Below are 142,113 nucleotides of genomic sequence, written 5' to 3' on the forward strand. Positions count from 1 at the left end.
CTTTACTGAGCATCCCGTCGTCACAGAGCTGGCAGCCCCTTTCCTGGCTAAGTTCATGTTGGCAGTGGCTCAAAGGCAATTAAAGTAGACACTAATCTCCCTACAGGTTCACAGGGAAACTTGGTCTCCAAATATGGAGTGGGAATAAACCATGGTACACATCCTTCCAAATGCTGATCTCTGACTGCAGTCAGAGGAAAGCAGGACTAGGTCAGTTCTCAGGTTACTGCGACCGACGTTCAGATGGCGGAATCAAGAGTTTGAACGAACCTTGCCCACTTGTATTTATACAGAGCACTGAATTGGTAAAGGAAAAGTGTCTTTATTTCATGTGTTCGTGGCTCCCTCTTTCCATGTTTTGCTAGGCATTAAATCCATAGTTCACAGTCAGACCCCAGACAGGGTGAGGGGCTTGCTGAAAGTCACACAAGCCAGCAAGGGTGGCCCTGAGATGCTAGCTCAGCTCTTTCTTCAGGTACTCACACTTTTTAGCCATGTGACGTCTCATGACCTGCTACCATTTTGACCTGAACTGAGGCTGGGTCAGATGGGCTTCCTTGGTCCCACAGCAGGGATCAGCTCGCTCAAGACTTGAGGCTATCGTGCCAAGGTCACTTGAGCTCACCTGAGCCTAGCATGTTAAAGGCTTTGATTGTTCCACTCTTGAGACCCTCACGTGTGCATGTGATCCCTTCAAAATTCAGGCCAGGATCGTTCTGCATCACCGGAACGGTATTGTCCTGTGCAGTCTCAATGAAAAAAAAAAAAACAAAAAAAAAACAAAACCACATCGGGAAGGCTCTGTGAGAGCGACAAGCCAGAGGGTGACCAGTGACATTCTTCCATATGGATGGAAGAGAAGACTCTGGACCTGAGAGACCCTTCCATGGGACAAAAGTGCTCAAAGTGTCCTGTGAGTTTTTAAATTAAATTAATTTTAGTTGCTTCTTAGAGAAATGGAGTGAGTAGGGGAGAAGAGAGATGCTGTAGTGACTGGGAGTGACCAAGATTCTGACCTCTCTGAACTCTCTCTCTCTCTCTCTCTCTCTCTCTCTCTCTCTCTCTCTCTCTCTTATGGTTGGTCATGGTGCTCCTTTAATGAATTGTTCACATCTTTTGGAGTAGAAGGTACTGTTGTGGGGGAAGATTTGTTCTTGGCCCTTCTCTGGACATGCTAGGAGATCCTTGGCTTGGGAGAGTGTCACTCACGATGCTCTCTGTGTATGAATCCGTGCCCAGGTTTCTTCCTTTTATAATGTCCACAGTTATAACAGTTATAAGGGAGGCACACACCACCCCCGCTCCCACTGTATTACATACAACCTTCCTGTTTGTGGCTGCAAACTGTCCACTGAAGCCCTTCTTCACAATGTATGAGTCTGTACCAACAATAGCGGTTATCGACTCTCCTGCCTTCTAAGGTTTTACAACAGGTCTTGGCGGGAGGAGTCTCACGCTCCCTCTAGACCGTGAGACTCAGCCAGCAGCTGAGCGTCCGAGTCTCTGGTTCTTCACTAACAAAGCAAAGAGGACGAAGGCTACTTTCCAAGATGCTGTGTAAGGTATAACAGACAGACATGAGAAGTTGGGTAGCTATGGTATTGAACCAAAAGGGTCGTGCCACAATCCACCTTCTTTCCAAACCGGTATATAGGTTCCTTCAGGCTCTCTTGAAAGCAGTTGATGCTGGCTCACAAACAAACAAGCAAACAAACAGCCTTGAGTGAGGGAAGAGCTGGGAGCCAACACTGAAGAAGCAAGTGGTTTACTAATGAACTTGGCATTTAAATGACTACACTGTAGGTTTGTCTTTTTCCTGTAGCTGGAACAGTTTGGATATTTTTCAGGTGTGCTTTAATAAAATCGTTAGGATAGAAAACTACACAGTATTAAGTAACAGGAGACTATGCCTAATGTATACACTTGAGAAATATTTAGAGACAACTGGGAGTCAGGTGATGACAAGGATTCTTTTTCAAGGCAGTGCCCTAAGGATGGGGCCAGACCATCTTCGCGGCGTCAGCTGACGCTCTCCGTGGGTTTCAGCCAAACGAACACGGAGAGAAAAAAATGGCCAGAAAAGGAGGCTGCAGGGTAGCAGGTGTGAACCTTCATGGAAGGAGCAGGGACTGGGGTGAAAACGGTTAGCTTGGGTGCAGACTCCTTTAAAGCTTTGCACGGGGGGGGGGTGTCTTGCTGGGGAGTCCGCTCCAAGAAAGGGGATTACATGGTTATTGTAGTTCCAGTAGACATTGAGTATGAACGATTGGAGATGTTGTATGGGAACGTTTTTATAAAAATGACAAGTGCATGTGGCTCAGACGGTAGCACCTCGAATCCTAATTCCTGTGCCAATATCATAGGAGGGCAGGGACTCTTACCCTGGGTATCCTCAGGGTCTTCTAAGACAGTCTGGGCAGGATGGACTGAAACTAAAAATTTGGAAGCAGGGCCTCCAGTAGGAGGAACAGCATACAGGCTTCAAAATTTTATGAGAGACATAGTTCCTGGTGCACCCGTGGGATCCAGAGGTAGCAAGCCCCCAGCAGCCTTTCTGCTGTCTCTGGGACTCTCTAAGAGGGAACAGAGGAGCGATCTCGGGGGATCATCCTGAGCACCCAGTGAAATTCGGTCCAGTCCCTTCCCTTAGTGAATGGATATCACTAAGATCCGCGTCTGAGGCGAATCTCTCCCTGCCACTTGTTCGGCTGGAAGAAAACGTCTTGCTATCATTTGCATGCCCAGCTACTATTTAGGGAGACAGCCGCGCTATTTTATCTCTCCTTTAAGTCCTCCCTCACCCATCCCTGCACCTAGACCTCACAGCTTCCCTGGACATTGCAGGGCTTTTTTCTTGCTCAGGTCAACAGACAGAGCTTCCACCACCCACCCAGGTGGTGGGCAAACCGACCACTTAGAGCGCCTTGCATGTGTGACCAGGGATCCTCGGGGCTTCTCGGTGGGCACTGAGTCTGCAGCTGAGTGTGGGCTCCTCTCGGGTGACCTGGTTCAGTTTGGGGAGGGGACACACATCTGGCAGGGCTGTTCCTCCCTCTACTGGGAATTTCGGCGTTTTTAAAACGCCTCTGATGACTGGTAGTGGGGTGGGCTCCACCGTACATAGGAAGGGAAATCGAGGCTCGAAGAGGCAAGAGCGGTGCCCAAGGTCACGTGGCCCCTCGGGCGTGCGGGATCCTGGGTGCTGAGTTGGGCGAGGACTCTGTCCGCCCAGGACTGGGGCTCTTGGGGCTCGCCTGTCGCAGCACGGTCGCCGCGGAGGACCACTGCCGGGGCGCGGGCGGGCGCCAGTGCGCAGGCGCGGCGGGCGGGAGGGGACGCGCTCGGGCGCGCGCGCTGGGCAGCCAGCGCCCCAACTCCGCCCGCCCGCGCCCCGGCGCCTCGCCGCCCGCCGCCCGCCCGCCCCGGCGCCGCCGCCCGCGCCCCCGGCGCCCCGGGCCGGCGAGGGGCGCGCCCGTGGCCGCGGCCGCTGCATGGCGCTGAGATGGCGGGGCGCCGCGCGGCCAAGGCGGCGGCGGAGGCGCGGGCGAGCCCGGGGGCGCAGAGCGGGCGGCCGGGCCGGGCGGCCGGCGTGGGTTCCGGGCGTGTGGTGAGGAGTTCGCGTGCCCCGAGCTGGAGGCGCTGTTCCGCGGCTACACGTTGCGGCTGGAGCAGGCGGCCACGCTGAAAGCGCTGGCGGTGCTCAGCCTGCTGGCGGGAGCCCTGGCGCTGGCCGAGCTGCTGGGCGCACCGGGGCCAGCGCCTGGCCTCGCCAAGGGGTCGCACCCAGTGCACTGCATCCTTTTCCTGGCGCTGTTCGTGGTCACCAATGTCCGATCCCTGCAGGTGTCCCAGCTGCAGCAGGTCGGTCAGCTGGCGCTGTTCTTCAGCCTCACCTTCGCGCTACTCTGCTGCCCCTTCGCGCTGGGCGGCCCCGCGAGGAGCTCTGCGGGAGGCGCAATGGGCTCGGCGGTTGCCGAACAGGGGGTTTGGCAACTCCTTTTGGTCACCTTCGTGTCCTATGCCTTGCTGCCCGTGCGCAGCCTACTGGCCATCGGCTTCGGGCTCGTGGTGGCTGCCTCGCACTTACTGGTCACAGCCGCCTTGGTCCCTGCCAAGCGCCCACGTCTCTGGAGGACGGTAAGTGGCACCACGCGTCCCCCACTGGGTTGGAGACACATATGCCAGCAGCACTGCAGGTGGCAGGAGTTTAACGTTCCTCCTGTGGGGAAGGTGGGGAAACTGAGGTTCTGAAGGTGGGACGGGTGTTCAAGGTCACTCAGCAAGCTGGGGATGCAATTGGAGGAGCTAGCACCCTCCACCCAGTGTTTCTTAAGAGATAAGAGTCCAAAGCGTCTTTAGGGTGGAGACGAGGGACTGGTGTATGGTGGTGGTGGTGGTGGTAGTGACAGGCCCAAGGTCAGGCATTAGTTGTGTGGCCAAGCAGGGACCCGCGCTAGGTTGTACCCATGTCCCTAGAGATACTGAAAAGTGGGAGGGTGCGTGGTCTCCAGGCCAGGCTTCTAGGCTGGCGGAGCGCGCAGCCCCTGGGTCCCTTTCTAGCTCGCCCGGAGCGCATCTGGGGCTCGCTTCTCAATTTCGCGGACCCGAGGGAGCAGTTAGTGGGAGGGAAAGGACTTTGAACCTCTCCGGTATCGCTAACCACCCCGCTGTGAATCCGAATTCTGGCTTGAAGGAGAGGAGTTTGCCAAGGTCACACACAATGTGGTGTCCACCGCTTCTGCTCCCAGTCCTGACCCTGGCTCCATGGAGCCTGAACTTTGTCTCTTTCAACTTGGGCGGGTGAGGTGGCTGCTGGGGCAAGGGCAGAAGACTTGACTCCTTGAGGATCCTCCTGGACCCTAGAGGTTTCTGTTTTCCCATACCACCGCACCCAAGCAAGTGGGAGGTGGACCCGGGAGACTGTTCCCAGGAGTTTGGGACCTTCCCCTGCACTGGTCTGCCCAGGTGTGGCAGCTGAGGGAGGGTTTTGTTCTAGGTCTAGCCACGGAGCAGCGGGAGGGAGATAGAAAGCGAAAGGTGGGAGAGCCCATCTAAGGAAAGAAGGTAGCTTGCCGGAGCATATGGGAAGTTGTGGGGGGCTGGGCTAGGCATAGAAGCCAAACTGGGGGAGAATGACTGGTGTTTGTGAGAGATGGCTGTCAGTCAGCTCTACAGTCAGCTCTACCTGCTGACTGTAAGAGCAACACTCATACCCAGACTCCGATGGCAGGGAGCAGTACTTGGTCTTGGAGCCATGATGACAGGCATTGTAAGGCTGGAGAGAAACAGCCATCACCTCAGGACCATGGTGGGTTCTCTAGGTGCTGTAAAAGGCTGTGTTGTTAGTTTTTTTTTTTTTTTTTAAGCTAGTAAGTTTTGTTTTTTTCTCTTACACAGCCTCTAGGCATTCCTTTTAGAGAAAAGATCAGGGAGGAGTCTGCAAAGGTGCCAGTGCCCTCCTTCTGGGAGCCACAGACCTTGATACTTGAGTGGGGAAGGAAGCCCATTGGGAAAACAGGGATCCTTAGGTAGCTGGGACCCAGGTTTCCCTGTGAGTAGCCTCCAATTTGATATAAATCCCTCCCTCACCGAAACTCAGTCTCTGCCCCGCCTCCCTCTCACCCCCCTCCCCTCCAAGGGAAGATGCTGCTTCCCACAGAGATGGTGTGAATGTAAGAAGTCCGTAAGGAAAGGGTGTGTTGAAAATCTTCTGCCATTTCTAAAGCATTTTATCCTCTACTCCCTCAACACATAAACAGGGATCAAGTAGGGAACCTGAGGTAAAGGGAAGCTGGTCTCCTCAAGGATTGCAAATGTCTCCCCATCACTCTGACCTAGGCACCCTGCGGTCTATTTAGTGAACTCTGCCACTTAGTATCTTAGCACCCGTGCCTCACAGCAGCCACCTCCCTTCAGACCCTGTCACCTGTGCTGCCCAGCCTCCTGCGGATGGCCCTGCCTCCTCTCCTCCAAATTCTAGACAGACAATGCCTGAGAAGGCATGGGGAAGAGGGAGTAATGTCAGCAGGGCTGCCGAGTGGACCTTGCTGCATACACACGGGGATGAATGCTGTTTGAGGGGGTTAGGTTTCCATGGGAGCCTGCTGGGGCTGAGTCCTGTGAAAGTTCCAGATCAGGTGCACACCCCAGTCTCAGAACTACAGACTTAGCTTCCTGTCAAGGGCCAAGGCTCAGAGCAAACCGACACTCCGTACTGGGGTTTGGGCTCAAGACCTTACTCTGTACAGGGGAGCAAGTCTCTTCCAGAACCACAACTGCCCATCTTCAAAGGGGTTCTCAGAGCCTTGGGGAAGTAGAAGGCTATTGAGGGGAGGGGATCCTTGGGAAAAGTGGGCCATAGAGGTCCCCTCCTGCCCTGCCTTTCTGACGCTGCCGTAGAGGAGGCCTGGGTCCGCCGGCTCTGAGCTTTCTCCTGCACCCAGTGTTCTTCATAGCCCCGTGTGCTTCTTCTTTTTTCTTTTCCTCTTTTTGCCTCATATGAGTCGCTATTACTGTTGTTGTTGTTGTTATTGTTGTTGTTGTTATTATTATTATTATTATTATTATTATTATTATTATTATTATTTTCCCCTTTGAAGTAGCCCAGCTCTCTTACACTTGTGTGCATTGTGTGTTTTCAATGAAGCTGTCTATCAGGGTGGAGGAAATGGGTTTCAGTTTCTGTTCCTTCTTGACCATAGGTTGCCTGTGATGGAAATTAGGTTTGTCAAGGAATATGTGTGCTCTTGTTTCTGTCTATCATCAAAGATGTCAGCTCCACCCTCTGGGGTGTTCGGTGGCTTTGATGTACTCCTTTTCCTGTAATGTCCCTGATGTCTCAGGGGTAAAGGCTGAGCTCCTTGGGTGCACAGGTGGCTTCCAGCATTGAGCAGGGTGGCTCAGGTGCTGGCGTAGATGGGCGATGGTGGGGTTGTGAGGGCCTCCAAGCACTTCAGGGAGGCTGGCACAGCCCTGTAAGTTGGGATATGGAATGATCTCTGTGCCTCAGTTTCTCCCACTGTCAGTGGGAGCAGTAATTCAACCCTCACCTCAGTTATATAGGACAGCTGTGTTTTCTGAGTATCATGTGTGGATGGTGCCTGGCAGGTGTTCCCTGTCCTGTCAGCCATCTTGGAACCGGTGATATGAATATTGCCACTTTAGTTAGCTCCTTGGGGCCAATAATCTGCTAGTTGACATCCAGCTTTGAGAACCAGAATTGTTTGGAGGGAGGTGCCTTCAACCCTGCCCGTTCTCTGCCAACTACAACGGCATGAGCAGAGTATGGCCATATGGGCCATCGGGCTGTGGTGGCCCTGTGGCCTGGGCTTTGAGCCTTCCCTTTGCCTGGGAAACCCCTATGAAGCAAGGACTTGTAGGAGAGGAGGTTGAAGGAGCAGGGACCCAGGCCCCAATGTGGACAGAAAGATCAGGGTGGTCCCCAGGGAGGCTGTTCTCAGAGCTGCAAGCTCATGTCTTCGTCTTAGGAGCTGAATGGGCAAGGAAAGAACCCCTGATCTGTAGGACACTGCTTTACTGCGTCTGGGGACATGAGTCATAGCTGCCCCTCCTTGGTCCACCCTCACACGCACGCACGCACGCACGCACGCATGCCCGCTCAGAAGCACACTCTTCCGCTCCCATGAGAGCACCTACACAAATGCTTCATGTGCCCCCTGCCACACTCTCCCACTTACACACTTGTGTTCGCATGTAGACACACCCACGGTATTCTATACCCACCCACAAATCCACCTCCATGCACACCCAAGCTCACCGTCACCTTTATGCCTGAGCATATGCCCGTGGACGTGCATGCATTAGAGCCTCATGTCCACCTCTGCATATACAAATCATATTCACTCACACATTCAGGAGTGGATGTACTCTTGTGCATACACACACACACACACACACACACACACACACACAAACATGCCTCTCTGCACACTTGTGCATGCTCAAGGCCACGCACACCACAGGGATATTCAAATGCATGCTCTTTAGGGTAGATACATCAGCAAGAGGGAGATGTAGCCCCAAGGAGGGTAGCATGGGCAGAGTCCCAGCAGCTCTTGGGCAGAGTCATTGTCGAAGGCTTACCTCCTGCATGCACCCCAATTACTTCTATGACCGCGGGTCACTTCTGCACTGTGGAGTGAGAGGTCTAAGCTTAGATATCGTCTGAATCAGTGAGATTGTGTGTGTCTGTGTGAGGCCAGTGTTCCACAGGGACAAGGTCTAAGGTCTCAGAGCTCTCGGTGAGGCAAGGAGTGGGACCTCCTGCTACTTAACCCTAGCCAATATGGGCTTGTGCCTGTGTTCCCCATACATGGCAGGAGCTCCTTCAGCATGTCCCTCCTGTCGTCCTTCCTGGGTTCTTCCTTGTTCTTTGTAATCTCCTACTTTCCCCAGTCCTCGTCTCAGTTGTACAGGGACCTACTGTGCGTGCTTATGCTAAGGGGCACCACCCTCCTACTACTGCGTGCTGTGCCGAAACACCAGCCTCAGGAGGACGCTGGAAGTCCAGGCCAGGCTGAAGGCAGCACAGATCCTGAGTGATTTGCCCTCAGAATGGAGAAAGCCAGGGCCTGCTCTGATCTCCAGGTTGGGTGTTTGCTCTGCCATTAGTTGGGAATAAGTAGAAAGCTTGGAGTTGTGCTGTTCAGAACTGAGAGACCCTGTGGGTGTCCACGCAATCTGGCCACCTTCATGTGTGTACTCATGTATGCGTGTGCCTGGGTGCACACTTGTGGAAATATGCACACTTGTGTCTGTGCATACATCCGTGCTTGGGTATACACCCGCGTGCATATGCACATATGAAGAAGAGTCGATAGCATCCAGAGGATAGGTCAGGTGAACAGGAGGACGCCTGTGGTGTGACAGGGCCCCTTGGGGGTCTCTGCTTCGGCCTCTGAGCTCCATGGAGAAATTCTACACTAGCGACGTGTTGTGGATCTTTTCCTCTAAGAACACAGAGCAGCCCTTAGATATAGTACGGTGTTTCTGAAAGAGATGCTCCAGCCTTCAGAAGTGGCCTCAACCTGAAGCAGTACACAAACACAGTGCATGGCTTGGCTGGCTCCCCAGCGCTCGCCCCTGGAGTGCCCTTTGCTTAGCATCCGTGGCTTATCTGCTTGCTCCCCTTCCACATGCTTTGTGCGGTGCTCTGTCACCTGCCGCTTTGTTCTCTGCTTTCTTGGAGCGTTGACGGTGCTTCCGGTAGACAGGAGGGGCATTTTTCCTCACACGGGAGTCTCTGAGTGAGGAGACATGTCATGTGCATCCTAAACAAGGAACATGGTCAAGTTTGCACCAGGACCATGACTGCGTTGGAATAACTGGTCACTTCCTGCTGTCTGAACCTTATCACAGTCCTAGGTCAGCACTAGACCATCGGTCCTCATGGTCCACTTGATCTCTTGACCCTTCACACAGTCCTTTTAGTGCTGTTTCCCAGGCAACAGGACCTCGGTGCTCTTTAGAAACCTACGTAGTAGGGTTGGGGATTTAGCTCAGTGGTAGAGCGCTTGCCTAGCAAGCGCAAGGCCCTGGGTTCGGTCCCCAGCTCTGAAAAAAAGAAAAAAAAAAACAAAAAACAAAAAACAAAAAACAAAAGAAACCTTCATAGTTTTTTATTCTTCGGAGGGTGCTTCCCCCTCCTTGCCCACCCCCATGATCCAGAACCAAGTTGAGAGCCTCCAGCCTGTGGTTAGCATGAGAATTGTTCCCCGTGTTTCCCTGTCCACCTGCCTGTGTGGCAGAGGGTCTCAGCGGCCTCCTGGGGGAGGGGCATTATGGGGCATGAGTTACCATGCAACCCTTAGAAGCAGCTTTATCATGTTAACTGTACCTTTGGCTGAGTGAGTATCCTCAGGGAGGGCAGAGGCAGGTTCAAGAGAATCTGGAAAGGCAGATGGGAGCGAACCAGGAGCAGGGGCAGCCCATTCCGGAACATTCTCCTCCTGCAGGGAAAAATATGCCATGAGCGTTCTGATTGGTCGTGGTGGGGGTGCGCTGGGCACCTGCCAGTATGAGGATGCTGTGTTGAGGTCACATGTGATGTCCGTCCAAGGATGCTTGGCTTGCTCTACCTTGTGTCTTAACCCGTGCCCTTCCCAGAGGAGGGAGCTATGCATGACTTGTTGCCCCCCGGAGCAACACAGCCTCAAAGGGACTGGAAAACCCAATCCTTTGACCTTCTTCCCATGATGTTTTCTCTAATGCTATATTCCCTGTGGTATGAGCTAATGGATTGACCATGTACTAAGAATCACTGGGTCCCCTTCTCCCCGCCCCCCATCCCCTTAATTTGTATATACTTTAAAATGTTTCCTGAGCACTGAGGAGTGGCAGGTAGGACCTCATCCAAAGACCAGATCAGAGCGTAGCCAGTGATCTTATCCCTTAATGGCTTTTGCTGGTGTCCAAAGAGGCTGGAGGTTGCCTCGACATCACAGAGACTATCCTGGGGGATGGGACGGTTGGAAGTGGAGGCTCCAGTGGGTGAATTCGAGCCTCCTCCCTGGGAGACTTAGATGGCTACTGTGTTGCTATTCATTGATCCTCTGGGCAGGGTGAGTGGAGCTGTGTTGGGAGCTTCTGACTTTGGTGAGAACTGTCCATGGGTTGCCAGGCCACCTAGAGCCTCCCATCTGGCTCCTAACATCCTACCTTTCACTTAGATCATTCTTGTTGGTGTCCCCGAATCAGCCTTCTTGCCTCCCTTGGCATGTGAAGATGTGTATTAGTGATCTGGGAGGAGAGGGGTACCTGGAGGTGCAGCTTCTGGGTGGGGCGCTAAGACCTGGGAGCCTCTTGATAGTGAGGTACAAGAAGTTAAACAGGATGCACCAAGTACCTTGCCTCTGAGGTCCCAGGGAGAGTCGTTTCCTGGCCTGGTGACCACAGGTTCATGAGTGGGAAACTGGGTGGAAGGGGGTTGTGGGGAGTTACCCTATTCTTGTTTTTAAACTTGTTTTTATTTCAACCATGGACAATTCAGACATGCCCAGCAGAAGTAAGAGATTTCTTACTTCCCAAATTGCCGTCCCTCTCTCCAGCAAAGATCAGCATTCTGTTGGTCCTCTTTCAAACGATGCTAATTCTAAAACGTTTACTAATTCAGAACCGGAGAGCGAGTAAGCAATTAGATTAATTAAAAAAAAAAAAAAAAAAAACCACACTTGTGCGTGCTGTTGAAAACGCAGCCACCGTTGGAAGAAAGTGGCATACAGTCTGCACCACCCAGACCCTGGCGGACACCCATAGGCAGGGACTGATGGTGTCTAGCTAAGGAGCCCCTGAAGGAGCCCAGGGACTGACCTGCCCTCTCCCCCTACCACCCCCAGCTGTGGGCTGCTGTACAAGGTGAGGGCTGCCTGTGGATTTGCCACTAAAAGTGCCTTGGGCTGTGTTGTGGATTCAGTTCCTTTTCTGAAATGGCAAGGACGCCATAGTACAGTGTGAAAGTGGGCCCTCTGCTCACGCTCGTGTGTCTGAGGACAGCCTGTGGTACCCTTCTGTTCTCCGGACAGTTTGAATGATGCCTGGGTTTGGTATTTGCTTCAGGGGCAGCTCAGAACACAGCAGGTTGACAGCTGTAGAGAATTCAGCGGACAGGTTTGCATACTAAATAGGGAGGAGGATAAACATGGGAACCACAGGATGATAGTGGGCCATTCAACCCTGTCAAGGGGTCAGAAAAGCTTCCAGGGTCCAGGCAGCAGCTGGGGTAGCAGTCTTCCGAGTGCGAGCCGCCTAGAGCTGTACGCTGCACACCCACCCGACAGGACAGGCATTGTGCGTCTGTGCCTGCTGCACAAGGGGCGGGATCCTGGGAGGTGGGCCACGGTCAGGTTAGCCTCGAGCATGCTCAAGGTTTAAGGCTCTTTCTGGGACGTAAGATGTTGGGGGAGGGGTTTGCTGGGAGGCACATCCGTTGTAGGGAGAGCGGTTCTAGTCTGTAGTGGTGGTGAGGGCGGGTTCAGGTAGAAAGCCTAGAATCCTCAGGGACAGGAATTGCTGAGGTGAGAGCCAAGAGAATGAACTCAGAGCTCCTGGCTTTGGCAGGGGCGCCTGTCCGTGTGTGTGTGTGTGTGTGTGTGCGTGTGTGTGTGTGTGTGTGTGTGTGTGTGTGTGTGTGTGTGTGTGTGTGTGTTGTTACAGAGGCGATTGCAGCAGGTGCCTGGCAGTGCGGGATAATGGCATCAGGTTGGGGTCGGCCAGTTCTTCAGGATGCTGAGGGGGGGCAGTCAAGGTCAGTGTTTTCCCAGGTGAGGCTGTAGTGACCTCCAGGAGCTGTCCAGTGTCCATCCAGGTTTTTTCTCATCTCTCTGGGGTACTGGGTTTTCAACAGCAAGCTCTTCACCTCTGTGGGTGTGGCTTGTCATGACAAGCCGCTCTGTTGCCTTGATGCTGAGCAACCTCCCCCTTGAGTTACTCTCTCCTGTCTTCTTTGTCCTATGCTCTTTGGGGTGTGTGACCTCCCCTTATTTGGGGAGTGGGGAGTTTACCTCTGAGAGCACAGGGTGGCCATGAACGGTTGGGAACGTTGCCAGTGTCTGCCATCCTGTCTCAGTCAGCCATCGATTTCTGTCAGCACGACCCTTTTTACACTTGGCTTGTAACCCAGTACCACTTGGTTTTGTTGCTCGTGTGGTCCTAATATGGCTGCTTGGAGGCCTTTTGTGTACTCTTGTGTGCCCTGGCATACATACCCCCCTCTCTGGTGACCTTTACACACCTCTTCCTTACTCTGTGACACAGAGGATGCTCGTTCATATTATACGCTCTGTCCCAGTCTGAGAATCAGCTATTTTACCCAGGGATCCTTTCTGCTTGTTTAAGATAGGGTCTCACTGTAGCCTGAGCTAGCCTTGGATGGCCATCTTCCTGCCTCAGTCTCCTGGGATTACAGGTGTATACCACCACACCCGACCGAGCCTTGGTTTTCCTCAGAGGTTCTCATTAGAGGCTACCCCTTGAGCTCCGGGTACCCTTGTTTCTGTCAGCAGCGATAACAGATTTGCAAGAATGCACATTCCCGTAAATATCGTATTTGAGCCCATCTGTTTCCGAGTTAAGCTGAGCACAAGTTCATCCCGATGCCTCTGACTCTACTGTGTTGCTCCGTGGAAAGCCCCGACTCCACCTTTGCAGAGACATAACCCCTTCCTGTGCTGAGAGAGCTGGCTGTGTTGATGGTTTGAGCATGTCGGGCAAGCATATGGAGATGCGGATCCTGGTCCCTTTCTTTTTCGGAACCTGCTGCATTTGTGGCTTTCAGAAATTCTGGGTCCCTGTGAGATCCTTCTCTGGACTGTGCTTGGCCGACCAGGGGCTATGAATGCTTCTGAACTTATGTGCAGCGGGTCTTCAGGGTCTGATTCCAGCATGGTCTGCATCTTAATGAGGGTCTACCCCCCTTCACAGGGGTGGTATTCAGGTAGGGGCTGCTGCAGGGGACTGTGCACGTGCTGCAGCACCTGGGAAACCCTGCCTTCCTCCTTGCCCTCATTGTGTCTGCCTGAAGAATGGGGTCAGTGGCACAGAGTGAGTTGTGGACGCGGGGAGAATGTGGAGCACTTATTAGAGCTGGCCCTGTTCTCACAGACCCAGCTGGCTCTGCTGGGCCACGCACCGACCTTCTGCCTGGCTGGGCGGATTTCATGAGGGATATTCATGACATTCCGTGAGGTTAGCGTGGTGCTGTATTTGGTGTGGAGTGTACGAGTGTATGGAGAGATTGGGGCTTTTGGAAACAGGAGAATAATTGAGAGGCCTTGAGCATAGCCTCCATCCTTGCTATGCTGGATTTGAGACAGATGTGGAGTCCAGAGGCAGAATCTTGGGAGGGATCAGAAGGGGGGAAAAATCTACAAGTGAAGAGGAGAAAGGGGGTAATTTAAAAGAATAAGAGTGCGACTGGGTAGAAGGCCAGAGAGAATACACTGAGATCAGAAACCTTGGCTTCTCAGTCTGCCTGGCCACACTTGCCACAGGCCAATGTGGGGCAGTGGCAGTGGTGGACCAGGATGCCTTGAGGGAGTGCAGAGGTGGGATGGGAACCGGCACTCCACCTCCCACCCCTGAAAAGATTCCATAGCCTGTGACTCCTTTGTCTCTGATAATCTCTCAATGATTCTAAGCCACTTCCCTCTCACCGTTATGAGCAGTTTACTCAGCCATATTGCCAGTTTCATGTACTGGGCTATGTGTCTGTTGGGTCCAAATGCCCCTTTGGCCAGAGGTTGAGAACGCTTCATGGGGAGAATTGAGAATCACTAGCACCATGGGTCACATAGATGGTGAGTTTGTGTAAGCCAAGAGAATGATTGTATCACTGTCCAATAAGAGGAGGGGGTTCCAGGGCTAGGTAGGTGGGCCAGGCCTGGGCAGATGAGAGACACTTAGCAGATCTCCCTTAGTCTTCCTGAGGGGTCACTTTTCCCCTCATGAACCCTTCTCCACACATCTTCTCCATGGGGCTGTCTGACCCACTGATCTCTTTCCCTTGGTGGCTTGCAGGAAGACTGCATCATGTAGAATTTTGACTTCCCTGATGGTGCAACGAAGCCTTTCCAGATGTCTCAAGGGTAGTTGGGCATACTTTTCTGGAGCTGGAAGATTTTTAGCTAGTGGACATGGAGAGGGGAGCTTCTCATTTCTGAGGGTGAGAAGCCAGGGATCTCCCAGGGATGCCCCTGTGCTGCATGGAGATGGGCAACCCATTCTCACAGTCTTCCCCCACTGTGTAGAGGGCTCTCATACATTGAGGAAGGAAGAGGCGGTGTGTGAGCCTAGCACCTGACAAATGAATGAACTGGCTTTTGCCTCTTCCACCCGCTCTCAGTCTCCCCCCTCCCCCTGCGCCCCCAATCTGAGCCTACGTGTTCTTAGTGGACATCATGGAAAGAAAGAAGACATTATGTGGGCAGATCTCAGAAGGGAGGCTTTAATTGTAGTTTTTACTTTGAGGAGTGGTGTCTGTGTGATTTTTGCTTCCTTTAGAAGGTGGAGGCAGTCTCTTGGCAGGCCCTTCCCTGGGGCTCACTCGCTCAGCAGATAGCATGGCCCTTCCCTATGGCCTTGGCCTATTGCATGTTCCCCTGCAATTCAGGGGTTGTTCAGGTCTCCCATTAGTGCCCAGTCCACTACATTGTCCCGAAAGATGCTGCTATCATGCAGGCCCATCTGCCTGGTCCCTCAAACCTCAGCCTTAGCTCTTGTCCTGTGTTGAGGACAAGGGGAGGGTGATACTGTGCCATCTATCCTGTGACCCTAAGCATCTCCTACAGGGTCCTCTTTGTAATGGCCATGATGTCCAAACCGGTTTGTGTGCTGTGGGTCCTGATGCTCTGCCTACCCAGGATCCAGATCTAAAGATGTTGCTGTAGCCTTGAGCGTGGGGTTCCAGATTTGCACTGGGGACTCAGTGTCCAGTGGTCTTCGAAGGCTTGTTAGACATCTGTGGAGCTCAGTCTTCTCGCAGAGCTCCTAACAGTGGGAGCAGGGGCTGTCTCTGACTCTGTTGCCTGCCTTTGGGACCTTCCCCTGCTATCGCACTGCCTCACCAAGTCTTAGTAGAAGAGGAGGTGCCTAGTCTTCCTGCAGCTTGCTATGCCACAGCTGGTCGATAGCTGTGGGAGGCCTTCCCTCCTCTGAGGGGAGATGAAGAGGAGTGGATGGAGAAGACAGAGGTGGGAGCAGGGACTGGGAGGAGAAGGGGGGGGAACTGCAGTTGGGAGGTAAGAGGAGGAAGAGGAGGGAGGAAGAGGAAAAGGAGAAGCAGGAGAAGGAACAGGAGGAGGAGGGGAAGGAGGAGGAGGAGGAATAGCAGGAGGAGGAGGAAGAGGAGGAGGAGGCGGAGGCTTGATAGACATTGGCAGGCCTTGCTCAGAGATTTGTGAGCCCTGGAAATGGCGGACCTGGCCCTTGTGCTGAGTCCTAGACCATTGCTTGCCACTTAGGTGCTTTCCCGAGAGCTCTACCACCCCCTCAGGGAGTTGGCGACATCGGTTGTCTTTGTTGTCTGTATCGTGAACCCTCCCACAACCCCTGGCCAGAGCAGTCATGCAATGTCCTCAATGTGTTTTCCTCCAGTTGAGTGGTTTACCTGACTTCCTGTGAGTTGGAAGAGCTATAGCAATGCTCTTGGAACAGCCTGTCTTAGTAAGCGTGAGGGCTAGTGAACCTCCCAGGGGATGAGTGGGTGCCAAGAGGAAGTAACATGCAGTAGGGTTGGGCTTGAGCAAGGCTACTGAGAACACAGAGGACACACACGCTCTTGTCCTTAGTGAGTTCCATGGTGTCAGGGTCCCATGGCGAGGGCAGGGTCCCGGTGACATGCTCTCTCCAATATCTTTCTAAGAGTACCCGTGGCCACTCCTGCTTCGTGACTTTGAGATCTAAAACTTGACTTACGACAGATGGAGTTCATGAAGTTAGAGGTACCAAACCAGAAGGGATTTAGTGTTTGATGACAAAGCAGGGGTGTAAGTAATTAGAGGCTGATTGCAAAAGCAAATTAAAGAACTTGTCTGGTTACAATCTCACCGTTACCTTATTTGATGCACCCTACCGGAAGGCGCCTGCAGTACAACTCTAAATGAACTGCTGCTTCCATTGCTCGGACTTCTGCTCTAATTTCCATTAGTAAGGCATTTGCAACAGACAACCCACTGTCCCGTGCTTGCACCCTAAGTCAAGGTTAGGGTCACACATGAGACCTGGATGCTTTACGACAGCCTCCAGTTCTGGTCCTCATTTTAAATTACTTTAGAAGAGGTCTTCTCACACAACCCTGAGTTTGAAGATGCCCAGATCCTTTTCTGTCCAAATCTGTCCTCTATGGTGTCCCAGGCTGGATCTCCCACCTATTCCTAGGTCAGTATTCAGGAAAGCCAAGGGCTGGCAGTTCTTGTCCCAAGGCTGTCTCAGGCCCACCTATCCGTTGTAACTCTTCCTGGTCAGGACATCTGCAGTGTCCCAGCAGCTGTCAGGAGACATTCACGATGGGCGTTTGCCCCTGTTCTGTGGTCTGTGTAGGCACTGGGACAGGCCAGGGGAAGAGACCTTCAGGGGAAAGTAGGCAGGGCGGTGTCTGGAGTCTGATGTGAGCTCTTTGGCCATTGCCAATTTGTGTGAAGTCTTCTGGGGGATCTTGACTAGAGCTGGGCTAGGGGCACAAGCTATATTCCTGAGATCTAACCAAACAGATAGTATCCCTCTGACCTTCAGAGAAGGCCTAAGAATCTGGGCTCCCTGAAGGCCCCTCCTCAGCTTGACTGTTATCAAGAAAGGGGTTAATTACAGAGCAGGGTCTTCTTGTGCTGTAGTTTACTTTGTGCCCAAATCAATGACTCGAGTTCTATTTTTGTCAACTTCTCTCCTCTGAGTCTTACTAGTATGTTCCATGTAGTTTGAAAGCAGCCATTTCATATTCTTAGGTGGGAGGTGTATTGTGGTAGGACTGTCATAATTGAGTGCCACTGTGTGTGTGTGTGTGTGTGTGTGTCTGTTTGTCTGTCTGTCTCTCTGTCTTTGTCTCTCTGTGTGTGTGTGTCTGCCTGTCTCTTTGTCTCTGTCTCTCTCTCAGTGTGTGTGTGTGTCTTTCTGTCTCTCTCTCTCAGTGTGTGTGTATGTATCTGTGTGTCTGTGTATCTGTGTGTCTGTGTGTCTGTCTGTCTCTCTCTCTCTGTGTGTGTGTCTGTCTGTTTGTCTCTCTCTGTCTCTCTCTCAGTGTGTGTGTATGTATCTCTCTCTCTCTCTGTGTATCTGTGTATCTGTGTGTCTGTGTGTCTGTCTATCTGTCTGTCTGTCTGTCTCTCTCTCTCTCTGTGTGTGTGTGTGTGTGTGTGTGTGTGTGTGTGTGTGTGTGTATGGCAGTTCATATAACAGAAACCTACGTTCTCACAGCTTTGGAGGCTGAGATCTATGATTAAGGTGGGGGCAGGGCCAGCTCCTCCTGGACCTTTCAATCCTCTGTGCCCCAATCTTAGTAGTTTGGTTGAATTGGGGCTCACATTCATGCTCTCATTTTACCATAATTACTGATTTTAAGGACCTGTCTCTAAATATAGTTATACTCTGAGGTCTTCAAAGATCAAGTAAAAACATGATCAATAAAAAAAAAAATTTAAAATTAGAAGGGGGTAAAATTCAGCCTCGACGGAACTGTCCCTCAGTCCCTGACATGGTGGAACATTGCTGTCTGTTGGGGGGGCAAAGGTGTGTTTCTGCCCCATGTGCCTTCTGCTCTGTGTCTCTCTGGGCAGAGCTTAGATATCCCTGGGTGGCTATGAGTTTGGAGATGGCTGAGGGGTTCTTGGGAGGCCTTTGTGTGCTTCCACGGTGGCCTAGGCCCTCTGGCACCTGACTAGCCCGATGGACTGAACACTCTGCACCTGTTCTCTCCCTCCAGCTTGGTGCCAACGCCCTGCTCTTCTTTGGTGTGAACATGTATGGCGTCTTCGTGCGGATCTTGACTGAGCGCTCCCAGAGGAAGGCCTTCCTGCAGGCTCGAAACTGCATTGAGGACCGGCTGCGGCTGGAAGACGAGAATGAGAAACAGGTCAGTGCGTGCAGTTATGCGGTGGCCCTTGGGCCAGCGCTGCCCCTCTCCTAGCTGAATTTTAATACACATCTTATCTAATAAAGGGCAGTCATCATTGTGATGCACCTACTTCTCTCCTTGAGCCTCAGTCTGTTTCATGGCAAGGCTCAGTGTCTCGTGGGAGCTCCTGGGAAAGAGAGGAATCTGATGGGCACACAGCCGGGCCTTGCTTCTCTCAAGGAGCTGAGCTGCTTGTAAGCTGTGGGTAATTGTGGGTGACTTGTGTGTGTGTGTGTGTGTGTGTGATCTTTCTGATGCCCCTGTAGTGGGATCACCCAGGCTTGAGAGGCCTGGTCTCAGCTTCCTTGGCCTGAGAACCCTCCTTCGCGGTGGTCTGCTGAGGCAATGTGACTTGCTGGCCTATTCCAGATGAAATTGGCCAGCATTGGTCCCATTGTCCTGCTGTGTTGTGTGTCTTGGTCTGGTGTAGGGAGGAAACTTGGCCCACCAGGGGAACTAAGAAAGGGTGACTCAAGAAAGCCTATAAGTAAAGCCTGGTACATCATGGGTTCCTTTACCAGAAGAATCCAGAATCTTCTTTCTGCTTGGGGCTCACAGGCACTCCGTGTACCTTGTAGTGGTTGTCTAGACTATAGGGCAGAATATCCATTTCTCAACTATTTTTTTTAAATCCTCTTCATCAATAAAAGATACTAATATACCCTCAGTTAATTTAAAAACATTTCCTCTCGTGTCTGACACTATAATGAAATCTAGTATTTATAGCAAAGATTGGATATAATTGAAGGATAAATCTGTGTGCTAATGAGTGTTCGGCGTGTGGAGCGGCATATGGAGGGCAGTGTCTGTGTGCATGGGTGTGTTCATACCCGTGGGAATGCATTTGTGGATAAGTACACATTTGTACACACATTGGCACACATGGAACTATGGGAATGTCTGTAGGTGTACACGCGTTTGTGTGGATGTCCTTGTATAGGCATTTGTGTATCCATGCGTGCATGTCCATGTGTCCATGTGTGTGTTGCATACTGTATGTATAAATATGTGATTCAGACATCTCCAGAGGTTTCCTCCTTGGCCTTTAGAGTCATCGTAGTGATGTTGGTATTGCCGAGGAAATACCAGTACCACTATGTGTGTAGCTATTTTATTTTATTATTTTTTTTTTGGTACAGGACCTTGCTATGTAGCCCCAGCTGGCCTTGAGCTTTTGGACCTCACACCTCAGCCCCTCAAATGCTGGCAGTGTACCCATGCACCACTGCACCTAGCTGGTGCTTGGCTTTATTACTTCACAAGGTCGAGAAGTGGATCTGTGGGAAATCTTCTTGTCTCCCTGTAGGCATCAACCCTGCAGGGTTGAAGTTGCAGGCTTTTCTGTGGGCCACGCTTGGGTGTGTTTCTGAACCAGGCATGCTTGGTGTGTTTCTGAATGAGCCCACGGGTTTCTCTCTGGTTGACTCTCATTTTCATCGCTGATCCGTGTTTTCCTACATCATCTACTTTGGACTGATTTAATTTCCCTCTTATCTTTGCTGCCTTTTCTACTGATCACCTTGCTTCGTAGCATTTTTTTCCTTTCATATTTTTTCCCTCATGGCTATGAGGTTATTTATTTTATGAAGGTATTCAATTATTTTCGATTAATCTGTATTAATTGGGCATGGTAATTTAGGAGGTGCAGCGTGATATTGCAGCGCGAGCACATGCAGGATTCACCAATCAATGTCAGGACCGTTAGCATTTCTCTCCTGGCCATTTCCTTATCTCGCAGCTCTTGCCCTTCTTTCTGCTATGTTTTCATAAAATATGCAGTAGCTTGTGAAGTCACTCAGCTACGCTGGGAACGCCAAAACTCCTCTCACCCCCGCCGTGCTTCTGCACCTATTACCCAAGCTTCATCAGTAGCCTCCTCCCTCCCTCTGGCCATCACTATTCTGCATTCCTGTCAGCCTGTCTCAGCTTCTACTCATGAGAGATATCGAATACACAGTATATAGTCTTCTGGTGTCTGGTGCGGGTTTGTTTAACTTGACTGACGCCCTCTGGTTCCCGTCCATTTTGCAGGTCGAATGATTGTGTCCTTTTCCACGGCTGAATAATACTCACATTCTTTACCCCTTCAGCCACTAGTAGTTGCCTGGGCTGCCTTCTTGTCAAGGCTCTGTAGCGCTTGTGGCTGGTGCAGGGTTAAGCTAGCGTGCCATTACTGCTTGAGTGTCACCTCTGTTGGTTTCGTAGCAGCCCCAAGAACAAGGCTGGTTTCAGCTCTAAGGATGAGGAAGGCAGATGAGGAGCAAGAAGGCCAGTGCAGTGGAATTTGGGTTCATAAGAAGGAAGTTTCCATCGGGTAATGTCAGCAACTTCATTAGCCAGATTGACGCCATTCACTTCTACGGGTTTGTTTTCATGTGTGATTTTTTAAATTACATTAATATTTTAACCCTTCCCAATCACCCCTTCTCACAATCCTTCCCCTACCCCTCTTTTCCTTTTGGTATCCCCTGACCCAGGCATATCAAGTCTCTGCAGGGCTGGGTGTATCCTCTCCCACTGAGGTCAAACAAGGCAGCCCAGCTAGAAGAGCATAGCCTACAGACAGGCAACAGCTTTTGGGATAGCATCCACTCTAGTTGTTCAGGACCCACATGGAGACCAAGCTGCACATCTGTTATATGTGTGGGGAGGCCTAGGTCCAGTCTATGTATGCTCTTTGGTTGGTGGTTGAGTCTCTGAGAGTCCCAAGGGTCCAGGTTAGTTGACTCTGTTGGTCTTCCTGTGGAATTCCTACCCCCTTGGGGCCCCACAGTCCTTTCCCCAACTCTTCCCCAAGCTCCATCCACTGTTTGGTTGTGAGTGTCTGCATCTGTCTGAGCCAGCTGCTGGGAAGAGTCTCTTAGAGGACAACCATGCTGGACTCCTGTCTGCAAGCATAACGGAGTATCATTAATAGTGTCGTGTGTCTTCTTTAACTACACAGTTGTAACTCTATCTGTATACCCCCGTTTTCTGTGCCTTGGCTTGACATTTTGCTTGGGCACAGCCACACATGTTGTGCCTTGAGTGAATTGCTCTTCATGTCTTGCTCCAGCAGTCTCTGCCACTGGCATTTAGACACTGCGTTTTTTAAGAAGCCCTTTCTTCAAGCCGTCGTCTAGATTTCAAGTGTTTCCTTACAGTTATAGCGGTGTGAACTTGACATTGCCTGGAGTGTTTTCCTCTAGTGGAGAGCACCTTTGTTTCTTTAAGGAATACTTGATTATAGTCCACCCTACAGCACTGGTACCCTGGGTGTTCTAAAGCCATGGCATCAGCCACCCTGGGGACTTCAATTAGCAAGCTTTGCCAGTCCTTGGAAGGCAGTTGATTGTGAACAGGATACAGGCTTGCAGCTTGGCTCCCGTAGGGAATCCTGGTGTGTGTGTGTGTGTGTGTGTGTGTGTGGTGAGAGTGTTCTGTATCATCTGTAGGAAATGGTAGAGGATTGCTCAGAAGGTCTGAGCTGGTGGAGCCTCAGGGGTGGAACATAGGTGGAAACACCAGTGGGACACTGCAGTGGGCACAATGTTTCAAGACCTCCTTTGTCCTCATCTCAGAGTAGAACAAATGGATGAACTGTTCTTTTATCACTGCTCCAAGGGGAGCCATGGCATCCTCTTGGAGCCATGGCAAACATGAGGACCAGACAGCAAGGTCCCTGGCACAAGCAGGAGACACGGAGTAGGTGAGGTGTCAGTGCCCAGGCAAGGTTCTGGATGCGATGGGGTGAACTACCAGGGGTTTGGAGATCTCAATTTCCCTCCTCCCTGGGGTAGAGTCTGTAACTGAGGGTGCCTGGCAAGGGGAAGATTGGGCTCTGTTCTCAAAGCAGGTGTTGGTCTCAAGAGACCGAGTGGCATGCAGCTGCCGGATGTGCTGTGTGTCTGTGTGTCTGTGGTCCACCTTGTCCATCTGGATCTATAAAGGGCAGAGAGCGTTTGGCTGCTGTCCTAAGACACAAACCTCTGCGTGACTGTCCTCCCATGAGCTTACCCGCTCCCCCACATACACTCCATTTTGTCCCAGGGACTTGTGGAACGAACAGAAGTCACAGAGACACAGTTGCTCAGGGCTGTAGGGCACGTTTATTCCTTTTCCGCTGTCTTCAGATCGGTTGCCTTGGCCCTGTCGCCATAGCTGTTCTTAACACACGTTCAGTTACTTTCACTGTGCTGCCTGCCCTGTGCAAATCTCAGAGTGGCCTGGGTGGTGGCGCCACGTGAGAATTTGCCATTTGGAACCACTGAAGTATTCAGCACCTACTTAGACTGTGCCTTTTGCCCCAGCCTCACGAAGTAGGACCGTTAAATGCAGCTGATGGGAACCTGTGTCCTCTGTGGCAGGGCTGTACTGAGACATTTTTCTGCAGATGCTACAAGCTTGCCTCCTTACATTATTTTAGGTCGAGAGGCCTCCATCACCGGAATCAGCAGAATGTAGTTCACTCTGCTTATAAAGGGGGTATGAAAACAGTTGATTTTGAAGCAGAGAAATGACCAAGGCCAAGATGGGGTTTCACGTGGACTGACACGCTCTGTCATAGAAGAGGTTCCACGCACGTGTACAGCCATAAAACAACAGAGAATCATAAGTCAGTGGATTAAACGAGTACTACTGTGGACAGGCAGGCAGGCAGGCGACAGCCATGTGGTGACATCTTACTGTAGGGTTCAGATGTTTGTAGAGCACTCTTAGCTTTGGGGGTTGGTGCAAGCTAAGCCGCTAAACTTTGCTGTTCCTTCTGTGAGGTTTACCCATCAATCACAGTCCCCCCACCCCACCCCCAGCCATGAGAAGTATGTTAGGCCATGTACATAGGTTAAAGGTAAGTTGCTGTTTTTCTAAAGAGCCAGATAGCCCAGAGTAATTCTTCTGGCTCTCGTTCTGCAACATTCCAACTCTCCAGTCACGATGCCCTTTAGTCTTTCACAGAGAAACAGCATCGTTGGAAAGCTTCAGCCCCGCATGGAAGAATGTGCTAGGAGCTATTTCTGTCTTCTCTGAATCCTCTTTGGGGAGTGTGTGTACGTGTGTGTGTTTAAGTGTGTGTGTGTGTGTGTGTGTGTGTGTGTGTGTGTGTGTGTGTGAGAGAGAGAGAGAGAGAGAGAGAGAGAGAGAGAGAGACAGAGAGACAGAGAGACAGAGAGAGAGACAGAGAGACAGAGACAGAGAGCATGTGTGGTTTAAGAGTAAGTATATATGAGAGTGTGTGTGTGTAGGAGAGAGAGGGGAGAGGGGAGAGGAGGAGGGGAGGAGGAGAGGGAGAGGGAGAGGGAGAGGGGAAGAGAAGGGCTTATTCTTTGGGGGGGGATTTCAGGTATAGTAAATGACCCATCTTTCCAACTAGACAAACAGGGACCAAAACAAAGGGAGGTCTTGTCCTATAGGATCTATGCGGACTAGGAAGCTGCTACACATTTGTTCCCCTACAGTTAAGACATAGTTAAATCCCTTTACCATTAAGAATCATCTGTGAAATGGCCTCTGCTGCATGAGCCTGTGAAACCGCTCTGTTTGACTAACCTGAGACCCGGGCCCAGAGATTTTCCACAGTTGAGGGCTGAGAATGGAAGTGTAGTACGGATGTGAGTGCAGAGCCCTTGCTGAACAGAGCATCTCTTCCCCAAGGGAGCCGTGGTCACTCCCTTCTTTGTGCCACTTTTGGCTTCACAGAGTTGCACATTCACAGGGAACGGAGTTGAAACGCTCCAAGGCTCACTCTGCTTCTCAACAGAGGTGTCTCAGTGCATTCTTTGAAGTAGACAAGGCTGAGAGAGATGGTGCAAGAAGAAGAAAGACCCCTCTGAGGGGTCTGGGACCTGGAAGGGGTTGTGCCGACAAAGCAGCTGACCAAAATAGAGAGCTGGGGCATGCTGGGATCGTTTGGTGCTCGTGAGAACTTGACAACTTCAATGCATAAAACAAGCAAATTCTTAGAAAAGCATCAGTAGCCAAAGGTGATTCCCCCTCCCCCCACAGCTATTAGAAGTACTGATCAGAAATTTGTTTATTGTCACATAGTATTTTACTTACCTGTCAAGGCCGGGGCTTGAACCCAGGGCTGCACATTACAGATAAGTGCTCTCTCAATGAGCTATACCCCAATCCCCAATTAGCAGCAAGCACACAGGTTTGCAGATGAGTTCTATATGTTCATATATTTGCCCAGCTGGACTTTGCCTTGGCGAGAGTGTGTTCTTTGGGATTAGCATGGACTTCCTGGTGATCTTGCTGGGCCAAGCTAGGAAGCCCAGCCAGGACAGGTGGGTCAGGGGTACATGTGGAAGCCTGTTTCCCTGTCTAATTTTCTTTTGGAGCCCTTGTTATTCCGGTACTTTGGTGGACTGGGGAAGCGTCTATTGACTGCTTGTCCCCTTGCGGCATCACTGTTAATACATTGGTTCTAGGCAAGGAGCCGGTGTGCTCACTGTTGGAGTGACCTGGTGCTTAAGTGTAGTTTGTTTCACAGTAGCCAGGGCACACTGCAAATGGAACACAGGCCCCAGCAGCCCCTCTGGCTTGGGTCAGCTTCAGTTCCTCCTGACTTGCGGTCAGATGATGGGCAGGGCCAAGGTGGCTACCTCTATTGAGTTGTTTGCTTGCTTGCTTGTCTGTCTGTCATCTATCTATCTATCTATCTATCTATCTATCTATCTATCTATCTATCCTATCCTATTATCTGTCTGTCTGTCTGCCTATTATGCTTGCTTGTCTGTCTGTTATCATCTACCTACCTACTATCTATCTATCAATCTATCCTATTATCTGTCTGTCTGTCTGCCTATTATGCTTGCTTGTCTGTCTGTTATCATCTACCTACCTACTATCTATCTATCTATCCTATTATCTGTCTGTCTGTCTGCCTATTATGCTTGCTTGTCTGTCTGTTATCATCTACCTACCTACTATCTATCTATCTATCTATCATCTATCTATCTATCTATCTATCTATCTATCTATCTATCTATCTAATCTATTATCTGTCTATCTGCCTATCTGTCTATTATGCTTGCTTGCTTGTCTGTCTGTTGTCATCTACCTTCTATCTATCTATCTATCTCTCTATCTATCTATCTATCTATCTATCTAATCTATCTATTATCTGTCTATTATTTATCTACCATCTATCTACCTATCTATTCATTTATTATTTGTCTATCATCTGTCTGTCTGTCTTTCTGTCTGTCTGTCTGTCTGTCTATTGTATCTAGCCCCCTCCTTGGACAGTCAGCAGGAATGTGGTGGTGTGCCTCCTCTAATCTGGATGCTGCTTGTTTGTATGCATTGCGACAGGCATGTTGTATGAAGTGGTCTCAGACTCTGAGCACCGTGTAGCTCTCCGATCAAGTCTACCCATGCTGTTTGAAGGGCTCTAAGCAAGTCAGAGCTTGGCAAGGACAGGCCCTCTATGGCAAACGTTGCAGACAGGTTTTGCCATTTTACTCCCTTCCTCTACCTTGTTAAAAATGGTTACATCCCTAAAGCTAGCCTCCAAGACCTATTCCCTTATTTGTCTACCAATTCACTTCTCAGACAAACACCAAGGTCCAACAATCAAAATTCATCCCTTGGCTATTATGTCCAGTCAGGATTTGACAACTCACCCTACCACAGACACCCCTCACTCACACCTACCCCTAAGGGTGGTGGTGATAATTTTGTGTCTAGGTATGTCCCATACTTATTCTGGGGGTTGTTGGGGGTGACCTTCCTTTCACCATTTGTACCTAAGTGCTCCAGAATTTGGGCAGCAGAAGCCACAGGGTTGAGTGTCACTCATTTTTCTGTGGTGGATCTTGGCAGTGTCGGGAAGGATTTGATTCTAGTTAGAGCCTCTCTCTGGGCAGGAGGCTTCACGGTATAGACCAGGGACTGTAGGAGGCTTATAAGGACTTTAGAGCTCTGACTCCACTATTTCGTCTGTGCCTCATTTCTCTTAAATCCACATGACGGTTGGTGGTTTTGGGCAATGTGCTGTACTTGGACAGGCTAGTCCCCTTAGTTCTCCTGATGATAGTATCCGTGCATAGTGACCACTGACATCATATTGAAGAGCCCTCATGTGTCTGGTGAGGAAGGGACTCTGGATCCCACTGGGGCCTCCAGCCATGCTGGTGAGAAATTGGGTCTGCCATTCTGTGGGTAGCTGGTGGTCTAGAGGGAGTGGTCAGGTCTGCGGGCTACAAGCTCCCTGGCTTGCAGAAATTGAACAGCCAGCCCTGGCTGTATTCATTGCAGTTATATGAAGTGACTTATGGCAGGTTATGGGACTTAGAGACTGCTGGAGGCTTAGGATTAGGCAGCACAGCTTCTAGTAAGGTCCGCCATTTCACCAGGGTAAGAGAAGAGCTGGGGGGATAGGATTAGGGTGTGGGGTGGTGCATCACAGGATGATGGCACACCCTGACCTGATGGTGGACTCCCATGGATAGGAACTCCATTATTTTAGTTTTGGAGGCCAGAAAAAAATCCAAGATCGAGGCTCTGAGGCCTCTCCCCAGGGTTGAGGATAGCTACCTTCTAGCCACATCCTGCTGTAGCTGTCCATGTGTGCATATACCCCTAGTGCCTTATGGGCCCAAATCCCTTCAAAGGACACCTGTCAGAGTGGAGTAGGGACCACTCTACTCTTTGTTTTAACTTAGTTATTTCCTTTTTTAAAAAAAATTAGAGCGGTTTTACTTTTTAACTTTTATTAGCATTTGTTCAAAATGATGGATTTCGTTATGATGTCTCATACATGTATAGATTTGATCATCTTTAATCCCTATTATTAATGTCTCTCCCCAGTGCTCCAAGGTTTCCCTTCCCATCTCCTCTCTTCTGCTGTCACATATCATCTCTATTGCATCTTTTTCTATAGTCGTTATTGTTCTACATATGTATCAATATGTAAATATAACTTTCCCAGTCCATTTAGTGTTAGTTAGTTTTTTTAGGACTGACCACTTGGTATTGAGAAATCAATTAGGGAGCTCATCCCTAATATTAATTCTGCTTTTCTCAGCAGTCTCCAATAGCTGGTAGCTCTTCATCTAGGGGCGTGGCCTTGTGACATTCCCCTATCCATGTTGGCATGGTAACCAGTATTTTACTCAGGCCTTCTTTAGGCTGCCGAAGTGTTGAGATTTCACACGTCCAGATCCCCTTTCCTTTATAGAAGGTAGAGCCTCTCAGCTTTGTAGAGCCTTATCTTGGAGTAGAGTTGGGCGTTTACCTATGGATCTCGTGGGGGACACAGTTCCTTCCGTGCTGTGCACCAAGAACAAGTTGAGTGCACGATCTAAGAAGGGGGAAAGGGTGGCTGTGAGCAAGGCAGGTGTGCATTGGGCGGAGGGCACCTGTCTTTTCCCTCCAGAAGCCCAGTCACAGACAGAAGAAGCAAGCCTAGGCTTCCAAGGAGCTGGCGGACACGTAGCCTGGGTTGAACACTGGCCTCTTCCTGCTGGTTCTTGCCCATCCCTCTGGTTCTGACCAAGGCTGCCCAGTAATCTAGTTACAGAGCCCAAGCAGGATTCCCACTCACTCGGGCTTGGAGTAGTTATCAATGTGCGCCCATTGGCTGTGGCTGGTTTGGGATGCGCCAGCTTTGGTGTGGGTTTCCCTTCAGGACAGATGTAATAAACGAGTCCTCATCTTGGCCAGGCGCTGCATGCTCTCAGTGGTCACTCTAGGGGTGAGCCATCCCTACTAGGGGAACGGGTCTTTCTCAGCATTCCTATGGCGTCAGAAAGGATGAGTCTAGGATGTTTCCAGTTTCCTCCTGGTTTCACTAGGGTGGATTTTACTGCCCGCATAGTGACTGGCAGAGGCGGCTTCTCTGGTCCCCACTCAGAAATGGGCTGTGAACAGACATGATGATGGGGAAGGTTCTTCATTTGGTCTCCTCTGTCTCCTCTGTGCTCCCCGCTTTCAGATGCCACGTGTAGGCTCATGGCCTTAGCAGTGAAACTGAGACCATCAGGGTGAGGACAGTGGGAGACAGACTTGACTTGCATACGTGGGAGTCTAACTTGAAGTTGATGGGAAGAGAAGGCATGGGCTTGGCCTCAACTATTGGGGCCGTGGTGGAGCATAGCTGCTGCTGAAGGAGCTTAGCAGGCCAAAGGCTGTGTGGGAGGGGCAGTGTGGAGGGGCATTGTGGGAGGGGCAGTGTGTGGGCACAGTGTGGGGGGCAATGTGGGAGGGGCAGTGTGTGGGACAGTGGGGAGGGCAATGTGGGAGTGTGGGAGGGGGAGGGCATTGTGGGTGGGGCACAGTGTGGGAGGCAGTGTGGGAGGGCAGTGTGGGAGGGGCAGTGTGGGAGGGGGCAGTGTGGGGACAGTGTGGGAGGTGGGGGGCATTGTGGGAGGGGCATTGTGGGAGGGGCATTGTGGGAGGGCATTGTGGGAGGGGCATTGGGGAGGGGCAGTGTGTGGGAGGCATTGTGGGAGGGGCATTGTGGGAGGGGCAGTGTGGGGGGCAGTGTGGGAGGGACATTGTGGGAGGCAGTGTGGGGGGGCAGTTGTGGGAGGGGCATTGTGGGAGGGGCAGTGTGTGGGTATGGGAAAGGCAGTGTGGGAGGGGCAGTGTGGGAGGGGCATTGTGGGAGGGCATTGGGGAGGGCATTGTGGGAGGGGCATTGTGGGGCAGGTGGCAGTGTGGGAGAGGCAGTGTGGGAGGGGCAGTGTGGGAGGGGCATTGTGGGAGGGGCATTGTGAGGGGCAGTGTGTGGGAGTGAGGGGCAGTGTGGGGGCAGTGTGGGAGAGGCAGTGTGGGAGGGGTAGTGTGGGAGTCAGTGTGGGAGAGGCATTGTGGGAGGGGCAGTGGGAGGGGCAGTGTGGAGGGCATTGGGGAGGGGCATTGTGGGAGGGGCATTGTGGGAGGGGGTGTTGTGGGAGAGGCAGTGTGGGAGGGGTAGTGTGGGAGGCGGTGTGTGGGGGGCATTGTGGGAGGGGCAGTGTGGAGGGGCATTGTGGGAGGGGCATTGTGGGAGGGGCATTGTGGGAGGGGCATTGTGGGAGGGGCATTGTGGGAGGGGCATTGTGGGAGGGGCAGTGTGGAAGGCGCTAGCAGATGCTACAGAAATGAAGGAGCTCCCATAAATGACCACTTGTGGAGCTCAAGCTCTGACTGGACCCAGGAAGAACACAGTCAATCCCAGTTGTAGGACATGTGTGGGATGTGGGCAGGCCTTGAGCACATGGCTGTCCGGTGTCATGGCCGATGACCAGACAGCTCTAGGGACTCCCTGAAATGGAGTGGACAAAGGCCAAATGCCCAAGCATATGAGACCACGGGAAGGGAACACGGCTCCTATGGTGCCTATCTGTGCTGACAGAGAAGCGGCATCCTTGGACGGAGAGCCCATGCCTCTCAATGCTCTGCATCTGGCTCCTGACTTCAGAGTCACCCTCCCTCCAGCTTCGAGGGAGCTTTGAGTGTATAGCCTTCCCCTGGAGCATAACCCTGGAATTTCTACCTGTCACGGCTGGAGGGCACAGGACAAGTGGCATTTGAAGGTCACATCGTCTCCTGGGTCTTCATTACTGCTGCCCCACAGCCCACTCAGGAAGGCACTCGAGCCCAGCTTCCCTTCTGAGTGTAGCGGCTGGTCCCCAAGGGCCCTCGTTGTTCCTTGGATGCCACTACTAGATCAGAACCGTCCAGAAACACGTAGCTATTTAAAGCACACTCGATTTGTTATCCTAACAAGGTAAATGGAACAATTGAGTTCTTGGTGTGTGAGGAAAATTTATCAAGAAAAGGGATACTTTCTTTTAAATACTATAGGGTGGAGTTTAGTTAAATTTAATTAATTCTTTTTCACTGAGGCGGGGCCTCACATGCACCAGGCCAACCTTAAACTTGCTGTTTGCTTCAGGATATTCTTGAACTTGTGATCCTCCTGGCCCCACCTTTTTAGAGCCTGCACATCCAGTTTCTTGTAGTTCTGGGGACGCTACCTGGGGCTCTATGTGGCTGCTAGGCAAGCAATTGTCCAACTGAGCTACAACCCTGGGCCTTGGGCAGAGTTTTAAATAGGCTCATCTATTCCCAGTGTACTTCTCAAACCATTACAGTTGTTATTTGGCAAACTATTAAGATTAACTGAAAGCTTAAAACAATTAAATGCCTTCGTCAGTATTTACACAATTATTTTGTTATATAGAATTATGTCTTAATGCTACATGTTAATTTTATTCAATATATGCTTACATATAATCTTAACCTTATATGTTAACTTTATTTGACATGTACATTAAATATGGATTAAATTAGCCTAAATAGTATTAGTATAGGATTATTATACAATTTAGTTTTGGAAGATTTTTCCTTCCTTCTCAAAGCAACTCTCTGTCCGTTTGCAGTCATGCCTGTTGTAGACGCCTGTTCTTCTTCCGGATGTAGATACACAGGAATCTACTTTCTGCCTTTGTGGATTAAACTACCCTGGATATGTCATACAAATGGAGCCATATAGCATATGAGCTACAGTGAATGACTTCTCCCACTATGAGGTTTCCGAGGGATATCCAGTGGGATATGTCTTATCCAGTTCACGCTTTTTCATGGGCCAACTTCTATTCCACTGTACGGCCGAACCACATTTTAATGGGGAGGGATTGAGAGGACGGACCAGATTTTGATTTTATTTAATTCAATTAAAAAAGATTAAGATAGGGCCTCGGACAGCTCCAGCTGGCCTTGAACTCACTATGGAGCTGAGGCTGGCTTTGGACTGACTACTGATCCTCCTGCCTCAACCCCTTGAAGGCATGGGTGGCGTGTTTGTGGCACAATGACTGGCTGTTTTGTTTCTCCACTCACATTTGACAGACAGTTGGGCTGTTTCCACGCTTTCGTTGATTGTTTAGACCTTTGTGTGGACACGCCTCTTGATTTCTCTTGGGAAAACGGCAAGGCAATTCTAGGAGAGGAATTTCTGGCCATGGAGTAATTAACATTTTGAGGGTCATCCACACTATTTTCCAGACCCCCCAGACCATGTCCTGCTCCCACAGGAACATATAAAGTAACTACTTCCTCCATATGAGGATCTTGTTTCTCTTATTTTATTGTTATGAATGTTTTTGCCTGTATTTGTGTATGTGGCCACTGCTGTGCCGGGTGCCTATGGAAGTTAGAAGACGACATTGAATTCCCTGGAGTTGAAGTTACAGGTGGTGTGTGAGCCACTAATGGACGCTAAGGATAGAACTCAGTTCTTCTATGGGAGCATCAAGTGCTTTTTTTCTTTTTCCACCAAGCCATCTCTGCAGCCCTGCTTTGGTTTGTTTGTTTATTTGTTTTGTTTATTTTCATTATTTTTTCTCTTTAAAAAGACTTGAGGGTACATGTGGTCAAGGCAGAAGACAGAGATCTTATGTGGGATTTTTTTTTTTTTTTTTTAAGTTTCCCAGTGGTACCGTCTTACTGGACTGGTACAGCATTACGATGACAACATCCAGCCACAAGTCACGAGGATCCCTCTCCCTGCCCCTCCCAAGCCACACCCACCTCGTGCCATGAACCCTAGACTTGTGATATCTATAAATTTGTAATATCTTTGTTTATGAACATTTTCTGCCCAGTGTAATTCTCTGGAGATCCATACAGGTTGTTGAGCATATCAATAGCTTATTCTTTTATTGCTAAGTGGTATTCCACGGTGTGGCTGTTGGCACAGTGTGCTTAAACATTGTGTCTGTGAAGGACATCCTGGTAGGTTCCAATTTAGGATGGTTCTGAACAAAGCTGTTTGGAACACCATGTAGAAGTTTTCATATGAACATAAATATTAATTTCCCTGGCCTGAATTCCTAGAAATAGTGCTGGAACATATGGTGTTTGTAAGAATATTGAGATAGGGCAAAACCATTTTCCGTGGTGGTTGAACCATAGGCCTGGAAAGGTCCCTCCCCTCTCCGGTTTAAAAATGGGACTCTGAGGAGACCCTGAATGTGCTAGCTGCTGGCCCTTCGCTAGATGTGTGACTTGCAAGTATTTTCTCTCAGCCTGTGATATGCCATCTCATTTCTTAGGAGACTTTTGTTCTGTTCTGCTAATGAGCAAACATTTTACATTTTGAGGAGATTCAATTTATCATTTTTTTTTTTCTGTTTTGTTTTATGACCCAGTCAGGTTGCCAACTAGATCAAAGTTTCTTTCTATTGCTTTAAGTCAAATCTAAGAACACTGAGCCTAGCCCTAATTCCCGAAGGCCTCTCTGTGTTTCTAACAGATTTGCAGCTTTTGAGTTAATAGATACATTTGTGACAATGTATTTCTCTCGCTGTGTTTCTAACAGATTTGCAGCTTTTGAGTTAATAGATACATTTGTGACAATGTATTTCAAGGCGATATTTAAACAAGGTGGGGTGTCCAGGTTAAGGTTTCTTTCTTGGTCACGGGATGGCGGTTCAGTTGCTTTGTGGTTTATTGAAAATATCTTTATTGGATTATTGTAAATGAAAGAGAATCTGTGTGTATATTTGTGTGGGTCTGCGTCTGGGCTCTCTACTTCATTACGTCACCTCAGCACTCATGCTGACATTATCCTGAGTTTTGTTACTAAGGATTGGGTAGGCAACTCCTCCACCCCTTGGTCCTTTGGAGCTGCTACTATTCCTTTTGTTACCCATATTGCATTTCGGAAAGCTCTTGGCTTTGCCTACTTCAGTCTCATTTGTGCTATTATCTAGAGAGAATTTGCATCCTTACAGAGTTGGGTCTCTCCAGAACGAAGACCGCTTCTTCATTTATTTAGCTTTTCTTTGATTCTTTGCTCAGCGCCATGATTTTCGGGACGCAAACTTTCTACTTTTACAATCAGCCTTTCACCACGGCATTTCCCTTTCGAGCACCTGTAAGCAGTGGAGAAGTTAGCGTGTGTCCACGTGATCACTGCTGCTATGGGGGAATGCAGCAGGTTCTCGAATGTTGGTTTGTCCGTTGTGATTCGTTGAAGTCGGTTATTCATTCTAGATGTGATTGTTTCATTTGAATAGGTCCTTGGTGTTTTATATAGAGATCACCAGACCTTTAGCACATCTTCCTTGTAGCCTGCATCTTTTTCCTACCTCGTCACCCTGGCTAAATCTCCAGGCGTGATATGGAATTGGAGCAGTGAGAGCCGCCATCTGTCCTCTGTTCCACCGGAAGCATTTGAAGTTCCACCAAGTACAGCATGAGCTGTAGGCTTTCTGGGCGCCGTCCTTTATCAAGTAGAGGAAGTTCTTTATTCCTCCTTTATAAACATTAAATAAGGGCCACATCTTGTTGTTTTCTTTATCAGTACTAATTGCCATTATTCGAATCCTTCTCCTGTTGTTGTGGAATGTATTACGTTGACATTTCAGGAGTGAATTAGCATTGCATCCTTGGCTTAGATCTCATGTGATAGGATCTAGAATTCATTTATGTGTTGGAAATTGCCAACATCTTGTTACAGATTCTTGGGATCTGTTTTCCTTTTGGGGCGTGCTTATAGCATATGTGTATATATCTTGCACACACCTGTATGTGCGCATATGGAAGCCAGAGATTGATGTGTCTTTCCTCTCTTGCTTTCCATTTTCAATCCACATTAATTTTATGTTTAATTTCATGAGTTATTAAGCTCATGTCATCTCTAATTCCTTTCCCATCTCCCTCACCCCATCCCTTCCGACTCTGTGTGGTGCTTTGTTTGTATCGTTTTGGTTTTGTTTTAAATGCACTGCGTTCACTGCAGCTGGTATGTGCCTGGGGGTAAGGCTGTCTCCTGGAGCATCGGGAGTCTCCAGACCACACCACTGAAGACGACTGATTCTCACTCCCTCAGCAGCCGTCTGTTGGCAATACTTCCTCAGCTGAAGGTGGGACTTTGTAAGAGCTAGGATTTTGGTTGCCTTGGTCGTGTGTGGGCCACGTGTATGTAGTCACAACACCTGTCAGTTCATGCCTGTCATCCCTTCTCATGTCCAGAAAACAGCATTTCTCTGCAGTCATCCACTCCTTCTGGTCCTGTAGAGGTTCTTCCTCCTTTTGATGCTTCCGAGTCTTTAAAGGAAAGGATTGTCTCATTCAGGGGTGAGGATTCATCAGTCTTTAGTCTCCATGTGCTGGCTAGTTTATGGATCGATGTAATAATCACCGTGTGCCTCAAAGAATGGCTTCTTTGATGAAGGTTGAGAGAGGCACTGATCTATGCCTATGAAGATAAGTGTTTAGGGGCAGTTTAATTTTATGTTCATTTAGCAGATAACAATAAGTTCTGCCCTAAGGCCTTGGCCTACTAACTGGTCCCAGGCATGGGTTTCGTCTTGTGAAACAGTCCTTAAATCCAAATAGAAAATAACTGGTTACTCCCTTAACATGTGTGCCACTATTGTACCAGTGAGCGTATCTTCCCAGGCCAGTCATTGTGGTGTCTTTCAGGGTTCAAAGCTGGGTAAGACTGTTGATTGCTTCTCTCCCCTGGGAGCACGGAGGACGAAGCTTTCAGGTCAAGACTAGCTTGATTTCTCCATGTCTTAGGACTCAAGTATGTGCTGTCTCCGGTGGTAGGGTGTTCCATGATGTTCTAGAGGCTCACCAAGAACGAAAGTGTTAGCGTATCTTTGGGGGTATCTTTGGGACCCCAGGGACACAGAAAGTCAAAAATAGATAGCCCCTAGCTGGTGCCGGGCTTTTTATTTGATAGCCTATGACGTCTAGGAGAGGTATTCTCTTTGTGTTCTGTTGGGTAACTATTTAAACTACTCTTATATGTGTATATATGTTCAGAAACTTCTACAGTCATAGGTTTCTCTATGGCTTTTTCAAAGGGCTTTAGTGTTATTTCTACCTCCCCTTGTTCCCTTTTCTACCCTCCTCGCCCTTAACCCTTCCTTTTTAACTCTTCCTGCATCACTCTGCTCCTTCCTCTTCGCCACCTGGGTTCTATCCCCACGCCCTCGAAATCTACCGCTTTTTTCGTACTTCTGTAAATATTCCAATCTAAAGACACATTTCTAAAGGTTTAAAGCTAACATCCACATATGAAGGGGGAACATATGGCAATTGTCTCTCCGGCTCCCTGTGAACTCACTCGGATTATTTCCGGTGCCATCGAACTGCCCGAGAATTTCATCACTTTCTTTTTCTTTACAGCCGAGAGGCGTCCCATTCCGTGTGCGAGCCACGTGTTCGTCATCCCTGGAGTAGATGGTGGGAGTCTGGGCTGCTTCCATTTCTGGGTTCTTGGGAAGACAGCAGCAGTGAGCGTGGTGGGGAAGTGAAGTGTCTCTGTGGCAGGGTATTAGCATCTTTGAGAATATGCCCAGGAGTGATATAGATGGATCATATGGTAGATCAATTTTTTTTTTTTTTTTTAGCATCTCGAGGAACATCCACACTGGTTTCCATGGCGGCTGCATTAGTTTCTGCTCCACTATTTGTGCTCTTCTTTTTTCCTCCTCCACGTCAGAATTTGATATAATTTGCTTTTTAACCTAAGCCATTCTGACTTAGGTAAGATGATATCTCAAAGTAATTTGAATTTGCACTTCCCATATGTCTAAGGATTTCGAACACTTAAAAAAATATTTCTTTGCCATTTGCATTTTTTCTTTCAACTCTGTTTCATCCCTTGCTTTATATTTTTTTTCTTTCTCTGGTTATATGGGTTTTTTTCCCCTTTGACTATTCTAAATGTCAAACCTTTTGTTTAGATGCTGAGCTCGTAGGACTTTTTCCGTTGTGTGGCTGCCCCTTCACTTGAATGGTGGTGTCCTTTGCTCTGTGAAAGCTTTTAGCTTCACGGGGTCCATTTGCGAGCTGTTGGTCTGCACGCGTGTCCTGGAGCAGTCCTGTTCGGAAAGTCCTTTCCTGTGCACATCAGTTGACGTGTACACTCTGCTTTTTCCCTCTATCGGATTCAGGGTATCAGGTCTTATGCGGTGGTCCTAGATCCGTTTGGAGTTGAGTTTTGTACGTGGTTGGAGATAAGGATCTAGTTTCTTTCTTCTACACGAGAGGGCAATCCGTTTGATCAGCCGTGTTTGTTAAAGATGCTGTCTTTCCTCTAATGTGCATTTCTGTCCTCTTTGTCTAAAATCAGGTTCCCCCTTATCTTGTGAGACAGGTTTTTCTCTTTGAACCTGGAGCTCTGGGTGGTCAGAGGACCCTCCCTTATGAGATTCATCTGTTTCCTGCCCCTCCCAACCCACCCCTCACACTGCTGGGCTTACAGATGCATGTCGCCATGCCTGTCTTTTATGTGGGGGCTGGGGTCTGAGCTCTGATCTTCATGCTTGAGCAACAAGGCCTTCGCCTGCCGAGCCATCTTCCAGCCTCTCTTTGCTCATCCTTGTCATGGCTGCTTTAAAGTGTTTGTTAATTACCCTGCGTCCGTCCTCTCGATGTCAGTGTGTGGTGCTTGTCTTTGTTCACTGGACCTCAAGTGCATGTTTCCTAGTTTCTGTTCTTATAAATAATGCCCTGGTGGACTCTAGATGTCTAGATCTATTGTATGAAACTCTGTTTTGTTTGGGCCTTGCGTTGGGCTGCTTTTCTGTGACATCATACTGGCTGGGGAAGAGGAGTTGTTTTGATGCTGTCAGCTGAAGAAAGAGATCCCGCTGGGGCCTTCCCTGACATCATCCCATATTAAGGGGCAGGTGGAGGTCTGGCCTTGGTGCTTAACTTTTGCCAGAATGGGTTGATCAGGGCATAGAGTTTTCAGAGTCTTTGGCCTGGAGTAGCAGTCTTACTATCCTAAGGTTTCCTCTTGAGAACTACCATGCTCTGGGTTTTGTCTGGAGAGTGCAGCTTTTGTGCATCTTTGTTTGTTTGTTTGTTTTGTTTTGTGCCATTGGTGTTGCAAGTTCCTTCTTCCCCAGCTCTGTGTTTGGGAAACAAACCCCGGAGGAGTCATTCCCAGGGCATGCCTTGGTCTGTGATCTCTGCCTTCTTCCTTCCAGCTTCTAGTCTCATGGTGTTAGATGTGGAATATCTACGACTTTTACTGGTGTCCCCTGAGAGAAACAGGGAGAAATCCTTCTCCATTTTTTCCAGCAACAAAGCTCTCATAATCGTAAAGAATCTGGTTTGGGAATGGAGAGATGACACAATTAATAAAGTGCCTGCTTTATTTTTTATTTTTTTTTTATTTTTGGTTCTTTTTTTCGGAGCTGGGGACCGAACCCAGGGCCTTGCGCTTCCTAGGCAAGCGCTCTACCACTGAGCTAAATCTCCAACCCCGTGCCTGCTTTATAAGCATGAAGATCTGAGTTTGGATCCCTAGCACCCATGTAAGGAAGGTGGATGTGGTCCAGTGCCTCTGTCACCCTGAGACTGGAGACTGGGGAGGAGACAGACAGATCTCTAGAGCTCTCTTGCCAGCTAGTCTTGCTGTTGGTGAATGCTGGGTTCAGTGAGAGTCTGTCTCAAAAGGTAAGTGGAGAATGATTAAAAAAACCAGGCCATTGGCCTCTAGCCTTCATACAGAGTGCACATACATGCAGTAGGCTGCACATGTGTATACATGGAATGCACACACACACACACACACACACACACACACACACACACACACACTAAGGTAAGCATCTCATTTTCATTGAGAGTAACATGTAATGTAGCTCACAGTCAGGGTACATGCCTTAAGGTTTTAATGAAGTTTTCGTGGGGCACCGGGATGCTTCGTATGCTCCATATTTGCATACGATAGCTTTGCTATCGGACTTTTCACTTTGGATCTTAACTTCCTTTGTTCGATTTTATTGCTGCCCCAACCTCTTCTGGTGTTGGCTATGTCGAGGCTTCAGGGTTGGGCTCGAGATTGGAAATTAACTTCAGCTATCGCTTATCTTTACAGTGTGAATGGGCTGCTCTATCCTTGGAGAATTATTCTGAGTTAGAATTAGATATTCTTGTCCACATCTAGCTACTTGGGTGTCTGGAAAACCCTGATAACCAAGAATCCCCATGGATGCAGTAGAGCAGGGTAATGGGACAGCCAACTGACCACTGACTGCCATAGCTACTTCTTGTAGTGACCAGGGCACTGGCCCAACTTTCCAGGGCAGTGCTAGAGGCTATGTGTCTGGTCTAGTGGCTTTTCCGTCTTTCCTCTGGGTTGGCCTCAGTGGCTCCAGTACACCCCAGTTCCCTGGAGGGCAGTCTCACCATTCTGACTGCTCCAGCCTTGTGGCCTGCAATCTGATTGCTTGTACCAATGGTACCTCAGGCAGTGACACTACAGCCTAAAGTTTCCCTACAGGCTTATGGTGGTGAGAGCATTGTGGGGGATGAAGGTATGCATGGGTTCTGGGTGAAGGATAGAGGTTTTTTTTTTTCCTTCTTCCTGGTTTGATTTCACTTTGGGCCACTGTCACACTTAGGAATTGCAGATAAGTGACATCTGAGAGGTAGCAAGCTGATGAGTGCTGGACTGATGTGGGGGTGCCTGGTGGGAGCAGTGACTGAACACTGAATGATGAATTATGCAAGGACAAGGCCCAAGCAGTGATCTTGGTTACAGTCATGTGTTTTCCACCATGTATTTCCAGGCGGACACTGAGGAGGTTGTACTAGGGCTTGGGTTCAAGACTTAGGAATCCCCCAGGCTGCCTAGGTGCTGCCTCCAGAGCCTGCCTCTGCCTCATCAGCTCAAGGGGCCTTCCATGTCCTCCATGCTGCTGGGGTTGCCTGAAGAGCACAGAATCTACCCTTTCTTTTCTGGTCACCTTTCCCGGTGGCCTTCTGAGTCTGCAGCTGTCTTTGTGTTCCTGCTTGGCCTGTGCTCTTGAAGCCCGTGGCTGTCATGTTCTCTGGTCGCTCCCAGGTTGGTGCTGTGTTGATTTCTGACAGATCAACGAATACTGCCCCCGGGGTGGAGTGTCCTTTCTACTCAGGAGAGCTGATGGCTGGCAGTTGGCCCCCTCTGATGGCCTCCTTTTTGGCTGCATCTCTAGAGGCCTGTGGTGTAGGAAGGGTCCTGGTGGCTCCTCATCGTGATCGGCCTTTCATTCTCCACGGGTGGTCCCTGCACTGTGTCCTCTTTTGTGTGACCAAATCTGTAAACAGGGAGTCCTGCCTTCTATAGCCTCATTCCGGTATGTCCGGGTCCATCCAGCAAGGAGACGCATGGGAACTGATGCATGGGAGATGTGTGGGGCTGGTACGGTAGGTCCTTAGTACAGCACCAGACCTTGCTTATATGTATGGTCCTGGGGTGGAACCCTGGTGGTTTCTCTCAGACGTACAGATTCAGCTCCCACCATCCTCCCGTGCTGTGCCTGGTTTTCTGCTGTCTATGCACGCTTATGTTAGCAGCTTCCTCTGGGGTTCCCCAGTGCACCCTGCGTGCGCTCCGTTCGCAGGATGAGCTGTGCACATTCACTGCTGTCCATTGTGTGGAGCACAAGGGTGGGGCCCTTACACTACTTCCTGGAGCCACCAGGCTGTCTGGGACCGTGGCTGCCCCTCTTAGTGGTAACCCAGATGGACTCTGTGGACACTGACTATCCTTGAAACTCACCAGGGTTGTAGCCACCTTCAGTCAGAAGACTGGCCTCTCCCTGTCACGGTGGGTCTAGGAGAGACTCAGAGAATGGCAGGGAAGGAAGGCATGCCCACTGAAGTTCCCCAGAGGGAGCATGGCCAGGACACGGGACATGTCAGGGGCCTGGGGGAGAGCCTACAGCATAGAGCAGGGACTGAGCCTTCTTCAACCTCGTCTACCCTCATCAGTAGGATGTTCTTTCCCTTTCTTGTGATTCAGGGACCACTTTTGTCTTCTTTGCAATGTACCATGGGATACGGCATGAGAGGTCTGAGGGAAATTGTGGCCCCCTTAAACTTCAGATCTGGCACAAGCAACTAAGGCTCGGCAGGTTAGAATGTGATAGGGCTGAGGTCAGGGAAGGTCACATCTGGAAGAGGAGAGAGAGTCTGACTCACACTGTCCATCCAGACAGGAAGCAAAGGCCTGGGAGTGTTGAAGGGATGGGTTCTCCAGGGTGCTTCAGCGCTTCTTGAAACAAAACAAAACAAAACAAAAAACAAAAACATGTGCTTATTTTCTTCTTGGGGAGAGGAAAAAAAATGCTTGCCCTGCTCAAGTCAGGGAATCACAAGAAGTTAATGGCCAAGAGAAGGGGTCAGATTGTCCCTGAGTCTTTTATCTTTGTGTAGCAAGGAGTGCTTGTGTGCTCCAGGAAGACAGACTTAGTATAAACCGATTTCTGGATCCATTTGGAACAGTAGAAGGAGGGGAGAGGGATCTAGTGGGGCCACAACTGGAGATGGTGGAATTTGCTGGGCTGAGGCACAGAGTGCACAGTAGGCCAGAAGGGTCGCATTCAAGGACTGCAAAGCATGCCTGAGTGCGGGACGTCAGGCTCACCTATGCTGGGCTAGGTGTCTGGAGTCAATTGCTTGCTCATTAGTAGAGTGTGAGTCCATGGAGGTTGGGGGACTGGGCAGTGTCTGCAGGCCTGGGCATGTGCTGGCTTGCCCAAGCAGGGTCTATAGGTCCCTATTTCTCTACTAAGCCAGTGGGAAGGAGGAAGTCCTTACTGTCTGACAAAGCATGTCTCTCCTATCCAGGAGCGGTTGCTCATGAGCCTCTTGCCCCGGAATGTCGCCATGGAGATGAAGGAAGACTTCCTGAAGCCCCCTGAGAGGATATTTCACAAGATTTACATCCAGAGGCATGACAATGTGAGGTAGGAGAATGACACCGACCCAGCCCGACAGTCAATTTACTGGGGGGCTGCAGGGCAGAGGTGACAAGGTAGGGAGGAGGTGGGGGAGCTGGGAAGCGGATGGAAGAGGTAAGCAGGGGAAATAGAAGATTGCTCTAGTTTTGGGGGAGAGAGGAGGTATGGTCGGTCAAGAAGTTCAGGTGGCAGCGGCCCAGCAGGGAAGCTGGTCCCACGTGGACGAGATTGTGGCTTCATAGGTGGCACACGCCAGTTCTCTTTCGAGTTTCTCCCATCAGCACATGCATTGCCTCATAGGGAGATAGATAGACAGGTGATAGGGAAATAGAGCTTTGTCCCAAGACTGGGCTTTTGCAGTGGAGTTTGAAGTGGGGAGTCTCCATTTCTGAATAATGACTGAGTGTTGCTTGAGGTGAGCTCTTCCCCCTCGTCCTCATCTCATCAGCCCTAGGAGGTCAGAGCTGTTGTCTCTGTTTTACAGGCAAGGGACCTGAGTCTTCCACACGAACCAACTTGTGGATACTTTGAAGTTTGCCTGCTTAGAGAGCCTGCTGAAACCATTTGTCCTAACGTATCGTATAGTCTTTTTAAAAAAAAATACTTGTGATTGTAGTTCAGTGCTCTTAGAATAGCTGAGTGTCCCCTGTTGAGGAGTGACACCATGCAAGTGCCACTCGGGAGATGATTGGGCCAACACAAAGCACTTTCTGCCCAGTTGTTCTTTGCTGGTTCTTCTGGGTGTTCGGTGTCAGGATTCCCAGTCTTCGGACCCCGGAGACACAAAAGCACAGGGAAAAAACTCTTATGTTGGGTAGCACAGGCTGGCTCATCCCAAATTTGTTAAGGCTTGTGAACTGTCCAGGTACAAGCCATCCCTGTAGGGAGAGGGGGCATGGCTGATCAGCTCACAGGTACTGCTCCGTGCTTACCTGTGAATCCTTCTACTCCCTGCCATCACGTGCTTCGATAGGGACCAGTGCTGCCCTCCCTCCACAGAGGAAGGGGCTGAAGTGGAACAGGCTTAGGGCCCAGCTGTTTGGAAAGGAGCCACGGAGGCAACACTTGAGCCTAGACGCTCTCCAGAATCAGGGCTCAGAGACTCCTTGCCGAGTTCATGCTTGTTTGCTGTCCCCTCACTCCCGTGAGCAGCTGACACTGCTGCCTGCGGTGTAGAAATCAGGAAATTGAGACTCAGCCACGCGAAACAAATGTGCAGCATGCCCTGAGCAGTGGGCAGAGGGATGGACACAGGATCGGCCGATGCTTGCATTGGCTTTGTGTCCCTCGCCGCACCGCACCTGCTGCTCCTTGTTAGCTGGAAAGGACAGAATCCAGTGCCCTAAGTGCTTACAGAGGAGCGGCAGCCAGCAGAATGTTTCAAAGAGAACTGGGAGGGCATGCTTGTAGGAGGGGGTCATGGTCGAGGGCCTCCTGGTAGCTTGAGTGAGTAGGCATCTTTGGCCTCTGCTTGCTCAACAAAACAAGTAGATAAACAAATACACGGACTAGCACTGTAGCCTCCCCCCTGTGTCTTTGTCAGGTTTCTGTTGCCGTGATTAAACACTATGATCGAGAGCAAGCTGGGGAGGAAAGGGTTAATTTGGCGGACACTTCCACTTGTAGTCCATCACTGAAGGAAGTCAGGGCAGGGAGCTGATGCAGAGGCCTCGGAGAGGAGCTGCTTACTAATGTCTTGCTCCTCAGGGCTTGCTCAACCTGATTTCTTACAGAACCTAGGAGCAGCAGCCCAGGGGATAGGGCCGACCACAGTGGTCTGGGCCTCTCCCCATTGATCACTAATTTGAAAAATGCCTTGCATGCAAGTCTACAGTCCTATCTTAGGGAGCCAATTTTATTAATTGAGATTCCCTCCTCGAAGATGCTTTTAGCTGTGTCAAGTTGACATTAAATTATCCAGCACACCCTGGGAGGGAGAGCGTTGATCAGGGTGATCAGTTCCTCAACCTCTCTGGGGCGGCCTAAACAACCAGCATCTGCCTTTCTGAGAGGTCTGACTCAGCCTGGTTTGCTGGGAGAATAGAGGTTGGGTGTACATTGGAAGATGCCACAGTTTTCATACACATGTCCCCTGCTCAGGATAGAGTGAACACATAGAGTCCACAACTGGTTACTGGGGGCACAGAGCATTGATAAAGGGCCAGAGCATCTAAGTTGAAATAAGTGATGGGGTTGCTTTCTTCCATGAGGCTCCTCTCTGAAGGCTCATGGAGAGGCAGGCAGAGGCACTCCAAACAAAGGAGGAAGAGAGACCTGTAGACACAGATCTAAGAAAATGCCCAGGACGGATTATCGCTGCACAAGAGAATAGAAATAACGCTCACGAAGACAGACAAGAATTATGCACATGAAAGATGAGAATTTCAATGAGGAAATAAAAGCAAAAAAAAAAAAAGAGTAACCAATCAGAAGGCTCAAGACTGTAGCAACCAAATATAAAATCTCCTACAGGAGAATAGAGAATCAGGCAGAACAAAAGGTCAGTGAACTGAAAGACAGGTCTCTGGAAGGGTCCAAAAGGGAAGAAAGAATGGAAAGTCACCATTGGGCCAACACACATGTTATAGGGGTTGCTGAAGGAGAAGAGTGGGAAAAACACGTTTTCTTTTTTCTTTAAAGCTTTTCAGAGTGACACGTGGAGCAGAAATCGGCATGCAGAATAGGAAACATATACGACACCAAATAAGACGAATTAAAGAAATTGACATGGTAAAGTTCTGAACAGTTAGAGATGAAGGGAGGATTTCAAAAGCAACGTCAGGAAAGTGTTTTCCTGTAAACAACAGATTCCCCATCAGGTTTTCAGTGGATCTTAAGGACAAACCACGCAGGGCAGAGGAGGAAGTGTTGTAGTCTGGACGTTTAAAACAAACCATGGAAACTGCACAGACTAAGGGTGCTGTGACTGGCAAAATAGTCTTCAGAAATAAAGGCAAGACGGAGACTCAGTCGGATAGTTGAAAGCTGTGGGAGTCTCTTCTGCATCAACACAGTGCATAGGAAGTCATGAAACACATTCACAAAGATGAACATATATGTTAGTATAGATATGTTATACCTGTTGTGAAGGTGAATAGTTTTTTTATTGTGGTTGCACAAAGGGTAAAAGCCTGGCTAGTGAGATGCTCGTCAGGCAGAGCTGTCGGATGTCATGACTGATCACCTGAGTTTGATTCCCCAGAACCCACAGAGAACCAGGGGGAAGCAAGGGTGGCCATGCCCTCATCAGCCCAAATACACTTCCCTCAGAACTCTCAGAAGACGTGGCATTTTATAATGGTTAAAGAGCGAGTTTACAATAATAGTCATAACGCACACCCGACTCAAAAGTACTGAAATATGCCAAGTGAGTATCTGTAGAACTGAAAGGGGAAATAGCCATCAAATCAACAGTAATTCACTTCCAATAATGTACAGAAGAAGAGAGAAGAAGAAGAAGAAGAAGAAGAGGAGGAGGAGGAGGAGGAGGAGGAGGAGGAGAAGGAGGAGGAGGAAGGGGAAGAAGAAGAGGAAGAAGAAGAGGAAGAAGAAGAAAGAGGAGGAGTAGGAGGGGGAGAAGGAGAAGGAAAGGGAGAGGGAGAAGGAGAAGGAGGAGGAGGAGGAGAGGGAGAAGGAAAGGGAGAGGGAGAGGGAGAAAGAGAAGAAGGAGGAGGAGGAGAAAAAGAAGGAGAAGAAAAAGAAGAAGAAAAAGGAGAAGAAGGAGAAGAAAAGGAGAAAAAGAAAAAAGAAAAAGAAGGAGAAGAAGAAAGAGGAAGGAGAGAGAGAGAGAGAGAGAGAGAGAGAGAGAAAGGGAGGGAGGGAGGGAGGACTCTGACAGCACTATGGACTTGGTACTAGTAGACAAAACAGATCGTACCACCCCACTCTCTCTTCTCAAGTGCTTGTGACTCTCTCTAACACAGGTCACATAAGGTCACAGGAAAATCCTAATGGATATGAGAGAAGTAACTCATACCATATTTCCTGACCTAATGGCACCATATGTTCTGACTTCAAATCATATTGCAAAACTGTCATGATTGAAACAGCGTGGCTTGAGAGCAGAGACTTGACAGGATAGACTAGAGTAAGAAGCCCAGAAGTGAACCCATACACATGTACTAGAGTGACAGTGGAATAAAGACAGAGTTATCTTCAATAGTGCTAGAAATACTGAACATCCACAGATAGAACAATAAAATCGGACCCTCATCGGATACACTACACAAAATCAATTAAAATCGATTCTGACTCGAAATATATAAAATCTTAGAAAAACACTCCCAAGTTCTCTGACGCTGTTTTTGGCGACAATTTCATAGCAGCGAGAGCAGGGATAACTGGAATTAGATCCAGCTTAGTGATTCACCAAACTGCTGCAGTCACCCAGGAATGTTTCCTCAAGAGAAACCACTAGGCATCAAGACTGGGGCTTTGTGGCTTCTGTGCCTGCCCTGTGCTCATCCTCGGTAGTTCCACAGCCCCTGGAGGCTGAGAAGGTACCTCTTCAAAGCCCTGCTTAGCCTCAGCAGTGTCTGATGGCCTGGGGAGTCCCTGCCAAGTCTTCTGATTGGCCTTCTCCAGCAGCCCTGACTCAGCCCTGCGTGAGCCGCTGCCAGACTCAGGGGTGATCCCTGAGCACTGCATCTGCTTCCAGCAGTGGTGACGGTTGAGGCAGGCAGCAAGGCGACTGGAAGGAATGAAAGGAAAAACCCGGCACTGAACGAACAGTGCTGCTTTGAAAAGGTCTAGGCACAACTGTGGGAATTTCAGAAGACCAAGCCTCGGCCACATTAGTTTACAAATCACCAAACAGTCGAAACCAGACAGTCCTAACCCGGGGCCCGCCAGATGGGTGCCGGGAAGACTCTGATTTCCAGAATTGCTGTCTTGTGTTCTCAACAGAAATATATTAGACATGCTGCAAAGCGTATGTATGTCTCATACATGGGCGAAGCAGGCAGCCAGCAGAAGCTGTCCCGAGGAAGCCTAGACGTTGGGATTCTTAGACAAACATCTGAAGTCAGCGATTTTTGAATGTGCTCAGAGAACAAACTGTGTCTGTGCAATTAAAGGAAGCCATGGCGATGTTTTCTCACCAAACAGAGAATACCAGCAGAGTAGACATTTTAAAAATAACCAAATCAAACAGAGCTTCTAAATTTAAGATATACCAGTGAAGTGAGAAAAATTATGGAGGGGGCTCGATGGCTGACTTGAGCAGGCAGCGCGAGGATAAATGATCTTAATGACAGAGCCACAAGCCGCTCCGGGCTGCAGAGTGATGGGATACGGAGAATGCAAAGGATTTCAGAACTCTGTGGGGGACTGCCAAGTCTATCAACGCACACATGATGAGATTCCCTACACAAGGGAGGAAGACAGGATATTTGAAGAAATAATAACCAAAACTGTGACTTACAAAAGCAACAACAACAACAACAGAAACAACAATTCCTACCATACCAATCTGTCTATGCAAGAGTCTTGATGTGTTTCAAATTAAATAAGCTCAGATCCCACACCGAGGTCTCTCCTAGTCAAAGTGACAACAGCCAGAGGTGTGGGCAGAATCAGAAGCAGCAGGAGAGAAAGGACTCCATTTAGAACTGATCTTGGGTGAGACAGTGCCTGTCTGATGGCAGTAGGAGCCAGAAGTAAGCAGGAGGGTTCATCCAAAGGCAGAGGTAGAATGGTACGAATTCTGTATCCTTCAGGGCACGGGGCAGCAGCACTGACCCCCTATTGGAACTCCATTCCCTCAATATCTCCTGATCACCCCATCCTTTTGTCAGGTAAAGCTGGCCTGATCCTAGCCGGCAGTGACATTCCCCACCCATCTTCCTGTTTTACCACACTTAAATATACTTAGTATACTTCAAATGTCCCCTTCTCCTGGCCAGAAGGAATCCTGAGGGCAGAGATGATTATTGAAATCTCCCATTCATGGACCTCCCAAGCACCTGCCCAGCCTAGCTGGCCCTCAGCGAGCTACTGACAAGTATAAGTAACACTTAAACCATCGCGAGTGGATGGCCCCGTGGAAACGGTGTTTTCCAGGCACGGCAGGGCTGATGCACGTCTGAACTCACAGAGGTTGTGACGACACAAGGCCTGCCCAAGTTCAAGGCAGACAAAATCCCGGCACGGAGGAGAGAAGTGGACAAAAGCCTAATGGTTGCCGAGAGGCAGATAAATCTCTTTCCTTCAGTGGAATGTCTAGACTCACGCTCAGAAGTGGTTGGCCAACAAAATGGATTCCGTGTGTGTGTGTGTGTGTGTGTGTGTGTGTTCTATGTGTGTGTATATTGTATTATGTGTGTGTTTGTGTATGTTTGTGTGTGTATTATGTTGTGTGTGTGTGTGTATGTGTATGTATGTGCACTTTTTAAAAAATCGCTTTTAGGGTTTTTGTTTGTTTTAGACAGAGGGAGAAGGAACACGAAGTTATGGGGATGGGTTGGGGGAGGAGCTTGGAGAGGGAAAGAATGTTATTAAAATAAACTATGGAAATTTAAAAGCAACAGCAATAGATGTTACTGCACATGACTGTAAACAGGCTAAGTCTCATTTCCACATCACAGATGAGAAAGGCACCAGAAAGAACTGACAGTCCCCTTGCTGTAGCTCTGCAGTAGGACCACCTTGCTCCCCTCCAGTGCTGCCCAGCCTGGGTTATCTTCGGTGGCACCCTCTCTTGCCTGCAAGAACTCTCATTCCTTTTTTTTTTCCCCCCAGAGCTGAGGACCGAACCCAGGGCCTTGCACTTGCTAGGCAAGCGCCCTACCACTGAGCTAAATCCCCAACCCCTCATTCCTTTTTATCTGACATTTGTGGCTCCAGTGGAGGGTACTGTGGCATAGTGTCTACTTTCTGCAGGTTCTGGAGTCGCAGGAAGGCTCTGAATATCTGACCAGCATGTTTTCAGACAGACCCTAGGGCTGAAGAATGTTTAAAGACGAGATCTATGTGATTTTCACCTCTCAGATATTTACAGGATATATTTTAATTTTGAAAGAGGAAACAATAGGAGCTATCATTTTTAGAGTCTTATCATCTGTAGAAAACCGAGCATGTTCAAGACTGACCCCAGTTCTGCACTAGATAGACCTCAGGAGTGCTAGGAGGGTATCATGGGGGGACTATGGACCATCTGTGCTGTAACTTAGGGATTTGGCTCAGGTCCTCTGATGGTCACGTGCATCCAGGTAGCGGAAGAAGAAGATGGTTGCTGGGGAGGCACATTTCCTTACTTGAAAGCTAGCCACTCTACTCCCTGCTCCGGGCCCCAGCGTAGATGCAGTTATGTGAGCACCCTGGGAAGGGAGCAGGTCTACTGGGCAGCTAGCAGGAGCTTCCCGTGTGGGTGACAGGTCAGCATGCGGGATGGCAAGCTCCCATAGCCCAGCAGCTAGCTGTAGCCAAGAGGCGTGCCTTGTAGCCTAGGTCTTCCAGCCTGTAAGAGAAGAAGGGAGTTACGCAGTGTGCTTTGAGGAGCAAGTGGCGGCGTGGATAGAAAAGGCTATGCGACTCACAGGTCACAATTTTCTAAGCGACCAAGAAGAGGTGACACGCATCCCTTTCCTCTTGCAGCATCCTGTTTGCAGACATCGTGGGTTTCACAGGTCTGGCGTCCCAGTGCACGGCCCAGGAGCTGGTGAAACTGCTCAATGAACTCTTTGGCAAGTTCGATGAGTTAGCCACGGTAAGTACTGTGTTCGCCTCTGTTCTGTTAGGCCGGGCAGCTTCTGGAGTGGTGCTCTACCAAGCCAGCCTCTGCATTTGCAGCACAGGAGTCTCACTGGCCCACCTTAGGCCGGAGCCCTGCATCCACACCTCACTGCCTCTGTTGGTGCCTTCCAAGGCATTCCGATAGAATCGTGTCCTACAGGCTGCACTCAGCCCTAGCTGGCACTGGCTGTCAGCCATTTCTGGTGCCACAGCTTTCTCTCTACCTGAAGCAACTTTGACTGTGCCTCTGCTGGAGCTGGCCTTGCTCTGGCCTTAACCACCGTTCTGGACAGGAAAATGGCTGCTACTTCTTCCCCAGCCCCTGCTGAAGCTACTGTTGCTGCTGATGTTACTGCCTGCTTACTCCTTCTCCTGCCCTTTGACTGTTGACTCTAGGAATGTTGGGAATGCACAGCGGGCCTCCTGCTGAAATTTGGCATAAGTGGCAGTTCAGCCTCAGGAAGGATGGCACTCTGTCCTTAGGCTCTGTGTCCTTACGGAAGAGCCTGGTTTGCAGTCTTATGAATCCTTTGCAATTCTGGAACTTGTATCATGTAGGCAGAAATCCCTTGTAGCTCATCCATTTTGTAGATCTGCAGTAATGTTGGCTCCTGTGTAGGCATGGGACAGCTTCCACAGGACACGAGCCATACCCTAGGAAGAGTGGGACCACTGAGAGTAGGAGGAAGGGAGCAAAAGGTCGAGGTGGGAGCATTGGGGTGCTACCACCTGCATGAGCGTCCTTTGGTCTTACACCCTACCACCGATGGCGAAGGAGTGTGTGGGATAGAGTTGCCCAGGGGACATGGATACCAAGGGACTGAGGGGTGGGGGCTGGCACAATCAGTGGAGGCAACGTGGAAGGAATTCTTGGTGATGTGGGGTTGGGCAGCCAGGACTGGCCTATGACAGCCCAGAGCTGACATTTGTCAGAGCGGTGCAGTGTAAGTTGAGTAATGAGACTTGGAGAGATGGGTTACGTCATTGGCAAACAAGAGGGGGCCGGTGTTTGACTGCAGGTGGGAATAACCCCGAGCTTGCCTCAGGCAGCTGGGCAGAGTTGAAGGTGGAATGGGTAGGCAGCAAGGATTTTAGACAATGCTCCCTTATCTTGGGGATACTATTGCTGTGATAAATACTATGGCCGAGAGGAAAGGGTTTATTTGGCTTATACTTCCACATCATAGTCCATCATTGAAGGAAGTCAGGGCAGAACTCAAACAGGGAAAGAACCTGGAGTCAGGAGCTGATGCAGAGGCCATGGACGGGTGCTGCTTACTGGCTTACCCATCATGGCTTGCTCAGCCTGCTTTCTTATAGAACTCAGGACCACCAGCCCAGGATAGCATCATCCACAGTGGTCTGGGTCCTCCCCCATTAATCACTAATTAGGAAAATGTCCTACGGGCTTGCCTAAGGCCAGGTCTTATGGAGGCATTTTCTCAATTGAGGTTCCCTCCTCCCAGATGATTTTAGCTTGTATCAAGTTGACATAAAAATGTCTCACATTCCCTTTGTGATGTCCCATGGGGTGTTGCAGGGGTAAAGCTCTTGGAATTGAAAGGTAAAGTTGTCTGTGTTCCTAAAGATTCCTAAATGCTTTCTGGAGCACCCAAGGATGTCCTAGCCAGGGTACTATAGGACCCCTAACTGGGAAAGACCGCCTCCACTGGGGAGAGGTAGACTGTCTTTGTTGGTTGGTTGCTGGGGTTGCTTATCTGTGAGGCCTTGGCTGGTTGTCCCTGGGTCTTGTCCCCCTGAGTATAGCTTTGCCTGTCCTCATACGAGCCACCCTTACTGTCTGAGGTGAACCCCTGGATCTTACTGTGGCGTAAAGAATTTCTGGTTCCACAGGACAGAGAAGCTGTGGGGAGACCAGGGGAGCATGGCCGTCCTGCAGCTCACTGCAGTGAGGGCGGGCCTACAGCTCCTTAGCACATCTTGACAAGGTATGGGCTAGCTCTGAGGAGACACTGCAGCCTGGAGGTCCCACAGGTGGAGTCAGTGGTGTTCTAGGTCTGTCTTTGACTTCTACTCTTCACCAGGAAGCTCTTTCTTTGGAGGCTTCTGGTCAAAGGGGTCAAAGTTGGTCTTACCAGGGCCTTTTTGCTTTCCTGTGCCCCAATCTTGTGCTGCCTAAGAGTTAGGACCCCAGCTATGCAGTTCATCCAAGTCCCGGGGCCAGCATCTTCTCCAGATAGAACCATTTTCAGTCACTCCAGGCGTCTGCCCTTCCCCTTGTGCACTCCTCCAGGACTCATGTTGCTTTCCTGCAAGGCACCTGCTTTGTGTCCCCAGCTATCACTGGTGGTTATAGGAGCTGCTGCGGATGGTAAGGCTGGAAAGCCTTTGATGGCTGCTGCATGGGCGTAGATGTCTTGGCTGTGTTTCCTGCCAAACCTGGGCCAGCGTCCTCCGAAGGGTGGATGATTTACACTTCATGAGTCACTTAGGGATTGTAACATTGGTGTTGTATCTACAAAAATCTTTCTGTGGTCAAGGATTGGATAGATCTCCTACCTGCCTTTTCCTGTGGGAATTGTGTACTTAAAGGTTTTCCTCTGTGTCCTTTCCGTTCTTCGCCAGCACGCACTGCTCCAGGCACATTCGTGTTGCAGCTTCTGGTTGTAGTAAAATCGGTTGCAATGCAGCTCCATGTTGGGTGATGCCCCTGGCCTCCTGGCTAAGGTGTCCCCTGACCATTTACATCAGTGTCATGTTGAGGTCCCCATGGAACCCCTTGTATAGCACTCCCAGGCCGAGCTGCCACAGCTTTTATTCTTGGGGCTCCTTCGAATACAGAACTCCCAATTCTAGACAGAAACCAGACGTATCATTCTGGCTCTAGATTGCCTTCTGAATTCCCTGGATTTGGCTGGTGCAGAGAGCTCCAGGTGTCTCTGAGAAACTGGGCATTCGGAACTTTACAGTTCCCATGGCTGACTTGGCTCCCCAGTGACTTAAGGAGAACCATCTCCTATAACACGACGTTTTGTTGTGAAGTGCTGGTTTGTTCCCAGGGACATGTGATTGAGCTCAAGAGAGTATCTTCCAGGTTTTTTTTCCCTAGACAAAATGCTTTCAGTGGGCCTGTTTGGTCTTAAAGCAGCCACCCACCAGGGTACGGGTAGGAGCCCAGCTGAGAGCTCAGAGCCTGGTGGGAGGAAGGATGGGCTGTGTCACCGTGTGCTGATGCCGCTGCAGTGATGGTATACACTGAGGACTCTGCTGTGATGGCAGGGCACAATAAGCAGCACCCCACAGCTGGCAGAAGATAGATCAGCGGGTGCAGACGCCCTCCCCTCCCCTCGGGGCTGGGGCTGGGCCTACCCTATATATCACAATATATCCAATTGTGATTTCTGTCCTCAAAATCAAAGTAGAACTGTAGGAGCATGGACTGAAACTTTTAGACTTGGTTGCACTTGACAAGAGTCGGAAGAGGTGGCCCAGTTCCACCCTGTGACGGGCAGGCCAGGGTATCACATCATATTCATTCCTGAGACAGAGGGGAAGCTGAAAGGGTGAAGCCACCTCCACGGGCCCTTGTGGTTTCAAACCCTGTCTCCTGAGAGAGAACTGGTACCCTTTCCTCACAGTCACAAAGGCCATCGTTGTGAAGGTTTGCTTATGGCCTCTGACCTTTCTCCAGCTATCTGTAGAGCGGAGGCGCCACTGGCCCTCCCGTTCATCTTATCACCTTGTGTGGCGGTCACTGGGCAAGCCACACTCCTTTCCGAGTCAACTCTGAGGTCTGAGTTACTACTAAGGAGCTTGGCACACAGCAGAGGCCCCGTGAGTTTATCCAGTGAGACAACACAACCCCTGAGGTGTCTGCTTCTGTGGCCTTTGGGCTCACTGGCCTGGGATCTGAGAGCGGTGAACCTCTGAGGGTGCCCACAAATGAGGGAGGGGAGGCAGAAAAGGGACTCAGCTGACTGAGCCTGTCATCCCTGGCCGCAGCAGCCTCTGGGACAGATGCCGAGTGGGCTGGGAGCTGAATAGCACTGTGGAGAGACAGCGTGCACTTGCATTTGTGTTTCCTGAGGGCTCTGTTTCCCAACTGTGACAGGCACTAAGCACCCTCATTTACTGTTTTCTTTCCTAAGGCTGTGAGAGAGGGCTTTGGAGTCTGGCTGGATGAGCCTTTGGAGGGGAAGTCAGTGGAGATGCGGCTCACAGATATGTCTGGGAAGATGTGCTCCTCTGATTGGCCTTTGTAGGCGATGTGGGCAACATGTGGAAGCGGGGTGGGCTCCCAACCTGGGGTATCCATTGTGCAGTGGTCCAGCCTTAGCGGTGGATAAGGCGGTCTTTGGAAAGATCATGACATCCTGTAAATTCTCTTCCCACGAGGGGGGTGGGGGTTCTTCCTTGTTACTTTGCTAGGGACTCAAAGGGTGGCTTCCAGAGCCTGATCCAGAAGCACTCATCCAAGTCCCAAATAGCAGGACATCTTCGTTTTACTCTCTGGCTTTTGTGGTCAGCATCTGGGAGCGACTTGTTAAAGCCCATGCTTATGTGCGGAACACTGGGACTGGAAGGTGGGACCTCAGTTTCCCCTACCTTGACCCTCCTGAATCTTCCTCCAATCCAGTTGAGATTTACCTTCATAGCTCTAAGACTCTGGTTTCATATACCCCCTCCTGGCCCCATGCTAGCCACAGCCTCCGGGAACCCTGCGAGGTTCCTGGCCTTGTTGCATTTCCTTCATGAAAGCTCATGGGGCAGCCTTGTCAGGTCCTACTGGGTCAGGAAGATATGAGAACTCCCTTCATCCCCACCCAAGGGAGGCATAGTACCTTGTGAGTCTGGTGTCTTTGGGGAAAGATATTTGTTGAGAAGAGTCTGTCTTGTGTGGGAGACTTTGTGAACAGAGAAGAGGTTTAAACAGTGTGGGTCGCCTTCTTCCCTACTTACTTCAGGCTCCTGACTGGCTGCTCTTGACTGATGTCCACCATAAGGGGTGCAGGGTGATGGCTGTGTTCACTTCTGGGTACTGCCTAAATCTCACAAGGCCTGCAGCCGCTTCCTCTTGGGGTGCACCTTCTGAAGAACAAACCCAGCTCTCTTTTCTGCTTCTCCGGCTTCTCATTCCCTGCTGTTCTAGTGGCTTGGAGGGCCCTTAAGAGAAAAATACTCTTGTTTCTTCCCATCGCCTGGAAGCATCCCATTGTCTGGCTGAATCAAAGCTTGCTGTCTGTTCACAGCCTGATGGGCATCTGGGTTATTTCTGGGCTAGGTTACACCAGATAAAGCTGCTGGGCGCATCTGTTTAGAAAAGTCTGTGCGGATGAGTGCTTTCTGTTTCCTTGTGTGAATACGTAGGAGTGGGCTATGACAAAATACGCTGAGTTTACTATATTTAACATTTTAAGAAATGAGTACGGCACCTTCCAGACTGCCTAGTGCCATCTTCTGTCTGCAGCTACAGTGTTTGGGTTCCAGTTTCTCTGCATCTTCATCTGCTGTGGTGGCTAGGTTTTTAAATGGGCGTGTGGTCTCCCTAGTAACAAACCATGGGTATCTTTTAACTGCTTATTGGCCATCAATGTGTCATCTTTGGAGGAGTGTCCAATCAGGTGTTCTCCATCACCCTTCTTTCTAAGTTGGGTTGATTGGAAATCATTGTTTATTATTCATAATTAATATATACCAATCAAAACAGTCTAAAAATTTAAGAAACAGATGAAATATGAAGATTGAACCAATAACAGTTGGTCAGCCCTTAGACTATGTAAATGTTGAATTTTTTTTTTATTTTTGGGTTTTATTCCATAGGGGATTCATTGTACAGATTGTTGTGATTCTAACCATCATTATACGATGTATAGTTTCATAAAAAATCAACATGTTGTACACACAGGTAAACACATATGCACCAGTCTACATACATACTTATCTATAGTTCATATGTTAGGAAACGTGAAACCCCCAAAGAGAAAAGAAACATAAAGAAAGGCAAAACACTAGAATATAAAACGGAATTTCCCACACAAAATCAGAGTTACAGACCCAGCCTAAAAGCGAGCAGTCATATAAATCACAGGGAAAGCCACGTGTGTAATAAACAGGGAAAAGAAACGTACTGCCGTTGGCGTGAGCCCACTTGTTCAGTGGACTTCTGCCTTGGTAACTGTCTTAGCATTGTTCATTACTTCGTGGGGAAATTGAATGGAAGGCAAACAGAGTTTCTATCTGAGCCGCCACACGTATGCAGAGCGCCCTTCCACAGAACAGCGCTGGTCCCTGGAATTTTGTCACATTACCTGCCTTTGTCGGCGTCTCCTGTCTGTGTTTCCTTGTGATTCAGCCAACACTGTTTCAAAGCTGGCTATAGATGTCATATGACCCACCGCATCCACAGAGGAAGTAGGGAATGCGTGTGGTAAATATTTAGGAATGAATAAGGTAAATCTCACTTACCCCATCCTATATGCTTTACCTGGAGACACCTGTACTTAGAGAAGCGATTCTCTTTCACTCTTTCCTTTTTCATAATTTACTTTTGGTTCACTTTTTAATTCTTAATTGTTTTAGTTAGGGTGTCACCGTGTTGTCTGAGCTGGCCTCAAACTCATATCAGCCTGTCTTAGCCCTGTGGATGCTGTTGAGATCATAGGTGTGAGTCATTGTGCCCCACCTAGGGTTTCATAATGGTCTACAAGCAAGCTCTTCTTCAGACACATGGCTTGCGATGTTATGGTGGGTTTTTATTCCTTCTAGTAGAATAGCCTTAAGTGCCAGAAATTTTAAATTGCATATCTGCTTGGTTTTTATTGGTTTTTTTTTTTCTTATTTTTGTTATGGATCACCAACCTTGTGTTGTGAATGAATTGGCTGCCATTGTGCTGCCGTCTCAAGGCCTCTTGTCCTCTGCCTGCTCCTGCCAGATCCCCCAGTCTGGTCTCCCTCTGCCTTCTTGTGCTCTTCTTTCTCACTTTCTCTCCTCCCCTTCCTCTGTGTCTCTCCCCACCCTCATCCCAGAGGGTTTTCCTATTTCAGATCTTTCACTGAGTCACATTTATGGTAAGTCATGTCTTCATTGACTAGTTAAGGTGATATCATGGATATTTTTGAGGGATATATATTATATATAACACATATGAAATTATATATATATATATATGTATACTAAACTCATTTGCTCTGTATTTTGGTCTTTTGCTGAAAGAAATGAGACTGCTATGACTATTTCAAGGGATTAGTTTAGTGAGAAGCTAAATAACGAAAGTCCAGTAATATAAAATCAGAACCTCTAGCCCGGTGTATGCAATGAAGGTAATAATAATGATTGCCCTGTTTACCAGGGAGACACACACACACACACACACACACACACACACACACACACACACACACACACACACACACGAGGTCATCTGTGAGAACAGCCCGAATATCTGGAATTTCAGTGTGAAAAAGATTAGCGTATTCTCTTCAAAGATATTAGCTCATTTTTCTTTAATCCCATCAAGTTCTTAATTCGTAACCAGATAACGTTTGCTGCCGAAAATGTCCATTTGCTAGCCGAGTCTGTTTTAGAAAACTGTCAATTAACTGCTCTCTCACTACCCCGATGATTAAATCAGACTCCAGCTCTGTGGACGCTCACTCTTCTGCTGCTCACCAGCTGTGATTTGATTTTCTGCCCCCTCTCCCCTTGCGCGTGCGCGCACACACACACACACACACACACACACACACACACACACACACACACACACACACACACACACACACACACACACACACACACGAACAAGTGATCCTTAAAGTGACCCTGACTGGATCACGGGTGGCAGAATAGATGAGTGTAGTCACTCTTTATTTTGTGAGGTCTGTATTCAAGCTGAAAGCAACCCAAGTGGTTCCCCCATCAGATACAATGTATTTCTTATAAAATCTCTGTGTGTTTGTTTCCATACATTTAAAGAGACACTGTTCTTAGGGAAACACAGTGCCCAAGAAGGGCAACTAATCTTGGTCCCTTGTTTTGTTTGCCAGCTACGCCTGCACGGTCAGTAGGGCTAAATAAATCTAGTCAAACTCTTTGCCTGGCCAAAGTCCCACAGACTTCCCGATATGGTTTACCATACATTTTGAGTTAACTTTTCTATACGATCTGAGGTATAGATCAAAGATCTTTATTTGCCTGTAGGATCTCAACATTTGGCTGAGAAGATCAGCCACTAAATCACCTTGTCAGAATTTTAGGAAACTCACATTTCCATATATAGCTGGGCAAGAATGTTTCTAGATTTTTGATTTTATTCCATTGCCCCACATGTCTACCCTGACACCTAACTAGGTCCTATAGCTTCATGGCAGTCTGTGACGAGGAATTCCAATTCCACAAACTCTCAAGTTCTTTCATCAAGGTGAATCTGGCTACTTCAGGCCCTGTACTGTTTTAATAAACTATTTTAGAATTATTTCTCTGGTTCTACAACAAAGGCTACTTGTTAAAACCGCACCTTGAATCAATCTGGTGAGAACCAGTACCTACAGATGTAGAGACATCTGGCTCACGAGCGGAGTTCATCTATCCCTTGGTACAACCTGTTTAATTTTCCTTCAGAGAAGTCTGACTTTTCAACGTACAAACGCTTCATGCATTTTTTTCTTTTTCATGTTTCGAAATTTCCTCAGGTCTGTCCCTAAGTAGAGCCTACTTTTGACAGCATAGTTCATGTTGATTTTTAAATTTTAAATTATAATAGTTTTTTAAAAGTTGTTCTGAAGCTTGCAATAAACGGTTTTCTACTGCAGTTTTGAAATTTCCACTGGGTTTCCCACCTAAACGATCACTTTTGCACAGGAATATAGCTTAGTTTCTCTCTCTCCCGTTGGGAGATCTTTTATTTTCATTTTCTTGGTTTATTTTGCCAGCTAGAGCTCCCGTTAAAATGTCAGGCGCAAGTGTGAGAATGGCGTTCTTGTCCTGTGTTCTGTTTCCCCGGAGTACACTGCATTCTTCATCATTAAGAATCGTATTACCAGTGGGGGTGCTATGGAGGCTTTTGTTGAGACAAACAAGCTTCCCTTTATTCCTTTTTTTTTTTTTTAAAAAAAAATCTGAAATTCCAGCTGTGTGCTGTCAGTTTCCCCCCTTATGCATCTGTAGGGATGGTCCCGGTTTCCTGTATCCATTGCTAGTTGAGGACTTGCACGCCTGACCGTAGCATGTAAAACCACCCATGTGTTCCTGGGACCTCTGTGCACCTCTTGAATTCTCCTTCTTGGTGTGTTTGGCTTTGATTGGCCACCGTATTCTCTAGCGCTTTCCCCATCTGTGTTGAGTTCTCAATCGGTGGTTTTCTTAGTCTCTTGTCTCCACGCTATTGAGTGTGATCTCCAGGATGAGTTTGCAAGCGCTTCCTGGTTCTCTTCTGGGGGAGCCAGCGTAAAACTGCTCCCTTTCCTTTTTCAACATGTGGGAGATCTACGAACCCAGAAAGGACAGTTAGGTCATATTTCTAAAATGACTTCAATGGTTTGTATTTCTTTTAAGGAATTTGTTAATTTACTCCAAGTTTTAACGATTACTGAATAAAGTTTGTCTCATGCTTCCATATTGTTCCCCAATGGCTGCCTCTGTATATTCATTTCTCTCTCTCTCTCTCTCTCTCTCCCTCTCTCTCTCCCTCTCTCTCTTTCCCTCCTGTCCCCCTCCCTGTCCCTCCCACCTTTCTCCAGCTCCTCCCTCCTAATCCATATTGATTTTCTTAAAGAATGTGCTGTTAATTTAACTGCTCTCTAATTTCATTAATTTTCTTCTAGACCTAACTATTGTGTTTCTTCTACTTATTTTGGGTTGAAGTGACCTCTTTTTGTTAACTTCTAAAGGTGCAATTGAAATCATTAATTGGAAATTTGGGGGGGGGAGGCTTTAAAATAAGGTGTTCATGCTATAAATCCTCCCTGAAGTGCTGTTTGAGCTTTATCCTGAATATGTATGTATGTATGTATGTATGTATGTATGTATGTATGTACCTATGTATGTATGTATATATGTATGTATCTACCTACCTATGTATCTATGTATGTGTGTATGTATGTATATATGTATCATCTATCTATCCATCCATCCACCTACCCACCCACCTACCCACCTACCCACCTACCCATCCATCCATTTATCCTCTATCATCTATTATCTATCTATCTATCTATCTATCTATCTATCTATCTATCTATCTATCTTTTATCCATCCATCCACCCATCCATCTATTATCTATCTATCTATCTATCTATCTATCTATCTATCTATCTATCTATCTTTTATTCATCCATCCACCCATCCATCTATTATCTATTATCTATCTATCTATCTATCTATCTATCTATCTATCTATCTATCTATCTATCATCTATCCATCCATCCACTTATCTATCTGTCATCCATCCATCCACCCATCCATCTATTATCTATCTATCTATCTATCTATCTATCTATCTATCTATCTATCTATCTATCGTCTCTTTACGCAGTCCTAGCTGTCCTGGAGCTTAAACTCACAGGAATGCTCCTGCCTCTCCCTCCTGAATACTTGGATAAAAAGTATATGCCACGTCATCTGGCCTGTTGTGTATTTATTTTTACTGAGTTCAAAATACTTTTGGATTTCCATTTTGACTCTTTTTAGAGTTTATTTTTAATTTTTTTCTTAGTGCCAGATGGGGATTGAACCAAGGCTTCGCACGCTGACAAAGCCCTCAGCCCAATCTTCCTGTTTTTGATTCCTGTCAGATACACTTTAGGCCAGCCAGGGAACACACGTTTTATGACTTGAATTTTTTTTTTTAATTTTGTCCAGGAACATGGTTTATTTGGCAGAGGACTTGTGCACACTTGAACATAAGGTGTGCCCCGCTCTTGTAGAATTTTCCTGTCAACAGCGTGTTCTATAAATACACCAGGCCCACAGGCTGATGGGGCGGATCATGCCTTATCTTCTCCATCTCGATGACTGCTCTGGCTGTGTGCTCTGTCTCATTGGAGCTGAGTATTAGAGACTCCAGGATAACTGAAGGGTCCCCTTTCACATCCGATAGCTGTTGCTTCATCCCTTCTGAATGTATGCAATTCCGTCTTTAATTCAACAGCGGATTGTTATTCCCTCTTGATCAACTGACTTCTTTATTATTAAGAAATGACCCTTTGGTCTTGGAAGCGATTTTTGGCACCTAGCTTCAATCGCCTGCTAACATCATCATTCTGATACCCTTCTGACTGCTGTCAGGAAGCTACCGTTCCCTGTACCCTAAGTTTTGGTCCACTCTGTCTTTTCTGTGAAGATTGGTCTGAGCTTGGTTTTGCTTTTGTTCTTCTTCCTCTTCCTCCTCCTCCCCCTCTTCTTCCTCTTCTTCCTCTCCCACCCCTCCCACACATAGGTATACTTTATCTTATTACACAGAATAAACTCCATTTTGCATCGTTAATATTTTGTCTGTGCATTGAATTCTCTTTGAAAGAGATTTAAACAGCACGGAGTCTTGCTTTGTATCGGCACAATTACCATCTCTGTGGCTGTGTGCTCATGTGATCAAGATTTCTGGGTGTTGTGTTTTCCTGCCTAAGGGCATGTGAGTGCCAGGCTGCTGGGGATGTGTCCCCCAGCTCCCATGTTTCTGAAAAGCTCTTCATTGGGGCAGTGCATTCCTCCTGGGTGTAGAATTCTAGGCTGTCTGTCCTGTGTGTTTCCCTGGCTCCCTTCATGCTCTAAGGGTACTGTGCTGCCCTCTGGCACATTTCCGATGAGATACTCACTCTGACTCGTTTGCTCCTTCAGAAGTCCCCTGCCCCACCTCCATCTACTTCCGGGATTCTCTCTTTGTCACCTGGTCTAAAACGTTTGACTTTTGCTGTGTCTCAGTATCAGTTTCCTTGTTTCGTATACTTGCTGTTTACCGAGTCTCTTACATCTGCGGCTTTAACAGTTACATCAAATTTAGAAACAATGAAATGGTCAGGTCACTGTTTCCAGATAATCCTCCTGTGTGTCATCGCTTGCACTGGTTCTCGGAAGGCGATCCTGCTGGCACCGATGGCTTTTCTAAAATGGCTGTCATGCCTTTTTTCCACTTCAGCTCCATTCTGAACAGCAGTTGCTTTCTTCTGAAGCACCTGACCTGCTTCCCCACTTACTGTAATTTCTCTCTTAGTGGTAGTTTTCATCTAGCCGGTTCAATTTTGATCATTTCCCCTGTTAGAGTAGCTTCTAGGAAGCTCAAGTCGAGATGGCTCCCCTGCTGTAAGATTGTTCTTCTCGATCCACTCCCTGGGAGTATCCTGTCATTTTCCTGGATGCTTTCCTCTAATCAGTTGGAACCCTTTCAGAGAAGGCTGCGGGCTTCTTCTCATGGCTTCTCTTGGATCTGAGTCTCAACACTGAGATGCGGGGTGGCCTCTGGGAAGCGCAGGCTTGGAAAATCCCGCACACCTGCAGGCCAAACGCCTTCTCCCCCTGCAGGTCTTTGCTGAAGGTAGGCAAACACAGGGCTTGTTTGCCATCATCTCAACCCTAGCTGATGGTATATTTGCCTCATTAGCCACGGTTGATGCTCCCAGAGGAGAGCCATTGTTTTGTACCTTTCCCCCAGTTATCGAGTGCTGCTAAATTTGCCTTGGTCCTTTGTATCTTTGAGGAACTGGCACATCTCCTCCGACATGATGGAAAAATGCATGTCCTGGTTGCCCACTGTTCCTCCACACACCCACTGTGGAGAGACAAGGACTCTTCTCTGGATGCCGGGTTTCTTAATGGGAACGTGAGCTGGTTGGAATTTGCTCACAGTGCCCTTGGCTCCATTCTGGAGGCTAGGGTGGGGCACGATGAGATCATAGTACACCGTGTATCTGTAGGGAGAACCAGTCTAAGCAAGGCCTCTTAACACTTGGGCCACCTGCTGCTCATTTTGAGCCCCTTGGTACGGTCTTTAGTCTGAACCCTTTCTGGGAGCCTTTGCCCCCAGGAGGAGCTTATCATGTTGTCCCTTGCCTGGCACAGGCCTCGAGGAGGATTCAGAGTTAAGGTGGTGTGAGTGACTGCCTTGATAGATACTGACTGAGTCATGCAACTGTTGGCTGTGCAGGTTACCTCCCTCACGAAACGGTTCCTCTCCAGGGACCCCATTTTCCAGATCTGAACAGTGCTTGGTATATGGCTGGGCCTGCTGATGGCTTGTTGTAGTCAAAGTTGTCCCCGAACATGGACACACTTTCTGATCCACAGGGATTTCAGAGAAGTATTTAGATGATAACTTTAACAAGTGCTCTTATGGACCCAGAGAACTGTTCTTCTAAGTAGCAGTTCTCAACTTTCCTAATGCTGCTGCCCACCCTGTAATACAGCTCCTCATGTTGTGTTGACCCCCCACCCCCACCACAACTGTACTTTTGCTACTGTTATGGATTGTAATGTGAACGTCTGTGTTTTCCAGTGGTCTTAGGTGACCTCTGTGAAGAGGTTATCGAGCCCTTAAATTGAGAACTATTGTTCCAAGGTGAATGCATTGAAGGTTTGGCTCCAAGCTGGCAGGCAGTTTCTTGAGACGATCTGGAAGAGGCAGCACTGGGAAGGCTGCCCTGGAAGAGGGTATCGTGTTTGGATCCCTTGTCTTGTTTCCAGCTTCCTAGCATGACGGGTGTCTGACAGTGCACCTCCCTTCCCTCTCTACCATGATGCTCTGCTTCACCATGGTCTGCAAACAGCAGAGCTGGTGGATGTTGGACGGAGAACCGTGAGTCTGTGAGTCTTCCGTCCCATCCAGTCTTCCCTCTGGGAGTCATTGCAGGGACGAGTGTCTCGGTTGCTACCAGAGCCCGAGTTAGGGTCACTTTGTTAGGTTCACTTTGCTTTAGGGCAAAATAAGACATTCGTGCCAAGTCGAGGAACCTGTTTGCCCGCTGGTGATGAAGGTTCATGGCTCTAGGGTACAATACGGCCATTTTGTGTAATTTTAGTTGCTGTGAGTTGAGGCTACTATGGTCTTGACCTATTGAAGTTACTGTTCTCCAGTGTTGTGTCGACTCTGGGTATTTCCAGAAGGACTCACGAAAGCTAGGTGAGTAACCTGAATTTTGTGTGTTAGGGTCCAGTAGCGCCAGGAACCTGCTCACTGCCATCCACTGTCCTAGGACCTTCCTGACCTTTGCCCCCTTGGGACCTTTTGGTGGCTTCAACTCAGAGGCAGAACTCACTATGCAGCCACAGTATTCGGTCACATCGCCCTTACTGGTTTGGTTGTGCCTCAGTTTCCCTGCTTGTGAAATACCAAGAGGACATCAGAAGGAGCTCCACATTCCTTCTTGCTTCAACACTCTGCTTCTGTGAGCTATTCGAAGCCCGAGTGGACCATGGAGGGCTGAAGGGAAGGGGCTGGTTAGTTGTACCCTCAACAGTAGTGTTCTTAGAGCGGAATGGCGTGGTTCATGTACACAAGCACAGATCGGGCTGGGGTGGAGAGACGAAGTAATGGCGACCGAGAGTTGGTCCTTACTGTTCAGGGAAGAAACTCCGAGTCTTCGATAAGTAACCGTGCACAATTTGTTGAATTGGGTGGCGGCAGGGTATGTAAGTGAGAAAGTAGCCGGCACCTGGAAGGAAAGCCTGGTTGGATTGGGTGCTAGATAGGTAGGGAGTGGGTGTCAGAATTCTGCCGAATTGGGATTTGAGGTCAGGAGTTGACTGGGAAATAGTGGAGGATGGTGAAGAACAGAAGAGCCAATGGGGAGGTCGTTGATGCCATGCACAGGAGGAGAGGCAGTCACCCCTCAGTCTGTCAGTGGGGAAGTGGGGTGGGGGCAGAGGTGTCTAGTAATAAGTCTTCATTCAGAAAGTGGCTCCCAAGACCCCACTGTGGACTGCAGGGGTTTTTTTTATCTAGATGTCTGGATGCAGTTTGGGCTGGCCCCAACTCTGACCTTGGGATTCTGACACTTGAAACCTTGTGGAAACACTGACATGTGCACCGGGCTAGAGAGAATAATGCAGTGAGTTCCATGCCCCCATAAGGTAGGGTCAACGGTGACTAATTGTGGCCGTTTTGCTCTCTAGACATTAGCTGACTTCATAGACAGCACCCAGCTTTGCCGCCTGGGACTGGTCAGCCAGTGCTGCCAGGATTCCATAATTCAACCCAGCCAAGCTGGTCACAGCCGCATTTTTCTCAGCAGCTCGCCTGGGTTTGACTGTTTACAGCTCATTTGTTCAAATCGGCATGCAAGCGAGATGGACACAGTTCTGCATTGGGCCCTTGGATTTTAATTTATAGAACGACTGAATGCAAACACACGGAAGCTGGTGCCATTGAAGGAAATTTATTACTCACGGCCCTCCAAATAAGAGAGGCCGTGTGCCGTTTTCTGTTCTCTGCAGTGCCATGCTTTTGTCTTTGAGAAGAGGAGTTATATTGGTGTTTAAATTTCATTCAACCCCCTCCTTTTTTTTATCCCCTTTCCTTGATCCTACAGACTCTAATGAAGTGTGTGTTTTGAACACACACTCCTAGGTTCTTGTGTTGGGAACTTAACAAAGGAGGAAGCTGGGCCTTATCTGTGGTTAGACCACAAGGGCTCTCTCAGGAACGGATTAATGCTATCTTGGACTAGTTATCACAGGACAAAGTTGTTAGAAAGCAAATTTGGTCCCTCTTGACCTCTGCCTCTCATACCCTCTCTTGCCCTTCTGCCTTCCACCCTGGGAACATGAAGGCTCTTGCTGAAATGGACCTCACAGCTAGTTCATGAAGTGTAAGAAATAATTTCACTTCTTTATCAATCACCTAGTTTTTAATAACCTGCTGTAGCAGCATAAGTTGACCAAAGAGGGGCAATATTATTATTTTTTCATTCCGTTCTGTGTAGTAGGTCCAAAACAGCATTATTTGTTATCAAGTATAAGACTACTGCGTCCACCTGACTGTTTCCCGCCTTTCGTCCTTGGCTGAGGTTACCAGCGAGATGGTGAGGTAGGGTTTTCATGTGCTTGGGAATAAGTTTTCTCTGGGTGGTCATGTTTTCCATATGGTAACAGGTTATTTCATTTTGGTTTGGATTTTAGATATCACTCTTTCTTGTCCTATTCTTTTGTATATACAAAATACTTGCAAAGTCCAGTTCCTTGGTGAAAACCCTTGAGGTACATTGTAAGAGGCTACTCTGCCCCTTTCTCCTACAGAGATGGTTAAGCATCAGTGTTGGGTTTGATCTTGTGTTCTCTCTCTCTCTCTCTCTCTCTCTCTCCCTCTCTCTCTCTCTCTCTCACACACACACACACACACACACACTTTCTCTCACACACATACACATACACACACATACATACTTTCTCTCTCTCTCTCTCTCTCTCTCTCTCTCTCTCTCTCTCTCTCTCTCCCTTCTGTGTGCAAACCTGTTCCTCTCTGTCTTTCCTAACACTAGAGAGACGTCTGGTGTTTGGCTGGCCTGGTCCCTCTTGATTATGGACAGATATCTGTAGAGGTCTTGTTTTTCTCCCCCTCTGCCACTTACTTTCCATGCATTTTAATATATACTCTAGGACAGTGCCTTTCCCTCTAATGATGAGTGTAGCAGGTGACTGCATTGGTTTGCAGTGGTTGACACCTATACTTTGCTGACTAGAACTGGTGTTCTCAAATATTCTATTCCAAACATAGCTAGTCTTACAATCCTAGTAGGACTTGGCCAGTCTGGGTTTTAATTACTAAAATAAAAAAATGCATATTTTATTCAATGTGCATGAGTGTTTTGCCCGCAAGCATGTCTGTGTGCCGAGTTGTTGCCTGGTGCTCGTGGAAGCCAGCAGAGTGTATCTAACCCCTGGGACTGGAGTTCAGATGGTTCTGAGCTGCCATGTGGGTGCTGAGAATCAAACCACTGTCCTCTGGAAGAACAGCAGCTCTTAGCCTCTGAGCCAGCTCTCTGGGCCAAACTGGAGGCTTTGAGTGTAGCCGTTTGGGTGAAACAAAGAAATAAACAGCTAGATTGCTCGACTCTCGCCTTCCACATCTCCTTACACCAGGGCACTGGTGCTGCTGGGCTTGCCTGAGTCTCAGAATTGGGCCAGTTTGATAGGATGATTTAGGACTGACTCTAGCAGGGATTGAACCTCTCAGAGATATGGACTCGTTTGCCTCCCAACTCTTTACTTCTTCCTAGACTTGCAAATTGGAAGGTTTTAATTTGATAATTTTTGCATGGAATCATAGCTTTACTATGACCTCCAGGCTTCCCCATACTTTATTAGTTGCTGGAACCTTGCAGTCTCTCTCTCTCTCTCTCTCTCTCTCTCTCTCTCTCCTCTCTCTCTCTCCCTCCCCCCCCCCCCCCCCTCCTCTCTCTCTCCACACACACACACACACACACACACACACACACACACACACACACACACTCCTTGGTCAGAGCCCCTATCAGGGGTAATGGGGAGGTTGACATCCTAGATTCTGTCCTGTGTTATCCACCCAGGCAAGACTGCAGCTGGTAAGATTAGACTTCTTACTGCTTCTGGCAGGCCGTACCTTCCCTAGCCTGGGAGGGAGAAGACATCTTCTCCCTGGTCCCAAGAACTTAATGTGTCTTCAAGCCCCTCACATCTTCTCCTCCTCCCCCTTTCTCTCCATCTTCTGCTTTCCTTTCTTCCAGTCAGAATGCAGAGTTTCTGCAATTCAGGGCCTGGGCGTCTTTGCACAGCAGTAGTGGATAGCTATCTGTTTGGCTCCGGTACCGTCTTCCCTTGGTCACGCCTAGGGACCACTAACTACCCGTGTGCAATGCTGGCCCCTGCCTAGCCTGGCATTTGTTAATCTACAGTATTTGAGAAGGTTGCAGGGAACAGTTGCTTAGTAAATTCAGACATGACATTAGAATATGAATGGTGCATGTGTTTTCAAAGTGGACACCACGGAGCTGTGGCACACAGGGCAAGCATCTGAGGGTCTGCGACGTCCGTCTTCGTCTGAGTGCTCTGTGGGAGGCAAGGCCGATGTCTCCCTGGACTTCCTAGCATGAAGGCAACGTGGATCAACTCCTCTGGCTGCATGCTCTGAACGTGAGCATTGGAGAGATGCAGAAGCCGTCAGCAGAAGCACAGTTCTCACTGGGTGTAATTTAACACTGCAAATGGCTTGCTTTGCAACTATTACCTTAAAAGACATTTATTTAGAATTTTTCAGGGTGGATGTTGCTGGCCAGATGTCAACAGCTACAACCCACCTGCACAAAGGACACACACACACACACACACACACACACACACACACACATATATAATTTTTTTAAAAAAATTATTTCCAGATGTTAAGAGGACCTGAAATGGAGCTGTTTGAGACCTATGGTGTTTTTGTAATTATTATTTGTTTCTTGAAAGTTTTATTTATACGATGGATATTGATCATTGAAAGTTTTGTTTATACAATGGATATTGATCATAGCCATTCACCACTACACCCCTCCGACTCCCCCAGAACCCCAGCTCATCTCCATCCCGTTCCCATGTCCCCCTTCTCATTGCTATTAACATCTCCAAATCTAATCAGTGTTGCCCATAATGTGCATGGGCGAGAGAATCAAACCATGGTCCTCTGGAAGAACAGCAGCTCTTAGCCGCTGAGCCAGCTCTCTGGGCGGAACTGGAGGCTTTGAGTGTAGCCGTTTGGGTGAAACAAAGAAGCAAACAGCTAGATTGCTCGACTCTTGCCTTCCACAACTGCACTGCGAGCAACTAGTCAGCAGCCATGTCCCCAAAGGAGAGTGACTCTCTTCCTCTACTCCTATTAAGTACCAGTATCTTCTCTGATGGAGATGCAGCCTCTGGGAGCCCTGACCCGCTCGTGCTGGGATTTTGACCAGCTTGATCCTGTAGAGATAGCCACAGCTGCTGTAAATGAGAGAAACCCAAATCTAGGGTATGCACATAAATATTTAGAATACAGTGCAGTTTGATAGTATGGCCGCTTAAGAAAACAGTAGCAGTAAGTTCCCTGCTTGGGCCTATGGTTTCCCTAGTCATGGACTTTTGATCATGTATAGCGTACAAGGCATGCATTCCCTCCTGCGGAGCAGGCCTCATAGGCAGTCAGAAAGTGGAATATAATATATATATATATATATATATATATAATATTCATCTTTTCATTTTCTTTTTCTTTATTAGATATATTTCTTTATTTACGTTTCATATGTTTTTCCCTTTCCCAGTTTCCTGTCCATAAGCCCCCCTATTCCCTTCTCCTCCCCCATAAGGGTATTCCCCCCATTCACCCTCCTTACCACCCCCCTGACATTCCCCTGTACTGGGAGTCCAACCTTGGCAGGACCAAGGGCTTCCTCTTCCACTGATGCCCAGCAAGGTTATCCTCTGATACATATGCAGTTGGAGCCCTGGGTCAGTCCATGTATAGTCTTTGGGTAGTGGTTTAGTCCCTGGAAGCTCTGATTGGTTGGCATTGTTGTTCTTATGGGGTTGCAAGCCCCTTCAAGCTCTTTCAGTTCTTCCTCTAATTTCCCCAAAGGGAGTTCTCAGTTCAGGGTTTGCTGCTAGCATTGACCTCTGTATTGGACATGCTCTGGATGTGTCTCTCAGGAGTGATCTATATCCGGTCCCTTTCAGCATGCACTTCTTAGTTCCATCCATCTTATCTAGTTTTGGTGACTGTATATATTTATGGACCACATGTGGGGCAGGCTCTAAATGGCCCTTCCTTCAGTCACTGCTCTAAACTTTGCCTCCATATCCCCTCCTATGGATATTTTTGTTCCCCCTTTTAAGAAGGAGTGGAAACATCCACATTTTGGTCATCCTTCTTCTTGAGCTTCCTGTGGTCTGTGTACTGCATCGTGGGTAGTTCGAGCTTTTGGGCTAATATCCTCTTATCAATGAGTGCATACCAAATGTGTTTTTCTGTGATTGGGTTACCTCACTCATTTAATTAGTTCAGAAACTGTTGGATTTCATAAGGTTCCTTCACATAACCTTAGTTCTGCTGACCCAACCTCCACCTTATCCTTCCCCCATCTCCATATCCCACTTCAACCTTTAATCCTGAGCATTTCCCCTTCTGTTCATGCCACCTGTGTTCCACTACTCCATTCTAATTGAATTATTGAATACTTTTAAAATTTTTATTTTGTATGTGTGGGGTAGAGTACCATCGTGTGGTGTGTGATGGTGTGTGTGTGTGTGTGTGTGTGTGTGTGTGTGTGTGTGTGTGTGTTTAAAGGCCAGTTTGCAGGAGTCAGTTCTCTCCTTTCACCCTGTGAGTCCCAGTGTGGATCTGTCAACGTGTTGGGCTAGTGTATGACTAACCTCTCTTGATCTTTACTAAAATCCACCCAGCCTTCCTTGGCAGGGGGCAGGGGGCAGGGGGTGTCTCCTATCTTGCCAAGGGGCTGTCCGTGCCGCCTTCGTGATGTTCAGTGGGACACTGTGAGTGATTCCCCTCAGAGGTGCTATGGCAGCACGAACAGTCGTAACCCGAGTAATCAAACTGTAACATTCTTCCAAAGCTAGAGCTTCAAGTATCACGTGACACTCATAAAAAATGTTAGGAATTTGAAGCTTTTAGATTGGGTATGCTCAGCTAGCAAAGTCTACGCTGGTATTTCTAAATCTGACAAAAAAAAAAAAAGAGAGAGAGAGAGAGAGATCTGAAGTGCTTCTGGCTGGCGTCTAGCGTTTCAGATATGAGAGACTCAGCGGCGTTCTTCACATCTGAATATAAATGAAACAGATGTGCTCTAGGGTGGGAGGTTCTGAGCTGCAGGAATGTTTGCATGGGTACGACTTGGACTTCCTTCTGGATTGCTTGCCTTCCGGAAGGCTGAACCATGGTTAGGGTTGGGGAGACTGCGTAAGTTAAGTGGATGGGGATTTATTTCTAACAGGTGGCCTTATTCCTGGACCTTGAAGGTCCAGGTAGCGTTGGCTGAATGGAAAAGGTGGGAAAGATACGCAGTCCCAGAAGAAGGAGGTTGGGGGTATTGGGGGCTGTGAGCGAAGTACCCATTTGAGCCTGGCCCTGGCCACACGACCATACTCACCAACACCATCACTGCCAGTGATCTTGTGCTGTGCTTTTTCCCCAAAGGAAAACCACTGTCGCCGAATCAAGATCCTTGGAGACTGCTACTACTGTGTGTCTGGCCTCACCCAGCCCAAGACGGATCACGCCCACTGCTGTGTGGAGATGGGACTTGACATGATTGATACCATCACGTGAGTGTCACACTGTGGCGAGCTCTGTCTAGAGCTGCAGAGGCAGAGGCGGCCATAGGAGGGGGCTGGTTCCCACCTCCCCTGGAGGATGATGCAGAGGTGACCCCTGCTCGCAATTTACGATGTCATTCTTTGTCCACAGAAGTCCTTTGTGTATCTAGTGCGCCTGAGATGTGGAAGAGGAAGGGATCTTTGTGACTGAGCTTGGCGAGGCACTGGGAAAGGCCGAGGGCCTTTTAAAAGCCAGTGAATGCCTCCAGTGCTCGGGGAAGGGAGGGCTGAAGTCTGGGTTGAGTGGGTTCTCCCATGAGACCTAGCCTGTGGAACCCAGGCACATGGGGACATCTACACAGTTGGAGCTTTGGAACAGGCAGAAGGAAGGAGCCGGAAGGAGCCAGCAACATGGCTGTTCTGAACACCAGTGTTGGCTCTTTGGGGATTAGCTCTCCGGAGTTGCTCCTGTCAAAAGTCTCTGGAAGCTGATGAGCTCCACCCTGTCCCTGAGGGTGAAAAAGTTCCTGGTGCCCACCCTGAATCCCGAGATGCAGAGTGTTCTGCTGAGAAAGATCAGGAAGGGGGTGCGGGGACAAGACCCGGCAATGGCTATCTTTTGTTCCTTGGAAGGATGTTATGTCGTGTGCCACATGTCACGTCAGATCTCTGCTATGTTGCCTGACAGATGGCTTAGTGGTTAAGAGCACTGGCTGCTTTCCCAGAGGACCTGTGTTTGATTCCTAGCACCCACATGGTGGTTCACAATGGTTGAAAACTCTAGTTCCAGGGGCTCTGACACCTGTCTTCTGGCCTTCACAGGCACTGCATGCTGTGAGCTACAGACATAGCAAACATACATATATATATAATATATATTTTATATCCATATATACATATATACACATACACATATAATAAAAATAAAAGCAATATTTAAAAAATAAAAATATACATGTGGCAGCACACAACAGATCATCTGCCATGTCCTGCCCTGTCACATGGTCACCACCCCTTATCTGTGTCTTGTATCACATCCTATACCAACTAATTATATTTTACATCAGATCATCTGTCATATTTTATCATTAGTGAATCTGTTTTCTTTTCATTGATTGGTTCAGAGGTCAAGGGCATTGTCTGTCCCAGGCCTGTAATCATAGGCAGCTCTGGAATGGACCCAGAGTGGGACAGGGAGACCTGCTAAGCTAAATTGTTGAGCCTCTGTGTTCCCCAAGTATACATCCTTGCGATGCCGTACCCCAGAAGAAAGGGTTTTAGGGTCATCTCTTCAATGGTTATGCCAGGGTTGGTAGGGCAGACTCCTCCTGTATCCTAATGGTGAGGCAACCCCTGGCCTGATATTGATGGGCCTCTCAAGGACTTCTATGCCTCTCAGGCCTCAGAGTAACCCCTCCTGAGCTCTGCTCCCAGATGCCCATGAGGGCAGAGATCACTGGGACTTTTCTCCTGTTGGTGAAGTAGTTGGGGCCTTTTCCCACCCTCGTATCATCTATGCCTTCCCCCCTTTCTGCTTGTACTCCTCCCTATCCATTTTTCTGAGTGATCCCAGGACCTCTGATTGCAGAGGATACACAGAGGCCAGCAGGTTCCTGGTTCCCAGCCTGGGGTGAGCTTCATTTTCCTCGAATGCTCCATCCTTTGCCTGTGAATGGAATCCCGGTGGTTGTGAGGAAGGACTGGGTGTTTCTCAGATGCAGTAGCTGAGTGGGAGGATTCCAGCAGCCTCTGCAGGGGATGATTCACCAGCCCCCAGACAGAAGGAGCCATCCCCAAAGAGGGAGGCTTTCCACTGCCGGATTTCCCCAGGATTCCCTCTGCTGTGCTGCCCAAGGTCCTGTCCAAGTCTGTCTACATCACAGGGAAGCCCCTGCAGGCACACATGTGATGGGAACAATGGTCACATTCTCCTTCCCCAGGCCCTGCAAGTGCACAAAGTACTTTTTCTAAATCGATTTTATCTAGCTAGGGTCTTGCTCTTGAGTTTCTCTTTCAACTGCTCTGATGAAGTAAGTTACTAGGAAACGCACAGGTTTTCCCAAATGGCCACCTCTGAGCTGGTGAGAACAGCCCAGGGCCATCGGTAAGTCAATAGTGGATGCTGGTGGGCTCCAGGCTGAAGTTCTGATACCCAGGTATCTCTTCCTTAAGATGGGTGTATGTGAGTCACAGTTTCTCAGTGTAGACTGACCTAGAGGATCACTGTGTCTAATGACTCGACTCTGGGTTTTAAAGTCAGTCTTGTGGATATTTTTAAGAAGCACTTTTCTCTGGGGGTGGAGGATGCTATGTGTCTCCCCAAACTTCCACTCTCCACAAAGAATCTGTTGTAATGTTTAGGGGACCTGGGCATGCCCAGATTGTCTATTATATTGCATTTCTATAGATGGTGAAGCCAAGGCCCTGGAGCGGCAGTTTAGAGCCCACGTGTCCAGGGCGCATGTTTGGACAGCGTTGCGTCGAAAGGGTTTGCTGTGTTCTTCTATCATGCTAGGGTGGAGACTGGGGGCTGCCTCAGGCAAGTGCGTTGTCATTGCTTCTGGAAAAATCCTGCCTAGCCGACAGCAAATCACTCTTTAGAGTGTCTGGGCCTCCCTTTTATTTTATTTTATTTTATTATTTTTTCTGTTGTGTGCACAGCTGTATCCGTAGTGGTTGGAAGAATGGCCAAGAGGCGTGGACTCAATAGGTTGTTGCTGAACAGAACAGAGATTCGGCCTTTCATCTTTGTTCTGGGTTTTATGTCAGCCAGGATCTGTTTGAACCAGGAGGGAGGGAGGGAGGGAGGGAGGGAGAGAGGGAGGGAGGAGGGAGGGAGGGTTGGCTTCATCCTATTGGGATCCAGCACCAAAGGTCAGGGCCAGGGCTGCATTGTGTTTCCTTCATAGACAATACTTGTGATAAATAAACCTCTCTGAGAGCATCATGGGAAAGACATGTAGGATGAATGAAGCAAGCAGTATGCCAATCCTGGTGTCCTGGAAACGAAGTGAAAGGTTCTGTTGGCTTTGGACAGAGCACGCCTGTGTAAAAGGCAGCCAAGCAGAGCCTCGGCTGAACAGCTGGGTGTGCTGTTTCTTTAGAAGACACTCTCTGGGGTGCTGTGGATTCCACGGTGCCAGCCTTGACGTACCAGAGGCAGGAGCTGCCAGGAAAGACTGAGCGTTGGCAGAAGTTGCTGGGTGCCAGACATGTGGGCCTTGGCAGATCCCAGCTCTTGGGGATCCAAAACCGCTGGCTTGGAAGGCTCAAGGGAGCTCGTGGGCATTTGCGGACGGGGCAGATGCATGCCCCAGCAGTCCCCAGGCTGCCTTGTCTTTTGTGGCTGCAGAAACGGAAGTGGTGAACGCACTCCAGAACACCAAGGGCAGGTGTCTTTGCGAGCGTTGCTCACGTGGGTTTTGAAATTCAAATTCTATTTTTAGGGTTTCGTTTCAGGGTCTCTTACCAGAGATTGGCAGACAGCTGAGAATAAAGTTAAAAGTTTAAAAGTTCCACTTAGGTGTAGAACAAAATGGGTCTAGCCTTAGCAAGCCCAGTCCTCCACATGCACTTCTTGGGGCTAGGGGGATCATTGAAACTGATCAGGTGTTAGCAATTCAGGTCCCTGCCCTTGGGCTGCATCTGGCTCTGGCATCTTGCCTAGCCAAACACAGGGGCAGGGGCAGCTGTCCTGTTGGAAGAGAGTTCAGAGGAGCACGTGGTGGGGTCCGGGGCAGCCTAGAGGGTATGGAGCTGTGCTGTGCACATGTTCCTGGTGGGAATAGGGTAAGCAGTTTGTAAACCAAAGTCAGGGTGAAGGTAAGCCAGAGGGAGGGCGTGGCCAATACATATGTGCTATTTTATTATTGAAAATGTGGCTGCCAGAGCCCTCCTTGGGGATAGCAAAAGGGCAGAGGGTAGAGCAGGCTGAGGCCCACTGAGGACCTTACTGTTTGTCATATGATATCACGCACCCTCAGTGACAAGGGCTTGGCTGTACTTCCCAGGGTCCTTCATGGAACATTCCTTGGTGTTCTCTATTAGTGAAATAAAAGAAGCCTGCAGGAGGCAGTTTACACGTCCTGCATTGAGGCGCTCAGAGACAGCTCTGAAGAAGCTCTAGAGATCGTCAGAGCTGAAGCCAGCAGAGCTGGGCTCACACGCCAGTGGTGGATCCCCAGTTGGTCAGATTGGCTGGGTTCCCCAGTCCTTAATTCCCTCTGCGCTTGCTCTGCCTCTCCTACTTCCCCAGAATTGTTTCCTCAGAGAGAAGACCTACATGGAGGTCCTAGACTCAGTTCTCTTTGGGGATTTCCCTGGTGAGGAGGGGCAAGAAGGAGATGTCGGGGGCTCACAGAGCTCACTGAACATCGATGTGGCTGACGTTTTAGCTCACAGGCAGGCAGAGATGTGCTGCTGTCCCTGACCAGACCTCCACGTACCCGTCACATTACAACTCCATACAGCCAGTTCCCCTACACTCATGGCCTCACGGTGCAGCCCACAGCAGCCCATTGAGGGAGCTGCCAGGCAACCTTCAGCCCCATGCCCTGTACTTGTGTTACAGATCCGTGGCTGAGGCTACTGAAGTAGACCTGAACATGCGTGTGGGCCTACACACCGGCAGGGTCCTCTGTGGTGTCCTGGGCCTACGCAAGTGGCAGTACGATGTATGGTCCAACGACGTCACCCTGGCCAATGTCATGGAGGCTGCTGGCTTACCAGGGTAAGTTGGACGCTGGGTGGAAGAGTGCCTTTACTAGAGTCCTCATTTCAGGCCTGGATCCTGAGGGTCCTTGGGTAGGTTCCGCTTTGACCCTCCAGGACCCGGCGCACATCTGCAGAAAGCCAGTGTGGGTCAGACGAGGTGTGCATGGGGACTTTGTCCTGATACATGGGCTATGCCCATGCATTATTATTACTTCCGTGTTTTATTTTCTCAAACCTGTACATGGGAAACTCTGACTTTAGCGCTTCCTTTAGTGACTCAGTCATGTCCTGCCCACTTGCCCCATCTCTCAGTCAGCTACAGGGTTTGAACGTGAACATTCTCTACAGGGGATCCAGAATAAGTGCAGGGAAGAGGTGGCTTGAAATGCAGTGGGTCAGAGAAGCAGATGTGGGTTGAGGTTCCCATGTCATTTTCTACCGTCCTTCCTTGCCCTCTGCCCTCTGCCCTCTGCCCTCTGCCCTCTGCCCTCTGCCCTCTGCTCACCAGCAACCATGACCTTCAGCTTCTCATCGGGCTGGCTGTGAAGTCCCCCGCTCCCCCTTTAAACTCTGTTTTGTTCTCATTGACTCTATTTCAATCCTCTGGCTGTTTCTATCTTTTCGGTCTCTTTCCAATCCCTCATCCTTCACAGCCTTCTCTGACCCCATTCTTGGGTGTGTGCCCCGTCACTTGGCTTGCCTGGGTCTTCCTGTCCTTTCTTCCCGGTTACCTTCGAGTTGGAGCATCTTGTCCTGAGCAGAGTAACCTCTGCCGTGACCCCAGTGTGACCCCGGCCTGTGCAGCCACACCTGTCAGCCCCTACTCTTCCCTTCTCTTGTAGGAAGGTCCACATCACAAAGACGACCCTCGCGTGCTTGAACGGGGACTACGAGGTGGAACCGGGCCACGGCCATGAGAGGAACACCTTTCTGAGAACTCACAACATCGAGACCTTCTTTATTGTGCCATCCCATCGGAGGAAGGTGAGTGGCCGGTCCCCCTCATTCACTCACTAGGCAGCTCTGTCCAACACAGTTGTCAAGAAACAGTTGTTCTCGCTTCCTGTCCCCACTGCTGCTCCTCTGGATGTGGGCACAGATACCATGTGCAGGGCTTGCCTTGTGTAGATAGTAGGCGACATGTCCGAGAGGAGAGCCCGTAGAGTCTAGAGTCAGAAATCTGGGGCTGACTGGGCCACTTTGGGCCCTTCGTCCTTTCTGTGGTCCTTTGCTGCTTTTCCCTACTGGCCATGAGCTTCCTGTAAGATAGTTCTTCATAGTGCAACAGGAGCTCTGGCCATCCTGGTGTGGATGCCTCAAGTCCTCCCAGGAGAAGGATGGAGTGGTTAGGATTGAGGGTAAAAGAGGTTTCAGGGCTCAAGTTCAGGCTGATGGGATGATATGGACTGTGATACGAGGGGTACTGACACATGAGGGGTGGGCTCAGGTGAGTGAAGTGGTCCAGGTGACAGTGCTTGTGCAGGTGACAGTGCTCTGTGAGAATGGATGGTTTGGTGAGGGGTCTGGCTCAGGTGAAGGTCCAAGTCGGGGTGGGGATCCGAGCTTAGGCGAGGTCAGTGCGGTGAAGGTTCAAAACCAACCAGGCGATGGTGTGGGCTCACATGACCATTTAGGTGGGTGATGGTTCTCTAACCCACCTAAACCATGGAATCAGATGCCGGCTCTGTGTGGGTGATGCACTAGGTGAGTGTGCTTGTTCATAGGATGTGGGTTTAGTTGAGAGTGTAGGATCATGTGAGGGCGTGTGCCCAGGTCAGGGTGCTGGTTCACGTGGGTCCAGGCCCTGCTGAGGGTGCAGGCTCAGTTGAGGGTGGGGTGTAGGCTCAATATGAAAGTAGGCCGTGTGTGTGTGTGTGTGTGTGTGTGTGTGTGTTACATGTAGATGTTTAGTTGATGTGTATTAGTGTGCATAAATGTATGAGTGTATACGTGTGTATTCCTAGTGATGGAGGCTGAGGTCTAATTCCTTGTCCTAGACCACTTATCACCTTCTTGTTTAGTTGGATGTAGCTTTTTAATATTTGATATTCATGGGTTGGGGATTTAGCTCAGTGGTAGAGCTCTTGCCTAGCAAGCGCAAGGCCCTGGGTTCGGTCCCCAGCTCCAAAAAAAAGAAAAAAGAAACAATTTAATATTCATACATGTATGTAACGGATTTGGATCAAATCCACCCTTATTTCCTCCCCTCAATTCCTTCCCTTTCTCCTCCTTTTTCTTCCCTACCTGTTCAAGACACAGTCCTCCATCCTACGTCCTGCTCTAAATATCAGCTTCTCTGGGGCCCCTTGTTTGCCTTAAACAGATGTGGGGTATAGAGTTTGGGGAACTAGCACTTCATTGGGCCATGGCACTGGCATATGAGGAGGAGCCCCCAGGCTCAAAGTGGCCCTGCCGGAATGTCTAGCAATCACGTCTGTCCAGCTGCATCTTCTGGGGCAGCATCTTCCCGAGACTTGGGCATGCAATGGTCAGCCTAAGAGACCATCACTCTCGGAGGACAGCACTCACCTTCCCCTGACTGGCACAGAGGAGCAGTGAGGACATGGGGCCTTCAGGGTCAGGGCTGGCTGTGGCAGGCTAGCTCCTTTGGGAGGGGGCTGGGCATAGAAGAATTCCGATGGGAGCTTGGATCCTGAAGATACCTGGAGTCACCCAGGAGAAAGTCCCTGGTATGGATGGGGGACTTTGAAGTGAACTTAGAAAAAACCCAGAAGATAGTTGGGAGGCCTTGAGTGCTGAGAAAGAAAGAAAGAGAGAAAGAAAGAAAGAAAGAAAGAAAGAAAGAAAGAAAGAAAGAAAGAAAGAAAGAGCGAGCCTAGGTACCTCAAGTGGTTGCTGCCCCCAAGCTGGGCCACACAGCCACAGCTCTGGGATCCTGTTTGTTGTTTTATGTCACACTTGTGGAAGAGAGAGAGAGAGAGAGAGAGAGAGAGAGAGAGAGAGAGAGAGAGAGAGAGAGAGAGAGAGAGAGTGAGAGACAGACACAGAGAGGGAAGAGGTCAAAAGAACATATCTCTGTTGGACTTGGAGTTGCCAGGTGGTGAGAGGTAAGAGAGAGAATGTCAAAGAAGGGGGGTGCTTCTGTGGTGAAATTATGGCTGTACCTGTAGAGGCCGGTGGATTGGACTGTAAGAAGTGGTTGGGTTGTTGAGGCAGGGGCAGCTGAAAGTGAGGCTGTGGACACTTGACCTGTATCCTGGAGAAGACCTGGGCTCAGAGCTCCTGTGGAAGAGGCAGCCTTGGGCTCACTGTCGGATGATGGATACCCAGCAAGCACAAGAGAGCCTGATCCCTGGGCCTTTCCTTTCTATATTTGCTCATTTGGTCTTGAGAAAGCCATGGGGTGAGCGGACTGTTCTCTGTGGTACAGATGAGAGCCCATGGCAGTCTGTTAGGCAGAGGCTCGCCCCTGTCACCTACCTAGTCTTCTGGCTTCTGTTGTGTGTAGAACAAAGCATGCTGGGACAAGGGAGCTTTGCGGTGACATTTACTCCAAGCCCCAGTGGATTTCACTGGTTTGGAGTCTTCATGGCCGAGTACCCAGTCCATTCCCGGGTTCCTGGCATGCAGGAGGTACCGAGCAACCTAATTTTAGTATCCTGGAGTTCCTGTCACCATGAAGGCTGTATTTCTAGCCCGAGGGTCAAGATCTGCCTCACTGACAGTGTCTTCCCCTATGCTTGTGTTTGGATAGATATTTCCAGGTTTGATTCTCTCGGATATCAAACCAGCCAAGAGGATGAAGTTCAAGACCGTCTGCTACCTGCTGGTGCAGCTCATGCATTGCCGGAAAATGTTCAAGGCTGAGATCCCCTTCTCCAACGTGATGACCTGTGAGGATGACGACAAGGTAGGAAAGCCTGAGGCGCGGTCGAGCTATAACACTCCTTGCTGCTGCCGCTGCTGTCGCTGCTGCTACTGCACACATCCGTATAGTGCTTTGTACTTCGTGTTTATCCAGCTCCAAGCTCACATTCCCTGCTTTCTTCTTTTATTTTTCCTGGAGGGCCCGTTATGTGGATGTTGAAGTTCTCGAGCTGGCTCAAGATCTCCTCCCATATCACCACCTCTTTCTTTCTATTTTCTGGAAAGGTTTTTCAGCTTTACCGTCCAACGTTTCTATGGAACATTTCAAAATTCTTAAAAATCCCAGGAAGTCTGTGTCTTTGTGAATAATTCCCTTATGAAGTTGTATTCCCGTGTCAGAAACCACAGGCTGGCCTGGAAACTCACTACGTAGCCGAGGATGGACCTTGAACTTCTGGTTCTCCTACCCTACCTCCCAAACGTGGGGATTATAGATGTGCACCATCACATCTGGTTTATTCCACGCAGGGGCTTGAACCCAGGGATTCATAAGTATGTCAGACTAGCACGATAGCCCCAGTTTTGTCTGCCCACTGAAATATTTTTAGCTTTATATTCGTGGGTAAGCATGCATGTGCTTGCCTGCTTTCCGTGGGATGCTTGTGGAAGTCGGAAGACAGCTTGCACGAGTTGGTTTTTCTCTTTCTACTCTGTGGGTTCCAGGACCCCAACTCCGTCATCAAACCTGGTGCCAGATGCCTTACCCTGCTGACCCATCTCACTGGCCCAAGATTTTTATTTTATTTTGAGTGTGTGTGTGCATGTGCGTGTGCATGTGTGTGTGTGTGTGTGTGTGTGTGTGTGTGTGTGTGTGTGTGTGCCATCTCGCTGGCCCAAGATTTTATTTTTTATTTTGTGTGTGTGTGTGTGTGTGTGTGTGTGTGTGTGTGTGTGTGTGTGTGTGTGTGCCACCTCGCTGGCCCAAGATTTTTATTTTATTTTGTGTGTGTGAGTGTGTGTGTGTGTGTGTGTGTGTGTGTGCGCGTGTGTGCACTCGCGAGCACGCGTGTATGCATGTGTTGGGAGAAGTGCCCATGTGGACATGTCATGTGCACACAGAGGCTGAAGGTCGATGTTGGGTATCTTCCTTAACTATTCTTCACGTTATTCTTTGAGGCAGGGTCTTCCAATGGAACCCAGAGCTCACTTAGACTGACGGTCTAACCAATCAACTGACTCAAAGAACCAGCTGTCTCTCTCTGCCTGGCTACCATTCCCCCTGGCTTTGACTTGGGTCATGGGAGCTGCGTTCCTGTCCTTACTCTTGCTTTACATGGCTTTAGCGAAACATCTGTTTTCTCCGAGCAGCTTGCTTTTGCTTTCCTCCTTTGCTTATCTGTCATCATCTGTAATCCCACAGACGCCCAGAGCCTTTTCTGTGATGTTCCTGATGCTGAGGGATGGCAAAGCCAGCCGCCAGGGCTAAGCCAGGCCAAGGCTCCACTGTGGGCTTTCTGGTGGACATCAGGGTTTTCCGTCTCAGATGAGTCAGGCAGTCACTTGTGGGTCTTCAGATCTTCTAGGCATGTGGCAGTGCTGGTGTCTAGGACTTCACTTCAACCACACATGGCCAGAGACCTGGATTTCCCTTTTGGGGAAGGCCCCACCTTATTTTCCATACCAAAGAGCATGGGGTGCACTTTAGGGCTCTGATGCCCCCTTGTGGATGCTCTTGACCACAGCCACTGAACCCACTAGTATGTGAGACTGAAGTTGCCTGGCTCCCCATGGCTTGCTCTGTCCACCCCTCTGAGGTTACACTGGCTTTACCTGGTGTCGGTTGGCTCAACCCTGCTGCCTTTCCCACCACTGCTTCCTCTGACATCACCGATTTTATATCACTTAAAGAATCTTCCTGGTATCGTTAGAGGTTTCTTTCAGGACAAAGCAAGGTTCTGTTGCCTCTTGTTTATGGTGGTTCCTTGCCACAGGATCGCTGTATGGGAGTTCCTCTTTGCTAGAACTTTATCTGAGAATATTCTGAGGACTTTGTTCATGGTGGATCGGGTCAGGAAGAATTAGTCTCTCTGTGTGCCAGGCAGCTGGAGGCTGCATTATTAAGAGCTTGGCTTCTGTCACAGATAGGAATTTTAGTCCTAGTCATACAGACGGCGGACATTCACACAGACATGCACAGACACCCCCCCAACACACACACACACACACACACACACACACACACACACACACACACACACACACGGTGTTGTCAGGATATCCGGTGTTCATTGTTAGCGTCTCATCGGCTTCAGAGTCTGCCAGGTTCCTCATCTCATACCCTGTCGTAGAGATGTGTGCAGTCTTAGCAGGAATCCTGCTCACTTACTAGGAATGCCTCTGACTCCTGACGTCTATCCGGAATAGCTTTCTGTCCAGACACCTCCTTTCTCCTTGACTGTATAGCCCCAGTGACTGCCACAGTGTTAAATCCAAGAGCCTGTTTGCATGATCCCTGCGCCTTCTGCAAGGTCTTCAGTGAATCCTGTCACTGAATAATGTCCTTTTAATGAATAAACTTATAGATAATTTTAATAATGAGCCCCCTGTGTAGTGCCTCTTCCACCAGCTTAACAGTTTCTGCTGCAACCCTGGTAGCCGCTGTTGTTAGTACCTCCTGGATGCCCCCAAACACATTTACAGTATGTCTATTTGGCTTTTGGATACTTTCTTTCCCAAGAAGATATTTGTTGCAAAATACAAAAAAAAAAAAAAAAAAAAAAAAAAAAAAGCGCACCAGAAACCCTTCAGTGTCCTATGTGTGGGGACTGGAGTTGCTTCAAGGAACTCCAATGTGTTGTAGAAGCAGTTTGTCTGGCCGTTTGTCCTCCTCTTGCCTCTGTGTATCATACAGGTGCCCCTGTGTCATTGGCTCTCCCTCAGTTTGAGTTTTCGGACTTTGCATAGACTTCTAACCTAAGGAGAGATGTCTTATATGGCATTGATATCTGGGCCTTTTCTGTTTTTATGAACCAAAGCGGGCCATGGCACTTTTGTTCATGAAAGTACGTTTTAATTCCTGGGCGTTCTGCAAAGAGTGTCTGGCGTGTCTTGGCTCTGCTCACGTGGATGGGCCACTGGTCAGAGATTATGACGTCATCTCCAGTGGTACCTGCTGAGGGGCATGGTTGGCGTGGGGCCTTCTTTATGGCTGCTTTCTGATATTTGAGACATATTTGTTCCCCTGTTCTACACCCAGAAATTTCCTCCCCCCCCTCTGTTTTGTATAGCTTTAAATCTAAGCTTATCGATTTAAGCCACTCGTGTGTATGATAGAGAAATCAAGCCTTCGGACTTGCTTCTCCTCTTCTGTTTCCTTCTGGAAATCAGCTCATGTGCAAAGCCGGTGGTAACCATGCACTGAGCCTTTTCTGCCCTGGAACGCCCTTGGGCCTTTGGCGGCCCACACAGATCCAAGCCTTTTCTTCCTGACTGAATGGCCTTCAGGCCTAGGCTCAGGCCTGACTTCCCAAGCAGCTTATCGGCAAACAGGGACTTCCTTTCTAGGGACCATCATGCTTGTGGACGCTGGGCACATCTGTTTTCATGGTCATCTTACTGAACAGCATGCGGGTAGCCGGGGGTTGTGATGAGACTCCTGGGCTAATAAATGGTAAATGCTTTGATCTTGGAGTGCTGCTGCCAACATGGGCTCCCTCAAACGTCTTCCTCTGTCCATGGTGTGTATAAAGCCTGCCTTCTGCCACTGCAGGGTCTGACTTAGCAAGCTTGGAGTGTTGCCAAGTGCTGGATAGTGTGTGTTTTCTTCCTTGTTACCAGTCCTGATTGAACGTTATCTGGGCTGTCTCCCGAGCTTTTTTTGTTTAGAAATGGCGACAGATGGCTATCATATTCGAGTTTGTTTGCCGAAGATAATGGCTGGTCTCACTACTGACTGCAGTGACTTTTCAAGTTACCTTGGGCTTTCTTGGTCATTGATAATTTGTACTTTAAACAGTGCCGCCGTGTCTCTTTCCCATTTAATAATTAAGCTAGACGATAGCATTAAGCAAGGTCATTCTTCCTCATTCTAACTCTTTTAAGATATATAGGATTTTACCATCCATCTTGAGGCTTTGAGCTATGAGCACAAGGCTAGGAAGTGATCTCTGTAGGTTAATGTTTACGCTGTTATTTTCTTTGAGCAAGAACTAGATGTCGTATTTTAGGAAATACTTCTGATTGTGGATCAAGGTGATCCGCCAAGGGGTTTCCGCCTCCGGTATCCCTGGGTACCTAGTGTCCTTGGACCTAATACAATGCGACAGAGTGCCATTTTGTGATGCAAGTTCAGAAAGCAGGCTGTTTGATGTAATTCGGAACTTGCAGACTTTCACGTGGGCTTTGCCTGCAGTTGTGTGGCCATTTGCCCTTTCCTGCTCTCCCATTCTTGGTCGTTTGGCCAGAGTCCGTGGCTCTTCTCATGGACAGTTTCTTTTATGGCCTGCACCCACTGACATTCCTGGCCGTGGTCTCCTCTAGGTCCTGGCCTGAGATAGATATGACAAAAGGGACCCCACAGGGCCCCTTGTCACACATGGTTCTCTTTGAGGCCCAGTGTTCTGAAAGCCTGCTCTCCCTTTCCACCCTCATAGCGCTGTGTTTGTGTGCGTCCATCGTCTGTGTTTCCCTATTTGGTTGGAGCATGGAGGGGAAGTTTGTTCGCTGCGTCCTCTCTGCTGCTGCACTGGGTTACCTTGGTAGTCTGTCTTCTGCCGAGGTATTGAAGCATCAGAGTTCCTGCTGAGTCCCTCAGGGTGAGACCACACAGGTGTCTTCAGACCAGACTCTGTTTTTCCTTTCCACAAGCTGGAACATTCTTACACCTGCGGCGGGACACATGGAAGAGGTGTTCACACTCTGTTCCTTTCCGCCCTGGCTACCTGTCACTTCCTTCCATTCCTCCATCAATGGCAGAGACCACCTGCCCTTGCAGAAAACTTCTTGCATAGGTGGGCTTGTCCCAATATCCCTTCCCGCACATGTGGCTAGAAGGTGAGGGTGGCTGCTCCTCCTGGCCACATTCATTCCTGTATCCCTCTGAAGCCCTTTCCACACTAATATCAAACAGACATTCTGTAATCTGCAGTACAGACCTGGGGACCTGAGTACTGGGTGGTACGACACCCCCTGTGCCATCTCCGGCCAGCAGGGGGCAGGGCTATGACATCGTCTCAGGGTTCTGAATAGCAGATCAGGATGGCGGATGGCGGTGCACATGAGCGCTTTTGTTCAAAAGCTGAAGACACATTTGATACTCTCTTCTCTGTTTCCGCGGTGGCTGCAGCGAAGGGCATTGAGAACGGCCTCGGAGAAGCTCAGAAACCGTTCGTCATTCTCTACCAACGTGGTCTACACCACTCCGGGTACGCGTGTCAACAGGTATATCAGCCGCCTTCTTGAAGCCCGCCAGACAGAGCTGGAGATGGCCGACCTGAACTTCTTTACCCTCAAGTACAAGCATGTTGAACGGGAACAAAAAGTAAGTGACTTGGGGACTTCGTCCTTGTCCCCGAGGCTCCGTTGGTCTTCGGATGGGCAGATTAATGTTTGGTTCTCTCTCTTTCTCTCTGTCCCCATCCCGCGCTCTCTTAACCCACTCTCCCTTCCTTCACAGTACCACCAGCTTCAAGATGAGTACTTCACCAGCGCCGTTGTCCTCGCCCTCATCCTGGCTACCTTATTTGGGCTTATCTACCTTCTGGTAATCCCACAGTAAGTGCTGCTGCCCCTGTGCTAATCAGTGACGTGAGAAGGTGACTGAGAACCCCAGGTCTCTAGGGGTACTGGTTGGTTTTCTTGTTCTTGTGACTGCATAGCTGACAAGAAACAGTTGAAGGAACGAAGAGTTGATTTGGGCTCACAATTTGAAGGTACAGTTCATCGTGGCAGGAGACGCGTGGCGACAGGAGAGACTTTTAGCTCTGGTGATGGGAGCCTGGGGCTGTTCACCCACATCAAAATGGATCTAGAAGTGGGGTCATTCTCCATGACTCACTTCCTCCCGTGCGGCTCCGTATCCTAGAGGTTTGACAGCCTACCCAAAGAACGCCACTGTTTGAGGACCAAGGGTTCAAACCCATTTCACTTTGGAACCAAACACTGGGGTTGGACTTGGGTGTCCTTATACGCTCAGGATCCATTTCCCAATTACCCTCCTGTTGTGCCTAGCATTTGAGGACAGCACTGGCCACCCGCCCTTCTTCTTCATGCACTCCAGTTAGAAACTTGACAAGCCTGTTGGCATATAACATGATCACTGTTTTTTAGTTTTGAATTTGCTGAACTCTAAGACTTTGTGTGGTTTCTGGCTTCTCCATTACATGTCATACACCATTGTCCTCAGAGGAACTTCATAAGAAAGCATAGGACCTTTCTTCTTTCTGGGTGCACATCACTTTTAAAAGCATCCACATGAGAAAAAAATTGACTCTGAAAGGAAGGAAATGTAGCGATTTAAATGAAATTTAATCATATAAGTTGGTGTAAGTTTGCAGAGTTTGTTTGGGGCCAGGAAGACATGGGATGTCTCCAATGTCCCAGCACTTGTTTCCTACTGTGACCAACCCTGAGGGCATAATGTCTCCTTCAAGTGTCCAGAAGGCACACAGAAGTTCTCTCTACCTGCTAAGGACAGGAAGCCTGTCTGTGGGCTACACAGACAATTGTAAACTTGGCAGTCTACTAGGTTTTTTTTTTTCCTATAGGTTAGGTGTTTTCTAGAAACACCTTTCCTAGACAGGTATCAATAGTACAGCCCTGTGAAGTTGGGCACTTCCTCTATTAGAAGGGAAGGTCTCACCTGCAGTCAAGGCTAAACTTTGGGGTGAGGCAGTAAGAATGGTGATGGTCTTGGGTACCTCACCCAGGGGCGTCATGTGACTTCAGGAGGAAAGAACCAGGTGAAGTAATTACCTAGGGACTCGTGGCAAATGGATATTGGATGCTTCCTCCTGAGGTTCTAGGTATGGGGGCCAGGAGGAGAGGCCCAGTTCTGAGGTACCCATCTGGTACATCTTACCTGACCCCCACCCTGCAGTGACCTGTGTGCTCTCTGTCTCCAGGAGCGTGGCTGTCCTGCTGCTGCTGGTGTTTTCTATCTGCTTCTTGGTGGCCTGTACCCTGTACCTGCACATCACGCGGGTCCAGGTATGTTTGTGTGTCTTCTACAGGTGTCCAGGTATGTGGGCCTGTGAGGGAGACCGTGGACCGGAGTGTTCTCTGTGTTGTAGTCTCATGGCAAAGCGGTTCCACCCTTCATTCTCGGTGGCAAGGAGAAGCCATCTGCCCATGTGGCAGGTGCTGGTGAGCTCCGTGTACTGGGCGTTGTGCAATGTTTTGGGAGCAGCCTTCTCATAGGCTCAGCCTGTTTTGCAGTGCCCCATCTCTAGCACACCCCGCCTAGTGATGTCAGTCCTCAGCTCTACCTTGGTAGAACTGTGAAAAACTGCAACCTTCTTGAGAGGGTTTAGCCTAGCTTCGCTCATTTAACTCCACCATTATTACCGAGTCCTCTGCCCCCTTTTCTTCATTTGAAAGATACTCTACACTGGGACCCCATTTACGGCTCGTTGGCTTCTATCGGTTGAGTGACGTTTAGTTTGAAATCCACTGCCTCAAATAACATCGCCTTTGTCGGAGAATTTCAGTGAGAGCGTGGCCAAGGGATGGCCGTTTTAAAAGCCTGTTATTTTGCCCGCGTGGATGGGAGCCGGTGTGTGTGTGCCTGATGGTGTGCGAGCAGCACAACACACGCAAAAGGTGTGAAGATGGGGCGGGGGCAGAAGCCCAGATCACGGCTGAGGCATGCAGAGACCCTGGAGCCCCACCCAGCATCTCATCAGAGGACCCCAACCCCCTGATCAGAGTCACACCACCCACCTTGTGACCTAGTATCTTGCCCATAAGACTAATATGCAAGTCAAAACACCCCCTGGATCTGTGAAATGCAAGTCCATTCGATCAAATTGTGATGGCCTGTCTGAGACCACGCCTTTTATTGAAAACACAGCTGTCCCCCTAGGTGGGGATTCAGACCAGAACACCTCCTGGACGTTAGCAGTAAAGTCAGCGGACCTCTGCTATCCACACCCAGCCTCACCCAAAGCAGCAGGGAATATTTCCTAAATGTGTGGTTTTGAAGTAGCAGCTCCCAAAGCTTCAGGGGGTGGACTTCTCTGGTGTCTGAATTCATGCTGGCTGACAGCTCCCAGAAGGAGGCACCAGATCCGGGCTGATGAACTAAGCCAGCATAGGATGAGTGGTGTCCCCTAGGGCGTGTGTTGGGGTCTGTGCTTCCTCTCACGGCTGACTAGGCTATGGCAGAGGCTATGGGAACAGATAGTGGGATAGTTGCTGGGAGATATCAGGTAGGTCATCCGGCAGGAAGTTAGGCCCACCAGGAGAGACTCTAACATGGCCAGTTACACGGGTGGGATGAGAGACAACTGTCGGGATGTATCTACTTGGGCACTGACAGTGTAGACCTGCTTTCTCCCACAGTGGCCGTGGTGCCAGATGTACTGGCCACGGTTCCTGAAGACGACTTCCCTTTTACTTATATCGTTGAGCACATTCACAGAGCCAGTACTGAGCATAGGGCAGGGAGTGGTTAGAGGGAGAATGCAGGGCTGCTTCAAGCCAGACGACGAGTTCATTTTGCACTGCCCCTTAGTGTTTGTGCAATACTGGCTTCCCCTGAGGTGGCCAACAAATGGTAGCAATTCCGGCTTTATGTCTGCCAGACTCCTGCCATGCATCCAGGACAGGGGGTTCTGCCCTCTATGCCATTCAGAAGATCCATTATCTGCCTGCGTGGGGAGTCAGCCTTGACCAGGTGCTGTGGGTGTATATTTCAATCTACACTCATGTTCTTGGGATGGCTAGCATGAAGAACTTCCTGTGTTACCCAGGAAAGCACCTGTTAAGTATTTCAGTGTTTGGAGTAAAGAGATTAGAAATGACATTTCGACAACTTAAGAATTATGTTAGACCTGTCTGGGATGATAAACTTCCGGAACATGAAGAAGGGAGAGAGACAGAGGGAGAGAGGGAAAGGGAAAGGGAAGGGAGAGGGAGAAAGAGAGAGCGAGAGAGATTGGGGAAGAGGGGAAGGAGGGGAGAAAGAGAGAGAGAGATTGAGGGAGGAAGGGAGGAGGAGGGGGGGGGGAGGGAAGGTAGGGATGTATGGAATTTCTGAGTCAGAGAATGCAGTATAGTAAAAATACTCACTACCCTACCAAGCCTCAGTGCCTGGGAAGGAAGATGGGTGTTACTCCTTTACTCAAACACGTGTGTGTGTGTGTGTGTGTGTGTGTGTGTGTGTGTGTGTGTGTGTGTGTGTGTTTTAGTTTTTGTTGTTTGTTTGTTCTGTTTTGTTTTATCTTTTGGCAGTGGGAAATAGATAAACATATACAAGGCTTTTCCATAGAAGATGAAGGTCTAGTAAGCCTCTAGTCCAGTGGGTTCTCAACCTTTCTAAGACCCTTCAATACAGTCCCTCATGCTGTGGTGACCCCCAACCATAAAGTTATTTTCTTTTCTACTTCATAGCCATAATTTTGCTACTGTTTTGGATGGCAACGTAAATATCTGTGTTTTCTGATGGTCTTAGGCGACCCCTGTGAAAGGGTCTTTTGACCCCCAAAGGGGTCTTAAGAGACCCACAGGCTGAGAACCACTGCTCTAGGGGCCAGCAGGGGGCTCTTGACATCCTCCCTCATTCGCGTATCTTGCTGGGAGCACAGAAGAACTTCATAATCACGGGAGGGATCTTTGTTAGTTCCCTCCCTGCCTCCCTTCTTTCCCCCATCCTTCCTCCTTGTTCTCCCGACCCCAGCGCGTGTTACAGGGGTTACGACCTAGAGCCTTCTACACGCTAGACAATGACTCTGCTGCTGAGCTGAACCCCTGACCCTAAAGTGAGGTGTTTCCCATTTAGTGTTTTCCAGGGTGCCTGACCATCCAGATCCGCACCGCTCTGTGTGTGTTCATCGTGGTCTTAATCTACTCAGTAGCTCAAGGATGTGTGGTGAGTACCACTGACTTCTGACATGTACAGGGGCAGGGGCAACAGACTGAAGAAGCCAGGAGTTAGGAGACAGAGCTGGGGTGGGAGCCGTGACACGGGATAAAGTTGTCAGCCTTGGAGACCAGGCTAGCACTACCTGGTTTCCCCTTGCTCACCCCCAGCCCTCGCTGTAGACAGCTGGGGTTTTGTAGGGTGCAGCAGCAAAGGCAGTCTGGGGCAGGAGAGTGGCAACTGCAGAATACCAGGGGGTCAGTGAGCCTGGGACACTTGGACATTCTGGGGATGGCCATACTTGGTCCTCGTAAACCTTTACGCCCTTGTTTCCCAGGTGAGCTGTCTGCCTTGGGCCTGGAGCTCTCAGTCCAACAGCTCCCTAGTGGTCCTCGCGGCTGGTGGCCGGCGCACTGTGCTGCCCGCCCTGCCCTGTGAGTCTGCACACCATGGCCTGCTCTGCTGCCTGGTGGGCACCCTCCCACTAGCCATATTCCTGCGGGTGTCCTCCTTGCCAAAGATGATCCTGCTGTCTGGGCTGACGACTTCCTACATCCTTGTCCTGGAGCTCAGTGGATACACCAAGGTTGGGTGAGTGTGGCACTCCTCGGAAAACCCTCTAGACAGGGCGATGCTAATTATCATCCTCCTCTGATAATAATTTGCATTAATTAGCTGTTCATAATCATTTCCTCAGTTATTAACTCTATAGCCACAGTGCTTTCTCCCTTCTTCTCTATCTCTTTCACACAGACACACGAATATAGACACAGACACAGACTCGCGCACTCACGCACGTGCGCACGTGTGTACACACAGCCATGTGCAGCAATTAGCAAGCCAGTGAGAACCAAATATATCAACTTTTTTGTCAGGTTAGCAGCTTTTCTGTTTCTCTCCTTTAGTTCAGACTCCAGCAAAGCCTCTACCTTCTGGCTGAGATGAGAGTCAGGTCTGGGGTCAGGTCTACAAGCTGCCTCACTGTCCCAAGATGGCTCTCTGCCCAGACCTAGGTTTCCATGGCTATGTTTTGCCTGGAAGCCCTCACTGATGGGGTTTCTCCTCCACCTCTCCAGGGGCGGTGCCCTCTCTGGGCGCAGCTATGAGCCCATCATGGCTATCCTGCTGTTCTCATGCACGCTGGCCCTGCACGCCAGGCAAGTGGACGTCAGGCTACGGTTGGACTACCTCTGGGCAGCACAGGTAAGTGGAGGCCTCTGTCTCTTGGAACATGGGATGCCGGTGGGGAAGTTAGCAGAGACACTCACTGGCTACGTGGTACGCTGAAGCAGCCTTTCTCTGAGGCTTAAGTCCCAGGAATGGCACCCATGGGATGGCTGGACAGAGGGATGCAGAATGTGTGGCTGGGGATTGCAGATAGAACAGTTCTGTTGTGAGACAGTGCGTTCCCTGTCCTAGGTCCTCTGGGGGACTGGACGTGGCTGGGATCCCATGAGGGTCCTTTGTAAAACTGAACATGCTGAACCTTGTTCTGCTCGCCCCAGACCTGGTAGTTTTCTGGGTATTTCTGACAGGACAGGCAATTGTGGAGGCACCAGAGAGTAGTGGTGTCAGCTGGTCTCAGGCCCGACAATCCAGGCACCAGGCAGGCTGCCACATTGCCTGTACTCAGCTTTATGTTCAAGTGAGGAAAGCGCCAACTGAGAAGTGCTTATTTCTGTGTTCACAAAACCACTTTGTGAGGTTTACTAGTGTTCACGGCGGGGTGGGGCTCCCGTGTGCTGGGGTGCGTTTGCCAGCATTCTCCCCCAGGCATGGAGAATTGAGGTAGTTAAGCATTTGAGCAGCTTGCCCGGGCTCAGCTCTCATCCGCAAAACTTACAGAGGTTTCCCCAGCAGCCACTTGACCCAGGAGACTTCCTTACCTGAGAAGGAGGGAGGGCAGCCGGTGAACGCAGCTCCAGCAGCAGCTAGTCTTCTGATAAGGACGCCTTCAGAGAAACCGTTTGCCTTTAGAGCAGTAGAGTTTCCTCCGTTGTAAGAGCAGCTCCGCCCAGGATGAGGTGAGGAATGAGAAAACACTGAGATGCACATGAGGAAAAAGGGTCCGGAGAGGGACCTTCTAGCAGCAGACAGTGGTCAGGTCAGAGTAAGCAACCAAGCCAGGCTAAGGCTGCAGTCTGTGTGCCATGTGGTCAGGCTCTGTGAGCAGAGTGTGGCCAAGCTAGACCGTCTTCAACCCAGGGTTTCCACTGTGCAGCCAAGGCTGAAGGATCCCAGCTCAGAGCTGGGGCTCAGACGCCAGCTAGGTAAGGCCAGAGGACAGTTGGGAGGAACCCATGACTGATCCAAAGGCTCCCTATGTATATAGGAATCTCGAGGGAAGCCAGGTGACTGGCCGCGAGACCAGCTCTGATGTACTTGGTAGAATGGAAAAGCCTGCTGATTTGTCTCTTCTCCTGGGGCTGAGCTGAGCAGCAGGCTCTACAGCGGAAGGACAGAGACTGGTCAGCGGCAGCAGGAACGACAAGGGCTGGGTGTGGCATCGGATCATCTTGTTGGGGATTCCAACGACTTCATGTAGTGCCGGCCACTGGCCAAATTCTCTGGCCAGCGAGAACCCCAACCTGAGTTGCTCAAAAATAAGTCCAGCCTGACCCCAGACCTGCCATGAGGAAACATCCTGACTTGGTTGTGCAGGTGGCCCTGTCCCTGGGCTGCAGGTCCGGAATCCTGTTGGGCGGCCAGTTCCTGATGTACTAACCATTGACCCACCTCGCCCAGAAGCAGGAACCAAGGAGCCTATTGGTTCGTAGCGCCCAGGTTGGGGACGCCCCAGTGACGGCATTCACCAGTTCCTGGAAAGGAGACCTGGCCAGTTGCATTTTGCCCGAGTCACACCAGTCTCTATGGCAGTGGTGGCATCGATCGTGGTCTTTGTTCTACTCAACTGTCCGTCCACTGTAACCCAGCTGGCTGCCTGCTCTGGTCCACTGACCCTGCCATCAACCACACTGTTGGGTTTCAGGTCTCAGAGCGACCTTGTATCTACTTAGACAATAATATACACAGGGTAAGGCTAGAAGGCCAGGGCTCTTGGCACAATGAGGTCGGGGATCTATAAGGCTGTTGGCTAGGGTATCCGGTTGGCTGTACAGTCTACGTGAGTGGAATTGAGGCCTGGCTATGAATTACTTCTGGAGGGGTGGGGAGGCAGTGGTCATCCCTTTTGTAGATATTTTTTTCTTGTACGGATTGACATGGCCTTTCCTTGTCTTTGGTGGTTAAATTCCAATATTTGTTATTAAATACAGTATTCAAGTATTATTAACTCACATGACTTCCCATCCAGCCACACCCCCTCCTGCCATTCAGCACATCGGAGCCTTTCAGGAAGTGTAGGGTACAAACGCATTCTCTCACACGTAGTCTTCATGGGAGCGTGTCATGGTGGAAGGGTTGCTAACTGGAACACACTGACACATTTTTTTCCCCCATACAAGAAACGTCACCTTGCTTTCCCGTAACCCCAGCAAAACATGGAACTTTTAGGACTTTGTCTGTTTGCCCTCTGGGTGTTTTGTCAGGTCATAGAGACACGAGATCACCTCAGACTATTGCCTCATCGTCCGGACAAACATTAACTGGGTTAATTATTTTTGGTTACCACGTTGGCCATACAACCCTGCATAAATAAACAAGCTTTGCTTTGCCCTTGGTGACATTCTCTGCCTCTTCAAGATCTTTAACTCTTGGCATAATTTTGTCCCAACATTATTTTCTTTTTCAAGCCAGGGTTTCTCCGTGTAGCCGTGGCCGTCCTGGAATTCGCTCTGTAGACTCGGCTGGCCTGGAACTCAGAGACACTTCCCTCTGCCTCCCAAGTGTTGGGATTAGAGGTCTGCTCTGCCCAGCAACCGGCATCATTTTCACTGAACTCGGTAGATAGAATTCTTTCGACAAGCAGTTCTCATATTTATGTTTATTTGTACTGAAGCACTCAGCTTGTTTGTGTACCAGCAAATGCTTGATCTAAGGCGAACTCCCCACCTTGCTGCGGCCATCAGTAACTGAGGACTGCTGCCTATGGATTGGTCTCAGCACAGACTGAGTTCCCATCAGTAGAACTAAGTCAGACCATGTTGCGTTTCTTTCTTCAGTCCACAGGACTCTTGACCAGGCTTTCTGCCACAAGTATGACAGTGTCAGGGACTTTATATCATGCCACTTAAGGTCCTTTTCCTGGGATTCTGAAGTGCTGCGGCTCGTAGTTTCTGGTTGGCACAGGCTTGGGGCACACGGGACCAGATGACTTCTGATTATCTCACAGTAGGCCCCACCTCTTACTACTGCGATGTGTGTGATGTATATGTGAGGGGAGGGTGGTGGTGAGCGTGTCACAGCACACATACGGAGGTCAGAGGACAACTTAGTGGAGTTGACTCTCTCCTTCTATCTCTCCACTGGTTATTTTGTCTCTACCCACTGAGCCATCTCACCAGGCCCAAGTCCCAACCTCTTATAGGCCCTACTCCCTCTCAGCCGCATCACATCGAGGACTGGGTTGTGCCTCCACCTCCCCCAGTCACAGGACCCCTGGGAGCAAAATACATGCGAATGAGGACATCGGGCAGGTCCTCCATGCTCAGTGGTTTCCTGGGAGACTTTGGTAGAACTGGTATTGGTTCTTCCATAAAGGTTAGGTGGAATGAAGTAGACCTCTGAACCGGATGTTTTATTCGTTGCTTGACTGAAGAGATGTTAAGCTAACGTTCAGGTTTGCTCTAGGCTTCCCATTGCTTTCTGCAGTGGCTTTGGGAGCTCCGTTATTTCAAGGACAACCGCTCTTGGTCGGCTTACATGGGCCATGGCATCCCTTGCTATTCCTTTGGTATTTCTGGAGCCCGATAGTATTTTTTTTAATTTCTTGGGATGACTCACAACTGCATTTATTGTGATTTTACTTCCTTTTAAAGGTGACTTGAGAGAGGCTTGTCCGTTCTAAAGTAGGTGCTCTGTTCTCTGTTAGAGACGTGCCCCTGGTTGCCCGTTGGTGGTTCTGGGAAGGCTGGCATGTGGCGTAGTTGGCACATGCTTAGCGTTCTTTCATTCCGTAGTATCCTCTGGTTTTCCTCCTCATCTCCTCACCCAACGAGGAGTGTGCTTTTTACTCTGGAAGACCTGCCGACATCTTGTAGTTAGCGAGTTCAAAATTCAATATTTCGGTCTAAGAATCTACTTCCGTGACTTGAATCCTGTTAAGTGTCTGGAGACTCACTGCACCGAGCCTGGGTTCTCCATGCTCCTAAACACCATGTCTACCATGTTCCCGGCAGCTGTTCAGTGGTGTTCTGGAAATCTCTACTAAGTCAGACTTCTCGTGGAAACAACTCAAGAGCAGAAAGGAATGCTCACCAGAACCTGATTCTGATCCTACAGTCTAGACCCTCACCCCACCCCACAAAGTCTGGTCAGGATAGCTAGAAAGAAAGTCAGCGTGGTTGTTACTGTGAACCTGGTATTTAGATAGTCAGGCTGGATTGTACTGCAGTAAGTAACATACCCTGTGTGTCAGGAGCATTAATTAGCCAAGGTCCATTCCTGTTCCCACTGTGTGTCTATGCAGGTTAGCCATGGTTCGAACCATCATGGTCCATCAGACAGCAGGTCAGAGCACACTGTGCTTCCTCAGTCCTTTGTAGGTCCAGCCGAGAGTGAAGCATGATCTTCCTTGTCTTTAAGGGAGGCGATTCTACTGTCCATCGGTGCCTGGAAATCAGTGGAGAATATTAAGAATATCTACCCCAGAGCTTTCAGCGAGGAAGGAGAATATTGGAATGTATTGGGGGTGAGAGGGCTCACATTGCTTCCAGACCCTTCTGGTATGACATCAAAGGGAGATTTATCTAGATAGCTGTTCCATCCCTGCCTGCCTGCTCTGAACCACCCTGATCTAAGAGATCGGGACACCATGGAGAGTTGGAGACCCTGTCTGATCTTTGTTCTCTTACTGTGGCCCTTATGTGTACAGAAGGTATGTGTTTTACAGTGTGCACTGGCTTGAGTGACAGTTGTTAGGGCTATTCTTATAATTATTTACATGAGGCCTGCTCTGTCCTAGTCTGGTCAGGACTTACCTGAAGATTTATACAGGTCCCCTGTGCCCTGTTGGGAATACAAGCCCAGCTTATCCTGGGCTCACCACTCCCTGTGATCTGTCTACTTGCGGGTATCTCCAGGCTCCATGGGATTTCATGTATGAACCAGAAACCAGGCTGTGCCATGTATGTGTGTGTGTGTGTGTGTGTGTGTGTGTGTGTGTGTGTGTGTGTGTGTACACTAGCATGTGCCGTGTGTGTGCTGCATACTGGCTTACTCTTCATGGCTTGCTCAGCTAGCTTTCTTGTAGAACCCAGGACCACCAGCCTAGGGATGGTACCACCCACAGTGGACTGGGTCCTTTCCCATAGATCACCCATTAAGAAGATGCCCTGTAGCTGGATCTTATGGAGGCATTATTTAATTGAGTTTTCCTCCTTTCAGATGACTCTAGCTTGTATCAAGTTGACCTAAAAGTAGTCAAGTAGTATTCATGGATATTTTAGTTCTCTCTCTGGGTTTCCTCCAGAAGAGATGGCTTCCAGAGCTAGAGGTGTCTCCAAAGAAACAAGCTAATGACTCAGAGGAAGAGGATATTAGAAAGTGCCTTTCTAGAGACTTTATGAAAGTCAAGTAATATGTTGCCCTGCTATTGAAGAGTGGAGTGGTGGTCAGACTCTTGGCAGGTCCCCTGTGACCCTTGAAGAATCACAGTGGAGGATGAAGGATGGGGCAGCTGTGTAAGCTGACCCACTGTGAGCTGTAACACTGTGCTGTTTATCTCGGGCTCTGTGTTGGGGGGTGCCGATGTTCTCTGAGAATGTTTTGTCAGGGTGAAGGGTGACGTCACCCCTACCCATGCCAGCATCCCAGGGAGGTGCCAGGTTGGGATATTAGTTGTTTTGTTTTGTTCTTTATCCAAAATTACAAACACCCCAGCTCTGACCTCCTTGGAAATGCTACATGGTGGTTGGTAGATGTGCCTGGTCAATAAATTCTAAAATGTGACCCACGTGAATAGGAAGGGGACGCTGTTTGAAGAAGCGCTGAGAGCACATTTCAGGAACAGTTCAGTGTGTGTATCTCCTGTGACCTTGCAGACAAGAATAATGTCACCCAGTAAGCTTCTCCTTAAAAATCTGAGTTTCCTGGCTGGGAAATCTTAAGAGAATTTCAGTGGATTTTCATCTTGTTAAAAATGTCATAAGCCAAACCTTGATTATGTTATAAAAATAACTGCTTCAAGTAGGATGAACAGTTGTCAGTCAGATTTCAAAAGCAAAAACCTTTTGGCCTGAGCACAGAGTTATTATTATGGAGTTACTAACACGTGTTAATGTAGGAAGGACAAAGACCCCAGCAGTCCTAAATCTAAATGCTGGTGCAAGCAGAACGGAGAACAGAATCTCTCAACACAGTGTGCTAAGGAAGGAGTCATTTTCACTTTGGTGTAATTTTTCTAAATCCTGTTTTTAGGTTTAGGAGTTTCATGTATGGGCACAAGTACGTTAATCATTAACCGTAAAAGGAAGTTTTGACTTCTCTTCTAAAAACATACCTTACACTTTTGTGCCAGGCTGGGTGTGGCGCTGTGTGCTTTTAATGCCAGCACTCTGTGAGCTCAAGGCCATCCAGGTCTACATGGTGAGCTCCAGGACAGCCAGGTCTATATAGACAGACCCTGTCTCAGAAATTAAACAAAACAACTAATACCTCTGTCCATCTCCCAGCCACACAAACCTTTAACCTGGACTCTTTCCCCATCTCCTTTCATGGTCTGGTGCTATCACCTCTGATTGAACTTGTCCCGTGGGTTGTGGCATCATAGGTTTTCGGTATAGTTCTTTCATTTGCCATTTGTTTTGATTAAACCTTTGCCAACACTGCATTGGCCCATGCCCCATCCCCTTCCATGCTGGAATATTTCCAGCCCAGTATGGCCCTCTGTTTTCCAATTCTGTGTTTTACTATCCCTCTCCCTTAAGGCATCCGCTCCAGAAGTCACGGATTGTTTTATTTTTAAGCAAAGGATACTCAATTACGTTGTTTTTTAATTAAAGTATTATTGATAGTGACAACAATCACTTGGGGGAGGATAAATATTGTTGTGTCATTAACACAACCAAGCTGTTAATTTTTAAATATATCTTCCCTCTTAATCCTACCCTTTGAAAGCTTTCCTTTGGGAGTAATTAGTATGTGGCATGTTAAATATAGTTAGTAATACATTTTCCAGGGCGAGGAGGGTGTTTACAATGTCATGTTGACAGGAATGGGGGATGAAAGGGCTGAGGCCGGAAGTCAGGGGCCACTGGCCTGGGAGATGCCCAAAACCAGTGACAGACTCACCTCATGGGAAACTTGTTGCCAGAGAGCCACCCTCAGGGCAGAAGCATGCTCAACTCTTCTGTTGATTTTCTTTCCAGCAGAGGTCAAGGACCCCGAGCCCCCTTCAGAATCGCCAGTGACCATGCTCTGCTGTTTGCAGAGCGGGCTCCAGCCTGTCTGGGCGGTAGTGGCCAGTGTCCCCTCTGGTTAGACCTGGAGTCTGGGGCCCCAGGTGTCTTTCTTGTGTTTCTGTATCCCACAGTCTGCCTCCTTTCTATTGGAGCCTGCTCATTCATTGATCTGGTTTTGTGTTTTTACATCACTTTGGGCCCCTGCACCAGGCTTGGACTCTCACACCGTGCTCACTGCTCCTCATCAAACCTCTTAGCTTGAGCTCTCCTTACATTGCTCCATAGAATCACTGCTTTCTGGTATCATGGCAGGAAGTCTAACAGTGCGTGACTGGTAAATGAGCTCTAGGGAGAGTAGAGTGACCTTCTGCAAAGCCTTTGACAGATACAGCCCTAGGAACAGCGGCTCTAAAGATGGATGACAAAATGCTGTGGCACAGGGTGTGCCTGCCCTGCCCTGTGCATCACTGACCACAAATGGCTTGTCCAGTAGATGTCTTCTACGGCAGGCTGCAGGCATCAAACACTAAGAGGGCATTTCTGCTATTCCAGCTTGATGTTCTCAAATGGTAACACACACACACACACACACACACATACACACACACAGAGAGAGAGAGAGAGAGAGAGAGAGAGAGAGAGAGAGAGAGAGAGACTGTTTCTTAACCAAATCCTTTAGAGAGTCAAGTTTTTTATTTGGTTTTAGTTTTTGTTTTTCAAGATAGGATTTCTCTTGTGTAGCCCTGAGTGTCCTAGATTTAGCTCTGTTGACCAGGCTGGCCTCAAACTCATAGATCTACCTGCCTCTGCCTCTGGAAACTATGGTATGATAGGCCACTAGCCCCACTGATAGCATCCCTTGAGGCACATGGTGGCCCGTGCATGGGGCCGTCCCTGACATTTCTTTCTTAGTGTTGTAGGGTCATAGCTCTTGGTAAGCGGGCTAGGACTGGCTGTTTCCGCCATCCTTCTGTCCACTCCTTAGGGCTTCACCCTCTGCTTCTGGTTCAATGCGGATGTGCTCATAATGGGCAGGCACTCACTGGGGTGAGCTCCTAGGTCCACCCCAGCCCAGCTCTCAGAGCATCCTGGTCTCTGTGCCAGCGGGATGTGCGTTCTTGTGGAGGCAACAGAAGTTCTGGGAAAGGTCGATCAGAGGCCTGTCTGGGGCTGGTTAAGTCTCGGGTGGGTACATAGGTTCCCAGGAGGTGTTTAAGAGACAGGACTAAGATCTGGGGAATTAGACCCTGGAAATGGGGAGTCATCGTCAAGCACTGAAAATTACAACAGTGGGGTGCTGAGTCCTTCAAGCCTGCGTTAAGGCTCTGGTCCTTGTAAATGGTCTGAACCATGAGGAGTATTCATGTGGACCATCCATGCATCTAGAGCCCTGCATGATTGGTCATTGAGGTTAAAGCAGCATGCCACACACACCCCCAGCCCATGAGAATTTACTCTAGACACCCAGGGAATAAGGAAAAAGCTCTTTACTAGCATCCATCCTGCTCTGGCTAACACCCAAAGAGAAACCAGCCATGAAACTTTTAACAGCTTATATAGGTCATAGGCTCTGACATTCCAACATGTAAATGCTACACTTTGAGCAATTAAACAGCGGCAGAAAACTTCAAGTCTGACCACAGTTCCTTTTACTGTAGACCAGTACTGTTCTTTTCTAGTAGACTCTGTGTCCTTTAATATTTCCTAAGCAAGCTTATTGGTAAATCCTTTATCCCTTTACTTTTCTCCTATATCGAAGTGTCATGGTGGGAGGGTGAGGGCGGCGTGCATGCATGGGATTCATGACCCCCGACCCCCAGGCGGAGGAGGAACGGGACGACATGGAGAGGGTAAAGCTGGACAACAAGAGGATCCTCTTCAACCTCCTGCCAGCGCACGTCGCACAGCACTTCCTCATGTCCAATCCCCGGAACATGGTGAGTGTTAAGGGCTCCATGGGGTCTGCTGGGTGGCAAGACTTCCTGGTCTGCAGCCTGAGTGCCAGCTCAGCGTGGCCTACTCTGTTTCCCTCTGCTTCTCCCGTAACTCCAGGCCTCTGTGGCCTCCAGAAACCCCTGATTTAGTTGCTTAGCTCTCTGCCTTGCCTTGCTCTCAGTCCGCTTGGAATGGCTAACTTCTGGGCCACCGGGAAACACTGAGGAAATTAGGTTGAAAGGGATGCATTTCTTTCCCCTACTTTCCCTTCCATTGTGGGCTGGCCTGCCGTGTTCATAACACACACGAGGAGGAAAGTGGGCATTAATAAACTAAACACGGAGAGGAGAAATTCGTTTCTAAGTTTGGACCATTTCAAATAGCGTCCCTAATGTAGGGACAGTGTATACCGAAAAGGGAGAGCATACTCGTGTGCCTAGCTATCCGTTATGGTTTCCTTTCCCTCCTCCGTGTGCGGTGTTTGGCCAGAGCTCCTCACAGCCCTGCCTGCTGCAGTTGATATGGCCACCAGCACAACACAAGGGAGATGCTTGCAAAGGCCAAGTTTGAAAGTAAAGAAGTCCAGATTGGCTTCTACAGTTCTAGGAGAAGGAATGAAGCCTGAGGCGGGGCGGGGCTGAGCCTTGAGCTCCTCCAGTCAGAAGCAGCTGCTGTTGTTTCTGTACAATCAGCTGAACTTTAGAACCAGGAAATGCATAGATTTCACACAGTTCCCCCCTTCCCTACTATTTCCTTACCTTGGAGGCTCCAGGACAAAGCTGACCACTCAGGATTTGCCCATGCAGTGCCCTGCACAACGTGAAGCCCCCAGCATCCTCACCTTCCCTCTAGAACCAACTGGAGCCCCTATGGCCCGGCTTGTCCCCCTTCCACAAGCTGCTCCTGTTGGTCGGCCGTATCCGGCACTGCATGGTGGTTCTGACCCGTTCTGCCTTTGCAGGATCTCTATTACCAGTCCTACTCCCAGGTGGGCGTCATGTTCGCCTCCATCCCCAACTTCAACGACTTCTACATAGAACTAGATGGCAACAACATGGGCGTTGAGTGTCTGCGGCTCCTCAATGAGATCATTGCTGACTTTGATGAGGTGAGGCCATGCCGGAGCATCCACGTACAGGGTAGCAAGGATGGCCCTCTGTGGACCCAGTTCCTGCTGTGTCCACTGCGTCTCCAGGAGGGTCCAGGACCGAGCATCTTGGCTCTAGGATTGGGGAAAGGGCTGGGTAGCTTCCACTCAAGGTGTGCATGTGGGAACTACTTTGTCCCTTTCCAACCAGGCACTGTGTCTTCCCCAACACTAGTGATCCTCTTCCCTAGTGAGTGTGAGCTTAGCTTCAGAGACAGGGATGTGCCCTACTTCTTCGCGCCTCTTTCATATACAGTGCCGGACCCAAAGCAGACCAGAGGAGCTGTTGTGCACACTTTGATGGCCACCTCCTCTGTTGCCCCCTAGTGGATGATGGCTGTATGACATCTCTCCAGTGTTCTGTGACGCTTGTTAACAGTTTTGTGTTTTAAACAAAGCTCATGGACAAGGACTTCTACAAGGACCTGGAGAAGATCAAGACCATAGGGAGTACCTATATGGCTGCCGTGGGGCTGGCGCCCACAGCAGGGACCAGGGTAAGTAGGTCTCAGGACAGTTGCTCTGTTGCAGATGGGCAGGGCAGGTCCCCGTCCTGGGATTCGTTTCTCTGCACTGGGCTGGGGAAGCTATCTCACCATTGTCTGGGTCTGTCTAGATACCCAATCTTAGGAAGGCCCTTAAGCCCCTCTCACCAGATATCTCCCTTTGCTCCCAGACTTGGGATGCCGAAAGCCACCCCCACTGCCGTCCCACCCCAGTGGAGTTGTGAAAATGACGTGGGTCTGCTGCTACAAAGGAGGTTGATCCAGTAATTGACCCTCCCCCAGAGCAGGACTCGTTTGGCTAAACATTTAAGGGATGAATGGTACCAGTCACCCCCAGCCTCTTCCAAAAGGCAGGCAGAGGGAAAGCTTCCCTGGCTCAGCCTAGGTCACACTCTCAGACCAAAGCTAGACAAAGGCATCACAGGAAAGGAAAGCCACAGGTCAGTCTTTGTCTCTCACAAACGCAACTTACTATTATAAGTGAATCCTACCTGAGGGCCAGGTACGATTTATTCCAGGGTATATAGGACTGCTTTAGCATTCCAAAATGAATTCGTGAAATTCACCCTTTCAATGTAAGATCCAAAAAATGATGCAAAAAATCCATTTGATTCAAGACCCCTTCCTGAATAAAAATGATTGAAATCAGAAGAAGAAAACTTTTAAGTTAACAAAGAATAAACATAAAACCCTATAGTCTAACACTCTATACATAAAACCCTATAGCTGACCACTCTATACATGAAACCCTATAGCCTAACACTATACATGAAACCCTATAGCCTAACACTCTATACATAAAACCCTATAGCCTAACACTCTATACATGAAACCCTATAGCCTAACACTCTATACATAAAACCCTATAGCCTAACACTCTATACATGAAACCCTATAGCCTAACACTCTATACATGAAACCCTATAGCCTAACACTCTATACATGAAACCCTATAGCCTAACACTCTATACATAAAACCCTATAGCCTAACACTCTATAATGAAACCCTATAGCCTAACACTCTATACATGAAACCCTAAAGCCTAATACTCTATACATAAAACCTTATAGCCTAACACTCTATACATGAAACCCTATAGCTGACCACTCTATACATGAAACCCTATAGCCTAACACTCTATACATGAAACCCTATAGCCTAACACTCTATACATGAAACCCTATAGCTGACCACTCTATACATAAAACCCTATAGCTGAACACACTATACATGAAACCCTATAGCTGACCACTCTATCTAATGGACACAAACTCCCCAGCTCAGGGTCCGGAGCGTTACAAGAATATCCCTTCTAATCAGCATTAATATTAGTATAGTCATTAATTATTGAAATCAGGATATTGATAAATAGTCTAGCTTGGACTTGAACTACTATATAGCCCAAGCTGGCAATGAACCCCAATCCTTCCTCCGCCTCCTGATTTCTGGGATCGTGTACACCAGCATACCCTACTCATACCCACTTATATTTAACAATGTTCTGGAAAGCCCTACCTAAGGCCTTTGGACAAGAGAAGGAGATGAAGCCCATACAGATTTTGAAGGAAGAAAGAAAACTCTGGCTTTGCAGACGACATGATTCTATACGTGGAAAACCTGAAAGAACCAGTGATGGGTGGGTGGGGGATGGGCGAGTAACACTCATAACCAGGGAGCTAATGAATGAGCGTAGGAAGGTTGCAGGATCCAGGCTTCGTGTGTAAAAGTCAGTCCTCTATATAATCGAAATGAACAACTGTTATTTGAAATTCCAGACGTAATACCATTTATATTAGAGCTAAAGTACAACACTGGGTATAAATATAACTTGGAATATCTAAGACCTATATAAGGAAAACTGTTCCATGTCCCTGCATGGGAAAGATGACTGCTGTCAAGGTATCAGTGCTTTTAAATTTGATTTACGAAATTAATTCAGACTCAGTCAAAACTGTCTCAGGAAATGTCATGACCTTGACAAACTGAACTGACAAAGGATGCAGAAGAAGCCTAGACAAAACTGAAGAGCTCACCAGACAGCTACGGCCGTCATGACAGTGTAGTGTGCTGGGGGACATTTCACATTGACCGGGGACAGGATAGAGTGCCCAGAAAGAGACACCCAGAACTATGCTCAGTTGATCTCCATTTTAACATTCACATGAAAACCACAACCAAGATAAAGACATCCTGCTCTTCACAAGGTTGATTCAAGGCAAGTCATTCAGCTAAATGCAAAATCAAAGTCTAAGAACGTCTGGACTTGGGAAAAAAACTAGATGGCGCTGAGTTTGGGATGGTTCGTCTTAGATGTAACACCAAAATACAACCCCGAAAGCATGGTTCCTGAAAGAAAAGATTATATTAACTGGGCTTCATTAAATGAAACCCCTACTCTGTAAGCGACATTGTGAATGGGACAAATTTGCCACCTGTCTGATAAAAGACTTACACTTAAAATAAAATTTTAAAGACCTGTAAGATTATTTAAAAACAATCAGAAAAATGCCATCTAGTTAAAAGGTGGGCAGTCTGGAGAGGCCTCCCTCCAATGGAGATCTACAGAGGCAAGGAAGGGCAGGAGTAGCTGCCCCACCTCTTAAGTCCTTAGGGAGGAGACTGAAGCATTGACATTGAACCACACTGACCCAGTCAAACAGCCCGGATCCAGAACACTGAAGCCACCAAGTGCTGGGGAGTCTGCAGGACAACAGGAACTCTTGTCCCTTATTGCTGAGAACGCAAAATGTTCTGGTCACTGTGGAAACAGTTTGGCTACTTCTTACTAAAGCCATTCAGACTGTTACGGATGCCTGTACACCCCCACCACGGCAGTTCTTGGTATTCACCGAAAAGATACAAACTTACATCCACACAGACACCTGTACATTGCAGTGTTACCCCGAATCGCTAAAAACAGGAAGCCAGCATAAGTCCCTTCACTGGACAAACGGATAAAGACGTCCTGACCTGTCCATAGAATTAAATGCTACTGCTGTAAAATAGAGGAGTGCAGGTGACAGAGACACAGCGAGACCTGAGGCTACTGTCTGAGAAAGACAAAACCACAGAGACAGAACTAGTGGCTTCTGGGTACAGGGTAGCAAGAGTGATGGCTCAGCAGAGCAGGGAGGGTTTATAGAGCAGGGACGCTATTGTGTCACTACACTGCATGGTATCACACATTTCTTCAAGCCTGCAGAATACACAATACCAAGGGCGAGCTCTAATGCTAACTGTGGCTGTGGGTTGGTAATTATATGCCAGTGTTGGCTCACTGACTGTAACAAATGGGCCACCAGGACGCAAGAATTCGGCAGCAGGCAGTTGTATGCAGAGGAACTTGCTACATAGAGACTCCTTAGCATCCGCTCAGCTGCATATAAATTAAAGTTCCTAAAAAATAATAAAGCCTGCTCAGCATTGTTTTAAGAGCATCAGTTCCCTGATGTTGAGGGCAGGAAGTCTCCTGGATGAATACAGAAGTGGAAACCTTCTGGCCATCGTTGTTCTGTGAATGGAAGGACTTTGTCCCTCAGCCAATCCACGCAGATGCAGTGCCAGTCTCCAGGAAGGGAGCTGGCACCCCTCCCTCACGTATGTCCCTAGCCCTTGCTTGGTTCGTGTGCACCATGTATTGCCAGCATTGTCCAAATAGGTGTCCAATAGGATATCTGATGCCCGCTTCCAGGGGCTGTTCCCCGTACCTCCAGAGGGGCGTGATCCGGACTGCATGACTTTGGGTGGTTTCTGCCTGTGTCTCTCGGAAGCCACTGTTTGGGCAATAGCTTGAATTTTCTATCTGTGCAATGGGAGAATTGATGCGTCCCCAGCTAGGTACCAAGAGCACCTGCTGGTTCCACGACTGCTATATTGTGTAGGAATTGAATCCCAGTCCCAGGACCTGCCCGGATGGTCCCTGCCACCTTCTGCCCTGGTACTCTACATGCTCACTGTTCTGTTTCTTCACACCTAGGCTAAGAAGTCCATCTCTTCCCATCTGAGCACGCTGGCAGACTTTGCCATCGACATGTTTGATGTCCTGGATGAGATCAACTACCAGTCCTACAACGACTTCGTTCTCCGAGTCGGTAGGTGTCTGTCGCCGATGGGGGGGCAGGGTCAGTACAGGCCCGTGGTCTCACAGGAGGTTGTTGTTGGTCTGGAGTGCGTGGGGGACAGCATTGTCTCTGCAGGTGGCTTGTGGACATGGGCTGCTTCCCAAAGGGACTTGGGAGTAAGGATTGAAGTAAAGCTCAGGAAGCACCGTAGGGTCCCCATTCACTGCCGTAGCCATTTGGAGAAACCCCTGCATCCTTGGCACCCGGAGACAGGCTCCCCCATCACCATCCTGGTGGCTGCTGCATGCAAGTCTGTTTGGAAAGAGGTTTGGGAGGGCGTCTAGCAGCAGGGTGCAGGCAGCTCCTTCCTCGGCTGTGACTTGAGGGTGAGACCCAGGTCTTTCTCTTGTGTTTGCAAACCATGTTGGAAAGTCAGCCTTCACCTGAGATGTGACGCAGGTGCGTAGCCAGAGTGCTCACTCACAGCGACTCAGACGTGAGTGCGCCTCGACCAGATGCGATGCTGTCGGGCTCTGCAGGTCCTTGAGGTCCGCCGGACCCTGACCTGTGGGAGGAGACGGGCTTCATGCCCTCCTCCTCCTCCTCTCTGTGCATTTGAATTTGTGCTTGGTGCCAGCACCTACAGCCTGAGCCATGTAGCTTCAGTGCTATGTCAGAGAAAATCTAATAAGCTACTACTACGTTAGGGCGCTGAGAGGTGAGGTATGCTGTGGGCATAAAGGCTGTAGAGACAGACTTCCTGGTGTCTCCAGAGCACAAGGGCCAAAGTGACAGTGATTGAGAATTATGTCCCCTACTAAGACTCTATTCAGGGAAAATAAGGAGAAAGTGCTTTAGTGATAACATGTGTCTAGCTCTGGCCGATGCCCAGAGAGGAGCCACCGGTGAGGAGATTTTTGCTAAGTTATTCAGACCTTAGGCTATGTATATGCCGTTATCCTTAAATCTCTTTCGGATCCCGGCCCCAGGTTACACTTTGAACAGTTTAAACAGAGACAGGAGATAACAAGTCTTGCCACTTGGGCAAATGGGAGATTTACACAGCAAAGGTATTGCCAGAATTACTTCTTAAGTACGCCAGTGTTTTCAAACAGTTACCCCCAGCTCATCCTTGTACACTTGGCAGAATTTGGCTTTTCCTGATAAGAGCACGGGGGATTTATCGGCAGACCAGGACTTCGTGCTGGTCGTTATTCCTGGCTCTGTACCTTTGAGCTGCCCTCAGAGGCAAGTTCTTCGATGTGGGGATGAACCTAGGGGTGGGATTTGAGCCAGAGTCGTCTCCTCTTGTCACGGGTATGGGCCCTGAGTAGAGGTCAATCTTGGTGAACAATCTAGAGCAGAAACTTTCTTAGTAACTCTGAACGTCAGTTACGGCACAAAACTTCCCTTCCTCCAGTTTCTAACAAGCCTGGTTAGTACCCTGCTTACCTTCTAAGCAAGCTTATTAGTAATGCTTTACCTATATATAAAATGGTATCAATTTTGCAAGTTTGGACCTTGGACTTTTCTTTAGAGTGAGGACTTGCTCTGAAGGCCAGTGCTGCTGCATATATGGTGGGCAGTGCCGAGGGGGCTGCCCACTGCCTACCTGGGGAACCCTGTACTGGATTGGGGTGCTGCCACCTGTGTTAGGCTGGGGGGGTTCCTTTAGAATGGAGCCTGACTCTATGTGGCCCTTCAACCAAGACTCGGAAAGGCAATGCCTTTCATAGAGAACAGCTGGAGGCTCCCTCACAGGTTTCCAGCTGCCCAGAGGCTGTGCTGTGACTGTTTTTCAGGCATCAACGTTGGCCCCGTGGTCGCTGGAGTGATTGGTGCTCGCAGGCCCCAGTACGACATCTGGGGAAACACAGTCAATGTGGCCAGTCGGATGGATAGCACTGGGGTCCAGGGAAGAATTCAGGTAAATCCAAAAGACAAACCGGGCTGTCGGGTGAGGCATCGGGAATCTCGGGTGAGCCTGGGGTCTGTGGCCAATCAGTGGAAAGACCGACTAAGTGGAGGCGTTGGCTGGGGACCTGGGCAAACCGCTAAGCCTGGCAGGTTGCTTTTATTATTTGATTCCGCCAGGCGTCGTTGGGGCCACTCCTGAGTGAGCATATGTAAACTCGAGAATCACGAGAGTCACGGGGAATGAGGCGGTCACTAAGTGGCCTGACAGCCTGGTTTCTCAGCGCTCTCCCTTGTTTCAAAGCCATGGTCCTGTCTGGGCTTGATGGCACACGCCTTTCATCCCCGTGCTTGGGAGGCAGAGGCAGGCAGAGCTCTGTGAATCTGAGGCCAGCCTGGTCTGCAGAGTGAGTTCTGGGACAGGCAAAGCCCTAGAGTGAGATCAGGTCTCAGAAGCAACGAAGAAACAAAAAACCATGGCGACCATCCAAGTGTCAGAGAAGGAAGAAGGAGATGCTTCTCCCGTGCTTTAAGAACGGGATGGTAGACCTCCCCATTGCCTCTGAGGTGCCTCACTCGGACAGGACAAGACTGGATGGCTATGATACCTCCCAGGAGCCACTGTCTTCATCAGTGTCGGGGAAAGGCTTTTAGTGTTTTCCCCTAGAATAACATTAGGCCCGCTGTTTAGATGTACCTCTGTAGGTCGAATGGAGCTTACAAAGGCTGCCCTGGCATCCAATCCCCCGCAGCCTTCCTGGGTTTTGGAGCAGCATCCTTATCATTGTGGTGCATTTCCCCCTGGTTTCAGGACCTGTAGGGACAGAGCAGGGAACTCAGGATACCCGAGCGGACCGTGGCTGTGGGTAGGCCACTGCCCCTGACAGGGTTTTTCTGACATCTCGGTTATTATGAAATTGCATCCGCTCACTGGGCATTGATGGGACCTTCAGATCACCATGAAGCCCTGTGAGGTGCAAGCATGCGGTCCAGCGCCTCCTACCAGCGCCAAGTTCTGGTGTCCCTCGGCAGCTCTGCCGTTTTGCCTCGGTGACATTTCGCTTTCTTCCCCGGATTTCTTCTACTGTGTTAAAATATCCACAGATTGCAGCATCTTTTTACGTGCGCAGCTTCTGTGCGTCTGCTGGGTGGTGCAGCTACCGCTGCTCTCCTGTATGGGACGCGCATCATATGGCGTTACCATGGAGAAGATCCTTACGCTCCCCTACAACCTTCCCCAGACTGGTCACACCCAAGGTAGCCCCACCCCCACCCCACCCCCAACCTGCTTTCCTTGCTGTGGTGAAAGCAACCTAGTGAAGAGAGGTTGATTTTTTATTTTTGCTCACAGTTTTGGGGGTGAGGATGAAAACATTTACGTAAAAGTCTGGCAGGGTGGAGGGGCAAGAAGATTTAAATTCTTTGTCCTAAACGCGTTTTATAGCATTTGATTGAGAAGGCTCCTGTGTGATATCTTTACACTGGTGCTCAATTCCATGTGGAGGGCTGCCCTCCCTAGATCTGTAGCTGGAGACACTTTCATTGTTTGGAATAAAATGGGGCAGGGGGCCCGGGGGGGGGAGCCGAAGCCAGGAAACGAGGAGGTGTAGAGCCCTCCCCTGCTGGCTTAGGACTGTGCCATAAATCGGAGATATTTCACACTTCATCTTCTCTCTGGTTGAGGCAGAGTCTTACTTGTCTGAAGCCTGAGAAAAGAGGAGCCAAGAGAGATGCCCATTTCCTCCTGGCTTTCTTTGGCTTCTGCGTCTTCTCCTATCAAAGGCCCCATCCAGGAGCTGTACCCCAATCCCAGAAATTTAGGGTGCCAATCCCAGTGGTGGGGTACAAGCACCAGACCCTACCTTGCTGAAGTATCTGCAGCCCGAATCCAGAGAGGCTGCCCCTCTCTTTTTAACACTGGGCTAGTCCCACACAGCCCCTGACTGGTACACAAAGCAGTCACAATGGCTCACCCAAGCCCTGCTGGGTCCCTGGCCCCAGCTGTCCCCACTTGCCCAGATAGGAAGTAGCTTTGTCCAGATGCTGCCAGGATTGGGGAGTCGGGATGGGAAGTCAAGTGCAGGGTCAAAGGTACTCTGGGGAGCTCCTACCCTCCAGAAGACCCCACCCCCACCCCACCCCATTATCCCTGGCTAAGAGTAATGCTGGCTTCTTTCCCCTGGCAGGTGACTGAGGAAGTCCACCGGCTGCTGAACAGGTGCTCATACCAGTTTGTGTGCAGAGGCAAAGTCAGCGTCAAGGGCAAGGGAGAGATGCTAACGTACTTTCTAGAAGGCAGGACTGATGGGAGCAGTTCCCACAGCAGGTCCCTTCGCTTGGAGCGAAGGATGTTTCCTTATGGGAGAGGCGGAGGCCAGGCCAGACGGCCCCCACTGTGTCCTGCAGCTGGACCCCCAATCAAACCGGGGCTCTCTCCAGCCCCCGCTAGCCAGTACCTGTCATCCACAGCAGCAGGGAAGGAAGCCTAGTGGAGCCCACGGGCCACTGGAGATGCATGCAAGACAGGAATGCTCCAGGGTGACACAAGCCATCATGGCTCTAGCCAGGACCAGCCAGAGGAGCAGTTGCCAAGTGGCTGGGCTGGAGAAGAAGCATTGTCTAAATGTGGCCTGAGGCTAACGGGAGATGTGCCCAAGCCACCCCTTGGGGCACACTGAGCCCTGTCTCTTCATTAATGACCTGGTTATGCCTGGCTAGTGTTGGCATTGGTGTTGGGACCTTGGGAATATCTTCATGGCCATAGCAAAAGCTATGGAAGTCCAGCTGGCAGAGGAGCCCACCATGACTGAGCCCCAAGTCAACTGGCTTATGGGTGGCTCCAGCCCTGGTAGGTCCTGGCTTATGGGTAACTCCAACCCTGAGTAGCAGCTTCAAGTATGAGTGTTAGACTGGGAAGTTGGCCCCGCTGGGCAGGGCCATGACGGTTGAGCTGTTCATAATCATGGGCACAGCAAAGAGCTGGTCAGGTCTTGGTCAGGGCAGTATAGGAAGAATTGAACAGACACCTCTTTCTGCATGAAGAGCAGGGTTGCTGGCTTTGCTCAAAAGTAGGCTTTTGCTAACAGCCAGAGGCAGGTCTCCTGGGATCCTCAGGAGGATTCTACAGTCCCACTTCTGTCCTCCTGGCCCGTGCATTCTCTTCCAACCCTACCTGGCTGCTGGTTTCTGACTGCTGCAACAGTGGGCCCTCCTCTTCCTGTGCCATCCCTGCGTGTGCAGAGAGGAGGGGCGTGTGCTGCCTTGTCTCCTCTGTGGGGTCTTGGACACCGTGAGTTTAACAAGAACCAAGTCTTATGTATGCTGAGCGATCGACCCACTGCACCCACGAGCCTTCTCCTGGCTGGAAGACATCATCCACTTGGCATAACCGGCCCTCCTCTTGGAGGTTTCAGAGTCGGCCGAGTGTGTGTTTCCGAGTCTAGGTGTGGTGTCCCTGCTCCGCAGTGAAGAGAGAGAGCGACCCTGTTGACAGACCACCTATGCGTCCCAGTGACTGCGGCTGTGACGAAATCCTGTCTGGGACACGATTCTGGAGGAGCTGGTAGGAAGCAACTGGCCGGAAATAGCAGGATGAAACCTGGTTTCTGGAGACATCCAGCTTCACTCACAGGAAGGGAGGCAGCTTGAAAGAGGGCAGGTGGGCATAAACCATGCCCGATCGTGTCTATGGAGGCCCATTTCCTCACAGCTCCCCAAGGGCTTTCCCCGCTTCCGAGGGTCCCGTCTTCTTGGAATAGGGCAGAGCAAAGCCTAGAGTTCCCTGGCAGGGTTCATATGTGGTGTTCTTGGTCGTGGCTCTGGCTCAAGTTTGTGGCTATATTGGCACCTGGGTAATTTTTACGGGCGAGTTAGTGCCTAGTCCCTGGGACGCTCAGCTGAGGCCAGACTCGGGTCACCTGTGGGTAGGAAGAAAACGTCCAGCAAGGGAGAGCTGGAGGCTGCATGCAGAGCCTCCCAGGTCCTTGAGACTGCACCGCAGGGTGCCCTGGGGCAGGGGTGGGGTGGCGTGAAGATTGCCCATTCTCTATGGACTAGGCTGGAGCTTGTGTTTGATGGTAAGGATATCTTCTAGCACCTTCTGCAGAGGAACTCTGACCTATGCCCACCCTGCCTTGTTGCCTTCCTGACGATATCAGGCAGCGTGGTGCAGCATTGTTTGCTGCCTTTCTGTCACCCCACTCTGGCTAGAACCCAGAGCCAGGGCCAGGCTGACCTCAGCACTCCACTGCAGCCTTCAGGGTTGGAGAGGAGAGAGCTTCATCATCCACCGCTGGTCATGTCTGGTCCCTGTGGCTTACTTAGTATTTCGGTGTTGTAACAGTGTTGGGGGAATGTTGGCTCCAGGAGAGCTGAGGGGGGAGGCTTTTGGTTTCTCCCATGGCCCTGAAGACCATCAAAGATGCCATTTATCAGAAAAATTCAGAAGGGGCAGATTCATCTGAACCAGAAGCTGGCTAGGGTGTGCAAGTTTTCTTCTGTGGCTATTGGCTCCTGCCTGCCCCCATGTTTTCCTATCCTTGGGACAAATGGTTTTTCCTCATGGGGCTAATTGGCACTGGGAGTTTCTCACCTTGTCTTAACCAGATTTGAAGCAGTTAGCACAGACAGGAGCATCCAGAGCAAGTGAGTATGTTGTGGCCCTGGGTCTTCTAGGCCATTGAGGAGGGTAGAGAACCTCTCACACAGCCTGGGCTTCCTCAGAGTGGCTTAACCACTGCCTCTCTGGCTGTCCAGGTTAGGGACAGAGGAGTGATTCTCAAAGATGCTCATATGACAGCCCCAGGTCCTGTGTGTGTCCTTTGCCACAGTGAAGGACCTTCACAAGGGGACTTAGAGTGGGTAGGCCTGAAGGATTGATTGAGAAAGGATCCTAGATTACACCAGTGGGGTAGTGTGGACACATGGCCCCTCAGAAGAGGACAGAAAGATGGCCAGGCTGGGAAAGGTACAAAGTGTGCCCAGGACTGAGTCTCTGTTGCTGATCTGAAGATGAGGACATGAAACTCACTGAAGAGACTTAGGAGGACATCACTCCCACAACCACAAGGAGCTGAAATTGGCCATAGCCTGAGGGTGCAGCAGGCAGACCATCAGAGCCATCAGGGAGGAGGCCAGCCAGTGACCCCTGGACTCTGAGCAGAGGCAGCCTAGGTCTACAGCACTGCGATCACGTGTGTGTGTGTGTAAAACTGAGACCATGTGGGTGCATGGGCAGAGCCACTCAAGGTGTGGTCAGAGCGCGAGAAAGCAACCTTATAGAATGACATGGCCATCTCCAGGCACAGAACTGTTCTGAAGTAGACCGCACAGGAGCCTTGGCTGGGTGTCTTCTTCAGGGGCGACATCTCCATCATCAGCAGTTCCAAACCCGCCTACTTCCTGTGAGGTCAGGAACCACACAAGCAGCCATAATAATGTTCCTTAGGGTTTGGTGATAAACGACTTTCTTTGTACTTGTGATAAAAATGTATTATATTGCCTTATTTATTTTTAATCTTGTACAGTATTCATTGTACAGATGTTAGAGCCATTTAGGTAGGATTCTCTCCAAATTATTTATTTTAAGATGCTCTGTAAATAGTGCACCAGTTACAGGTGCTTGTTCACTTGTACCAAAAATGAGGAAAGGCCTGGTACCCACTTCAGCCCTTGCTTGTAATGCTGTGGCCCTTGGGAAATGACCCTGTTGTGTCCCCTTCCCACCCCTAGCATGCCTCCCGTGCCTGAGACTGTAGAATAGAACACAGCCCCAGAATGCTTCCATGGGCTGTGCCAACCTGGGACAGTCCACTCCTGGGGTGTCTGTACCTACAGGTGTATGTCCCCACACAGGCAGCAATCCAGTTGTTTCTCAGACTCCAAAGCCACCAGGGCTTCCGGACCCCTTCTGTCATAGAAGCAATAACCATAACCTAATACTGTAGAGACAAGTCTGGCCCAAGCAGATGGATACTTCAGAAACTACCCATGCACGTGAGTTTGCTATAAAGGACTGACATCTGGGTTCCTCCATCCCTCCCAGAAGTCCTAGCTCTAGCTTCTTGGTTCCTAGAGGCAGGATTGGTAGCCCCAGATACAGCTGAGCAGACTAAGCCAGCCATCAGTCTTGGGCCCCACTACTGCTCACTAAGGAATGAAGAGCTAGAAAGGGCTAACAGAGGATTCAGGCTGTGGGCTTGGCTGGCAGATCCGAGTAGCTTTCGGGAGAGCTCACGTTGTGTTGATGTGTGCGCTGAAGGACTCCTAGACCACTGTCCTAATAGCAACCCACAGACTTGCTTTAACCGGTTGAGTAAGAGGGAGGCAGTTTGGATTGTGGAATTGGGTAAGGTTTCACTCCATTCTCCCAACTACCACCGCCCTCAGCAAGGTAAGTTATTGGACTCTTGGAGTTCCGGGCATCTTACTCACAGTCTGTACAGAGCTCCACTCAACAGACTTGGAGGGTGTGCTTTAGTGCAAGAGTGCACCCTTCATGCTGAGCATAACAGTGGCAGGGGAAGAACATTGCTACACACACTGTGCACCCGGTCAGCACTGAGGGGCAGAAGGGATACTGGCATTTTCCATTTTTACATGGCTGTACATACGTAGCTGCCAGATACTGACTTGCTCATGACTTTTAGCGGCTTCAGCTTTTAAAGGGTGCATTTGGCTTGGTGAAGTTTATAAAGAGCGAGTCTGGCAGCTCGGATATTATGTGGGCCCTTGAAGGTCTTGCTTCTCTGGCTATGATTAGCTTTGTATATTTCTATAGTGGGCTTGAACCAGTAGCACATGCACGCTTACACACACACACACACACACACTCTCTCTCTCTCTCTCTCTCTCTCTCTCATAGGGAATATTAGAGTTGGTTTGTGATTCCTGGCTCCTTAGGCTGAGGGTTAGAGGAACTGCTTGGAATAGACTTAGATTCAGGGATCTGCTTATAGATGTCATTGGACTCAGAGTTCAGAAGGCAAAACTGGAGCCTCCCTCAGCTGGCATGGGGCTGGGAAGCTAACCTTCTTACCTCAGGCAGAAAGAGGATTCAATCCAGGAGCTGAGGCACCTAGACAACTATCTTATACATAAATCATTCTGAGCTCTTCGACACCAGAGAGGAAAGGCGTGTTCACAGCTGACAGGATGAATGTGGTGGAAACGGTGGCTCTTTGACCCTAAGTAACCCCTGGTGCTTATGTGGTCAACTAGTGCCACATGGACCAAGACCAGTGTGGATCCAGAGCCCAGGAGCCTTCCTATGGGAAGGCAGAAGGTGTGTGGCCTGGCTAGAGGATTCTCTCCTAAAGGGTATGATAGGCGCAGCACTGAAGTGCATATTCAGGAAGGCCCCTGATGGTTCGCTCCCTGGTAGGAGAATTCTGGAGAGGGTCACTTCACGTATAGAATTGGATAACCTGGGGTGGCTTGGTCCTGATGCTGGCTGATGATAGCTGCGCGAGGGGTTCTTCCTGTCAGGAGGCCGTCTGTGGTGCAAGGAGAACGTGTTAGGTTCTAGTGGCTGTTACACAGGGTTTGGTTCGCTGAGAGCACAACTTCACATAGACATGCTGAGTCAGGAAAGGCAGGTGTTGGGACCCTGCAGGGTCTGCCTCACCTCCAAGAGTTCAGAGGGCACTTTAGAATGTATGTGGAATCCCTGGCCTTGCTCCAAGAATGCATTCCTTGCAAACGCAGGTCTAATAATAGGAGATGAAATCTGTCACTCTGTGGTCCATTCCATAAACACTTCAGATCCAACTTCAAGGGCCACACCCCGCCACTAAGCAATTAACGAATCAACGTGTCATCATGTAATGGCTAAGGCATTTGGCTTTTTTAAGTTTTCTAACTATTTTCTAATGCATTCTGTTCCACACATACCAGATCTGTTCAGTAGCTTGGAAAACAAACATTATTCCACTAGAGGCCACACTTAGTTCAAATCATTGTGTGCTCGTGTGCATGTGTGTAAACATGTGTAATGCATGTCTAATACAATGCAAAATTAATATCCCATAAACTGAGGCAGCACCTGCCATCCCCACACTCCAGGGAGGGTGAGGAAGGATGGACACATTGTCCCCAAGCCACTAAGCCTACTGCTAAGTCTCTTGCAAAAGGACCTCTATAACAGCGTCATTCTGATCCGGGTGCATCGAGAGACTCTGTTGCTCCTGTTTCTTTTGTTTGTTGGAGCGAGGATTTGGGCGTATGTTGCCTACTATATAGAGAATGTGGCGACTCCACATGCCAGGTGAATGTCCATCCAAACTCTGAGGGGGAACAAAATGGCATCAATCTCAGGTACATTAACCCTTCCTTGCCCTCCAAGTTTCAGGAGCTGACGGGGAGGCCACACCTTCCACCTGGTGTGTCAGCTATTGCCTGTCTGGGGTATACCCTGGGAAGGACAAGACCCAGGAGGCCATCTTGGGTTGTGCTTCACACATGGCTGGAAAAAAAAATTGTCTTAAAATTCAGAAAATGGACCACCATCATGCCACAACCTCTGTCTTGACAAGTGCTGGTCATTTAAAATCTAATGAATGTACTGAGTTTTCTTCAGCTGTTACCAGGTTTCTTGTTAGACCTGCTCAGTGCACACTCAAAGGAGGTCATCAGTGAGCACTCGTGGGGCCTTTGGAATGGAGGTACATTGATCAAGCAGTCATTACTTCCATGTAGTTTTGCAATTCCTGGGCCCCTTCTGTGGGCTCCTTGTCCATGAACAGCCTGTGCAGGAAGTGGTTTGCTAATATTCAATACACATTGTCCTGAGAGTGCAAGGCAGAGAGTGAGGGGCCGGGCCTCATCTCTTCATCTGATTTGGCCAAGATGACTGCTTTCTGTTGTCTCTGCAAAGCCAAGTGAAATCAGTAAGAACTGGGTTGCTGTTGATGCTATTGTCTGCACAACAGTGCTTACCCAGTGTGGTGCAGGGCACCTCATGGAGGCTGGTCCCTTGTGGGCAAGGCTTGCTTGAACCCTGTATTTGAAGCATGTGGCCAAGTGCTGTTTGGTTCTGTAATTCTTTGGCTTCTTGTTGCTAAATTAGAGCCATTTGATTCCTTTCCGATTGGCCGCATTCCTCCGAACTTTGAGGTACCTGGCAAGAAATTAGAACACCTGGCTTCAGCTTTTTAGCGAGTGTCCTTGATAATTCTAAAACTTTTCAAAACACAAATTGACATTGTGTCTAGTGGCGTCTTCTTAAATTAATCGTTTCTGAAAGACCTGACATCAAACAGGGACAGAGCTATGGCACAACTGTAGAGCCCAAACCACGCTGCCCACCCAGCCCGGCTCCAGTTACAGCTCTTACCTTCAATGTTCTACAGCTGTTCCATCCCATGCAGGCACAGCCCTGAGGGTGCCTTCCCAGAGATTCAAGCGGGGTTTAGAGAGAGTTCTCCAGGAGTGCATAGGAAGCAAGGAAGGGACAGTGGTGAATGGCATGAGGTATGGCCGCCACCTCTCCATTCCAGGAGCCCCACATGCTTTCCAGGCCTTTGGTTCCTGCCGATGCCAGGCAATATCCACTTCAGATGCTTTGGTTTCCAAACCTTTCCAGCCACTTGCTGAGAATCAGCATTTCTACAGAGATGCTCTCTGAGACTGACTCCAGAAATCCCTTAGACTTCATAAACGTGTAGGATGGCCTGCGAGAACATTTGCAGGCCACTAGATCTGCCTGGGGGTGGGGTGGTGGTGTCCCCCTGCTCCATTACACTGCAATGGGAAGTGGGCCTGACAGCAGCCAGAACTTGTTTCTCACCTCCCACCAGCAACCTCCACTCAGCCCCAAACCCCAGGCACATGAAGCACAAGTCTCAGGGGACCGTTCCCATGCTGTGGGGAGCCCAAGGAAGCCCCCAGCATCTCTTGCATACACCACTGGCAGTGTGGGCACAACTGGCCACCAGGAGCACACATGCCTGGGGAGGAGGGGCCTGCTCTGTTGCCTTCACCCCTGTTAAAATTGAGTATATGCAAGCCATTTGCACTATGGAACTGCATGCCATGAAATTCCTAATTGTGTGCACCTTAGTTTGAATTTGACATTATGTAGCATGCACAAAAGAATGGAAGGGCTTGGGCTTGTCCCCAAGTCACCTCTCCCGCTCATTGGGAGCACGACATCACCCTCAGCCAATCCCAGGTTTTGTGGAGCTGGTGTAGCTCCAGCTCTTAACTGTCCAGTGTCTCTCTTCCCCCACCATGCTCCCACTTCAGCTGATTGCTCACCAGTTTCCGCAAACGGAAATGTCATTATGGTCACTGTCTTGGCAGTAATTCCATCTGGATTTGAAGTAAGCCCAAAGCCCTCTTCTGGAGTTCCTTACTTAAAAAAAAAAAAATTAAAAAAAAAAAAAAGGCATGTACGCACCTGTGTCCTGTGTTTATCAAGAAAGCTTTGAGTCCCTTAGCGGGATGGAGGGTGCACGGACAAAGGGGGGCACTTTATCCCACACGATAAACTTACCAGATGTGTCCGTAGCTATGAGAACTCAATGATCATATTCACAATAACTCAATATCACTGGGTAACCTCTCACAATAGATTTGTATAACCAATACGGGTCTATTTTTATGTCACCTCTGTAGAGCGCCTTCCAGTCTTTTTCAAGATTGTTAAAACCGAGACGAGTAATTGAATAATTTGTCCTATTTTTATTTAAAAAGTGAATGGACTGAAATGTTAATGTGAATGTACATTTCTTAACTGCAACTTTTCTACTGAGTGTTTGCACTATACTCTCTGGGGTCTTATTTAACAAAAATAAAGGAGAAAAATTGCTTGACTAATCTCGGGCCATTTTTGTTGGAAGACGAATGGTTACGTGCACATTCTGAAGCCGTTTGTGACTCTCGTCATGGGGTGAGGAGTTATTATTCAAAATGTCACATGCCGCGTGACCCCTGAGCGACATAAACCGTGTTCATTTTTACACCGCCCTCCTTCACTTCTTTAAACCTGGATTTTAGTCCTGGGCTTCCACCAATATCCCGGTTCAGATATTTCTCTTATTCTGACAACATTTGAATGTTAATATGGACTCTCCGTGCTTCAGTCTGGGGTGTCTTGTTAGTCAGATCATTTCTTGGATCTTTCAGAAGCTCCTGGCCCTGAGGACTCAGTGATAAGGGTTTCCATTTTACTCTCTGTGAAGTCTCCAGTCGCCTCTGTGCACGCCAGGCAAGCACTCCGGTCCAAGCTCTCATCGCCCCCTCTTAAAGATAAAACAGTCACCCAAGCACAGAACTAAATTGCTGACAGGTTCCTTCAAAAGCTGAAAAATATTAACCCATCCCAGGTTAGCAGAATGGCAAGGGATCACTTCCACAGTCACACTGCCACCGAGGGGTTTCCTTCAAGGTGTTGTTCTTCCTTTGTGTGCTATCTTAAAAGTTCTCCAGATAGAGAGGAGTGGGAGGGAGGGCAGGGAGGTATGTGTGGTGTGTATGTGTATGCATGTGGTCTCTCTCTCTCTCTCTCTCTCTCTCTCTCTCTCTCTCTCTCTCTCTCTCTCTCTGTGTGTGTGTGTGTGTGTGTGTACTATTGGGTATCAGGGAGAAGTGGGACATTAAAACTTAGCTCGAGGATCTGACTTACATGACTGGGACTGACACATCTGAAGCTGGGCAGACTGGGTGACTAAGGAGGAACTTAATTTTCAGCTTTCATCTGACTGCACGAGACCATCCTCACTGTGGCTGGTGACCTGCTTTACTCTTAAGTCTCTCACGAAGAGCGCTCCGTTTTAAGTACCTCTGCGGAAACACTTGTATGGAATCTGGGCAGACAACAAGTACAGACCTAATCAAACTAACTCGGCATCAACTGTCAACATATATGATGCATAGGTTTCCTCTTTGGAATAAAGACTACCTCTTTACGGTCAAATAAACTCATGTCCTAGTAAAAGGATTTTTTTTTTAAGATATGGGATGAATATTCTGATAGATTTTTTTTAAAAGGACATATACAAAATTATGGAAAGTCAGAAATGTGGTCATCAGTAGAACTAGTAATAAAAGAAACAAATTGAAAGCAACATCAGGCCGCATCCATCCTCACCAGAATGACATTTTTTAGAAAGAAAATGAAAATGTATTGCTAGCAAATCTGTGGTAAGATCACACTTCCACACTTGCTCACGGGGAGTCCGTCTGCACTTGGTAAAATGTCACAGAGACCACTGGGCATTAATTCCTTTAGTATGGTAACCCTCGCCCCCATCCCCCCCACCCCGCCCAGGATTCTAGCAATGGCTACCTATCCTACCAACCCTGGTTGTCTCGTGCTCCAAGCTCTTACTGAGCTGCTGATCATGATGAACAATGGGGAATACACTGTGGCAGACACAACCCTGAGACTTTGCTCCACCAAGATGCCATCCACACCACTTGTAATGAATGGTATGATACGTCCCCCTCCTAATTGTGCCAGGAGTTATATGGTCGGGAACACGGACCTCCCGTGTCGCTATGTCTTAGAGGGTTAGCTAGCTGTGTGACTAGGTAGGAGAAAGAGGGCCAGCATATCGGAACAAAATGGTTCCCTTCTGACAGCCAGCAACAGAAGAAAACCGCAGGTCTACAATTGCAAGGAAACAGATTAGGGGGACTCCCTTTCTCTGGGGCTCTGGAGCAGGGGCTGGGGTTGTCATCCTCAGTGTTCATGTCGGTGGCTTTTAAAATAGCCTATCTTTTTAAAGTTTGTGTTTCCTCAGTTAGACTTTGAGGACCTAATTCTAAGTTGTTTGAATCTTCCTCGGTGCCCCAGCTCCCTTGAAAAAGACAGCCCCCAAAATCAAGACTGTCCTCACACTATCCACAGAGCTCAGAGTTATAATGCTAGTCTGCCTGAGGGTCTCAGCCTCCGAGTCCTGTTTCAAAGCTATGACACCAGCAGGCGGCCATAGCAGACAACAGCCCTAGCAACAAGCCAGTAACCCAGCACCTGGAAACGTCTCTGACTTCTAGAGTCTGGAGCAACAGGCTTTGGCTTGGAGCTGGTTGGTGGCCTGTCCCTATCAGAGCCACTTCCCCTCGTCTATGTCTATCCACAACGGAAAGATCCCAGCCACTTACTGGTTAACTGGAGGAATGGTAAATTTCTATCCAGCAATATTCCAGGTAAGAAGTCACCTCAATCCCATCTCAGGAGATCCCAGAGAGAACCCCCGCTGAACTTCCAGAGCAGGGACATGATAAAGGGGTGCGCTTGTGAGCTACTGTGCTGAAGCTCACTTATCATCCACCCATAGGAAGTGATCAAGGCTCCAGGAGGAGGCGCTCACCTAACCGTGATTAATTAGAACAAAGGAGATATCCCGTCCATGTGAGGACTCAAACCCAAGTCAAGACAGGCGTGTCATAGGATTAGAAACCTACGCCGTGTGAGAATGGGCACCAGTACGGGGGCACTGTGTGGAGAGAAGGGTGATTGCAAAAGATTAGATGGCGGGAAAGCCTCTGGGAGAGGGAGGGGCACTTCCAGTTGGGACCGGGGGAAGCAGAACACGCTCTATGTTTCTTGTAGGTTTTAGGACTGCTGGTCTGTTACATGGTCCTACAGACTCAAATAATCCATGCTTATCTCTAAGCAACCGTGGTTGGCATCATCCCCAAGGACCAGTACTCATCACTTATCACAGAGTTGTTAACTTGGGCTTCCTGCGGTTGGAAAAATCACATGAGGCAACAACAGCAGTTATGCATGTCTCTGGGAATGCCCAGTCCTCCGGCTCTGTTTCTTCCAGGGCAATTGCAACCCAGGGCATGCCAGAGACCAAAGGGGACCTCGCATTAACTGGATTGCCCACCAGTGTCCTGTTGCAAACAGTGTGGACTATCTACATGGCCTTATTGGCGAGGTGTCCTCCTAAATGGTATGTTATAAATAACCTTTCTTCTTTACATTGTTTTTACAATGAGAGCATGAGCAGGTATAGGTTAGAGGACAGCTTGTAGGAGTCAGTTCTTCTCTCCTTCCACTGTATAGACTCCAGGGATTAAACTCAGGTTTTCAGACTTGGCAGCAAGCAGCCTTAGCCACACTGAGCCTTCTTGCCTGCCCAATCAGCTAGAGTGCCTATGAGTAAAGTGTACTCTAACTGGGCAAAAGCACAACCTAAGTGTCCAGGAACTTGTCTGTTGCCTAAGCTTTTCCTCCGGGGCCTGCAATTCTCTCAAGAGAATATTGCCTCAAACTGCTTCCTTGTACTCGTTCTGTATTTGAACTGCAGTCTTTGAAAAGCGAGGTTGAAATAGAATTCTCTTGGCTCTACATCTGAATTGATTTGCATCCAAGCATAAAACTTTGGAAATAGTTCTCACGAAAAGAGTTTATTTTTAATAATGAGGATTGGAAGAACTTCTCTCTGATGCATCCGTCTCCATGTTATACAGTTCTAACCAGGTTTTTAAAAATAGTATCCTGGCTTATTTGAAAAATTAATAAAAGCCCTGACACTTTCACGAGGCTGATTTTTATAACCTGATAATTACACGAATGAAAATAAAGAATTAGCTTAATAGGAAGTAACTTGCAAAACATGCAGGTGTTTAAATATAAAGTAAATGACCACTGAGGACATCGGGTGGAGTCTGAAGTTCCCCGTCCACAGTCGCGGCTGCTGGCCCGCTCCTGAAAGCAGAGAGAGCCTGTTACTGTGGCTCCAAGCAGGCAGCCCTGGACCTACCTCACACACTCCTAGACTCTCTTGGGCCCTATTCTTGTATCTGGGCTTTCCCCTTTTGATATCACCAGCCTTTTAAGCTGCAGGACAGGTGGGAAGTGGAATGGACTGCACTGGCAACATACTCTTACGTCTGGTTTTTAGCAGGAAAACAACAAACATTTCTAAGAATAAAACTGAGTTCCTCTTTAGGTGGCCATAACATGACTATACAAAGAGGTCAACCCGAGAGTACTTGGGGGCAGTCTGGTGTTAACGGAAGCTCTGTCTCATGTCTCCTTCTTTATACTATCTGGGGTGCATCCACACTTAGGGTTGGGCTTAGAGACAGGGAGAGGGAACATGCGGAGAACATGGAGAGGGTGTGTAGGTAGCTATCCAGGCTACTGCAGGTGCTCTATTCCCCTCCTCTCACCCATAGAACTGCCTTGAGCAGCAACTGCAGTTCTCACTGGAAGTCAAAACTTTCTAACCGTGCCGCCCTGAAGACGAGCGGGAAATCAATCCAATCCATTTCCAAGGGGATTAAAACCCAAACCCTAAACTGTCCCCTTTCCCACTTTCTCCTGTCCTCAGGAGCTCACGCCAGCCCCCTCTCTCCATCTGTACCAGACCTAATCCCACCTAGGAGATGACCTTCCTCTGCATCTGTCTGTCTGTCCTCTCCACTGTGGAGGTGCTCAGCAGTTCCAGTCAAACCGCACCTGCACTTGGCCTAGTATTTCAGAACTCCGAAGTCCATTTCCTCCTGGTTCTATTTCTCTGATGGCCTGACTGATCTTGGCCCAGAGAACCAGGGGTTCTAGTGCACTTGGCTTTCCCAGGGCAAAGGGAGCTGGGCTGACAGTAGCTGGGCCCATGTGCTCTGTATTGTACCTGTTATGCTTTTGTCATCTTTCAAATAAGGATCAGAGGAGCAGAGAGATTGTCCCTGAGGTCAAAGCCAGGCAGTAGAGAGCACAGGGCTCAATCAGGCCCTGCAACCCTTTCAAGTTACAGAACACATTCTGACAGAATCTCATTCTCTTTCAAACTGCTGTTCCTTGCTGTATCCCACCCCACCCCCACCCCGGTCTAGACAATTCTTCCCTGATCTTACTGTTCGGGTAACAAGGTCTGCTCCCACTTTACTCACCTGGGCCAGCTGGAGTGTGTGGTATAGACAAGTCATGCCAAGGCACCAGGATCCTGGGGATCTACCCTGACCGTACTGATGCTAAGTAGCCCCTGAGCTTGGTCGGGGAGCTCAGTGCTAAGGACCCCCTCTTGGATGGTCAGCTCATGATGAACTGCTTCCTCAATTTCCCGAAGCAGCTGGGCCTCCCATTGTCGCAAGCGCAGCATCTGTGTAGAAGACAGACAGCTATCTGCAGAATTGCTGTCACCATGGGTAACCAACGTGCACAATGAATGTGTTCGGGGGGAAAAAAATACCCAGCTGGCCTGGGACCCTCCCTCCATGTCTGAGACACAAGCTGAACCCATAGGGTTTGTGTGTCTTCTCTGTGCTACCCCAAGTGTGGAGGGGTGAAGCCCAGACTCCAGCTTTCTCAGTCTCAGGAAGGGTCAGCCCCTGAGGCTTTTCAGAGTCAGAGAATAAAATCTGCCAAGAAAGGGGCTGGCTGTACTGACCTCTGCTACTCTAGGGGTTAGCATCCTCAGGAGAGATACAGAGGAGAAACGATCAGGAAGACACTTCCTCCTGAGCTTCCCCATGAGGCCCTCACATGCCCACAGTGGTTGGTTAATGGGTGTGGGGGTTTGGAATTGGGGTCTGTTGACAGGAACTGGAAACTGGGCAGATGGTGTATTTGATGATCTCAGGCTCACCTCCTGCCTCAGCCTCCTAGGGCTGGGGTTACAGATGTTCACCACATCTGACCTAAAGGTATTCTTAATGCTCTACTTTGGTCACTGCTCCTGCCAGGATGTTTTCTGATACCCATCTGACCTTCAGGGCTCTGGTAAAGAGTGTCTCTGGCATCAGGAGAGGCAGAAGCACCTCAGAGACAGGTGGGGGTTAGGGTCAGCTTATGCTTTTCCTGTGTGAGAGACAGAGAGTCATCTCTGTCCCATACTGTGGCTAGGGAAGGCATTGGGGCAGCTCAAGCCAGGCCCTGACCCATGACCTTCTCAGGTTGTAGCAACATCCTGCTGTGTCTAGGCACAGGTAAACACGCAGTAAAGAGCATAGATGGCCCTTTGGGAGAACCTAGGCGGTGAAGGGATAAACGGGACAATTCTTGTCAACGACTTCTCTATTGAGAGAAGGACAGTTGGTATCTGGATGCCCTTGAACTAGAGACCTGGGACAAGGAACAGCCAGAGGACTGGCACAAGGACTCAGCCTGCACTGAGGACTAGGCTTACAGAGCCCAGGGCTGGGGAGTCATGGTGTCTACAGGCAACAGATAACACAGCATTCCTACTGAGCAAAAAGCTGTCTTGTACAGCTGAGCATTGAGAGTCAGAAAAGCTAGAAGGCCTCGGATGCAGACCGAGGATGCACACCTCCACACTTGGGTGTCAGAGGAACTGAGTAGTGGAGGGTAAGTGTCCCCTATATTACAGCTGGGAAGCATACTGGGACATGGAGCTCCCTGGGGACAGGGCTGGGACAGGAGGCAGGAGACCTACTGCAGCTGCCCGCTTCTTTGGGTCTCGTCTCTTTGGCCAGGCAATGTCTGAAATTCCAGGCATCCCCGAGTTCCTTGGCCAGCTCATTGCCTGCAGGGCCTCTGTGTTCTGATGCTGCTCCTCGTTCAATGTGGCTGGCATTCGTGGTTCTTCCTCTGCAGCCGAATGGTCTGAATGGGGCCCCTCCTGCTCACTGGAACTCTCTAAATCCTGAACAGTTGAAAGCCTTTTTCTGAAGGTGGCTGTGGAGCTGATCCCTGACAGCTGGGGGGAGCCTTCAGATATCAAGGACCAGTGGCTTTGGAAGTTCCTTCCCAAGGGCCTTGGGCTCCAGCCCATAGCCATCTCCTGAGGAGTGCTGTGAATGACAGGCTTCTTCCAGTCAGGCCTCGTTGTCATTAGAGAGGAGCTGAGCTCAGGGATCTGAAGATAAACATACAAATCTGGGTCCTAGACAGTTGCAGTACCCTTCACAGGGACATAGTACATTCTCATCCAAGCACGGCCACTCAGAGACACATACCCGGTGACCCTCTAGACGGGAACACTAGGCACTAAGGTTCTGCACCCATGGCTGGAGACTCAAACCACAGGCATGATGGGACACTTCTACCCCAGCCCCTCCCCCCCATTGCATTAATGCCAGCTCAGCGAGTCAAAGATGGGTCTCAAGGACAGGGTTGAAACACAGAGAAATGGTCTTGCAAACTGCCTTCCCGGGGGAAGAGGGATAGCTAAACGTTGCCAACACATTATCGATGTGTTAACGAAATAATCTTAACACAGAACTCAAACAGCATAAAAAGACAACACTTTTTGGCAAATTGATGAACACGGGAAGGCAGTCAGGCTGGTGGTTCTAGCTCAGTTGTTCACAGTCTGTAGGTCATGACCCCCTTGGGGGAGGTTGTTGAAAGACTTTCCCAGGGGCCAACTAAGACCATGGGAAAGTGCAGATGTTTGCATGACCATTCACAATGGTAACCAAATCAAAGTTCTGAAGTAGCAACGATAAGGACTTTATGGTTATGGGGAGGGGTCACCACACCACGAAGAGCTGTATTAAAGGGCCACAGCATTAGGAAGTTTGGGAACCACTGCTGTAGCTGACTGCTGGAGGTACATGGGGCTTGCTGTATTTGTTTATAATATGTCAACTCCAAATTTCTCCTCCAACATAAAGCCCAGATGTAACCAAAGGTATTCCTGCATGCACACCCTTCTTAGACACTAATGAGGGATACCCCGGCCTTCCTATCTCTAGGCCCTGCACCAGAGGATTTAACTTAGTACAGGTAGAAAATATTAAAGGAAAAAAGAAACCTGTCCAATTTTAGATAATTTTCAAAGTAGCAGCATGCATGTAAATATACAGGGGTTTTCTTACTATTCCAAACCCAACACAGTAATTTCCATGTCATTTGAATGCCAGGATATGAGGAAGCGAGGTGTACCTAGGTTATGCACAAACACTACAGCCCTGTATATAAGAAATCTGAGCGTCAGTCAGATGCTGGCATCTGAAGAGGGTTCTGGAATTGATCACCTGAAATTAGACACACTTGTGTTCACCATAGGGCGCGCCTCCCTCCGGCGTTTTTTGACACGCTTGGTGAGAAATGACCCGACAGCAACTAGCACTCTGTTGTTTTGTGTTTTCTGGGTTTTTTTTTGGGGGGGGGATTTAGACAAACTCGTGCAGACAGTGAGATAGTGCACCAAGCAAGGTCACTTTGACAGTAGTGCCATCCTGCCTTGTTTGTCTCATTCCACCTTTATGAAGTGGTTTCTTGCACCTAATGTTTTTTTATTGAGAGTAACAGTGTCTGCCTTAGGTATGGACATCCCTGGACTGTTCAGGAAGTCATTGTCACTCAGGGGCTGAGAGGAACTGGAACATAAAGGAAAGTGATGTCAAATGTATATGTAATTTATTTGTATACTATATAATTTTATTATATATTTATATATTATATACGATATATTTATGTATTATATATGATTTATTTATATTATATATAATTTATTTATATTGTATATAATTTATATATTATATATAATTTGTATATTATATATAATTTATTTATATATTATGTATAATTTATTTAAAGAAAATGACTTTGACACTTGAGGCTGGACATAGTTGTCTGCTGCTATCAATGAGCAAAACCAACCATCAGTAGGAACCCAGAGGGGCTTCTAGTACAGAGGCAGGGAGTGTTCCTGAGTTCTTAGCACCAGGATGGGGAAGACTCTGGTGTGGCTCTTGTTAGGAAGAATTAGCAAGGAGTAGTCCAGAGATGACTAGGGTGTGTGGCATGGGGTTCCAGGCCAGGACGTGGGGCTATGACCCGTCTAACATAGAGCACACCCAGGGTCCACAGATAGGAATTCCTTGGGGCCTAATTGGCAGGCATCCTAAGAACAACCTCCGGGACTCTTCCCAGCATCCTGCCGGACATCTCCCGTCACACGTCACACTTTATACCATCTCACTCCCAGCAGCACCCCCTCTATGCCTACCTCTGTGTCTAACTCCATCCTGTAGTTCCTCCAAAATGGACGTTCTTGGGCAGTTACAGCGCCTAGCTCCCGGAATCAGAGTACTTAGAAATACCTCTGACAGTAGTTCCCTCTCGGGCATGTCAGCACACCTGATGAGCGCACCTGATGAGGGCACCTGATGACCACGTGGGCGCACGGCCAGAGGAGCAGACTCCTGACGATCACGTGGGTGCACGGCCAGAGGAGCGGACTCCTGACGATCACGTGGGTGCACGGCCAGGGGAGCGGACTCCTGACCATCACATGGGCGCACCGCCAGGGGAACAATCACCTCTCCCTGAGGGCTTTCATCCGGCTGGTTTCTTCTCCGCATACCTTAGTATTATCTTAGAATTCCTCTGAATTCTTACAATAGCAAAGGCTCTCTGGTCACCTAACCCAATAAAGACCAAAGACCACATTCAGACAAACTGATAGCCACCGGAAGTGCTAGGATCTCAGATATGTCTGTGGCAAAGGATTTCTATGCTTCTCTTCAGTGCTTCTCAGATTTGCATCACTGGAGCCCCAGAGCACTGGGCCAGCTAAAAGCTCCATTAAGCTGATCTGGGTGGGTCTCTTACTGAGTTTCTAAGGATTCCCAGAAAATGACGGGGGCGGAGCCACCTTGTGGCCTCTGTACCAGGTCATGAGTATCACAGGCAACTGAGTCAATCCCAGCCTGCACCAGTACTGAGCTTCCAAAGCCACCATGACCTATGGGAGTGGGGCTGTGCATAGGAGTAAGAAGTGAGTCTTTAAAATAGGCAAGCACACTGGTAAGGCTCGGCAGAGCATAGCCTTGGCACATGGGGCGGGCAGAGGGCAGATTGTGGTTTTATTGTCTCCCAGACTCACCTGGAACTCTTCAAGGGAACTTTTTGTCCTCTAGGCTCTCTCCCAAGGAGTTGAGACTAGAGATATATGCCAGTGGGCCCAACTAACAGTCTTTAAATATACCCATCCTCCGGCCTCACAGCTAACCTCGACATTATTATTTTGATGATGCTATCTTTTTATTTATTTATTTTTTACTTTATTTTTATTTTAGTTTTGGGGGTGCCTCCCTATATAGCCTTGGCTGGCCTGGAACTCCCTAGTGCTAGGATTAAAGACTTCTAATACACTCTGGGCATGAATCTCTTCTTCAATATTCTTTTCTTTAGACCTGCCTTAAGTTGCTTCATCTGCGTCTTTCCTGGCTGTGTGCGTGGCATCTAGTTGGGCATTTAAAAATAACACTGCATGGAACTAAGAGACAATTTGATCTGATTGTCCCCCCGGCATGGTCAAGCAAGGAGGACTGCTGGTTCAAAATCAGGCATACTTTGAAGCTTATAGCCTATTAATGACAGCATGGACTAGGGCTAACCCCCACTCAGAGCCCCACCGGCAAGATAGTGTTCGCCTGCAACATGCAGCACTGAAAGCTGTGGCAAATTAGCCGAGGCTGCACCCTACCTAATAGTCTACCATCCCCCTTCTTGCTCTCCGAAGCCCCAGAACTACCTGTCTTGAGGGGGTTGTGGTCTCTCTTGTCATAAATGCAGTTCCTAAAGGGTTGGAATTTACACCCCAGCCTCCTCAGCTCTGTCCAGGTGCAGACTCCATGCAATGTGTCACAGCTGTCCTTCCCTCACTTGGCACCCTGCATTCATAGGGATTTAAAAGCTGGAAGAACCCCTCCATACCAGTTTGTCCTCCTGAGAGGAGAGATCAAGAAAATCACTTTGTACCTTAGTGAAGCAGCTCAGGTCAGCACAGATCGTCCAACAGGCAAATACTAAGTACCAAGGGTGAAAAGGAAGTGTGTGCTCACCTCAAAAGGCATAACTTGATGCTGACTGCCCCTAAGCAGTCTCCAACAGTGTACCTCACTCTCCGACCCCTCCCCCTTTCCTCATTAAGAGCCAACCAAACAACTCTGGACAGTGTTGGGAGACAGGTAATACCTAGGAACAACCTGTCCGGGGTAAATCCTCTGGGTGGTCACTGGTGTCCCTTTTCACAATCACATTTGATGTTTATGTAAATGCTGTTCTGCAATTGGCTAAATGTGTTTTTCTGGGTGGTTTCAATCAAGGGATTTTAACTTTTTGGCTGCTTTCTTTAGGAGCAGTGAAGAGAAACATAGCAAGGAGGGAAGCTACGTCACTGAGTCCTGGTTCACATTTCCCTGAAGAGATCACGCAATGAGCACACACTAATTTTAAGCGGTAAAGCTTCCTGTCTGAGTAAATCAGCTCTGGGCTCCCCTGTTGCCCAGGCTCTGCTACCTAATGTGACTGACATCACACCTAACATGAGTTGTGTGTTCCTGGTCACATTCTTGAGCTCCTGATAGCACAGGGGTTTCAGAAAAGCCACGGCGTCCACCACAGGCCTTGGCAGTCTAAGACAAGGATGAGGCAGACCATGTGACACTTGTTGTGTCTAGTGTGGCACGTGACCCCAGAACTGGCCTTCAGAGATAGCTGTGTCTTGGTCTCTTCTCCAGCTAAAATCTGCAGCCAGAGGGACTCTGCATGGATGTAAGAGCAGGTCAAAATAGTCAAGCACGCTAGCATGGGACAGCTGGACTTACCCTGGGTGAGCAGAAGACAGAAGTGGGAGGTAAAAGAAGCCCACCTGTGCAGGTCATCCAGGGTGGGGCCTGCAGTCTCCCAGGGGATGGGAAGGTGTGGTGACTTTCCCTGAGACCCATTCAAACCAGAAGCCAGTCTGAGAAAGAAATCACTGACCCAACCTATCTACCACAGCTACCCTGTTTTCTGGAAGGTGAGCATGTCCTTTTAGGCTTTAATAACTTTTTACCACACGATATATCTACATGTATATGTGTATATATACATGTATATATCATATATCATATGTCATATGTATATGTCTTATGTAACAGATATTAGCCAATATCCCAAGGGGGAAATTGTAGAAAAGATATGTCAAGTAATTTGTTCAAGGCCATACAGATGTTAAAGACCCATCCTAGATCCCACCTCAGAGTCCTCAGTTAAGCACGAGGCTCAACACACCAGGCCGTAAAAGGACCCTCATATCCCAACTTCTATAGTCTCTCAACCTCTGGTCCCATAGTTTCTTTCTTAAAAGTGCAATTAACGTATTAAATAACACTATAATAGAATGATTTGATATGATTTAAACAGAATTGAAAAGTATCACCTTAAAAAGGTGGTCAGCATGACAAACGTGTTTAGGGGCTACCATACGTAATTGCATCAATATGAAATTATGATGCAATAATAACGGGGTTGACGGGGTTAAAAAGCAATCCTGACCTTTGCACCCACTGCTGGAAGGGGTTAAAGACACTGGATTCTCTTGGGACACACAAATGGTTCTAGCTATCGAGAAAGTTGAATTCACATGTCATCTCAAAAAGAGAAAAAAAGAACTAGAAACAAACAAATGGCTTCACATCCTTCTCCCTTCCCTCCTCACAAGTCATGTGTCCCCCTGCCAATACTCTGTCCTTCCTCATTATACATTCTTAGAATTTGCATCCACTCACATACATTTTTCTTTTTTCTTTTTTTCGGAGCTGGGGACCGAACCCAGGGCCTTGCGCTTGCTAGGCAAGCGCTCTACCACTGAGCTAAATCCCCAACCCCTCACATACATTTAATATGGACACAAATACGCATAGGATCCTCATACTGGGAGGGCACTCGATCTCCTCTCAACAGCCAGCTGGAGCCATTGTTGGGTGCTTTCCTTACCAAATGCATCCATTATCCCTTGTCACTCCCCTTCTTTCTCCTCTAAAGGGGTTGTTTTGAGTGAGGATCACATCAGAGGGCTTTGTGAGCTGTTGGCTCTGAACGTGTGCACGTTAAACCCTTGTTAAATTCTTGTTAAAACAGAGTGACAGGCACATCCCTGGGAATCAGGCTTTGGGGTCTGACCTTGATACCCAGATCTTGGTAGTTTTATATTGTCTATACCTCCAAGCATTATAGATGTGAGGGAACAGGGGTGCCTGCCCCCAGGAAGAGGACAATGAATGACTGTGTTTGTATACTTTGTATACAAAAATGACTATGTTTGACACTTAGTATCCGCCCTCTCGAATTAGTCTCAACACACTCCTCAAATACACTGGGGAGGGGGTGGCTTTGCTGTAGACGATGAGATGGAAGTTGAGGTCTTTTGACAAGGTCCCTGGACACCAGCCCTGGCCTGTTGGTCTCGTTCCGCTCTGTTAGATCCCGGGCTGTTCACATGCTTAGGGAGCGTAGGCGTGACTACCCATCCTCCCCCGTTTTTTACGGTCTGTACGGCGGTGCCTTTCATCTGCCCTGGAGATAGGGCAGCAGGCCAGGCCTTTGCATGGATTTACATCATTCCCGTGTCGATCATGGACTGTGGGCAGAACATCTTTCTGTGTTTTCCCTCAGGTTCAAAACAACCTCCCCTCTGAGGTTTCCCCGGGATTGCAGCACCTTTCCACCGTCCAAAGCTCCCCTTTGCCCTTGACTCTTGTATCATTTTTTCCAGAGCCCAGATTGCCTAACTCTGGAGCTGCCTGTAGGTAAGTAAGCAGCGACCTGCATGAGGGCAGGGCTTGGGAACAGTGCGTGATGGGTGATGGAAAACCTCCCGGCCTTTCATCATCCTCAGGCCCCACAGCTCGAAGGAACCCACGGGCAGGGCAGCCCAGGGTACTAGGGGCTCACATTTACTTAGCAGTCACTTTGCAAGCACTCCTTCATCTCCCTACAGCCTTGGTTATGCGACTCGCTGGGGCGAGGAAATCTGAGGTGAAAATGCAAACTGCTGCTCCTATATGACCCCCCTCTTCTGGTGCTAATAAAACTGTCAGAGATGAGTTCTTCACATGTGAAGTCCAACAGCATCGTAGAAGTCGTCAAAACAAAAAGGCAGAGGTGTGAAGAATTCCTGGGGGAGATGCTGAGCGTGGCCTTCCACACAGCGCCCTCTGGAGTACAGACTAGCATTGCCACGAGAAGACTTTCCCTAATACCTTCCTTCCACAGCACACTGAATTTACAATGGAGCAGAAGGGAGGGCCTGGGTGAACCGGAAATGCACAGACATTGATTTGAATGAAGTAGGAGCCTCACCTTCAATGCTCGAACTGACGCCTGCTAGCAGCGAGGCGTCCTCTCTCGGCGCCGGCTGTGTGTGATAAGCATCTACAAGACACTGCGTGGGCAGGGTGGCACATGCCAGTCAGCTAGGTACTTGGGAGGCAGAGGCAGGAGGATCAGGAGCTTAAAGCCAGTGTTGGTTGAATAGTAAGTTCAAGGGCAGCATGGACAATTAGAGACCGTGACCCAGCCAAACAAAACAACAAAATTCCCACAAAATAAACCAAACCAAACCAAGCCAAACATTATTTCCCTATTGCCCTGCTACTCCTGGTTGCTTCTGGCCTGACATCCAAGAATCTTAGCTCTTGGGATGCACAACTACTTATAGGACACACATCATGTCCCTTCCTGGTGATGATTCCGACTCCAGGTTTTCAAGGCTTTCCCGTGGTCAGCACACTTAGACCCCTGAGTTTCCTATGTTTCCAGGCAGAGAGCGTTGCTGGCTATTCTCAGGGCACATCGAGCAGCTTGGTGGGTTCCTTCACTTTCTGCTGTCCCTGCTTTGTCCTGTCACCCCAACCTTTGCTGCTTGGAGGATCTCACTCTCCCTACAACGTCATTTGAGGTATCCCCATTTTCTAAAGGTTCCCAAACATTCTGGATACTCCCTTCCTGCCAAGGGCAGCACAGGGTGAACTTATGAGCCCTCTGTAGACGGCCTGCTTTCTGGGACGTGAACATGTGATTGCAACTCTGTTTGGGGCGCCCTATGACCCTATTTCCCCATGCCCGACTCTGTCTCCAGAAGACAGCTCCTCTCTACTCCACTGTGGAGTGAGAAAGGCACACAGACAGAAGTTCAGGAAATAAACTGCCAAGAAGCTGGGAGGAAGGGTCATCTGCCACTTGGGGGGAAGCCACAAGCGTCTTGGGAGATAGCTTTTAGGGATGACCAATCACTGTAGGCAAAGATATAAAGTTATAGGGGCAGTGGAAACTCTGGTGTGGAAATGCAAAGCCAGTGTGGAAATGGAACTGAGCAGTGAATAAGCAAGAAGGACATCTCATCGGAAACTGAGTGGGCCTCACGGGTTCAGGGTTAGAGATGGGCAAGAGAGGGAGCTGAGTCAAGCTGTGACTCAGGAGAAGGGCCGATCACTCCATCCCGCACAGCACGGATCAATGAACTGGCCATCTACACAGGCCTGGGGGTGAGGTGGGGATCTGTCTTCGTTTGTGTTGACAGAGTGATGGGAATCAAAGTGGAATTCGGTGTGTGTTTGGTTTGTGTGACTGTGAGGTAAGCAATGGAAACATTGGGAAATCGATCTTTGGAAAGGAGGAAGGAGCGCTCTGTGCAGGGGCAGGGAGGAATGGGGGAAGGGATGACCGGATGTGCGCTGGGCAAGGCTGCAGCACAATAAACTATTCGGGACTCTGGCTACCACCTGGCACAGTGTCCCAAATACTTGTCACCATTGTGCCTCTTCTGCGTTTCATTAAGGAAACATTTCAAGCGCAGACGGCGATTACAAGTCGAGGAAGTCAAAGGGAAACTTCGGAGCTCAAATTGCATTTCCAGAAATGAAATTATTCAGGGACTTACAGTCAAGCCATTCATTTCAAATAGCGTCCAGTGAAGTGTTAGGGCTGGAGAGACGGCACACTGATCTTACAGAGGACCTGGATTCGGTTCCTAGCACTCTTGTCGGGTGGCTCACAACCACCTGGAATTCCAGCTGCTGGGAAACCTGACACCTTCTGGTCACCTGCACTCACACGCACACAAACCCCTCTCCTAAAGAGATGATCAAAAGATAAACTCTTTTAAAAATTGAATTTTTTTTTTAAATAAAAAATGTTTAAAAATGGAAATCAGTTGATCAATTTCTTAACAAGGTACTGAATTTGGGTCACTTCGGTCAGGAAGACAATGGCATAGCTGGGCATGGTAGTGCAAGAAGCTGAGGCAGGAGGATTGCTATGTGTTTGAGTCTAGTCTAGACTGTCCAGTGAGACCCTGTTTCAAACAAACAAAAGTAATTGGAGACACACTTATGAGACCATGAGTCTCTGGGAGTAGCTTTGTTACCTGACCTTACTCCAGCTGCTATAGCAGATGTTAGTTCAGCTGCCCTTTTATGGAATCTTTCCAAGTTGAGTAAAATCTGGCTTTGCCAAGTCCAGTCACTTTCATGAGGTCAGGGAGCTAAAGAAATGGGTATCGGGGTAATTGCTTATTTTTTTTTTCAGGCCTGGAGAATCGAACCCAGGTCCTTGTGCATGTCAGGCAAGGCCTCTGTCCCATGCCTACATGTGCAGTCCAGGGTGATTATTCTTTATATAGTATAAGAACACGGTGCAGATCCAGAAGGCTACGAAAAGGACACAGGAAAAGCCAATCTGTTCTCAGGCTCCCAACTCCCAGCCTCCCCTGGTAGTCGTCCTGTTGTGGTTTTGTGTTCTTCTCCAAGTATTCGATACATTTAGAATCACAGACGCTCCCTCATGTAGCACACCTCAGACTCTCCCAATGTTTCTTAGTGGGGAGGTTTTAATTAATGGAAGAATGCCTTATTGTAAAAATTCTCTACTAGGAAAGACAAAACTGCTCTCTGTGACTCATTCCGAGCTGAGCTTTGCAGGGACTGCCCCAGGACTTCCTTATTCACTGACTGTGGACATTTAAGCCATGTCAGGGACAGCTTTAGAGTGAGCTCTGTCTGTCCCATCATCCGCAGCCACAGGACTTCACAGACTTCTGGCCTCTGGGCTGCAGAATCCCTTCAGAGAGGGCCACGGGCAGTGCAGTGGCAGTACCAGAAGCTGAACCAGGACAAGTCCCCTGTCCCTCTCTGGAGACAAGAAAGGTGCTTCTGTCATCAGATGCTAATGGTCAGCCTGCACCTGTTGGCTTTTGCATTGTGATATAACTGAGTTCCTGAATTCTCTACCCCTATGGGACTCTTCCTCAGCCTTTACCTGATATAGCCTACCTCCCCACTCCCGTTCCTCAACTCTCCTGGCGACTGTCTGTTTCCTGTGGCCCACTGGCCCATTTCTCTGATCCTTGGTATTGTACTCCTTATCTGTTAGGGAGCTATTTGTAACTCAAATTAAAAAAAGAAAAGTCAGTCAGTCACTATTAACATACCTGTTCTGTGCTGGGCATCTATACTGGTTTCCTTGAACGAGAAAACCAATGTTGGTAGGCGATACACTGGTGCCCATGTGTTTAAAGTGCTTTAGTCAAGTCACCCGGGAAGCCATTTCCCAAGGCTCAACTACAGAGTTCATCACTGCTGGGCCACAGGGATGTGAGTTTTTATCCAGGGTGTTCCAGGGCAGTCTCTGTGAACTTGCCCTAAAAACCCCTACAACCTTTGCCTTCTCTAGAGCCAGGGGCTAAAGTTGAGATCTCCAAGGTCTGAAAATGCCATGTCTGAAGACATTGAAGGGCTGGACAGGCACGCACCACTGTGGTACAGTAGCCTTCAGGGTTCCACCTGACTCCAAACCAATACCTCAAAGGCCAGACAAGAGGCTCCAAGCTCTTGATGGAGGTTGGTCGCTCTGAGCTAGCACCCAGGTCAGGAGGGAGACATGATGGTGGGTAGGAGACAAAAATCTACACCTGGGAACATAGGAGTTATTCATAGATGGAGGTGGGGCATCCCTGATTAGTTTTCTCCGGGAGGTTTTGGGGAGATTCCAGAGTGAGTCCCACTTCTGATTGTCTTTAAACATTTCTGAAGTTTTCCTTGCAATATAAAAGAATGAAAAAACAATGCAGAGAAAGCTGTCGGACTTGATAGCCATTTCAGTTAAACTAGACTGTTAGACCGTCAGAGACAGCTTGGGTCCGGGGATAGAGGCTAGGCTCCTGGGGTCCTGGACTTCTCTCCTCTTTGGAGGTATAACTATTTCTTTTGGAATGGGGTGAACAATGGATTTCTTCACTTGATGGCTAGAGGCTTCTTGGGGAGGAGAGGAAACAACTGTGGGCAGTATCACAAAGAAGCCCACTTCTTCCCCTCCCTTTGGGGCCTGAAGCCTTCTTGGTCTAATCTGTTCTTGCTTTTCCTTAGTCCCTTAGGTATTCCTTGAGTTCGGTTGAAGAGCCTGGCGGGCTAGGCCTTTGATTTCCCCCTGAACAAAAACAAGTGCCCTCCCCCATCTGACTACCAGCTCGCCGTTAGAATTGGACTTTAGCTCCTGTCCCAATCCATCACAACAGGACAAACATAGTAGGAAACCTGATCCATTTACACCCCTTCCACCCACGGTTTGTGCGGAGCTCACAAGCAAAACAAACTTATTTTGAACACGGGGATCCTAGCACGCTGCCCTGACAATCATTAACCCGTGCTGCCGAGCCAGCCCTTCATAAGGCTCTGGGTATGGCCAGCCAGCATGGTCCACTGCCCGCCGAGACACAAACCCAGCGAGCATTGAACACTGCACACGGCCATCTGCCCAGAGAGCTGTGACCACCACTGCCGCTACTATCTACTCAGAAAGTCGTGACTACTGAGCCACTGCTGCCTGCCCAGATTCTCATCCACCGCCTGCTGCGTCTGGTTGCGATGCCGGAGTTCCTAACTGTTGTTTCTTGGCCGTTCCTGATCCTCCTGTCCTTCCAGGTTGGCGTAGTCGCTGGAGCCCCCCAGCCATGGCACTGTGCTCCCTGCACTGCTGAGAGGCTGGAGCTCTGTCCACCCGTGCCTGCTTCGTGCCCCGAGATTTCTCGGCCTGCGGGCTGTGGCTGCTGCCCGACATGTGCCTTGCCACTGGGTGCTGCCTGTGGTGTGGCCACTGCGCGCTGCGCTCAGGGACTCAGCTGCCGTGCGCTGCCAGGGGAGCCTCGACCTCTGCATGCCCTCACCCGTGGCCAGGGAGCCTGTGTACCAGAACCTGCCGCACCCGCCACGAGCAGCTTGTCCGGCTCTCAGCATGAAGGTACTACAGCCCCTCTCTGCCTCTAGATCTCTTAGCTAGGACACACGTGCTTTCTAGGCCCGCAGAGGCCTATCCGGAACCTATAGCAGACAGGACAGACGCACTCCAGGCCCACTTTAAGCTTTCAGCCGTTATAGTCAAATAAGGCTCTCAGTGAGGGCCATCATTGTGCGGTCTTGGGGGGAAGCATCCCGGAAGGGGTGGTCCAAGCTCCCAGTGCAGAGTGGAGAGTTGGGAAGAAAGTTCACAGACTAGGTAGTACTGATCCTGCTTGGTCTTTCAGTGGGGAGGGAGCTATGGGGCTGCCAGGTGGGTGGGGTGCTGGCCCAAACACCTCACGCCTCTTTCTGTGGGTCCTGACCTTGGCAGTTCCAATGGCTGAAAGGTCCAGGAAGGTTTAGGATGGGAGCCCTCCTGCTGCCCCCAGGAGGTTTGCAATGTCCTTTGTAGCATATATCCTGCCACACAGTATGTGCTTCTCAGATGTTTACAGAACATAATGTGAAAATTTAGGCCCAAACCTTCACTTCCATTCATTGCTATAGACAAACAGTGTTTGAAGTGTATGTTGCCTGCTAGGAGTCTGACAATCAGGCGCTTTCCTGAATTTAAGCACTGGTTTGTTTGTAATAGGAAGCTTGGGAAATGCCTCTTCCTCTGCTCCAGCCCCTATCTCCCCCGTCTGGGCTACATGCACTTCCTGTGTGGGTGAGGGGCCTCATGGTTCCATATTCTGATGGGAAGCCAGACTGCAGGCATCTGACCCTTTGGAGTAAATGGAAGAACTATCCCAACGGTCCTTAGAAACGGGCTTCCCCAGGAACGATGTCTGATAATGTCCTCCTCTGTGAGGGGCTGCCTAAGAGGTGTTGGTGTTCAAGAAAGTAGGGCTCCCAGAAAAGAAGAGGATGGTGGTGTAGGTGGGGAAGGCTACACTCTACACCTTGCTTCTCAACTATCCCCGTTACTGGGGTCTTACGAGATTCTTTTTGTGGTGTGGAGAGGAGAGCTGAGGGGTCAAGTCTCACCACTAACGGGTTCAAGCCTTGGCCTCAGTCCTTGGCTTCTTCAGGGTTACATCCTACCCAACTCTCTCTGCCATGGGGCTCCCTTGCCTAACCCCAAAACATACCATTTCCCCAGAAAGGAATTAGTATTGCTAGTTGGTGATAATTGTTCCCAAATAGCCCACTGGTGAAAACAAAGCCTGATTTCACCTGACCGTTACAGATTGGTCTTAAGGGCAAGACGTGAGTGGACATAGGAGTGACACCTCAGGGGGCTCATGCGTCTGTGGGGCTTGCTTTTCAGAGGCAAAGGCTGCTGTGACCTCTGAGGATGAGCTTGCCGAAAGCCCAGAGATGACAGAGGAACAGCTGCTGGATAGTTTCCACCTGATGGCCCCATCCCGTGAGGACCAGCCCATCCTGTGGAACGCCATTAGCACCTACAGCAGCATGCGGGCCCGGGAGATCACTGACCTCAAGAAATGGAAGGTGAGACCCTGCACTCAGACCTTCAGGTTTAGTTATCTACGTGAAGAGGTTTGTCTAGACGATTTCTTAAAGGGCACTGAGCATGGGGCTGAGAACAGGGATATAACTACCCCCATCCCTGATGTATTTCTGCCTCCTTAAAAATATGGCAAGTAACACAGAGCATAAGGTAGGCCATTTTTAGTCTGGGTTTCTTTGTCACTGAGTACACACGTTCAGTGATTGTTAACCACCAACCAGCTCCACGGTTTTGCCAGCCTTTAGCTGTGCACTAAGAACTTCTCTAGTTTACTGGCTGTTTTTCAACTTGACCACTTGGGGGAGACAGAGAACCAAAGGTGGAGAGAAAGCAGAGGCATTGAAGAAGTACATGTAACGAAATGAAAGGATAAACATTGTTATGGGCACTTTAGAATTTCATATGGAAATTATCCAAATGAGTGCCTTGTTCCATAATCAATTTGACATACGCCAAATGCAAGGACAGCTGTTTGAAAATCTAGGCATTTATGATGCTAAATTCCACACACAGAGACTGAGCCTGTCTTTTCTATTAGAGTTCAGGTGCTCAAGTTATTCAGAGATAGCCAGGGTCAGGAAGCATTTATACCATTGGCTAGGCTCTTACCACAATGTCGTTAAGGGTGTCTCCAGAAAAAGCCACTGAGGGAGGATGAGAGTGGTGTCCCTGTCCTTTATCTACATAGCCCAAGCCGGATACCAACCTGTCCTGCTCACAGATGGGGAAACGTCTCAGTCGTTGTCTAAATTGATAATTTTTGTCTCTTGTACTCATGCTAATATAAAATTATCCTTTTAGGAGCCCTGCCAACGGGAACTCTATAAAGTGTTAGAGAGATTAGCTGCCGCTCAACAGAAAGCAGGAGATGAGATCTACAAATTTTACCTGCCAAACTGCAACAAGAATGGATTTTATCACAGCAAACAGGTAGGTGGCTTTGCTCATCCAGATCCTTGTAAAACTTTATGATTTTTTTTTTTAAAGTCAAATGGTTCACAGGCCCAATACACATCATGGGTAGCTTTCTTAGGTGAGATCCAACCCTGCAACAGTCCTGAGAAAGAGATAGTGTGATGGATGAGGAACACTTCAGCCAGAAGGGAGGACTAAGCATTAGTGTGATGAGTGAGGAGCACTTCAGTCAGTAGGGAGGACTAAGCGTTAGTGTGATGAGTGAGGAGCACTTCAGCCAGTAGGGAGGACTAAGCATTAGTGTGATGAGTGAGGAGCACTTCAGTCAGTAGGGAGGACTACCTTCACTCAGATTAGCAGAGATGGATGCTCCATAATATACTGATATCCAGGTTTCAGTTCCTCGCAACTAGAGGAAAGGGACACAGTCAGTGTAGGAGACAGATGTCTCGCGTTCTCTCTTCCCACAAATAAAAACAAACTCTGTAGTAAGACACACCAATTGTGCTTTGTCTAGCAATAAATGAGATTGAGGAAGTCCAGGCTTAATTTTGACGCAACTTTAGAACTCAGGGAAGTGCAAGTTCTGGAATTTCATTGAGGAAAAACTTGAGGTCTAGGTCTAGCTGTGTTGTAGAGATGGTTACTCAGTGAGACCTATTGTTGAGCCCCTTTGGCAGCAGGGCCACGGAGCAGGTAACCGTCAAAACAATATACCACTGAGTAAACAGATGAGATCATTATCAGGTGTGCCATAAAGCCAACCTCTCCATTTTGTTATGACAACCAGAAGGGCATTGGTCTGCCGAGCCTTAGCCAGCAGGTAGCTGTGCAGTGCTTGGCCTCACTGAGGGACAGGGTGGCCAGAGCTGCTCTTGACCTCGGTCCTGTCTTTGCAGTGTGAGACATCTCTGGATGGAGAAGCTGGGCTCTGCTGGTGTGTCTACCCATGGAGTGGGAAGAAGATCCCTGGATCTCTGGAGATCAGAGGGGACCCCAACTGCCACCAGTATTTTAATGTGCAAAACTGAAAGTTGTTTCCTTCATCCTTGTTCACACAAAATATTTAAGTATACAGTGTATTTATACTCCGGAGCACACCATTTTATATATGTGTATATGTATATATCCAGGAACTAGTTTTTATACTCCACATGCTGCTTGATGTACAAGCTGGTTTGTATTTATTCACTCTAAGTTTATTTTTTTCTACCCTGTCCTTGTGCTGTATTAATTTATATAACTGAAGCTTTTCTCATCTCCATACATGTAAATACTACCATCTCAGCTCTTCCAGAGTTCTGCTTTGAAAGGGCAGCGCGGTAGCTGCCTAGAACGAGCACAAGTCAGTCTGAGGTAGGGGCCTTTCAGTGGGTTCAGGGAGGAAGGTTAGCCCTCGCTCGGGGAGACTTCCTCATCGAATCCCACAGGTCTGTGTCTGATGCCTATTGGCTGGGACGGTTCCGATGTTGGTTGTGTAATCAAAGCTAAACGTGGAAAGCTGTGTCCCATGCACTGTTAAACACACGTCTGGAATAAACATTCTACCTGGAAACACTGCTGTCTCTGTGGAATTCCAGTTCCGTCTTCGTCCCCTCCCCCTTCCCTCCCCCTTGGCCCATCTCCCTTTCTTCCCAGGGCCCTCGGCCTCTCCTCTCCTTAGTACTCCTCAGCCTATTAATAGGCCCAGGTTTCCTCTACCTGAAGGACACATTCATGGGAGTAGTTACTGGACCATTTTGTTTTTTAGACAGGATCTTTCTCTGTAGCCCAGGTTAGTCTAGAAGTCACAGCAATTCCCCTGCTTCAGACTCTCAAGTGCCCGAGGGCCACCGTGTCCAGCTGTTGGACTGCTTTTGTTCTCTAGCCTTCGTACCCACTCTGAGTCACCATCCACCTTTGCCCCGGCTGGTTAGCAGCACTCGCTACTCCCCTCTAGTTTCCAGACCAGAGCCCCAGCTACGGCTGTCTTCTCCTCTCCCTACATTTCCTGTTTCCCAAAACTGACCCAGGAGGCATTTCTTGCCTGATGTTTTACCCCTCCTTCCCTTTGCTGACTGTTCCTGGCCTCTCACTCCCTGTCTTTCCATAGCATTTGGTCCATCCCTGAGTATCACACTTAGGCTGCCTGTGGTCCTGCCTACTGACATCTGACAGAGAAGCGGAAGCCTCCCTCTGTGGGCTACTTTCCCCAGATGCCATAGCTACTTCTGTCATCTGTACAGAACATCCTGGTAGAACTCAGTGGTCAGACTCCTCAATAAAGTACAGTACTCATTTATCTATGACAAAGCCAATGGTCTGGGCTGCAAAAACTCTCAAACGCAAGAGCTTCTGGTGACTTTAACACAATTTGTGGTAGGACTAGAGCAAGGTCCTCAGGACCAAGTTAGGGAGAAGTCGTGCACCCTCACAGATACATACAGAATTGTGTTTGATTAAAACTCTGGGCACCTCAGGGCCCTGTCTGTCGATTCATAAACCTGGCCACCCGGCTCATCACATTAAAGTATATTTAATCTCCAAATAAAGCCAGTAATAAAGTCATAACTCACAGCGCGATACAACAATCTCATGTTCCACCAAAAACCTTTTCTTGAAGAGGAGGCAAAGCTTTGAGCGATGTCTACTCTTGCTTGGGGTCGTACAGCTTAAACAGTACGAAGTTAAAACCATTCAAATGCTATCATGTAAAGCCACTGTACCTCTGTCAGCAATTCTCCTGTCTCTGTCCTTGCCCCACATTCTGCCTGCATGTGCATGACCACACCTGGTTCTAGGGGGGGTGGTGCTCTGTTCAGAACTTAGTCCTCATG

The 142,113-nt window shown here is 49.1% G+C and overlaps 3 protein-coding genes across 3 annotated transcripts; 2 read left to right on the forward strand and 1 right to left on the reverse strand.

The window, feature by feature from the left end:
* Positions 1–3,583: 3,583 nt before the first annotated feature.
* Positions 3,584–109,427, forward strand: Adcy1 (adenylate cyclase 1). The gene is made up of 20 exons (XM_032916983.1): positions 3,584–4,137; positions 18,428–18,577; positions 41,180–41,298; positions 48,886–48,997; positions 70,118–70,245; positions 74,807–74,965; positions 75,792–75,933; positions 78,665–78,820; positions 84,122–84,316; positions 84,452–84,549; positions 85,899–85,983; positions 88,775–88,864; positions 89,193–89,446; positions 89,932–90,058; positions 99,195–99,311; positions 100,271–100,417; positions 100,855–100,953; positions 104,940–105,054; positions 106,827–106,951; positions 109,125–109,427. Exons 1-20 carry the CDS (start codon positions 3,958–3,960, stop codon positions 109,425–109,427), a joined length of 2,901 nt encoding a protein of 966 aa, XP_032772874.1. The 5' UTR covers positions 3,584–3,957.
* A 13,392-nt stretch (positions 109,428–122,819) lies between these two features.
* LOC116912033 (coiled-coil domain-containing protein 201-like) lies at positions 122,820–127,167 on the reverse strand. The gene is made up of 3 exons (XM_032915917.1): positions 126,907–127,167; positions 124,290–124,499; positions 122,820–122,996 (listed from the first exon to the last, which is right to left on the reverse strand). The coding sequence occupies exons 1-3, from the start codon at positions 127,165–127,167 to the stop codon at positions 122,820–122,822; spliced, it is 648 nt and encodes a 215-aa protein (XP_032771808.1).
* Positions 127,168–136,177: 9,010 nt separating this feature from the next.
* Positions 136,178–140,852, forward strand: Igfbp1 (insulin like growth factor binding protein 1). The gene is made up of 4 exons (XM_032916389.1): positions 136,178–136,867; positions 138,179–138,363; positions 139,184–139,312; positions 140,197–140,852. Exons 1-4 carry the CDS (start codon positions 136,495–136,497, stop codon positions 140,326–140,328), a joined length of 819 nt encoding a protein of 272 aa, XP_032772280.1. The 5' UTR covers positions 136,178–136,494; the 3' UTR covers positions 140,329–140,852.
* The last annotated feature ends 1,261 nt before the right edge of the window (positions 140,853–142,113 follow it).

This window comes from Rattus rattus, chromosome 11, assembly GCF_011064425.1.
Source record: "Rattus rattus isolate New Zealand chromosome 11, Rrattus_CSIRO_v1, whole genome shotgun sequence".
In the NCBI taxonomy this organism is placed as follows: Eukaryota; Metazoa; Chordata; class Mammalia; order Rodentia; family Muridae; genus Rattus; species Rattus rattus.

Excerpts from the sequence above, each read along its gene's own strand:
- Adcy1 (XM_032916983.1), top strand. The coding sequence starts at position 3,958 with ATGGGCTCGGCGGTTGCCGAACAGGGGGTTTGGCAACTCCTTTTGGTC. Across the intron at positions 41,299-48,885 it reads CAGAGGCATGACAATGTGAG|CATCCTGTTTGCAGACATCG; the intron begins GTAGGAGAATGA and ends TTCCTCTTGCAG. Across the intron at positions 99,312-100,270 it reads TGTCCAATCCCCGGAACATG|GATCTCTATTACCAGTCCTA; the intron begins GTGAGTGTTAAG and ends CTGCCTTTGCAG.
- LOC116912033 (XM_032915917.1), bottom strand. The coding sequence starts at position 127,167 with ATGCGGAGAAGAAACCAGCCGGATGAAAGCCCTCAGGGAGAGGTGATT. Across the intron at positions 124,500-126,906 it reads AGAGGGAACTACTGTCAGAG|GATTTAGAGAGTTCCAGTGA; the intron begins GTATTTCTAAGT and ends TCAACTGTTCAG. Across the intron at positions 122,997-124,289 it reads CAAAGAAGCGGGCAGCTGCA|ATGCTGCGCTTGCGACAATG; the intron begins GTAGGTCTCCTG and ends TCTTCTACACAG.
- Igfbp1 (XM_032916389.1), top strand. The coding sequence starts at position 136,495 with ATGCCGGAGTTCCTAACTGTTGTTTCTTGGCCGTTCCTGATCCTCCTG. Across the intron at positions 136,868-138,178 it reads GTCCGGCTCTCAGCATGAAG|AGGCAAAGGCTGCTGTGACC; the intron begins GTACTACAGCCC and ends CTTGCTTTTCAG. Across the intron at positions 138,364-139,183 it reads CTGACCTCAAGAAATGGAAG|GAGCCCTGCCAACGGGAACT; the intron begins GTGAGACCCTGC and ends TTATCCTTTTAG.